Genomic DNA, 119618 nt, shown 5'->3' with positions numbered 1-119618 from the left:
CGCGTCCATGTGCAAACGCCATGCCATAGAATTGGCAAACGAAGCGCAAATTCGATCGTTAAATGTTCTGGAACTCGTACTTCCATCGTGACTTGTTTCAAATTTTTCTGGCAGACAATAATCGTCAAAAAATACTTTCTGCAATTTCCTGGGAATTGTCTCACGAAAAAATAGCGTCTCGTAATGATCACCGAGAGTAATCACTTACGATTAGTCCAACTTGTGTTTTACCGAAGCTACGAGTATCGTAAGTTACAGAGTAAACACGTCGACCAATGAATTTCAGCTTTGTGGCTCGGGGAATTAAGCTGCAACCTGTTTTAATCTGATATTTTAGGCGAAGAGAAGACAGCGATTTAAAAATGTTCGCCACAAAGGGAATTCATTTCCAACAGCTGTAACCTAACGAATACACGAGAAATTATAAAGAACTAATTCTTCTTAAATACGCACCAGATATTATAAAAAAATTCGAAAGATCGATCTTTTATGCGGTGAAAATTCTTCCGCTGGAAAAGTCAAGAAACACAGGCGTGCGTATGTAAGTACGGAAGAGGAAGATGGAGCAGTCTGTGTTCGTAGCAGCCACCTAAATAAAGAGAGCCACGCAATTTCCTGCGCGCTGTAACGTGAATATGATTGCTGCTCGCTTTATAAATGCATTTCAACTACGCTTCTTTGTCGAAGAATATAGCTTTGACGAAAAAGAAGCTTTTGTTGGCTAAAATACACGATGCTCGTAAAGACTCGCTTCTCTATGCGAATCCATTCACTTCCAACGATAAATTTCTCGCCTTAAAAAGATGGAGTAAAGATGATGAATAGCGAATGCGTAAAATTCTAAGAGCTTATAAAACTATATGATGGCGAACAGCGAAGTCGAAGATCGATAATACCAGCGTTAGATGAATCTAGATACGGAAGTTCAAACGCGATGACGCGTTCAATTTTCACGAGAATTTTAATGGAATTGCACGATAGCTTGCGAGAACAAAACAGGATTAAAACGACGAATATCATCCGGCAGCAGAGCGATCCGATTATTACAGTCGATTAGAATCTAAAGCCGCGTTAGGGCTGCTTACACGATTGATAGCATGATTAAATTTGTCGAAACTTGTGCGATATGCGATTATATTTACAACGTCCAAAGTGGAAACTATATAATTATTTATATAAAATTAACGTAGAATTTTGTTGAAAAGTTCGTCGTTAACGATATGACGAATTGGCGCAAATTTTTATATATAAAAATAGTAACCTGATTATCTGGTATTTTTAATGTTAAATAACAATGGGAAATTTGTATATGTAAAACATGCTTGACATTTGTGACAAGATTAAATCAAAAGCTCTTTAAGCAAAATTTGCATTCATAAGGACAGAGATTTTCGTGCGTAATAAATTCATTCCACGTCGATACCGTAATTAATTTGCTAGCTGACCACAGTCTTGTCAGCTTAGGCTCGCTTAATTGAGTTAGTCGTTCATGAATTTATGAGGAATAGTTGTGGATCGGATAGAATCATGCGGTATAATACATCTATACGTGTCTCAGTTTCCAACTATGTATAGTTCTATACTGTGCTGCGTTGATTAATCACGAAATAAATGAATTACATTTGCTGCGCTAATCAGATAAATAAAGCTACGTACGAGTCTATCTGACCTGGCTGACGAGTTAGGTTCCTATTCTACTGCATCAAACGTGTTTTCCTCGTTCGACCTGATATGCTTATATTCTACTTGCTGAAGTACATAGCGTTCAAGCAGTCTGACTAAGCATACCATGTTTCTCCTTATCATTAACATTTTAATTACGAATCACGGAGATAAAACGTTTTCGAGTTAAATATTTACTAACGTTGAATAAATATTTCTCTCGCTTAAATGTTTCATCTTATCACGTTAATTTTAACGATTTATCCATTAACATATTTGTATATACGTACATTACAAGTCGATAGCTGTAGCTATAAGCGAAAAGTATCCACATAATCTCATAACTCAAGCTAAAGTTAAAAATATGGTAGATTCTATGCTCTTACATGTATCTGTTATTTTTCAAAACTTCATTTCTCAACGAAACCCTAATGCTTCTATATTTTATCTGCTTCGTACTTCTTTACCAGATACCATATTTCTTCTCGATTATTCTACAAGCAAATGCTTTGTTCGTAGTTTCGAAAACATCTCCCGATATTTAGAACGAGCACATTTCCTTTAAAGCAATCAGTAATTAATTATCCCGTTTAATCGCCGATCACCGTGATTTGCGTGTACAACTATCTATTTGTCATAGAGGCAAGCATTCGTGACGAGGCGATCGTTGGACCACGCCGATTTTACGCGCCGCCGCCAAAGCAAATTCCCCGAATCCAATATTTCCATTCCGTTGCTCTGTACAATTCAGCAGAATAACGCGTGGATAATGAAGCCTATGTTTTATCGCTACGATAATCAATTTCGACATAGCGGACTCGCTTCTTTGATCATGCCGATCCAATCAAGCTACACGGTTTTCGATAGAAACAGAAACTCGTTCGTCTTCGAAGCAAAATTCCAGTTTCTTTTAAATTCCTTTCGCTTTAGCCGTTTGAGTTTTCCCATCGCTAGAAAGTATCTTAAGCTGGAAGAAAATATGAATTTTATCGTACAATTTTCTTTAGAACACTGAAAGTCTGCTTGTTTGTTGAAAGGAGGGCGAGCTAGAAATATACAAATTCGTAGAAGAACAAACTACGAATTAAAGAACGAAGAATTATGAAAACTGACAAAGAGAAAAGTAAAAAGAGAAACAATTGGTATACAAGCGAGTATGTACTCGCGTATATGTACTAACCGCGGAATTTTAGCTGGCGAACTCGACTAATCACAAATCAGCGTCGTCCTTACATTTTAAAATTTTAAACAGTCTCTCGGATAACTACCTGCGAACTTGGCTGTGGAATTCCCACGTTAGCCAGCCGTCAGGATCTTCTAGAATGTCGTGGGCTGTACCTACGGGGAAACTAATCCGACAAGCTTGAAATATCGTTGGTATATAGTACATAGCCGTGATGAAATTGCGGTCAGGTTCTGTGTAATTGAATCCATGTTTTGCTAAACTTTCCGAATACCTTCGCGTTTATTCCTTTATAATACGGTAATCTCGATAGATTGTTTCCAAACGAATCTAGAGAGCTCTTCGTAAATTTATTCAGCGATATCGATGATTACCTTTTAAAGGATATATGTGCCAGTATTTAAAAATGGCTGAAGAATGACAAAAATAGAGAATAAAAATTGTTCTTTTTCTATCATAGAACTTCCGTATTAAGTTAGCCAAAAATACGAGGCAAGAATTTTATAAAAAATGAAACAGTCTACAAGCGTCGAAATATTACGAATTATTCGATTCACGTGACTCTGTGTAGATTTGCGAATCGAGAAAGATTATGCGCGGAAATGGCGCAAACGTTAATCACGAAGTATCACAGGCAGATATCAAAGAATGATAATTGCTCGGCTCATAGTTGATGGTAACGAGCTTCCGCTCGAAAACCACGCGAGCACACCATTTCCAGGCACACCCCGATGTTTTCGAAAGAACGGAATCGTCGGTTAATTAACCTGTCACGATGCAAACCCGACGACGCTCTCGAGTGCGTTCGTTTCGCCGGGAATTATTATGGCCCGTGTCACAGTTGGAGTGAGAATCTTAAATCGAATCGTTTCCTTCGCCGAAATCGAAATCGCGATCATCTTGAAAATCGTTATCCACGAAATACGTCGTCAAAATTGGCGTCTCCAAACGCCCGATTAAATTAAATCCCGGACCATGGAAGAAGGCAAACTTCGTTATCGGAATGTTTTATTTACGTTACGGCGTCGTGACGTCGAAATGAAATTTAAACACATCCGGGGATCTCAATCGTCGAATATCTCGCTTGATTACCGTTTCAGGAAAGAAACTCAAAAAAAAAAAAAAGCGAGAATTTAACAAGTATCGTAGTTTAAATATTACGTTTGCCTATGGATGAAAAGTTTGATGTGAACTAGGAAGCAAAACGTAAGGAAATAATGTTAAAACAAACGGAACTCTGGAATATTTCACGATCGATTGGAGAGTGTTTGAAAACAAAATTGAAATTCGATGAAAAATTCCAATATTTAGTTTCAGCACGAAGCGTTCGGCGAAAATAAATACGAATAAAAAAAGGAAAGTGGAATGAAACAACATCGAACACATTTGTGAAACTGTTGTTTCACAGTAATTTTTTTAATTTGCACGTTAAAACACTAATGGAAAAATTAATCGGTCGTGCTAGCGGTAAAGAGATTTGGCTCGCAATAAACGTAGCTAATCGAGTTTCTAGTTTTCCGTACTCGAACTTGTCTATTTCGTTATAACGACGTAATTACAGTGACTCATACTTATATCGGATGCACTTATACCACGCAATTTTCATATTAGCCTACGCTTTACCGGCGTAATCCTATTATCGAACAACTACAACTCCCGTACTTGCTACTGTATGTTATTCCTACGCGCTCGTCCCTCGGAATATCGCATTACATCGCTGGAATCGACTAGGTCGCGAGCTTTGCGCTTCATACGTTGCGTAAATAACATTTCTATACAATGCGAAAAAGGAAGTAGTTTCGCTGTTACCGTTAAAAAGCATTAGAGGATATATTGGTTCCATTAAAGTAGAACGCGGTTTAGGACTTTTCAAGTGATGCATCAAACATCTCGTGGATCTGATTATGAATTTCATAGAAATAGATTGGTAATATTTTAAATCATAAAGATAATTGAAACGAAAATTGGAAAATAAGAACCTTATTTTATGTAAAGTGAACATCTCACACTACGCATAACCTTATTTCTATGTAAGATGTAAACGAAGTATATACACAATACAGAAAAAGTTTCAAAAATAATATAAAACAAATATATATATATATATATAGAGAGAGAGAGAGAGAGAGAAAGATAATTACCTTTTCCGTTTCATGGTAAACGAAAGAAAATTGTTCACTTGTCACGTCACAAATTACACACATTTGTAAGGAGACTTTTATTCAAACCAACATGGCGATCTTATGTTTTCGCGCGAGAAATTAAGAACAATTTGAATTCCTTTCTAGAAAGTCAATGATTGGTGGAAAAGTGTCCGCTGGCGCTACCGTACGGTAAAATATAGTACTATGTGCGCGAATTGTACGTGTTAGAATCTGCGATATTTTAATGTTAAATTTTGTCATTAAATAAAAAAAAAGTATTTTTCCTGCTTTTATGATGTTCGTTTACGCCAGAAAAATATACGGGGTAAGTTTTTCATATAAATTAACGCCTTAGCTTTAATTTTGTCATATTAATTTGTATTTGAAATACGCATTTCGAACAACTGCCTATTCTATCGTCTCCCATCAATTTGAAATAAAATAGAAATGATAGATGATGAATACATGATAAAGTAGTGTTTATACAATGGGCATTTACAGTTATTTAACGAACAAGATAGTGATATGTAACGATCGACCATTATTTGCTGAATTTTTGTCACTTTTTTGCTTTTATTGCCATGCGCGTTATATTCGTAATGGCTAACGGTTATATTGAACAAACTGTACAAAAGTTCAAATATTTTATTTACACAAAGACCTTTTTTCATTTCTTGTTCTATTTCATTTTTTTTTTTTATAAATTGATCGATATAAAAAGATATGAAAGCTTGAAACTAAGAACAATATTTTTTATATTTATCATGAAGTGTAAAAGAAAATACAGGAATTGTTTTTAAAAATACACTTTATGAATATTTACAAGTCCACATTTTTTCATTTTAAAATAGAAATGACAATTCATTATTTCATGATTTACCGAGTAATTTAACAATGGGAAGATTGAATTTCATATAAACAAATTGTATATTTTAATAATTCCGTTTGCGTAACATTTTATCAGTAATTAATTATAATTACACCTTGAACAATATTTTTTAAAAATAAAAACAAAAATAAGCAAGTTTTATTAAAACATGTTCTTTCATGATTTCAATTGAATAATTTCACAGTATACAACGTTAAAATTTTATAAAGCTTCGTATAATATAATTTGTTACGCAAACTTCATAAATAATGTACATATATGTATATTTTGAAGGGAAATAACTGCCATGTTGATTGAAATACAGAACGTTACACAATACCATCTTATTTACTAATTGTGGGTGGTATTAAACTGACGTTAAATCTACTGTATATATCTAATAAAATGTACAACCTATAGAAGGTAAATTTTAATAAAAACCATATATCTCAAGATTCGTACATACTAAGATTCGGATAAAATATCCTCCAAAGTTTTATCGTCATGGAGTGGTGAGTGTCCTAATGTAGGATCGCTCTCTAGAAATTCTCGAAGCTCCGATTCTAAATCTGGTACCGCAGAAGTCTCTGACGTACTCAATAAAGACGGAGGAGTCTGATTATGCGTCATACCGATCTGTATCTGAATAGGTGGTTGATTCGTATTCACGATATTAATTGATTGATTTTGTTGACTGGTTGGACTGAGTAAATTAGTATTCTGAATCGGTGACGGAGCCGATAACAGATTCGACGGGACTTGATTGTTACTAGTTTGCGATAAGAGATTGTTTTCCGCAACGATGGTTGGATTATGCGTGATCGGTTCTACTTCCATGGGTTCTGGTCCACCAAGAGGTGCTATGCCCATAGCTCTTCGCAAGCCGTCTACGGGAGCAATAGCTGAGGGAGGAAGTTTCTTAGCTATTTCCGTTAAATTGTCTGTAATTTTGTCGGCTATCATTACTTCCGCCTCCGATGCTTTAGTAACATTTGACAAATGAGCGGGCGGTGGAGCCGAGAGTCGTTCGTGTTGCACCTGCTTTAAACGACTTAACATCTGGGACGTATCGTCCAATCGATTCTGTAAAGTTGTACGCTCCTCGTTCAGTTTCAATTCCTCCTCTACAAAAAATAAAATAAAATTACAGATGTTATTACGAGTAAGTACCCATTTAGTCCTAAGTAAGTTATTATAGATACTCCAATTTTTTCTAAAGTATAATTACCCATATTCTCCAAAAAATTAACATCAATTCCTAATTCTGACAACGTCTTCAGTTGGTCGATATCAACTTTAACATTGTCTAAAGCTGGAATATTACGAATAACATCTTGCATAGGCTTCTCTAATAAATGCTTTATCTTTTCTTCTTCCTCTTTGAGTCTTCGCTTTTCCTCAAGGAACTTCTTAGTCTTTCTGTGATCTCCTCCTGTCAGGATATCCAACAGATCGTCGACCATAGTTAACGTATAATCACAGTCTTTAGCAAAGTCTAATATGGATTCTGCATATTGTACAGCAGTCTCATCGCCATATGTCTGATACACCAAGTCTGTTTCCTCCTTTGTCAGATTAGCGAACGTGGAATCGTAACTTGGAGCATAAGAACCAAAGGCACCGTAATATAAAGGTTTAACTGGTTTAGACATATTTCTCCTATCTTCTCGGAATCCTGCTAACGCTCCTGTACCATGATTCAATTTACCTATAAGCTGCACTAATGACACCGGTCTTTGATTAGTTCCTGGAATCACACCGTCTCCCGGCACTATGATCTGTAAACTAGTAGTTCCGTCTTTCTTTTGTCTAAGGAAACCCATCTTGGAATTCAACCTTTTCAACGTTAACTTGTCCGATGCTACTTTCGCGGCTCCTCGGGCTTGTTTTAAGATTTCATCCGGCGTCATATCATCCGGAATGGCTTCAAATTTACCTAAATTTGCTAATCTCATTTTCCTTTGGTTCTCTTTTCGAAGTTCTTCTGCCTCTTCGTTACGTTCCTCCTGTTCCCGTTCCCGTTCGATTTGCTCCTCTGTTACGGGAACGTCTGGATTATTAGGATCTTCTGTACCCAATTCAAACCCAAGCTCCTCTTTTGAGATATCCTGCATGTAAGTTAGTACAGGTCTTAATTGACGAAGTTTTTCAGGTGTAACCATTTTTAGGCCAACATGCAATAATTTCTTTGCTGCCTTGTAATAAATTGTATCTGGGTGGTTATAAGTAGTAGCATTATCACACATTAGTTTAAAATCATCTACGAATTCGTTTAAGTTTTGATAACTATTATCGTCTATTTTCTGCTTTATAGTACTGAAATCCATAGGATTAGTAATGATCTGAGAGTATCCCGGTGCAATACTATCTGTGACCGGCCAAGCAAAAAATTGCTGCGGGTCACGTTTCTCCATTGACCTAAGAAGATGTTCCAATAGTCGTTGAAGAGGTGTACGTTCAGCAATTTTCCTAAGTACACAAGTTCTAGGCTCACGATGTGGAGAAAGAGAGTTAATATGGGTAGTAACACCAACTCGGTGTTCCCCACTAGACGGTGGCCTTGGAGGTAACAATTGATGATTAGGAATCTTTTTAGGGATTTCTGCTAAACTTTCATCGGCATCTCCCACCGATTCTTGACTGGATTCCTCTCTTCTCCTCTTTTTATCTTTGTGGTGATGCTTGTGTCTTTTATCCTTCTTTTTCTTTTTCTTCTTGAGCTTTTTATGCCCTACGTATCTATCATATTCAGATTCTTGTGTTACAGAACAGTTGAGACCCAACTGTTGTTGGTAGACACCCAAATGTTGGGACAACATTGTTGTCTGGCTAGGGAATTCGTTCCCGTATTCAGGTGTCCCACTGCTACCTCCAACCTTCAAAATTAACTTCAAGGTACGGGGTTTATCCGTGCTTGTATACTGCCCTTCTGTTAAAAAAGAAATGGCAAATTATTTGCAAGAAATTAAGATTACTTGTATATATATATATATATATATATATATACTATATATATACTAAATATGTATGAAGACATCAAAGCATTAAGCTATACATAATAACTAGTGCATGCAACAAAGATGTCTTGCAGAAAATCAAACAGAAGTGCAGAATAACAGCGTAATAGTGTTGTAATGTAAAAATATGGTGCTAAATATTACATTAAATAATCTTGCAGGGTTATGAAAAAATAAGTATAATTTTGAATTAATAAAAATCTACAGGATATTAACAGAAAGGTAGAAGGAGATGTTGATAATAATGATAATAAAGATGATTTTATAACAGGACAGTGACCTTGTTTTCACATTCAACAAACTGGAAGCGAGATGGAAGTAGCTCGACTTAAATTAAATAAACCTTGATAGAGAAGTATGCAATAAAATAATTACTGTTGTATGAACCAACTGAATCTGCAGGAATAATCAAGGAAGGAACAACTTTTGAAATTGAAAATACCCCGTAACGAGGTAAAGCAAAAGCACATGGCCTTTCTGATGCCATAATACATAACAGCGAGGGATCTAAGTGATTGAAGTGCAACAGATATTCCATGTATCCTAGATGAATACCCACAAAATATTTATAGCAAAAATTGTAACAAATTTGTCTCATCACAGATCTTGTTGCACTTCAACTAATTTTAATAGACAAAAAAAGAACTAAAAGGGTTTGGGACATCTGAGTAATTTTGGAAGCACAGCTAGTTTCTGTCGTGCAACCAGTCCATGTCTGTTGTTACACGTCACTTACTTCCACGTCGCACCTGTTGCTGTGGAACCTTCGTTTATACTTTTGAATCCACCTTACTTCTACTCCAACCTCACTCTCAGTTTGTCCGTGGTGAAAACGTAGTCAACATTCCTGTGCATCATTAAACTATGAGTACAAAAAGGATTCCAATGAAAATGTTCAAGAATTTTAACCAATTAAGGTCCTCGTACTGTGTCAATCTCCATACCTTGAGCACATTTGTATTTATGGATGATCTTTTCATTTGAATCCTCAGGTAATCGACACAAATGTCAACACTATAGAATTACATTCAGTGAAATATTCCAATAATATAAAAATTGGCAAGTGATAGCAAATAGAGAAACATTAAAAATGAGAAAAAACGAAATATTTAAGAAATCAAAAATACTCATTGCTGCGATCTACAATGTGTCGAAAAAGAAAGCTTCAAAATACTGTATAAAACGAAAACACCTGATAACGTGGCAACAAACTGTCGACACGAGTATGATTCGATTAACAAATGTAAAAACAAATATTGCAGGAACGATAATCGGTGCGTTTTTGCAATTCGACGCGCGTTTCGTATTTTGCTAGGAACACAGTGTACGGCATTTTGTACTGTTCAAAACGCGGAACATAATAATGCGGCGACCTATGATGCCATTGATGATGTTAAGGAATAATTAAAAGTGATCAGAAACGATAAAACGATCGAGATACACCGGATTTAGTCCTGATCCTCACCTTCGTGCCTTTCGCGCTTGTGCTTTTTATGCTTCTTCGAGCCCATGGTTTGCACGTTGGCTCACAGCCTGATAGAATATTCTAACGATAAATAGTAAACACTACGTCGTAAAACAGTACGGAACGCGGTTTGTGAGAGTACCGCGCTCCGTTACATGCATAAGCAATACGGCGGCAGCCATTGAAGACGTCACAGAACTCCAAGCCCTGCCAAGCCGTTATGGTAGATGCATGTCTTTCGTTCCCCCGGTCCAACGTTTATTGGCCAGCTGCCCTGTCATGGCGACGCGTCGTTCGAAGAAGCGCGTATTACAAATGCGGTCGAATATAAATTTATCATTTTCCATTTATATTAAAACATCGAAAACTTGATTTTATGCTTTTCAAGATACTCTCTTTGTAACGCTCAGCAGGTATCAAATTTTTTTTCTATATCAACAAATTAATTACGAAAAATTTAAACAACGCCAGCGTACCTGAACATTTTGAAATATGTAGAGTAAAAAATTATAAATTATATTTATAGCTTTAGATTTGAACTAACATTAATTTACACTTAATTTCTAATTTTATTGTATTTAACTAAACTCTATCCTGTTTCGAAATACATAAATAAATATTAAAAAATTCCGCCATAATATTTTCGACTGCATTTAATTAAAAAGAAAAAGCACTCGATATCGAATCGATAAGAAGATGACTACTTCGTTAATTTTTTGCAACTGAGAAAGTAATGGAACCTAATGGAACAAGAAAAGCTCAATCGCTTTATAGTAAATCGAATTTCACAAGCAAACACGATGACATTCTCAATAATTACACTAACAAAATCAAAAATTCTATAGATAGAAAATTATTTCTCCCGGAACAGGATTCCATGATATCTGTAACTTCTACATACACAGACGATCCAGGGAAACATTGTGTATGGAGCTTTAAAGGCGAAAGGCGCTTCCTAACCTACAAAAGACGCTTGAAGTAGTAGCACTTACCGTACACCGAGGAACGAGACACTCGACCGTATTCACAGGCACGCTTTACCGTACAAGATTGCCCCACTAAATGAGCATACACTATGGCGAATTTTTATTGAAATATCCAGAAACTTACCGCGGCGTCGACGAACCCAGCCGCGATGCAATTAAAGGGGCAAACGATCAGCTGTTTCGGTAAAACGTCGAGCGGAACAGAGAGAGAAAGAGAAATGTGTTTTCTCGGTGGCACCGAAAAAAAAATTCACACACAACAGCACAGATGTGTCGTCTTCCCCTGCGATACACTGTATCTCGAACGTTAAGGAGCATCGACCAGCCAATTCCTGTTTGTGCCTCCCTTCGAATCTCTTGTATTCGTTCAGAATATACCGAACAGAAGCTCGCCGACCTTAAGTGAACAAGGATCGGAAAATTCCCAACGTTTCACTGACCTCTGATTCCTTTCAGCATCTTTATTTTACGTTTTATTGTCGCGAAACATGTACATTGTCCTTGATTTTAACATTTGTCGCTATTTGAGTTAAGGATGCAATAGACATTTGGACATTGCATTTAAACCGAGTAATCGATAAACTATCTGCGGCACTCGAATCTGCTGCGCTTTTGAAAATATGTCGCAAACGGAGCACTTATATATGTACACATATATATCTATATCTGTATGCAAGTATAGATTGTCGAGTCGCACAAAAGCAACGATAGTGACAATGGATTTGCATTATCAATGGAACGCGAAAATACGCGAAAGCCAGAGACTTCACGGATTTTAACTTAAGCCTTAGCTTCTGCATTAAAGTAGCGCACTTTACCGATCTCCATGCATTTGAAATGCTGATGCGATTTTTCTTGCGATTGAAATAGCTTACGGACGTATGATGCCGGATCCTAGGTTTGCTAATATCCAACTACTTGTCACGAGCTCCTTATATTCTGCAGCGTCGAATTTAAAGTCGTAAATCGTGACCTCTTTACAGAGGAAGATATTTGTGCGAAAAATAAAATACATCGTAACGTGCACATAGAAACACAATCCACCTTCAGTTACACTTTTATTTCTCTCTGTGTTAGTCCTTATAAAGAAGAGACGCTTCTTGAATATCAGTCGTTGGATAGTTTTTCTATTAATGCAAAATAGTTTTTACTTGCCGCTGATAGTAGAACAAATTTTCAAGACTCTCAATCACATGTTCGTGATATGCACAACCTTTGAAATCTACACGCCCTTCAACGTCATGTTGCTCTTTCAAGGGCCGTATATCACTAGCAACATTCACGGTATCATCTCGTTGAAATGCCGCTAAATTGAGATAACATTTCAATGGGTAATTAAATTGTACGATACAAAGAAAGACCAAATTACGTCCGATAAGAATTCAGCAATTTAGAATAAACAGCATGTTGTAATTTACGATGTTGAACGAAGCGATAAGTATACAAAACATAATGCGCGTGTTAGATAGATAGGTAGTAACTTCCACTTTCATAGTTTGGCTTTATTTTGCAAATTAAGATTGTCTGTCTGTGTATCGTTAACCCTTTGGGAAGGACTCGAGATGCAAAGCAGTACACGCAGTGGAATTTTCCCGAAGGAGAGGTTTCCGTTTCCTGCTGCCACCTAGAACAGGATACAGGCAACCGATGAAGTTGTGTGATTACTCACCGTATTGTGGCTGAAAATGTAGCAATTCGGTTACTGTTGTGTTATCACCGTAGCACAACAGCGTAACTCTGAAATACAGAATACTCATGCCTGCATACAATGTATAATGCATTCACGCGATCCATGGGAGCGTATATATGAATATATGTATGTACCTTTGAATAATCAGATATAAATTTTGCTCTTTGCAGAATTTACGCGTGACGATCATTTTTTCGATCATCGATCGATTCTGAGTATTAACACACTCGATAATCACTTCAATATCGGCCAGATAAAAATCCAATTGGTAATTACTCGTTTAAGCATTCCGAGGCGCACTTAAAGAGATTCCATGATAATCAATACTCACGCGCCAAAGTCCTTTTCGGTTTTTCTGCGGCGAAACCATGGCTGCATATCCATTTGAATTGTAAATACGTATGTGTATGCATAAAGGCCGGAAATGAAAGTGGCTCATTTTCGTTAGGGACATTGATCACGAGTATCGAAATTCGAGAAGTTCTCTTTGGGATCTTCTTTGTTAAAGCGCGAAACTGGCAAAGGAGGATGGTATATCGTGATGTAGTTACGGTCCTGGAAAAAGCCGGTGCGGATACACGCATACACGTGGCCACGCTCATGTATCGTCCGTGGCAATAACTCCACGATTTATCGTCGCGCACGCTTTGTCAAAAGTTTCGAGTATGTAGCAATTGGTAGGACAAACTGTATCGCAGTTGCAGCTGTATGTCGGAGATTAATAATTTCGTTCTGAATTGCTTATGATTAAATTAATTGAATTCCGGTAATTTGCTGGAGTGATATAATTCTGGAGAAGGAAGATTTTGGAGCATAGCCAAGAAACATACGATAACATTCGACTTTCCTCTACTTTTATCACGCTTAAACTATCTCAGAACGATCTTACGACTCTTTTTTATAATAACGAAGGTCGTATAACCTTATCGTTTATACTCTGCTTTTTATCTTATCCAAACGTGATCTTTCGAATCGCTCTTTAACAAATAGTACTAATTACCGCTCCACATATTGATTCGCAGTAGTCATATACTTTACTCCAAACTATAGTTTGGTCGGAAAGTTGTGTCTCAAAATTTGGATTATATATTTATAACTTTATTTATTAACACGACAACCTTCTCAGTATAAGAAACTAACATGTTAATATCTTTCAGGTTTTCAGTGTCCTGGCAACGTAACGCTCCTCCTACTATCGTTCGATGAAGGCCAATGGCGGACTAAAGAGGGTTGTTTCGCTATTGGTACGATCCTGGGGAAAGCCGGTTGCATGCACGCACACGTGGGTGCTCTGGTTGCGGCGCTCGACAGTCGGCAAAAGCGTTCTATCGAGGGGCCCCCTGGCGTATACGCGTGCACACACGCGTGAGTATCTTACACATATAAAACAGCCGATCAGACTGAAGTCACGAGTAGAGTCCTTGTGTCAGCGCAGCAGGCACAGACGGTATCCTAAACGGAGTGCGGTCGTTGCTCACGAAGAAGCGGAAGAAAGACAGAAATAAGGATACATATAGAGACGTGCCCTAACACGCGGGTCTGTGGAGAGTAGTATACCCCTCCGTTGGCGAGTTTACGGGCGACCAGACGCGGCGTTATCGCATACAACACGCGTTGCACGCTCGTCCGGGATTCAGCAGCGAGCGGCTCGACAAAACGTGCGAGACACGAGACGCGAGGCGCGGCTGTGGCGTGCACACATCCGTAGGTGTGATAAAGACATTCGATAGAGAACACACGAACGCACGCTCTCGTTTCTGTAATTTCTGTTTCTTTCCCACCTACGATCAGTTGTAGTTGCTACGTTCTCCCTCCCTTTCGTACTCGCTCTTTTATTGTCCCTCTTGCACGCTCTGTGTCTGGTCGTCTGTCTGTTTCTCGTGGTGTTGTCAGTGGCACACAGTCACAGCACGGCTACCAGAAGCCTGTAACACCGCACCGGCGAATGGAGAACGCGTTCACCAATCATCGTAAACGAAAGTGCGGGTGTTTCGTCGTTAACCAGCATCCCCGGCTAACTTATTGCGCGGTTCGCGTTAATCGAGAATAAACGGTGTGCGCATCGAGCAACCGGAGGTGAAGAGATCGTTTGGTGTTGTTTTGGTGGTGGTGTTCGTTGAGGATAACGAAGAATGGATCGTTTCCGAGTTACACCGGCCAATAATACGTCGCAATACGCGCCGCATCAACAACCATCGCTGGACTATGGTAAGTGCTTGTTTTTATTCAGTTTTTTGCTCCACACGTGTGATCAAAAGGTTAAACATACAAGTGAACGCGAGAGAGTTGCTTCGTTTACGATTACGCTCGGATATGCATGTCGCGTTACACGAGAGAAATTTTGCAAGCGATAATCCAGCTACCTGTTCAAAACATACACACACACGCACACGCATGCGCGCGCATACGTAATACCCCATAATTTACATATCCCGGAGCAATCGACTAAGGTTTCCCTGAGTAATTTTCACCAATCTCACACGATTGTGCTGAGTCGTTAACGTAACTATAAATTTGCGCAGAAGACCGAATATTTTCTACTTTAACGGTGTTAGAAATATATCCGTTGAAACGCTGAGCAGAGTTCCACTCTGCAAAGGTTTTCGCGTCAAGGTCGATCGATCTTCCCGGAGGCCCACCACCAGCAAGCATGCGATAAATTTCTGAAATGAAACGATTAATTAAGAAAATTAGTCCCTCCGTATTTTTCATCCAAATTTCCGTCAGACAATGTCGATACTGTTATTTGCGAATTTAACTCCTTCGCTATTGACTACATTTATTATCTATCGTTCGAGTCATCCCCAAGATCGAAAGACCGGTATCTTTCCACTTCTTTTCTTAGCAAGAACGACGATAGTTCCTATTCGATATAAATAATTCCTCTTACATTTGGATAATTATTCCTCGAAGATATTCAACTTGAAAGAATCGAACACTGGCTTCGAAACGAATATGGAAGACGCGCGGTACTTGGCGCCTACACATTATCATCTGTATTAATTTAGAAGATGGTTAAACAAGTTTAAAATGAACGACGGCTATCGATGCGACGGCTATAAGCGTAAGTTACGCGTCCACGCAACGCAACACCATGTCTGTTCGGAGAAACCAGTCCATTCCAACGTTGGATATCGTCGTGCTACGCATACCACGCTATCGTGACTCCACCAGGCGCCTGGATACACTGACGGCATCGCGTTACCGATTTCTAGACGTTTTCGCGCTGACTAAGCGACCTTCGCGGTTTCGTTTCGTTTGCCGATCGGTTGATCTACCTGCTGTTGACTTTTTCCGGCTTATTTTGCAAAATTACGGTTCGTCGCGTGTCCTTTAAACATCGATCGGTTAGCCGCTTAATAATTCTACGCGACCGTGTTTCGTAAGTCAGTGTTTCATTGGAGAACGATTAGTATTTCAACGAGAAGAGATCCTAACTCTGGACCTTGGCGTTTTACGTACACGCGTAGCTCGTCTATTTTCGTTCGGACGTTTTCCAAAGGCGTGGTCGTCTCCGAATAGTCAATATCCACGATCGCGGTGGTTTGCATAAGAAATTGGACGTTTGATGAAATCAGGAAATTATTACGTATCACGGAGCTAGAAGAGGGATGCTTCTTTGTGGCGTACCTATACCTAATTCGATGCAGCCGCACAATCGGTTCCCTAGGGATCTGATAATTCGTGGATAATTAACTACGTTTCCTTCGTTTATGTTTTCTTTGGTGGGTGAGACGATGGAAAAGTAAGAGACAACTGAGGGGAAGTAAGGTGCTGAACTGTAGAGCAACGACAGACGTATAGAGAAACGCTTATTCACGTTTTCGCCATTGTCGAGATATCCAGAATGGCAGCTCCAAAAATAAAATATCGATGTAACGCCGCAATTGTCAAGGTCGACCACCTTGGTCTTCTACCCAAACCACCGAGATCTGATTATCGAGTGTCAGTGTTTCTCAATAGCGTATTAGATCGGTGATAGAAAGAAGCCTCAACGAGGAGCGTTACATAAATGATCGCTTCGATTTCGAATCACCGGCGGAACTTAACCGCTCGTTTCGTGTCACCGCTGTCGCGAATTCGTCTCTTCAGACAAATTATCGTTGCGTAATTCTCGCGAACTGTACTTTGGTAACGAGAGGAGTTGTAGAGTTATTAATCCCGTTCCCTGCGACTCTGCCTCCTCGAGATAATTAAACGTATCTGCCGATAAGTAACGCTTACCAACTTTCCGACAAGTTTCGCGAACCTGCAATTATTACCAAATACAAGTCGACTCTGCGATCTCCAAATGCATCACCTACCAATTATTTCCGTCATTAAGTCGTCTTTATTGCCGCTTTCTCTCGCCTATCGCTTCCACTGTACTTTATTCTCCATGCTACCCCGGAACATTATCTTCATCTCTTTGATTATGAGACGACCATGAACGACACGCGAAAGGGTCTCTTTCTCTCTTTTAGTTACCATTGAACAGTAGTGGCTCGCATGAGAACCACTCGTAGTCTCTCTAGCTGTTCGATGGCTGAAGTTCGTCGACGAGAAACCCAACTGTTTAGGGCGGGGTAAAAGGGGCAGCTGCATCCCTGCTACAAAAGCCGAGGCAACGAGGGGTCGATAATCACGCAACCCCACTCTACACGTTGTATTTCGCTGCACGGTTGTCTGCGATTCATGCACGAACTGGACTTGTGCACCTACCTTCCGTCTCTCTCGATCTGCCCATCCCTCTTTCGCGTTCCCTCTTTTGCTTCATCCCTTTCGCTCTATCATGCGTTCCGTTTGTCTATGAACGACACGCGTTAGACGTTGAGGAAAACTACGTGGATATCTAACGTGTGACGAGCGCCGTGTAATGAACTTGTTCGCGCGTTATTGCTTGTTAAGACTTAATCGTAAACCGTGGTGAACATGGTAGTCCTTCGTCTTGTTCGCGGATATAGCGACTTTAATTAGCCAGAAAAATAACATCGTGCCTAATTATATAAATGAAACACGCGTATTATCTTGGTAGAGCGAGTTGTTTCGAAGAGAAAGAAAGTTTGAATCGTGGAATATCGACGAGTAAAGTGTCAGAGTACGTGTTGCCGTTGGATTGCACTCCGAGGTCACGTGTCCCGTGAACGTACACGTGATGGGCAACATCATATTTTCTCTGTTCGTAGATTTAGCAGATAAATCTGTGGATGTTGACGCCCATCCCTGTTAGAAACATGTATCTTTCTCGGAAGCAAGTTGCTCCATTACGGCAGAATAGTCAATATATCAAATTTTTCGATCACATCTACAATTTCGAAATGGATTTGTTACGAAATAGAGTAGAAGTTCTAGTTTGCTATCTTCGAGACTTCGAGTTGAACGAACTCGAATCGAATCGAGCGAAATGCATGTAAGATAGGAGAAATACGATTCAGATTATACCAGAACATTTATCACGCGAACGTTTCTCCGGATTCGTTCTCCTCGTAGCTACGTCGAGGGGTAAGTAGAAGCAGTTTCGCGCAATATATCGTGTCTTTTGTCGAGGTGTCATGCGAGAGACGTGGCGCCCTCAAACAACAGAAAGTAGAACGTGTGGCTTTAGGCATGGTAGAAACCCTTTCTTAGCTGTATTCAAGATACCTGGCGTGGAGAACAATGTCGTTCGAATCCCCTTTCACAAACGATTCTCTTTTACAAGATTCCTACCGTTGGAAGAGGGATGGCTTTAGTTGTTTAACTTAACTAAACCAAAACTTTTATCATATTCACTATAACGATCGATTAAACGATTTTACTCTGTCGAAGGATTATTTTGTCGCAAATACAGAGTTTCTAATTTATCAAATAATTAAACAGGCTTCCCAGAAGTAATTTAACTTTAATAGTACACGTGGAGGCATTAATTTGAAAATCAGCAAACACCATATTGTCAAAATTGATTCAACCGTCAAAATCCATAAATCCATCTATCTCTTTAGTGGGACAGACGCTCAAACATGCTTGTGTGTACTTGCCGCTGTGTCCTCAGAGCGGCTTTTGAGCAGCCTGTTTCACAATAATTAATTAGTTCGACCTTTACTCGTCAGCCAGTGCTGTTAGATTGGAACGCAACACGGTCTGTTCACGACTATCCTCTAATCCCCGGAATTTGTTGTTTAATCCAACGTGTCCGCGGTGAATTTTCCATCTTCGCTGACGATTTTCATTGTAACCTTCCATATTCCTCTGTTACGTGCCAACTGACTTTGACACGCTATTTTGGGATTTTGGGCGTTCTACGTTTTACACGCAGAGTAAATTGCTTAATGTTCGAGACGAGTCACGAGACTTTATCACTGTCACTTAAAGCAGAAATCTACGTTCCAAAGTGTAGGGAAACAGAGGTATCTTGCACGCAAAGAATAAAAAATAAAACGATGGATTACAATGACCGATATTCCTCGTTCGTGTCATCAGATTCCGTGGGTCGCGACGAGACACCTTTCTTAAGGAATCGTCAGGTGTCGTAGAACAAACAAAGCTCTCGTTTATTCCACCGACGTAGAATTTCAATGACTGTTTGACGAATGGTTTCTCGAGGTGTTTTACAACTTTTTTAAAGTATAGAGCAGACAGTGCCTCGGGGCGCTGGTCTCGTACGCGATTAACAGCGTACGGCTCGGAAGGAAAGAAAGAGGAGGCGGCGGCGAAAGAAGAAGAGCGAGAAGGAGGAGGTGAACTAACAAGAAAGCTCTCCGCTATGTCCGTATAAATGAGGCACGTTTTAACAGATTTTTCGCTTTCAGATCGTAGATGGCATTGTGTATCCAGCGGTATCTCGCGCGTGTGTTCACGCCCGAATGTATTATGCATACACGTCTTTCCAGCGACGTATGACGCGGCGCCGCGTCGTATTACGGAGACGTAGTTCAGACGTTTTGCCAGCCATGGCAGCGTGCCAGACCTCACAGCCCTACAGTCTCCATTCCACTGTCTATGTGTTTATCAACAGAGAATTATGCTAACGTCGAGCGTCGACTATGCGAACCCATGGTCCCGCCTTTTGCCGACGCGTCGCGTTTCGAACGTTTCCAGCGTATCCGTGGAAAGATTATTTTCAGATGCCGAGTTCTTTTCAATCGAGCTCCTTCCCTCCGTTCAGTTCCTCGTTTCTTTGTAGCGCAGACTACTTGCAGAACGTGCAACGCGATTGTGAGCTTGCAAATTTTTCAGAGGATTTTGTTGCGCGTAGAGAATGTTGTTTTAATTTATCGCTAAACTTTTTCTCAGGGGTTAACGAGTGGAATTTTTAACGTAGTCGCGTTTGTTAGTAGAAGTGGTTTGAAAAATAAGACAAGACAATCGAGAACTATGCTTGGGCTGTATAACTTCCTTTCTCAAGTATTTAAATGAATATAAGAGCTCGAAATATGATGTATGTGAGCGTATACAACAGAGTTACTCGAGTTACTTTTTTGCCTATAACTTTACAATGTTGCGAACAAAACTCCTTCCACTCGATACCTCCGAAAGAAAGAAAGAGAGTTATTTTTCAAAGTTGCCAGTACGGAGTGACTTGTTCTTCGATAAATCTTCATTCGCGGAGGGAATTCGTGGGAGCTCTCGCGAGGCATTGAAATCTCGAAGGAAACCGTTTTGTAAAGCGTAACAGCGCTCGTGGGTCGCGCCACTTTCCTTACAAATACGATATATCCGGTGTTCGTTTATTTAGTCGTGCGCTGGATTATTTCGGGAAACTACGATGTTGCGAGGTTGGCGAGCATTCTACTTGGCGTGTTCTGTTCCAGCATTCTCTTTGTCCCTTGCGTGACTCCAAGTTCCTCGAAAACTCATCACCAATGAATTTTCAAAAGCGCAGCTCTTCGCGCTCCACCATCGTAAACGTAAGCGCTTTTGTTCAGAACGCGCTGGATCTGGGTCGTTTGTCTCTTTCGACGAGATCGTCGCGAGAAATTTCACGGAATTTTGTCTTCTTGTCGATGGAAATATTCGAATGACAGATAACGTCAACCTTCGGTTATTTAAAGAAACACACAACTGTACATCGCGACGCTATTCCAAGTTCCGTTTTAAAAGGCTTCCGAAATTCTGATGTTCAAAGAATTTTCTGTACGTCTAGATAGAACGATTTGAGTTTCAATTTTCATTCGACGAATTTTTGTCAACTATTTTTTAGTTTTTTCGGATGCTGAAAAGCTCATCCTCGATTTCGAGTCGAACATGCTTATCGATCACAGGGTAAATCAGCAATCTTGAGAATCTGCGAGTGCGGCGCACTTGACATAAATCTCTTTCCTTTCCTCTATCTTTCTTCTCATCTCTTATTTCTCTTTCACTCATTGTCACCCTCTATAGCTTTCTCTCATTCCTCGTATGTCCGTTCCTTTCGTCCATGCGCTCTATTTTTACCCAACTTTTATTTTCTCATATTTGCATACTTCATAATCATTGTTCGATGCGCAATACAGCGCACAATAGACGAAATTATATAACAGAAAAATTGTGAGAACTCTTAGCTTCGAGTTCTATTCTAAGCTTGGAGACCCGATCTCTCTCGTACGATCGTTATTGGTATTACTTCGAACACTTTTCTATAAATTTTGTTATTCGATTGCACAAAATATTGTCTTTTATATAATCTAATAAAAATAATATTCCCGAGACATCGTCATAAATTTTCCAAGTATAAGAACGATTTACTCCTGAAAACGATAGATCGCTCTATAAAACGATCACGTTCTCGTAAATTTGCCAACAGCTGCCGGTTATGCTTTCTCCGCTTGCTCGTGTATCGGTATCTTTGCGTGGATATATTTTTAAGTTTATCCTGGACGTGATAGACGCGGCTGGAACGGAACAAAAGCAGCCGCTGCCACGACAGTTGGCGTAATTCAGATATTAATACACGACCGTCTGCCTGGACACAGGCTGGGCTGTTTCTCCTCGAGAATTTGTGACGTATCCCCGGGAATAAATGTCAATTGACACGCCGAGCTCTCGGTGGAACGATCTTTCCCACAGCTATCTGCTTCGTGCAACGTCCAACCGCTCTTACGTCGTCGCTCGCTCCAAAGATTCATGAATGAAACAGCCTCTCGGTTCGCTTCGAATTTACAAACGAAATTGCCTGGAATCGTTTAATTTAATGTAGCTAATTTGCGTCAATAATGACACCGAGTGGATCATTGTTGTTTCTGACTCTTAACTGAGTAGGAATTATTTATCGCGATTGAAATTGACGTGGAAATAAATAAAGGAATAGCTAATTATAATTAGAAGTTACCAAATTCGGTTTACATGGATATGATGATCGAGCAAATATAAATTAATGTGTTAAGTACTTAGTTGCGACGACACAGTGGCAGTAGCTAACGAAATAGCACGGTAAACTTTTACGATATATTTTATTATAAATAAAATTAAGTTTCCCTCTGTAAATGTTTTCTTCGAATTTAATTTCAAGTTTGATAATTTACGAAAATATTATCGAATTCTCGTCACGGAATTTTCGCGATGAAATATCCCACGTTACAGACGTAACACAGTTGCAACGAAGATAAAACGACGCACAACTGTGCACACAATCATTTGTACGGTGTTGCATTCATACTTGAGATATTTTCAAAGACCTGCAGGTCGAAGAGGATCGCAAACTTTAGACACGCGGTGTCCATTGATCCCTGACTTTTCAATTAATCGTTCTGCTCTTAACCACCCACGCAATCGCGGAAGGCGGCACGCTTTGATGCCACATTTCCAACATCGATTTATTTCCAACGGGCAAACGAACATAAGAAACGCGAATGGTCTTCGTGGAAAATGTGCATATTTGCAACACACGTCTTTGCGTTTCCAATCTGTTTAACATTGCTAGCCATGTTCAACCGTGCGTTAAACAGCCGTGTGAAGATAATCTGCATGGATTATTTAGTCGGATTGGATTTTCAGAGCTTCATAAATTCGTTGCTCTTGCTTTGAAATATTGTCTCGAAGTTCATTAATTTCTACCTTGATGATTTCTGTTCATTAGTGGCATTTTAATAAAATAAATACGACAAGTGAAAAAGGAGACACTTCCGATTCAACGTTATACGATCGTCGTCTCAAACATAAATAAAAAATTAATTAGAAATTAATCAAATCGCAGCGAACGTTTAACCAATCACCGTCTCAAAGAAATCAGAAGATCCAAAAAATTTATTAAGATGGCAGTTAAGTTACTCTTGTTAAGCGAAAACTACGTTTATGAGACATTTATCTTCGTCGTGCTGTTCCACAATCGTCACAATGACAAGCATGGTTTCCGCGAAGGTTGCCCCCGACTGGATCACGAACATCGACGTTTGATGAAGATTTAAGCGTTCAGGGTTTATTATTTAGCGAGAAAATTTCTCGGGCTTGCGTAAGACAATTGGAACAGGACGATACGCGGTCGAGACGTGGATAGGCACGCGCATAAGCAACACCCAAGCGCTAACAATTATTTTATTATTGGCCCAATTACGCCGTTATTGTTTTCACACACACGCGGCGTATCACTTAAAGCGGTTTGCAGCGGCTTCTGCAATCATCCGGGTGATTCAACCGGCTGGATTTTTGCGTTTCTTCGTCCGGTCGCCCATTGTCGCGTGCAACGCGTTTGTTACATGTGTCGTCGCGAGAAAAAATTTCCACTGACGATTCGTTGTCGTACTCTTTTGAAGGATAGAGGGAGCCGTTTCGAAACATTTGTTTACTCCGTTTGAGAAATTTCGGAGAGAGAGCCATTTTATTCATTCTTCGTGTTTTCCTATCGGAGTTTTCATCTCCTCAAAGTCTTAAACCAAACTCGATCGATAAGAAGTTTCGGATAAATTGGCTCCTTCGTTTCGTTTCCTGAACTGTTTAGGAGATAACGAGAAACGTGGATCGTTTAACTTCGAAAGTAGCCGAGAATTCGACAAAGCAAATTTCCTCGCGGTAAAACGGATCCTTGGAAATTGAGTTACGTTTAAAGCTTTTTATCCTCGTGTTTGAAGCTTTCCCTATAATCCGTCGCTTTATCGAGATATTCTGGCATTATACGTAAAGCAAACTTGAAAATTCTGATGGTGGTAGCAGTAAGTTCCGTGTGCCTACGATATTGCTTTCGTGTCCAAAAGCAATTTCGACTTTAGCCCCGGGAGGGTTCCCGGTTCCTTTTCCGGTGCACCAGACGAGAAACAGGACGCCAACGGTTGTCTCTCATTTTCCTGAGTAATATTATGCGCGAAAATATGCTTCCCATCTCGCGACGTCTTGACCGTATCCAAGATGGACGGCATACTGCATAGAGATATATCTTTTTAATAAAAATTCAATTTACACGCAGCGACGAAGAGACAGGTACAAAATCAAAGTATCGATATCGACGATTAAATGAGTTTGATTAAACGAGCGAGGAAGAAGCTACACGGGCCTCATCTTCGTAAGTGCACGTCAAGATTCGAGGGAAGAAAAAAGAAAACGTTGGCGACCCATTTTCTCTGTTTTAAATATCTGCTGGAGTTTGCCGGAAAACGTGCACACGTTTACGCCGCGGTTTCAATATTCATCAAAATCCGTGCAAGTTTCGTACGCTTTGCCGATGTTACACATTCCCTTGTACATCCCTTGATTCGCTTCCCCTTTATCCTCCGGCGAGATCTTGTCTCCCCCGTGACACCTGAATCTCAGAGAACCGAGACACAATTCGATTACCGGCTTTCAGCAGCGTGTGTCGCGTCGTGTCGCCCTGATTCCGAAAGTTACGAACCTATTTTTCGCGATACAGGGGAACAGCAGCTTCTGACACGAGCGCAGATACCAATGACGAGAAATTTCTAGTCGCGTTTCTTTGTACGATGTCGTGCACAAGGAGGATGCGATATGACGTATCGTATCTGATATCGCTGTGAGAAATTCTTTCAAAGAGAATGGATGAAAATGTCTTTTTGCATTAGGACTTGAACTTCTTTTCTAAGGTTTACCTTCTATTTGAATGCAGCACCGTTATTTCTTACTTGATCCGAGGATGAGTAAAAGTAGGTTAATTCTAGTCTACGTCCACCGAAAATTGAAACCGAATCACCAAAATGTCGTTGCTCGCTTCACCAAATCCTCCGGGATTTCTGACCCCTAAGAATTCAATCCAAACTTCCCCTAGCGTACGACGTCCCATTAACAAATTGCTATAATACGATAAGCCAGTGTAATACGTTGCTACATCGTGTAGCATTTTAACGTGCACCAATAATAATCGACCAGGAGAGGACAGTACAAAATGGGAAAAGTTGTAGGTTCCAAAGATCGAGATAACGCACGCGGGTGCAGTGTCACGTTCAGTGTCACTTTATCTTGCCGAGGAGGAAACGATGTCTGGGCTGATCTCCGTGGGCACCGAGTTCCGATGTCACGTTCCGGGGCTCGCTATCGCGAGCTGCTGATGAGCGTCAACACCGATCAGCAAACGAGCCTGTAATTTCGAGAATCAACGGGTGTCGCGTCGAATGTCGTTCGTCTTTCTATTTTCTATCGTATCGCCTGCTCGTGTTATATCTTATCGAAACTATCGTCGTGATTGCACTCGCAAACATCGAAATAGGTGTCCATCCTTGGTCCATTTGTTCGCTGGCTTCTTCTTCTTTTTCTATTATAGTTCGTGTCTGCGTATATGACACACCTTGTAATCTTCGAGATCGAGTGTGACTTCTTGATGATCAAATGTAGGATACGTGACACTTCGTTTTCCTCTTTTCTTCCTTTACTTCCGCGACACGCTACGCTCCAGCAATATATCTTTTGACTCGCTACGTCTCGTTTCAAAATTTCTTTATATCGTTGGATTGCCTGTCACGTGTCACAGGTTTTCATGATTCGCAGAAGTGTTTTTAAATTGATTCGAGTCCCCCACAGCTGGGGCATTAATGTTATTGCTTTTATCCGCTAATATCGCGGAAAGCTTTCGTTCGAGACAATGTCCTCGCTCGATACCCCCGCTAAACTAATATTTTTCTCGCATCTGATTTTCTTATGGAAAACCATGTGGAGGAAGTTACGTTTTTAATTAAAAAATTAGCCAGCGAATAAATGGACGAAACATTAGTACGATGATTTAAATCAAAGGACACATATCGAAATATACAAAACGTTTTAAAAGTAAATCTTCCAGATCGGAAGTTTCTTGACCGTACGATATTTCATAGAACACCAGTTGTGCCGTCTGTTTGGGTAGCGGTATCAAAAAATTGATAACGACGAGCTTTCATCTTACGTCAAGAATTATTCAGTCGCCTGTACGCGCCGTGTAAATCTTCTTGACACCATCTTCACCATCTCCGATGCACGCGCCAAACGCCAACGCCACCAATTTCTCGTTTGACTTTAATACGAACGGAAAGTATTCCGTGAGCTACCTCGGATGAAATTCGCCGTGCTGCAAAATATTTTCGACCGTCTTGTTTTTCAGTGTGCTTGAAATTCCAAGAGTTTCGTACATGTGAGTATAATTGGGAAAATATAATCTCTCGCGTGGAAATTTTGTTAGGCCAACTTTCAACCTGAGGATGGAAAAAGATCGATTTAACGTTGCGTGAGTGAAACGAAGAACTACGTAGTGGATTAAACGTTCATAGAAACATTTTGAGTAATAAATACTGAAATGTAAGGAACGTGTGTCCTTCTGTTACGCTTCTAATACGCGTTTATATTTGTCGAGCAAAGAAGAAGAAACTCGGAGGATTCTGGATGGTTTCAAGCGTATCAGAAGGAATCTGTACGCGTAACGAGGCGAAAATCATGTGAAAATCTTTGGTTGGTACGTGCCGGTTTAAAGGCTATCAGAGCTACGAGTGTCTGCACACGTTACGCGTTGCATAATATATTTTCAGGAGGGTCGTTTAAGATGGGTCGGGGGTGTACACGTCTCCGTTCTCCCTTCTGCACCCGCTCTGCCTCTCTGCCGGCAGGGTTTCATCGACCAATCGGTGTTGGGGTGGAGCTTAAACCGCACCACGGCGTCAGCAGCTCTTCTCTTTCGCGAAGGCCTTCCTCTGTTTCACCTACATTTACGCCTCTTGTGTCTCTACCCCTTTTACCTGATCTATATACGGTTCAGAGGCTTTCCCAAGGCCCCTCGTCGATGCCAGTGCCGCTGCCGATCAAAATCAGCGATACGTGACTTCGATCGTCGACACCTTTTGGCTAATTTTTATTTTCTTTCTTTCCCCCCTCGTCATTACGTACGGTCCACTTCTCACTACGTGTGTCTATACTCGAATAATTAAATTGACGTTGAACTGACGCAAGGTGAATTTTGATTTCAGATCCGCCACTGAATGGAGCCCAATTGGAGCATCAACATCTCGTCCCTAGGTCTGCCAGCGAATGTAAGTCGATTAAAACTCCTTGTTGTTGGTTGCTTAATTGATAAACTAACATTTATTTCGTAAAAGATAGAGATTACCTCGAGTCTCGGAATCACAGTACGAACCAAAACGATAGATATCTGGTAAAATTTTCCAAATAGGATTAACGTTCGTATTTACTTTGTTCGGAAAATCGTAAAAAGAAGAAACAAACGTTCATTCCGATTGCTGTAAAAGGTACTGTCTGCGTGTTCATTCGTCCCTTATTCGTTTCAAACTTATCTCAGCCTCTTCTTCTCACCCTGGAACTCGTATCTTTCCGCACAAAGGGGAAACTAGGTAGACGTATATACGTAGTCAACATCTGATCTATACCCCGCTGGAGGATTTCCACGTGACTTTTCCATTCTACGGCGGCTGGATAGGCTCCGTGGAAGAGGCTTCGCCAACTTTCTCGTTTTCTCTCTTTTCTTTCGCGCCTCATTGTCGGGAAGAGTTAAAAAGAAACTCCTCCGGCTGCATGAAGAGCAACGAGAGGCCGATCGATGAGAGAACAGAGGGATTCGTTATCATGCTATCCACCCTTCATGGTCGTAGCCTCCGAGGGGCCATCTTTCCTCGACTTATCCATTTATTCGATCTTCTGTGTGTGACGTCTAGGTCAACAATGATTTCTAGCGATTGCACTTTCATGCACCTTGGTCGTCTATCGAACGTCGATATCGAAAAATATCTTTCGCGATATTTCTGTGCTGCTGGAATTATTATTATCTTAACGAAGCCTTGCCCTACCTTGGACATCAAGACGATGCACTAGCTCGACAACGTATTTGTAAAAACAGAGAAATTAGCATTTATCTTCGAGCACGTATTTTTCAACACGTATCTCTCTAATAAATATAGGAGAGCCGCTACATTTTATCAACTCTCATTGATATTATAATTATCTCGTAAAAGGTCGCTTTCCACTGTTCTAAGCGCGTTGCTGACAAGCTGCCCCGTCAGCTACCTCCAGCGTCACACGCAGTCCCAGCGTATCAAATTTAAACGGGATCCTTTCTCGAACATTCTTTTTCCGAAACATTTTTCTCCGCATTCGACAGGCGACAGAAAAGAAAGAAAAAGATTACCGAACCAGGGATACAACGTTTCGCGTATTGTAGCTGTTATTTACAGTGACACTTTTTCATGGCTGTAACAAAAGAAGGCAGTGGAACGGGGTTAAGAACGAAAAGGAACCGCGCGGGTTCGGGTTACAGGAACCGCTTCTGACCCGAATCGCCGATTGTTGCTCGGTCGCGAGCGATAAATTCGTGAGTTATATGGGGCACCGGCCGAGTTCACCAGGAGGTGTTTGTAGGAGTGCGAGCACCGGCTACAGGGAATGTCTCCTCGACCCAATTCCCAGCGGTCGCAGATTATACGCACCCAATGCGGCGTTTCGTATCCGCCACCCGTGTACCGTGTCCAGTGCCTAAATCGCGAGCTTTCGATTCCCTCGCTTACCCCTCAATGACCAACTGCTACTCATCACGAAAATCCTCCCTTTGACACGCTCTTTGACGAAGTTCTTTCGACCACGCTGGTTAGGCCAAGTTACAAAGCGATCAGCCTGGATTTGGAACGCGTTTGCCAAGTTTTCTGGGGGAACTCGAGCGCAATGAACACAGGCAGTTTTAATTCATCAGATGTTTATATGTCAACGATTACGAGGATTAAAAAGACTGATTTTTGTTTCATACTCAGCTTAGCAATATGGTTTGTTGTTAAGGTCAAAGCTAAAATTTACTTCGACGGAAATGTCTGGAGATTTTTAATGTTGGAGGAAAAGTTAAACGTTAGGGTAGCAATATAATTTGGCTACCTATGGAGAAATAAAAATAAAATAGGAGAAAATATGTGGAAAGGTATAATATAAAAGATATGGAAATATAAATACACGCAGAGTATGCAACTTTAAGGACGATTAGCGTCGTCGATTAAACTTTTCACTTTCTCTCCGATTGTTGCACCGTCAATTGATCGATCGAGTATTTTTACCTGGCTCTCCTCGAAGCCATGAATTTTGTTTTCCTGAAAGTTTCGCCGGAGAGTTTCGAGCTTGCAACTCGTTGCAGCTAAAGTACACCATAAATATCCATTGCCGGGGCAACTTTGATAATCCTGCTAACAAAGTTGCCAGCAATTAATCCTCAAATATCTGTCCAGTCACTTGCATCGTGTTCATCTCGAATCAATCTGCATTAAATATAACGGAGACCAGAGGCAAAGATATTTCTCTCTAATTTGTCATTTGAGCGAAGTTTGTCTAACAAATACGTTCGGTGAACAATCTATCCTACCCACGTATCGTCCAATTACGTTGTATCGTGTCGCGAGTAATGAATTTGCGGGCTCGATATCGATGCTTTTGTTCATCGCGTCGGATACCTTCGGTTTTCCTTGTTTGTTTCAAAGCCGCGCCGCTCAACGCGTAATTTATATAATTACGAGAATACTAATTCCCCCTATTACCGGTGGTAACGCCATTAAAATAGAAAGCAGGATGAATTATCGATTACCTAGGCAGCGGGGGTACGTCTAGATTAGTTCTCGGATAACAGTGAAAACGTGGCCGCGATAACGTCACCGTACCGTGTACACAGATTCGATAATTCGCTGTAAATTATTTGTTCGTTAATTTCCTTTTCTAGATTATCTAATAATTAGGGTAGTTCTCTTTGTCAAATGTCGTCGATTAATGTTCACCGTGGCAGAAGAAGCGAGGCGAAGAGAGAAAATAGAAAGGAACAAGTTCTATTCTGGCATCGTGTTTCTCGTGGTTTAATTACTCGTTAATTGGATAAACGTGGCAGCTAGAGAAACACCTTAATCCCATGATATTTCATAATCGCGTGAAACAACCGTTTACTCCTCGTGGAACGTGCGAAATAGGTAGAACAGGGGAAAGAGACGCTTTTGTACGTTGAACGTTTAAGCGAGTCATTCTCGAAATTTTTAGCAGGAAACGGGCATTACGTTGAAGCTTCCGGACTGCTTTTGATCCGAGCTTTAAAAGCCATTTCAGATAAGTGGCGAGATAGCTCTCGATCCGCCATAACTTTCAATTTTTTTAACTTAAAACACCTTCGTTTTCATACTCGCAGGGTAACTGGTACCTAATTTCGTCTGTAAGATACAACGCGTTCTCTATCGAAGACTAATTAACGATTTCACATGTGATTAGTGTCAGACCTTTTGGCGACGCTGTATTCACCGTATTTCTATCGCTCTTATTAGCAGAATCAGTCACTCGCAATAAATAATCACGTCAAACTCTCGTCGTACAACGTACAAGAAAAACAATTTTCTTTTATTTGGAAGAATTTTACAATCAATTCTCATTGAGAATTATAAGTAAATTATTCTGGCGTGGTACTATAACTTGAATAATAAGTGCTTACTGTATGTTTGATTCTAGTTGAATCTACTGTTTAAATCTAGAAGGGTAGAAGGAAAATGGTAGTGAATATGTATCCTCTTCGAATCTTAGCAGAATCACTGCGACGTGTAATTTTCCATTTCTTCAGCCGCGTTCTACGTATTCATCACTGGTTATAAAGCTGCAATAATTTATATACGACGCCGGCTAACTCATAGAATTTTAATAATGCCGCGTTCATAAATCGGGCCGAAGGACGCCGATAAATATAGCAACGCGTTAAAAAATTGACGTCTATCGTTCGATCGGGTCGAGAGAATAATTAATCGATGTTCCGGTATCAGAGCTGGTGAGACACGGACCAAGACGCGAATCGCGCGACGTTGGTAGTCCCAATTGCCGGTTCGAATGTGCTGTTCGAAATTTGATTAGGTTAATTGAATAACGGGCTTATTTCGGTGGCCGAGCGACCAGTTGGACGAAGCCATCGTTTCGCTTCAGAATTAAACAGCCGGGACACGAATCTACGGCCCAGCGTACGCGATATAAACGACTTAGTTGAACGAGGAATGCGGAATGCATCGGTGCTATCCTATTGATTACTTTGGTTTCACTCGTCGCCGAGAACGCCTGTCGATTCAACCGAACCGGACGCTCTTGGAATCTCAATGATTTTTCATTCGACTTTCTGCTGGAATTCTCCAACAATGTCTCGAAAACAGTGAGATATATTTATCGTTTTAATAACATTCAAATACAATAATCGGATAAGATTCTGACAAAGTGTTTATACAAGAGTGAAATACATCTGCCTTCTCGATAACGTTTATAGAAAAGGAAATCTGATAATGAGATAAAATGCCTGTAAATAGAACGCCTCCGAAACAGTGAAATATTCATATTTCCGATAACGTTGATAGTAAGATCTCGAGAATAAGACTGACGATTGGACAAGATTCTGAATAATGGATAAAATGTCAACGACGAATAATAAAGAGGCGGTCTTAAATAGCAAGGTAGCGAAAAAACAGCCTGCAACGTACATCTTTATGTCGTTAAGAAGAAATGCGTTTTATGGCGTATAAAAAGGAATCGCGCAGACAGGGGTTTATCGACTGGGATTTGCCAGTTAATCTTCACTTTGGCATTTTTACGGTTCTATGATTTGATAGCTTTATGACAGGCGATTTTTACGGGACGATGATTCGCCGGTCCAAGGTTCCCGTGGTTCGATAACTGTGTGATCGGGAAGTTGCTAAAGGCCAGTGGTCTTGTTTGATTCGCTGTTATTTCGATAAACTAATATTTCCACGCGCTGCCATAATTCAATTGTTGTCGAACTCCGTTGCCCCGCTTAACCGTGGCGTAATTAGATTCCACCTGGCCTCACTCCCCTCTTATTTATACGGATAGTTTCGGAGAACGATAGTTTCCAAGTGCTTGATCTCGTTCGCGTTCTCGGCTTCCGCTACGGTAAATTAACGAACGTACAGATATAATCACGTGAGATTTCGATTGGTGATTAGATTTCCGTATGTGATTCGCGATCCAATGTCGCGAACGATCGGTAGATCAAACGATATCGGGTCGGGCTATTATCGATTCGTGGCAAGTCCCAAGGCCACTTTCCACAATCGTTTAGCATTACGCGGTCATGTGGGCGCATGGCCTCTGCTCCAAGCGTCTAATCGCCTACTTAGATACGAGGTGTACGTCTCGTGTTTACGGATACTCGTTTATGCCAATAATAATAACAATAATCGTGCAAGAAGTATTTTACATACGACGACGTGGATAAGATCGAATGACTGTAATTAAGTAACTTTGCAGCAGAGAACTTGCTTTTTTTTTTAAGCAGGAAATTTTATCTTTTCTGCTATTCTTTCTTTATCTATCGAATCCTCTCCATCTTTTGTAACGTGCACTGCGTTTAATAATTCGGTGTCACGTAATTTCTCCTTGCGTCTCTATCGTCGTGTTATATTCATGGAAACGAAACAATCAGAAAAATACGTGGTTAAATAAATGATAGAAGTCGATGTTTCGATCTTTCATCGATGCATAAGCTGAAAGGCGAAATACGCTATGTTCTGTTCAGAGAGAACTCGGGTCGTATCAAAGTAGAGTAAACAAGAATCTTACGCGCTTCGGGAGTTGCCTGAAAATCATGAAAGTCTTCTTACACTCTTATTGCCAGCGTTCCCTGATAATACGCCGGAACAGAATCTCCTCTTTGTACTTACACACAACGTGCTCGATTCGAGGACATTTAATATGTTCCTATCTCGAGTAACAGGCGAATATTTCATCTATCCATTATTTCGCTGAAAACTGGAAGAGAAGAAGGAAACAGAAGGGCAAAGGAGGAAAATACGAGTAGGTTCTAGCGTGGTTGATATGGCAGCATTTATCTTCCGTATTTAGGAATTTCGATCGATTCTCATTTATGAAAAAGGAGCTCTCGATCCGGATGAAATTCCATCGACGATATCGATTTTATTTTCCTCCAATTTTTATATCCTAATAAACTTCGCGATCCTCAATTTTCCTCTGTTTTTCTTTACTTTTGTTGTCGCATTTTTATTCCGTTTCCGAATACGTAATAAGCATAAAAATATTGAATGTTCACTGGTAAGAAAGAGTCGTATGCCGAAGTTGAGAAAATCGTCGATTAACGCTCAGAGAAATTCCTTGAAAAGGTAATTCGCTTCGTCGTTGAAACTAATTTTAGTAACCTGACGATAAATTCCCACTCGAGGTGTCGTTTATCTTTTGAAACTGCATTTTTTCTTCCGTGAAATTGGGAAAGTTCCCCTTGTGTCTAATTCTTGAATAATACCCGGCGAATTTAGCTTCTTTGTAATATGCGCGTGTCTTACATTTTGTATCTTACGCTTTGTTCGTCTTTCTTCTTTACCGCTTCTTCGCTCTGAAGGAAGAATTTTAAGAGTCAACGGGATGAAACATTCATTAGGAAATATCTAGAGAAGTAAAATGTTGCATGTTCTCGACGGTGTTCGAAGTAAAATACGTGCGTAAAATATTTAACGAGGTATAAACATTTACGTGCGTACAACGACGCCTATAAAACTATACTTAAAGCAAAAATCGTAATGGAAAATTCCATTACCAGGCAGAATTTATCGAATGAGAATTTTTTTAATATAAAAACAGACTTTGAGAGTTTCCTAGTCCCAGAAATAGCAATCTATAAAATATCCGCGCCTTAATAAAATATATATATATATCCTTCCTGAATTATTAATTTTTCTCCGTTGTATCCGAGTTTCGATATTTAGTCGCACCGTCTCTTCGTGATAGATCAATTTTTCGATCTAATTTTGGAAATTTCGAAATTTCCCTAGTCGGTTCCACTACACAATTTCCACGATAATCGACGCGCATTGTGTTATCGAATTTTCATCAAGAAACCACCGCGAAGGCCGACGAGATTAAAGTCGTTACTAGTCCGTTAATAGAGACATGGCAGGTTCATCTGGTCGAGATCTTCGCACGAAGACGTGCGGCCTTGAACCAAGCTTTTCTACCTTCACCCTCAATGTGCCGACCCTGATAACCTTATTTATAAACTCGGGCCACTATCTCGTTGCCTACAGGCTTTAGTCTTCAATTTCATCCTTCTGCGAAACTAGAAGGTCAATTCGACACCAATCTCGAAGATTCTACAACCTTTATTTTCTCACTCTTTCAAAGAAACTTCGTTATTTCGCGATTCACGATAACACAATCGACAATATCTCAATCGTTCGAACGAAATTCAAAATGGAAATTCACCCTTTCAACGTGCATTTCCGGACACACTCGCAGGAAACGTCGCAAGAGAGAAAGAGGAATTTTCTTAAGAAGCAAATGGCAAAAGATCACGCTTGGAATCTTCTTGAACAATTGCGCGCAAGTTTCGTAACAATTTTCTACGTATTCGAGGTACGTCGCGTCGTCCAGCATTCCGCTAATTGCGCTTCTCCGTCCATCGAGCGTGCGATTTAGCGTCTTCTGAAAAGAACGGACTTTAGCCGTAAATCTTCGTCGTGGTAACACGTAATGAAGCTTGCCGCTGCTGTATCCCCGATTTTCTGTTCCCGATTTCGGCCAGCATTGGTTTTCCGAATCGCGTAGAAAATTCGCTGGATTGAGAGCGGAATTCGTCCGATCGTTTCGTTACTGGAAATCGGAAGAGTTTCAACCTCCAAAATAACGATGGCGAAGTTCATTGGCTGCGACCTTATTCCAGCCATATTCTCCTGAACGCAGACCTCGATCGTTAACTGGGGCATGGCACGCAATTTCTATCCTAGACCTTCGTGTCCGACGTTTTCCTATCGAGCGATCTTTCGCCGCGATAATTGCCTGTATAACCGGTGATCTTGAGACGATATTATATGTTCGTCGCTAATACGACGAAAGCCAAAACATCACGCTTCCTGCAGAACAGTTTCCGCCGGAATCGCTTTGTGTTTTCTGTTACGATCCGTTACGCTTCTCTGTCTCGTTACGATCGCAGGTGTACAGTATCGATCCAGTCGAGGGTTGTATCGTAGCCCAGTGCCGAGGTCGAGTATATCGTAGGCGAGCGTGAATTTTTCCCTGATTGCTTCGACTTTTGCGGCAAACGTCGATTTCCATACGGACTCCGGTATTTACAAGCTTTGTTTCGTATTATCTGCCACAGTGAATCGGTTTGCGCGTCTGAAATATCGATTCCAGCGCACTCTGCACGAAATATACGAGACACATCTTTATACCACGTAACGCTGCGTGCCACAATTTCGATAGTACAATATCGTGCCGTGTTTGCCACGTACATCTCGCGTTATCTGTGAATGTTACATTCACGCATATGCTGTGTTTCCAAGGTGTTCAATTTTTTCCGAAACTATTGTTCTTTCCGAATCGATCGAAGTAAATTTCCACCCCGTTTCAAGACACGAGTATCATCGACCCTTGATCGAATTTACAACTACACGGCATACAGTTCGATCAATTAAAGGCAGGTCTGTAAACAGATTAAGGAGGAGAAGGTATCGTATTCGCGACAGGTCGAGGGTGTGGCAGAACCACCCTGACCGACAACGTCTTGACGTGACGTCGCGCTGAGGCCCTGAACTGAATCGAGGTTCATTGTCTGTGACCTTACCTCGCCTGCTGTGCAGCCTTATTCATAAATGCAGGGTTCTCGATTGTTAACTGGCGCCAGGCATGCGATCTATCGCTCGTGCACCCTTCTCACCCTTCGAACTGTCGACAGGGGCTGCACGGATACGACAACAGTTACACAAGTGCTCGATAGTGTAGAGCGGAGCTGCTTGTGTTTCTTGGAGAAACTGCCGACCCGACCTTCCTACCATGCAGTCTCTCGATCAATCGAATCGACCGATTCTTGGAATATTTCGCGGGATTTCGAGATGCATAGCTTGGAAGATTTGTGGTTTCGTTTTCGGCGCAATGTGAGTGGGAAAAAATTGGCCAATTTCGAAATCTTTTCAAATGAAACGTAAAATTCGTCCTTGCGTATTATCAGTTCTCTATGTATTGTTAGGAATTTATTTTTTATCATCCGAAAACAACGAGCCAAGTATTATCTTTGATCGTGATAGTACAGAAAATATTTTAAGCGCAATTTGTATACGTTGCAAAGTAGAGAATATCTTCGTCCCAACTTTATTGCGATATCTTAACGCGTATCTTAATTGAGTTTAAGATCAGTTCGAAAATGTATACGCGTGAATAGAATAAGAGAAAGAGATTAAAGCGAAAAGAAAATTTATTCGTCAGACGCTATCGTCGAATCTCGTCGTTGTTATCTATAAACCTGTGATTAGAGGATTTTAATTCGATGTTCGACGTCACGGAACGACTTTAGTCGCGCGGGTTCGAGTCGTAAAAATGACTCCCGCGGCACCACGAGTAAACTGTAACGGAGCTGGTAACACGGAGGGAGCGTAATTGTCCTAATTAAATTCACGACACCGGCGCTTTCGCAGAGAAGTTTTAATGAAACGTTAACGGAACTGTACGGCCCCGAGGAAACGGTGAAACCAGCCGTCATCCACGTTTCCATCGTTCTATCGCGTCCACGATACCTTTTTCCAATTTCATCCAATCTCTTTTCTGTAATTTACCGCTGTAGATTACCGTAGATTACTCGAAACAGATAAGATATCGTCGTGTCACGATTCAAACGATATGCAAATCGTTACGAATATTAGTATCGATTTGTAAATCGTAAATAGCGTTAACGGAAGACGCGAAGGATCATCCGAAGGAAATGCCAAAAGGTTTCTTCTGTACTAACATAACAAACAGAGGCTGAGGGCTGACTAATGAAAAATCGGTTGGTTTTTTCTTTTTTTTTTTTATTATTATTTAATTTGTACTTTACAATTTGTACAGCTGGACATTTGGTAAATTTTTCTAACTTAATTGCTAAATAACACGTGGATGGCTACCCCCAGCGGGATACCATCTTCGAGTTTGAGTATTTTATTTCTTTAGTGAGGTCAGTGGGGTGTTTTCTTTTTAGTCTTCTTCCTATGGAATGTGTTGCCGTTCTTTCCCTGTATTTTTCTGCGTACCTGCCGACTTCTTCTTTGACCGTTGGTATCTTTAAACCTTTGCAGGTTGGTTGATTACCCACACTTTTGAAATCAAACAGAAACGGACCATCCTTCTGGTCCTTTTGGTTCGCAAACATTCAAAATGTCCAGTTCTCCCGTGATGAATTTTATAAGCAGAAAAGTCTAATCTTTAAGATACTTTGTATTTATTTATTTTAAGAAACAGCAGTCAACGTCTCTAGATTAAAATTCCCAGATTAGTCTCTTCTTATTTCTTAGCCGACTTACCTTACGATCTAAAATACCAATCCCTACATTTTATACGACCTAAAGTCTCGCAGTTTCACGAATGATCTTTTACACAAGTCACCTTGTGTATTGCACGTTTCGAACGGGGAAATGTTGGCTGCAGCAGCTGGAGAACGCTGTCACAGTCGATCCAGGGGACAAAAAGGTGTCGAGCGTGCTTTCATTAGAAGGAGCAGCGGTCGTAAATTTAATTGGACCGAATTTAGTTCTTTAATTCTTAGCGGCGCGTGCGGCGAAAAGGCGAGCCCCCATTGTGTCGCGGGCTCCTCTCCGTAAACCTTAATAACGAGAATAATAGACCCACCTAACACACCTGGTGCTCGCGAAAAAACGGTCTTCCAATTTCGTTGCCAGTCATCTTTATACGAAGCTACAATAATACGCAAGATATTCTGTTCCAGTGGATCTCACTTCAAGCGACACTCCGCATCTTTTCTAATGTTTAGTTTTCTTAGTCCTCGAAGCCATTGAGTGTTGTTTAGCATTAAACCAATTTGAAGGCCTCTCAGCCCCATAGCCTTTTCTAGGAACATGCCTTGCACAAATAATGCAGCCAGGTACAGAGAGGCCAGTTTTCATAATTGTATAAATACCCATAGCCAGCGTACGGATCTGCACTTATTTTTATATTTATTGATTTATTACTTTCTTACAGAAGGAATTCCATGTTATGTAGAGTACATTTTTGGTACTATTAATTCATCTGGGACCATGATTCCTAAACGAGGCTTGACACATTTATAAAATTGTAAAAACAGTCATTTTGAATGGTGTGGAATTTTTAATGTTAGCATCTAGCGATCTAGCGATCGATCCGGAATTTTCCTGATAACTGATATCGTCATATCGAATGATTTGCAGTAAAAATTGTAAAAACGTGTGGAAGGCTGTACAAAACGAGGAACTGGTTAATTGGGGCTCGATAAACACATTGCAGGACCCTTTTACACTTTGACAAATACCATCCAGTTTGACTGGTATTGGTAGAAGTAGTCTTGTATGCATACAAATGTATACATACAAAACAAAATAAAATTCATTATATTATTCTTTTGGTTATCGTTGCGAAAGTCATTACGTCATTGTAAAACCAGCCAATTTGACTGGTGTGGTAATTCTAGTGTCAAATTTATTTAAATATATTTCTGTTATACGTTCTTCCACGCATTTCCTCTCTCTCTCTCTCTCTCTATTATGAGATAAAACCTTAACATATTCCATATACAACATTGTCATATTTTTGGAGTAACAGCTATTCATTTATCTTAGTGTTAAGATCCGTGTTACCACCTACGCGAGAAGGAGACATCTCCAAGTGTCAATTACTTGGGACGAGGTCTAAAGTTGCTGATGGTTTTGATCTACGATTAACGGTACCTGGGATGGTCGACTCGTCTTAGAATTACCATGTTCTTTGGGGTTTCCCACGACTACCTCGCTTCGATCGTTGAGTGGTTAGCATAAACTTAGTTGCCATTATACAGGCTTGTACGTGATTTAACGTGTCTCGTTGCCTTTTAGCTCTATTGAATCTTCTTGCTATTACACCTTACTATAGCATTTTGCTATTGCATCGATCATTCTATCGAGAACGCGTTACTTCGCAGCAACGGAGATTAACCGACGAGGCAAGATCGTTTGTCATCTTTAATGCTCGTCTTCCGTGGTTACCGTGGATGTAGCATTGCAGGAGATAAATCTTGCTGCTTGCCATTTTTCATTATTCTCGGACTCGGGCAGGAAATTTGGTAAAAAACAGTTGCTTGTTATTCATCTAACGGTAATTCAGAATTTCGAGAAGACTTGGTATCGTTTTGCCTGCTCTCAAGAAGTAATTTCCAAGCATGATCCTAATATTTCATTATCAAAGATACAAGCTGTCAAAACCGATGTTTCGCGCGGATAATTTATCATTCTTGTTTAGAGTTGCTCGTCTCGAACACCTACGCTGGTCTCGTTGAATACGAAGCTGACAGCGATTCGAGTAAACGAAACTTGAACGTCATCTTACAAACTTTTTTGCTACCTTATATTTCACAATATTTCACGAATATCGAGATTAAAGTGAAAACCGGAGCAGCTCGGAGTAGCTTGGAGTAGCTCGGAGTAGCTCGAGTATGACAACATTCTTCTGTCCACTGATCCTTCCGTAAAGAGGATTTCTTCGTGATAATGGCTTATCAAACTTGTCTGTCGTAGTTTTTGCGCCAACTCGTGGAAACTTTTTGCGTCACGTTAGGGTAGACTTTAGAAGTCGCTCGAGATAGAAATTGTCGGTGGCTACACGTTCCCGGAGATATTACAATTTTATTCATTCGCGAGATTCGAGTGCTTTACACGTAAGAAACTATGGAAAGTCGGCGATCGCGCGAAGCGTCTGCTATGTTTATGTAACATTTGTTAACGTTTTCTAAGGTTCAGTCGAATTACTTTCCAAGGACAGCGAATTTGTCCGACAGTGATGTTCGACAAATATGTAGAGGTTTATGTGTAGAGGATGGTTGGTCGGTGAGGTTTAATGGACGAGATTGCTCGTTGTTGAAACCGTCGAATATATTTAAAATGATAAATTAGTATACAGATAATGTACGCAAAGACGCTCGTACTAACCGATTCGCTAAGACAGTGTATAAGTCGTAAAATAGATCGCTAATGACTCGTTAATTAGATCGCTGATAATTCGTTGATAACTGGTTAACAACTGATCGACAACTGACTGTAACTCATTTCCTTGCGATCGCGTCCGATTATTTATACTGGTCGGGGAGAGTCGGAAAATTCAAATTCGCCATTGTGCGACGGTTGCACGTAGCGGCAACACTGTTTTGCTCGGAGTTTATTTATTCTCACATTACGTGTATCCTAACGATCTTGATTCTCCGAGGCAAAACAACAACATGCTTTGAATTATCCTCTAACTCATGTGCCGCTACAAATATTTCAACGCAAACATTGGTCATAATCTGCATTGGAATAGTTGGTCGAACGATTGGCGAAATTCTCGATACACAGGGAACAATCGGAGGAAATACAAGACAGACTGGACTTGAAATCGGAAGATAAGGTAAACGAGAAGCTTTTGAGAATAAAAGGGCGAAATGGAGCATATAGTGGTCTGGTTTCGAGGCTGTATTTCAGAATTGGAGTCCGTAAGAGGATTCTACGATAAAGGGATTCGCCGTCTGGCCGCGGAGAAATAAAAATAAATAGTTTCGTTTAACGACGAGTCGATCGGCTTTCGACCGTCTGCTCTCGCCTTTTCTCTAGCTTGTCTCGCTTTTTGTCCGGATATCGAAACGCTCGTAACAATAAAAGAGAGAAAAGGGGTAAACCAGCCGTTTGTCGTTGCAACGTCGTTGAATTATCGCCGATGATAAATCGCGGGTATATTTTTCAAACTCGTTACAGTTGAATGTTAAATTTCCACGAGTGGTCGAGGTATTGTGCGTGGTTAAGTTAAAAGCATAAAATTCGCCATGTAATCCGTTCGACCTGATCGATCATCTGGAGTTCGCGTTGAAACCAGTGCCACCCTATCTGTTCTCGATTACACGATCGACCCTCGTTGAGCCTTCGTTGTACCGCGATGTCGATTCCAAACATCGTGAACTGCCTGTGGCGCCTAATACGTAACAAACTGAACCGTATAGCTATAGAAGGAAAGAAAAATGGTTATTCGTTGAGAAAATCATTGGAGCTTGCAGGACTAACTTGTAGAAAGATCGTTGGAACCAAACCTAGATATTTATTCGATCAGATAATACGTAGTTACTTCTCGTAACCGAGACACAGCCACTCATTCTGCGAACTTTACCGCTATATAAACTTTCTGCTTCGTGTTAAACGACGTCAAGGAGTTAATCGAAAATACATCTTAGACTCTGAAATTTTCAACGACCTATACTAACCTATATTCCGCTAAGTTCTCCAACTTTTCTTGTCCAAGCTTTGCTAGCACGACTCTCTCGTACCATTCGTTCTCTCCAATGAGCGGCTATCTACACATAAAGAGGATCATAAAAAAGGACCGTACGCTTATCCTTATTATCGTAGCCGATCCAAGAACTCTTTAGTACTACCTGTTAAACTCTAAACGAGTTTAACCAATCTCCGATCCAGTCTTGCCGCGAGATCCAACGAAACCGATTTATCGAACGCGAGCCTACGATAAACGTCGCTTTAAGTCTAAAACAGAGGATTTCATTACAAACGCGTGCGATTCGCTTCATCCATTGGACTCGGACAGAAGCACGTGTCGCGAACGAAAACAGGTCCTAAAGACATCCTTCGTTGCGATCAACCATCAAAGCCATACACGTTGTTCGATCGTTCAATTACGAGCAGAAAAATCATAGCGTCGTCCGGTTGCCCGCCACGTATACGATCGAGCTGAATTTTGTTTGTCGAGAGAACTGCTATGCCATTACGACGTATTTCCAATGACTACTGCACACCGATCGCATCGAATCACGAATTTTCTCCGAACAAACAACATTCTTCGTCTCGTTTCTTTGCCTCGACTTCCGCGGTCAGCATCTTCCCTTTCGAACGGAGATCTTCTTTTTCAGAAAAATTGATTTCTCAGGAAAATAGCTGTGGAAGATCGAGAAGCTACCGACTCTGCGATTCGTTCACTTAAGGGATGCAAATATCAGAACTTGTTGAAAGTTTTGGCTGGAAATTTGAAGATCCAGCAATGGATGCGTCGAGGGATGGGAATGTTATAAACGAGAACGAGAAATGAAACGAGTTTCTACGTAAGTTTTCCGTTTAAACTACATATAAATCGTGAAATCGAATTTAAATCGAAAGCCTCCTTGTCCTCCGCGTGGTTTGCAGTACCAATGATCGATTCTTCGTCGATCTATTCTTTATTCGCGGTAATTCGTCGATGAAAGTGACCAATTAGACTTTACCGATTCCGACTCGAAGGTATCGTCTTTTTTTCCCATTTACGTTAATTACTCAGTCGAGGCTTGATCCGATATCGCTCGACCCGATATTACGATCGCCTCGTGCCAAGGCAATAAATCGCGGCCGCGTTTCGGCCCGCGTTTATCGAAGGGAACAGGGAATTTGACTTTTTTTTAGCTCAAAATGCATGAGATTTTCCCCTATTGGCCATGTTCCATTCACGTTGGACGTTTCGAGGATTAGATTCTCGAAGGGGAGAAAAATCCGCATCGTTTAATCGCACGAAGCAAACGTTGGAAAAATGAAAGCGAGGTGTCAGCGAGTTGAAAATCAAAATAGTGAAAATCAAATTATTTTGAGAACTTGGATTTCATCTCTTGAACGTATCGTTCCTTTAATCTCGCAACCAATAAAGTTGAATTACAACGCCGAAGAATACAACGAATCGTTTTAAATAGCAAACACAGAGTACATTTTCATGAAAAATAACGGCAGTTCTTTGCACTTCTCGTTGGATTTTTCATTTTAAAATCCCATAGAGACCCAATGATCGTTCTCGGCCTAACTCGCGGTGGCTATCCTGCGAGAAGCTTGGTACCATTTGTGTCTCTAGAAACAAACTAGAGACAAAATTCGTACATTGCTAAAGCACAAAGAGCGTACAAAGAGCGAGGTACACTGGAAATCACGCGGACTAGCAAGGGCGTGGGTAATGTGTTTACTATTCGAAGTAGTCGTTGTATCCTCTGAGTATAGCGGGGACATTCGCGTTGTTCGAACGTTGCGGATGCTTGAAATCGTGCATGAGCCTCTATCGTTTGTTCGAAACGCTCCAACTAGTCGCGAAATGTTTGTACACGTGAAACTCGACGGTTCTTCGAACGAGCAGTTTTCTGATTTAGCGGATATTTCGTTACAGCGACGATGGTAAACGTTTCTTTCATGCGTTTCACGTTCTCGATCGAAGTGGTCATTTTTTAACTCGATTCGACAACGCGAGTCGAATGAGATTCTGTCAACGATCGTTTGCTATTTTGCGTCACGGTCGTGTACAACGAATGATACGCGAAATGCTTAATACCAACGCATCTGCTCGTGCTGGAAATACCAAACGACTGTAACAAAGACCGGTGATTTAGAAAACACCTTGAACGATATTCCAAAATCCATATTTCAGCCGTTTATCGTCGTTTACCTTCGTCGAGGCCAATTTTCCCGAATCGATATTAACAAGCGTCTAAAACGAACGATTCGCGTCCGTAGGGCGCATCTTCGGTCGGACGCGTACCCATGAATCACGAAAGCGGAGAATCAGTGAGCGGAATCCGGTGAAACTTTAATCGTTTCGCAACCGCCCTATGACGGGTCTCTCATCAAACTTTCATCGACGTTCATCCCTATCAGGCCGCGCAGTTGCCATTTAAATAAAAAGTAGGACGTAACTATAGTCGTGGATAGACCGCACGTTCTCGGAATTATTGATAGAAATCGTACTCTTCGCTCTCGACCAATTAGAACGATTGGAAATTTCGAAAGTGCGGCGTCGAAACATATCGACGTCGTCCCGAAGAGAAAGACGCGCACGACGAGAAGAAAAGTCACGCGATATCCGGCTTACGTACAGGTACCACCAAACGAAAATTGGTGGAAATTTTATTAGCAACGAAGAGTGGAAACGGACGAAACGTAACAAACTCGTTTGACAAAGAACGCGAAAGGAAGACATAGCCGCGAAAAGAAAATCTGCTGGAAATAGGCGGTACGTAAAGGAAGCTATCTAAAGTAAAACATCGAAGACACGTAGAAAACAGACTCGAACCGAGACGACGTAGAAGTAATAAGCACACCGGTGGCAGCAACGATAAGCAGCATGAAGCTAGTTCGCCGTGACAAAATGAGAAACTACAGCGTGGTTGGTGAAGAGGCAGAAGCATAGAAAGGTAACGAAGCCCGTGGTGGTGGAGAAAATCGTAGAAGAAAAGCGGCGCGTTGGAAGGAAAGCGGCGCCGCGCCGGTGTAAACTCTCGACGGGAGTATAAACCGGGAGCGCGCGAAGCTCGGACGAAGATAGCCAAACGTTCGTTTAACGGGGTCGATAGAGACGGTGGAAACCAGTTCGAATGTCGAAGGAAGGAAGGGTAGAGACCGCGAAACCCGAAGAGAGACGGAGCGAATGGCGCACGGTAAAGCCATAGGGAGGGAACGAGAAAGAAAAGGATAGAGGGAGAGAGGGAGTTCCTAACGTGGCGTTAGCGAGTGAAGCAGTGGGGTGGCCAGAGTGGGTGACGGGTTAGGTCGGGTGGGTGGCAGAGGTAGCTACCCAGTGGGTAGTAGTAGGTGCGCACCCTACGCGGATACCAGGTGAGTGGGGCAGAGAGAGCAACCAACCCCCGGGACAAAACGCGAAAAACCACTTGTGCGTCTCCATCCTGACGATCGGTGGCGTCCTACGATATCGCTCCACTCCTCCCGTCTATCTATCGTCCTTCGGTCATTTGGTTGCTCGCGGTTCGGTCAGTCGATTGGAAGTTGTCGTTTCGACGTCCACCACTGTCACTCGAGTCTAGCGTTCAGAGGCGATCCTTCGCCCGCGTCCAGTTGGAATTCGATCGCGAACCGCGGTAGTGCGACTAACTCGAGGGTTTGGTTCGTCCGCACGAGCAGTATCCGTCCTCTGGATTCGGATCGAGCAGTGGGAAGATCGGCGAACGAAATCGTGGAACTCGATTCACGGCGTCTCGAAGGGAGAAACTGTCGATATACGGGAGAGAGGAGACCCAGGCAGCGTGCGATGCGAGGAGCAGCCTTCATCGATCCAGCTTGAACCGGGGGTGAGCTGACACTGGCCGGGATCCTGAACCGCCGATCCAGCCACGTGATCCATCGGGGATCGAGAGCAGCAACCTCGTGTGCGCGTTCGATCTTTCGAATCTCCTTTCTTTCTACTCGTTTTCTGCCAGTTGGCTTGAGAGAGGCGGGCAGTGGTGTTGCGCGTCAAGGGAAAGCTGGCTTCTTCGGGATGATCTCAGGTGATTCTTTTTCTCTCCTCGTTTCTTTCCGAGGAAACATCTCTCGTCGTCTTTTTTATGGCAAGTTGGAGATGTTATACGTTACGGATCGATGAGTTCGAGGAGCGTTGAAGACGAGACCCGATGAAAATTTCACGAGCTTCCTCGTTCAGGATTTACTTCATCTTTTCCACGTGCATATAAATACGTGTCGGGTGGAAGAAATACGGAGATATAATCTTGCTCGGAACGTTAGATCCCTTTCCTTCGATCGATCGATGATTTATCTTTTTCCTATAACGCACGCCCGTTTGTTAGTTCGCTTCTACCTGCTCGCGCTTCTCACAATTTCCAACCGAATTTTACGTCAGTGCGATCTAATCCGAGCGACGTGTAATTGGTTAGGAAGATGCGACGCGATTACTTGTTGCTCGATACAGCGCCCTTTGTTCCCTTGCAATATTCTAAAAACATTTTGCTCGTTTGAAGTTCGTTCGCTGGGTTAATTGCTCCACTTTGTTCGCGGTTCTCGTTAATAAAACAGACACGAATACAATGCACGAGATCGTCGCGAACAACGCATATCGTTGTCGTTAAAATTAATCGAATCTGGCTTTTCCAGGCCGAATAGGCGCAGGCACGATTCCAGATAGTCCGACCGATATTTTCATCGAATTATGTTCAACAAGTGTTCGTTAAATTTCTCTATTATTATATTAGAACGTGCTTTCTCTTTTATAATAACAAATAAATTATCATGCGTTGGTTATAATTTGTATGAAAAGAAAAATACCGAGTTCCTGTCTTCTCTGGTAGATTTAGTCCATTGACGGAAACGGCGAGCAGCACGCGACAGGCTGTCTACGTTGTTTGGAAAAGTATCTACGCTCGATATAGGTATTGTATGTGTAAAGCCTCACAGGCGAAATATCGTTCTGGCCGATAAAATCGCGTAACGTGTATGAAATTGATACTGCAGATGGTTGCAGCAGAAACAATATCGCTCCGTTCGTTTATATCGTTAAAAGTTATTGTATCATAGTTCTAAGTTCCTTAAGCTCTTCTTCGATATGACGTAGATCGTAGATAGTTTTTTTACCAACTTTTCTTCCTCGATAGCTTGTAATATCTCTCGAGGCCCGATTGGAGGGCGAAATTGGGACGATACACAGAATGAAATTTATTCGAGCTCGACCAGTGAGAAAGGAAGGGCAATTCAGCGAGTTCGTTCGTTTCGGAGCAAATAGATTACCGTACAGAAGTTGCACGTTATAAACGCTGGCCGTGGTGCATGCACATCCAGGTTTTACATGTCCATACAATATGACACAAACAGGGTGGGATCAACGTAACGCGTGATCGATCAGTGACGCGTTGATGAAATAGCCAGCTAAAGTTGACCCTTTCCGCCGTATCGTATCAATGTCACCCGTTCTACAGATTGATTTTTCCGCCAAAATATTATCGAATAATTTCAATAATATTTGTCACTTTCCACGTAACGGCGAACATAAAAATATTTGAATTTTTGTTGCGAATTTTATTCTTCCTCCGTACGTTGTATTCGATGCGTTGTAATTTTATTTTCCGCCCTACTTTTCTGCTTTGCTACAACTATATCCACAGGGACCAAAATTATATCGCGTAATCGATCACACCCGGGTGTCATCGAATCAACCGAATGACACAGTTTCCTTGTACCTCGTAACGGGGATTAATTTTTCATCGGAAACACGTGTTCCGTGTATCATCCCATTTTCATTATTAATTCTCCGCTTGTACCGATCCTAACTCAAACTCGGTTCCGTTTATCTAAAAAAATTCCCGGATTCGTTGAAATAAAATCAAACGAATCGGTCGAACTTCCGAAAGTCTGTTTCAATCCCGTCCATGTGAACTGGATGTCCGTTTACCCTACGTGGAAAGTTTTCATCGAAACCTGGTGCGTATAAATTAAAAGTTGGTCGAAACGATGGTAATACGAGAATGGAAAATATCCGTGATACCGGAAGCGATCAGTTGACCCGATTGACCCGGTTGCTTCGTTATACCGTGGCCACTGTTCAATTTTTCCTCAAAGTCGGTCTAAATGAAGATCGATGAGCGTCCCCAAGCGTTCTCGAAAACGGCCGGAAATCCATTCAACTTGCTTGGGAACGCCCCTTCCGTGTCTCACCCTTGGAACAGGTCGATCGAACAATTCCCAGGGAATATAAAAGCAGAAGTTTTCATTGTTTGAATCCCTGCTCCTCTATGCTACCCTCTGTTCGATCGTTTCGCTGGACTTCTTTCACCAACACGATTATCAACGATCGACGATTAGAAGAAAGAATCGTAGTTGATGTGTGCCTCGCTGAGTCGTGTTGATCGCGTTGCATTCCTGCGTGCGTCGGAAAGATTCGTACGAGGATCTTCCGCCTCTGCGAAATCCATGAGGTTTTTGTTGTAGTCGTTGTTGCGGCACTGTATCCCGAAGAAGCAAAGCTCGATCGAACGACCATCGTGAAACACACGACCAACAAAGTTTTTCTTTGCATTTACGCTTCGTGCCCTCGATTTTATCCGAAGAAAGTTTCGAACAGAATACATAGAACCGCGTAGGAAACACACGATGGGCCAGCGAAACTTTTTCAGATAATACCGCCGAGCCCCCACCAACGATCGCGTGATCAGTCAACAAAGAAAAGCCATTGATCTCTACGGACAAAGTGACAAACAGGTAATTTATCTAATCATGTATCGAGCCTGTTATCGTCGCCATGACCAAACAATTTCGTAATTAATTCTCGGTTCGACGTTTGTATCAGTCGATCGTGGAGAAGCCATCGTGAAAGAAGGAGCGGAGAGGATCGGCGAGTTGTCGCGTGGACACGGTGTTACAGCATCGAGCGCGAGAATAGCAACTGTCGTGACGATAAATCGGCACAAGTGCGGGGTTGGATGTTATCGAGGTTGGTGTCGCGCGGGTGAAAAGCGAGGAACCGGTGAACGGAAGAGGACTCGATAAGCGAATCGGAGTAGGGGACTATGAGCAACTCCGGAGCTATTCCTCTGATCTTGGTGAAGAAGGAGCAGCTCGTCGAAGGCAAGTACCGCGTTTAGTCTTTTTCTCATTGTCGCGGGCTCGATTGTGCGATCGGGGCTACGGACCGACGTCCCATTGTTCCCTGGCGGATGTTCCGCTCTTCCAACAGAGGAAATGATATTAGGCCGATCGTTATCGACCGATCGATCGGCCTAGATCCGCGTCGCCGAAGTTTCTGCGACTTTGCGCCTGTCTTTTGTTACGATCTTTCGTTTCATTTTTGGTTCGGGTGTATAATAAAAAAAAATACCACCGAGAAATTTAGATGTTTTATTTCGATGGATTTTTCTTGGATTATGAAATTGTTGGAATTTTTAATTTTAAGATCGTTCCGAGTACTCTTGCTCTTTTTCGATAGTTAGGATGACCGTGCGAACGCAGGCGGTATGGTTATTTTAACCGATAACAGAAACGATACACGAATTTTAGAAGTTCTCTCTCCGCATGGCTGCCAATTCGTGACGTTTATTTCGCGAAAGTTCGCGTTTGCTCGGAATATCGTGGTTTTCTATCTAAAGCGTTGCTTTGAAAACGAGAAGTTGCAACGTGTAGCTGGCATGAGAATCAGCGTTTTCCGCGGAATTTTCTGTCGTGAGCGCGTCGACGCGAGCCACTCGTGCCAACGCGGCGCCAAAAAACTCTCGCCTATTCACGAGTAACGAGGAAAATCATACTGCTCCATTTTTATATCCAAAGTCTCGTCCATTCTACATTTTCCTACCGCCTTTTCAAAATTCCTCTTCGTTTTCGATCAAACATTTGTAGCTCAGACTATTTGTGTCTCACGCTATCGGCGTGTACGAACAGGCACTGTTTCTTCGTTTTTAACTTACAATCGCGACGTGAATTTTATATTTCGTCTACCCCGATCGAAAGAAATTTTCAGTCTGACCACGGTTTTCTTATTCTACGTAATAATTCTAGGTCTGATAATTAATCGCTTATTCCACTAACACGCGCAACATCTCTCGCCGATACGTTCCACGGCGAAGTTAACGTCGTTCTGTTACTCGTAAATTTCCACCGTGAAAGCAGCTCCTTTACGATTTCTCGCGTTGGACGTTTCTCGGGCAAAGCTGCCAGTTCGCCTGTATGAAAACGCTACAAGCCAACCGACCAATCCTCTACCGATAAGCTTAACGGATTGGCTTTCGACGATTTATCCTCTGTTACGGTTGTGTGGGTATTTTCGTATAAAAATTCGTATACAGTGAAATTGCTTGAAACACCCCTTAGCTCCGTCGAATAGAAACGTTTACGAATCTATTTTCTCCTTTTGTTTCTGTCAACTTGCACACTCGAGCGTTCGCGTTCGTCATCGGATAAAAACAGCGTAAATTTAACGAGGATTTCCACTGGGCGCTAATGAAATTCGGGATTATCCTCTTCTCGATAATCTCGCGCATTGTTTCTGCCATTGTACGGCTAGGAACAATAGCGAGCTGCTTTTACAGAAATCCTCCTTGGATTACTTGCGCCCAACGTGTCCATGGTAATAACGGTAGCTCGTGAAACTCGTCTTGAAGCGAAAACGCGTCGCGTTTTCCTAGAAACTTCCAACAGAGAGAGAATAGACGTGGTAAAACGATGTTTGTGCCTGGACCAGTGACAGAAAGTCGGTGTAAGAAGAGTTGACACGAGATAATCGATACGCCAAATCGTCGTATGTCCTGACGTTCGATTCACGGATTCCAAGTTTGCCCAGGATTTAGACTACGCGATTTAAAATTACACGGTCCGTGGAAAACTTGGGAAAATGATAAAGCTCGCGAATGTTTAAGCAGTTTGGTAAATATGGTAGGTTCTGGCTAGTTAACGAGGTTTCTTCCTGACATTTATGACTGTTGGAGTTCTCGGAAATGGTAGCTTAAAGTTTGAGGAAGTGGGTTATATCTTTTCTGAAAGATATGCTTCTATCTGGTATGCTATCGGTTTTAAGAAATAAAAGTAGCAACGACGACTCTTTTAAGTTTTAGGACTTTCACCCACAGATTCCAATATCCGAACATCGAGAAGAAGGAAAACTAGATGGAAAGAAATGAAATATTTGAAATTACACGTCACTAGAAAGCAATCGAGATTAAACGTATTGTATGTGAAGCGCTCGAATTTCGTTTTCCTTTAAACGATAGCGTTTCGTTCGAAGCGGTTTCTCGAGTGTCCTGGTGATTTACACGCCAACTGATATCTAGAGAGCGTAGAAAACGGCGTATTTTAAACCATCTAGTAGAAGAGAGATACGTTTTCCCGGCCGTAAGTAACCCGAGCTAAGTTAAATCGGTCGATCGTTAATCTTTAAAGCTTCGCCAACCACATTAATGACCGATAGACGAACACCTTTTACGAGCTATAGCGAACTTTCATTCGAAGGACGAATCGATGAGATACGGAACTTGGCGGAAGTAATGGAGTGATCGTGCTGCTTTTCGTCACGACGGAGGAAATGGCCAGGAAAATTTGAATTACGCGCCCATGAGCTCTTGCAAAATCGCCATTCTTCGGTAGGGTGTTCGAGGCAAGGACAATAGCAGATAAAAGTAGAAACAGGAAACTAAAGTTATCTAGGAAGTAACGTGAAAATAAAAAAGGAAACTTGAGAGAAGAAAATAGAGAAGATCCTTCTAAATTACTGCTGGTGTACATGAACTAGCAGTAAAGTCGATAGCTTATTTGCTACAGTGTTAATTCCTTTATCGTAGTCCTTCCATCGACACGAACTTCTTATTAATTCCCCTCTTCTCTCGAGGAAATTATCCTCATTAAAAATTTCATTTCACGTTCGACCGCGCAACTGTCTCTTAAATCTGAAACTTCCTTAACGTCGACGCTCTCCGATCCCATTTCCCTGTCTCGAAATATTCCAATATTGGAACATCTTCGTCAAACAGCCGATAGTCGAAGAGCGAATTGCTCGCCAAAACACCACTTTATTTCACCGTTTCAGTTTAAACGATGATCAGGGACAAAGACATCGTGATTTCTTTGAGCCGCGGATGTCGAGGGTGGCATTAATGCTTAAACGAGCCGCGATTGTCGTCGGATTTCGTTTCGACGATGCTTGGTGCCACGTGTTGCGCGTTTCTCGAACGAAACCGGTCGTACCTTATTGGTAATCCCGAATCTCCTCATTCCCCGATGTCGTATGCGCCGCTGTTCCGTGTTGTTCGACTTCTCGTTTCGAATGCACGCCGGAACAATAGATGTTACAGTTGCGGGACAGTTAATCTCTGACACTCGCCGCGTAACGTGCCGCAGCTGGCAATACACCCGTCAGTTCCTGATTTCCCGCACAACGATTTCCTTCTATTCCTGTCTCGATTCCACCTTCCATTCGTTCCCTTTACTTTTACTTCGAAAGTTTTTGGTACAATAGAGAATATGTTAAAATCAAGGACAATGAGAGTATACAGGTTTTGAAGATAATTCTAATACAATAAAAGTATTCTGTCTGTGAAAGCAAAAATACGAAATATATATCACTCGATGGCGAAAATATTCGAGTCTGGCACTCCACAGTCTTCGGTCCTCGATTCGTTTGCGCCCTCCTTTGGCCCAATGACTATGCAGTAGATCGAGTGGAGATTCGCGAGATGTAAACATCGAATTCCACGCTGGAACGTTAAACCTCTGTAAAGACAGAGACCGTGAAGATTGACGCTGCAGGATTTCTGGTCACTCGACTCTTAATTCGACTCGTTTAAACGGCAAAATGTAGGAATGTCCTGCAAACGACCGACGAGGGAACAGCGAGATACGTAATACGACACAAGGGAGCTACGATCCGTTGTCCCTCTTTCGTTCCGTGTTTCTCATATTTTCAACCCCTGCCTGTATCCCTGCGGACAATTTTTCTGTTATGTTCGTAACCCACTTTTTCCGCAACCGGAACAAAGCCACGCGTAAAGTGACGTCGATGGTGTATGCCAAGGGAAGCTTTTAATATCAAACGCAAGCTCCGACTTTGTAGCTTGTTGTGTCGAATACTTCGGCTGGTACTATTCTTAAATATTATTAAATTGTTTAGAAGATTTAAAAATTGAAACACTCTGATCCGATATTAAATTCGACGTTTGCTCTACGCTGTATCTATAAAAATATATTATCGATACAGTTAGCGATACAGCCTTATTTTTTCCAGTATGTAAAATTGATTTTAATAGCTTAAATGTACGAATAGAATATCATTCGCGAACAAATAAAAATACGTAAGCTCTTGCTCGCGCGGATATTCGTCATTTCGCTGTTTTGCACCCCCGTGACTGGTCTGTAGCTTACGACAACCTAGTTTTTAGACTGAGCCAACGAGGCACGTTGGTGAAGTGACGTTTGTGAAACCGCGATATAATGAGGCCGAGATTTCAAGTGTCACCGGCAGCCTTTTCGAAGCGGTTCGCTGAAATATACCCGATTCTGAGTGGGTCGTTCGTTAACGACTGAAACTTTCCTCTTTCCCCGCCTTCATTTCTCCCTTCATTCTGTTTGCCTTTTCTTCCTATCTCTCTCTCTCCCTCTCTTCCTCTTATTCTCATTTTTCCTTATTTCACTCGCAAGAATCTCAAGATTCTGTTAAGGAAGTGCTTTCAAATTTGAATTCATTGGTCGTCGATATTCCATTTTAAACAAAGCAGTACGATAATATATTTTAATTGCCTAATTATGAAAACGAAGGATAATATCATCTACTAAAATCAATTTACATGGAATATGATATCGAGCATGCATGAACAATCGGGAATAATTTGGTAGAATCGATTCATCGCGACGATTCAATTCGAAACTCGATTTACCTAATCGCCTTTGCTGGACGTAAATTCCCGCGCAGGTATTTGCCTTTGAATTTTCAGTCCTCTATTAGCCTAACAAGTCCACGAGACGTTGCGCATTCCGCTGCGTCGTCGATGCAGCTTCACGACGTGCAAACACGAATCTACATCCCGTTGGATCGTTGGTTGCATTTCGCCAAACGTAAACGTCGACGACTGGCAATTGCATGGAAAGTTGTTTACACGGGGATTCGCGAATGGGAATGATTAAAATAGGAAGATGTAAATTTTCTTCGTTTCTTCGTAATGTGATTCTTTATTAATTAATTAATTCGTTGTTTTATATTATATTAGACTTTATTTGTGTTGAAGTAATTACTTCAAGAAAAACTCTACATCTTTATTTATGTCATCCGTGACCTGAAGACTGCTATTACGCAGAAAATAGAATTTAGTGAAAGAAAAATATTCTAAATAAGGAGAGGTCCATATTATTGTGCCCTAGAATATAAATTATATTTTGGGTTACAAGGTCTAGGAACAAAGGAACTAATAAATAGATTTCTATTTATGTTCCTTGTAGCTTTAGCTACAGCTATAAGGTTAACTTTTTTGGTAATGTCCTTTTGCTATAAATATATGAACGTGCTCCCTATCGATTCTATTGTATTGTAACATTAAGAGAGTAAGGATCTGGATCAGCATAAACTTATACTTTATACCTTTATTTATTTAAATATATTTTTCTATTACAAATTTATCCACTCGTTCTTTCATCGGTCAACCTCAACAATATGAAAAATTCTGATAAAAAGGTTGAAAAGGGTGAAAGGTTGGAAAGTAATTCGTCAGATTTAGATTTTAAGGAGCACAGGAATCGCTTACGATCGCGATTACGATTTGAGGTAATAACGGAGGCAAAATTTTGAAATTTAAATCTCAATATGGACGTCGTTTTTAAAAAGTTTTTAGGGATAAAACGTGTTCCACGGCGATCAACGTGGCGAGCTAGATTAATGAACAGTCATAAACGATCGACATCGCGCGTGTATTTCGCCGATGTCGCGATAAGTGGCTGGCAAATTAATTAAATTCGACTGCAATCGATAGTTGCAGCTGACGTAGCGAGCGAATGATTCCTGTGTCGCGATTATATCGGCTCTCGAAACAGCTTGAAACGCATCGATATTCGATTCGGCCCGTCAGAATATTTACGTTCTGCACGTTTGTCAAATTCTATTACAATATATAACGCGATTTATATAGCTCGTAGTTTATTAATAGCTTAATTGCAATCGAAGGAAGCATTATACAACGCCACTAACGGACGTTACAAACACTTTCTATTGAAATTGTCTCCGTTTCAGTTGGTAACATTTTTCCAAAGAAATTTCCGTAATATCCTAATTCGATTTTCACTGTAACGCGAGCGAGTAAACCAATCGGCCTTTTAAATCAATTAGTCCATTTTCAACGTTCTGGCGTTCCATTCGCTAAAACCACAGAACGTCACGCGGGTTAAATCGCTATGAAAACGCTGGAAACATTAATAATCTCAACAAAGAGTCAATTTTAATTGAATTTCTCATTCCGAGCAATTATTACAAGCCATACAACTCGTCGCTTGTATTTTCCATATTTAATCGGGCAAAGATCCTTTGTCGTGCGCGTTAATGTCCCCTTGAAACCCCGTGTGCCATTTTAAATAACAACCTGAACAGTTGGCAAATTTGATTAGATTCAGCTTGTGACCTGTAATTACCTGCGAGACGCGTTCACGGAAACGTGGCACAGGTAGCCCAGAAAGATCAAACAGAGAATTCAATTTGATCGGCGGTCGCTTTGATACCGGTCTCGTAGAAATCCAGCACGAGAGAGTATGGCAGGAAACGAGGTAATAAACATTGACGAGCGAGGCTCGAATTAATTAATCACAGTTACGGTGGCCAGCTGCGATCGACGGTGAACCGCGAATGCGATCCTACCAATTATATAACGTGGAGCAGTCGAAACCTAACGCCGTGCGCGTGGACATTTGCGATCCAATAAACGGCCACTATGATGTATTAGACTATTACGAGGCAATGAAAACGAATCGAGTTTCGTTGGATGATGAACGAAACTAGAGATTTCTTGGAGATTCGTTCGAGCTAGAATGCGAAGGAATAGTTATTGACACTGAAATGGCGATCTGACTGAAGAAATTCTTCTTTTCCAATAATTCCTTGGGACGTCGCGCCAAAGGAGGACGATGGTACTAAATTGTTCCGCAAAGACTCTCTCCGTGAGAAGGGAAAAGGAAGAATTACCTAGCAGCTTTGAAAGTTTCAAAGGAACTAGCGATTTCTATGGCGATCCGTCTTTAAACGAACTCCTTGACATCCGTTGGCAGCAGTCTGTCGAGGAGATCAGGAATGCTGCAAGTATTTGGCAAATGGTCGGAATTTCACGGCAGAGTCGTCGCGATTCCACCGAGCGAGAACACTTTCGCAGCCGTTTTACGCTGTCATCGAAACGGTCTGTTGTCATCGGGATAAAACGACGAAATTAAATTTCGTGAAAGTGAGCGGGGACGATCTCGTCCCGAGGAAGCGGTTCGTCGACGAAACTTTCTATCGTCGCATATAACGAGATGACCGTGACCGTTCGTGGACAATTGGTTGGGAGACATTTGCAAATGGAATTGGATTATCTTCGAGCGACTGAAATATTCAACTTTTCAAACAAGTACTGGGAAAGTTGAGCTTAAGATATAGAGGTATATTAATCATAAGAGACAGTTTCTCGTACTGTTTGTTTCACGAGCTAATCGTCGCGTGACCGATCTATTACTTCTCTCGCATTAACCTTTAAACAGCCAACGATAAGAAACGTCATCGATCAAGTTGCGCTGTCATTGCTCTAACAGACTCGTCTGTCGGTCTTTAGCTGATCTAAAATTTATTAAACTGTCTCGAGGAATTATTCATTCGCTCGTTCGTGGAATCGTCTCGTTGCATTTTTCGCTCGTTTACAAGTTCGTGGTTATCGCGTTTCTGCATTAAGTAAATATACAAAGGCAGAGAGAAGCTAATTAATCTCCGACAGTCGCACGAAGAACTTCATACAGTGACTTGTAAGTAAACTAAGAAGATCTAGAGGTTTTAGTGATCTTTCAAATCGAAGCAGTTTCTCAAGTAACAATTAACGTTCGCTTTGTATTACTCGCTTGATACTTCATCGAGGTGTTCGACGCATCGACGAATATTTCCGGAGAAATTAGTTAACGAAATAAGATAGAGACTCGCAGAATACCACGGTTATCTCGCTATTAATTTGCCACTCGTCCCACGGAAACAAATTTCTACGTAGTCTGTCGAAATTGCTACGTTATCACTTCCACCCTTTCGCATCTATGAACGTAATATTAGGTTGGCAACTAAGTGATTGCGGATTTTGTCAATACCACCTAATGACAAAATCCGCAATCACTTAGTTGCCAATCCAATATATCGCGACCCGAATTTATTTATTCGACGCCTTGGCTCCCACTGTATTTGACTCTGATACGCTTACTCTCTATCCGATAATACCTATGCACTGAAATTGGCCACATTACGGGACGATACACGCAGAGGTTTAATACTGTTCAGATTATGACAGATACGTGGATGACGTAGGTTGTATCGATCAAATTTTACTCGAATATCAGTGTGTACGTGGTTCATACGTGAAACGGTATGAAACGATGTAAAGAATATCTCGTACGATTCATCGACATTAAAGTATCTATTTCTTTTACGAATCGTCGCATCGAGATTGCTTTCACGAAGAGAAAAATATTGTTCGGATCGAGAGAAGAACGAGTCTCGTAAAACAGGCTCTATCGCGCCGCTCTTCCTTCCGCGATGAAATAAATGAGACAGAACAACGACTATTTACCGTAGAGAAAACAAAGAACACGAAGAAAGAAGAAATAACAAATAGTCACGAAATATCTTACGTGTAACGCGAAGCGATGCAACGAAAGGATGCGCAAATTAATTGGGTCCATGAAAATCGGTTCGCGTGACATCTCGTCTTCTACTTGTACGAGAAGCTTTCGTTCCCCTTGACATCCTGGTATTCTCTACTTGATATTCGTTTTCTTGCAACGACGTGTTATTATTCCAAAGTATGTCTCGTAAAGGTGGACGACTGACGGGATGGGAGTGGACGATTTATGCGGATCTCAAGGAAAAAGCTTTGCATCGTGGTAACAGGTACGCGGCTCGTTTTGTCACTGACCTTACGGAACGCACGCGATAAGCCGCAAAATGGAATGTCGTGCCGCCATGCCACGGCCGCTATCAGACCGCGGCATCGTTACACCGTTGTTTGTGTTCTATTGATTTTCCTGACCTTGTGCCAGCACGAGGCCACGAATTAGCTCGATATACCCTTTAAAACGGCCTCTTCGATCTCTCGATCTGTCCGGAAACGGTTGCGAACGAACATCCTTGCAGGATATCGACGATTCGTAAATAGACTGTACGATTTTATCATCTCGTACTTTGTGTTTCCTTCTTTGCAATCTATCGATTTATCTGGCCCTTCTATGGCAATGTAATCATTCCTTTTCGATAGTTGTACCGTTTTTTACTTTTACCCTGAGACCCGTGGAAATTGGTCGTGGAAGTATGGAAACTATCGCGATAGCGTTGTTCATTTATCATTTAGTTTCAAGAACTATACGCAATAAACCGTGTACCATTCGTACGAATTTATGAATCGACTCTCCGAACATGAAAAACAATTTTTCCCTGCCGTAAATGGTATTCCCACGTCGCGTTCTTCCCTTGGGAAACTTTCTCGATAAATCATTCGTATTCGATGAAAAAGTATAAACGGTAAACGCTTCGTCACCTTAGTAATATCGCTTCAGTGATTAATAGCGTCACAATGAAACGTTATCGTAATAATTATATTAACGAATAGTTGACTAGAAATCGATTCAGGGCCGTACGATTGGAGAACAGTTCGCAGACGTTTCACCGCGTGTAAGTTGCTTCGAGGTAAAAGTAGTTCAAGGTTCTAAGTTTTCCACGAGAATTCGGCGAAGATCTGTTCCATTATCACGGCAATATCCGGGACAGCATTCACCAGGTTGCAAGGGATTGGTTATTTCGGTCTCGTCGGGCCAACAAATTGACAAATTGAACCAATCAGGTTCCAATATACGGCAATCGTGAAATATTCCAGTATTTTTCGCTCGTCGGATATTTTCCAGATACCTCGATTCTCCTTGTATTCTGCAGGTATATTCCAACGATAGCGTAATGTCTCTGTAGAATGGCGACGTTACGCGAGATAACGTGGTTCATTGAATTGTATAGTTAATTGTAGAGCATAGATTCGTGTTGGAATTTTAGCAAATCTTGTTTACACGCGTTTGATGACGTTGCATAGTTTATAGGAGCCGAAGTTGCTTCTCTTTAGCACGTGCTCGAGTAATTTATGGCGGCCTCGTTGCGCTTGGCTCATTGTATCCAATGGCTCTAGAACTAATTCTCGGGCTAATTAATTTCCCCCGAACGCAAGTTGTCCGCCACTGGTTTGCTCGATCTCGTGGTTCCAAGTAACGACGAATTATTTCCACTTGAAACCCGATGTCACGCCATTACAACGCTTCTTTCTAAAAGCCAGTGTCCAATACGAAACTATAGAAGATATAACCGAATCTCTGCAACTTGGTAGAATCTGTAATAACCTACGTGTAATGGTACTCGGAAAATATCTGCCGCTAAGCGAAATTTCAGGTGATCTCGTAGAATGTACGCTTGTTCGTCAAAAATTCGGTCTCGAGATCAGAGTAATTTCGGTGAAGGATGGCGCGTACGAGGAAAATGCTTGCGAATCAAGCGGAAATTTCGATCAACCGCGAGGCGAATAAGGGAAAATACGAGAAGAGGGTGAGAAGAGGAGTAAAAAAAGAGAGCAGGCAAAGAAATCTAGAAGGCAATCTCCACCATCTCCTTTCGAATCCAATTTCTTCCTCGTTTTGCTACGTTATAGTCGCGAGTCTTGGCTGGAGTGCACTTTAGCGACGTTTTCTACCCCTTGTCTCTCCAGCTTTCCGCCAAACAGATTCATGGGCAGAATTTCCCGGGGTCAGCCGGATTTTTTTGTCAATAATAACCGATTAACGGGGATCGTCGAACCGGAAGTTCGTTCAACGCTTCGGAATATTTTCTCTCGATCGACGACACTGGCAGAACCTTCTCTCGATCGAGAGCGAATTTTCAAGAGTGTCGTAAAAAGCCTTCGATCGAAGGGCATATCGTGCGAAGTGGCTATCGAAGATGCTAACGGTGACAAGAATTTCTAACGAGGAGAAACGCTGGTTATGAAGATAAATTGGAGGATTTTTATTTATTCCACCTATAGATCTGTCACGTTTATATAAATACGCAAAATGAGGTTAAACAGATTAAGATAAAAGTTAAAGGAAAGAGGTTAATAAAAAGATGATAAAGTAAGGAGCACGAAAATAGCAAACAACAGAATACTTAGAAAGAAGTTTATTAAAAAGAACGATAAAAGATTCACGTGGGATTTCGCTTTCGTCGAAGCTAGATACGGTCCTTTCCATCGAAATACATTTTCCGATAATTGTTGCTTCAATTTCTCCTCGCGTATCCGATTTATCCGGTCGATCTCGGGAAAAGAACGCGGTGAATTTTTTAAATTGCTCTCTAAAAATTTCCATTGTTGCTCTTCTCCATTGTACTCTTCCGGTGAATCATCTATCCTTCAAAGCACGACGAACCGTTTTTACAACGGCGTGTGCGTAATCGTGATACCGGCTCGGTGCGGTAATAGCTCGCTTTTCTGTTAATGAGCTATTTATAAGCGTGCAGCTTTTCTTCACGCGGACGAGCTCTTCGAGCGTCGACTTTCTCTTTGTTCACCTCCTTTTTCCTCCATCTTTCTCCGCGCATTTGCTTTCCCGTTTCCACATTTCCCGCGTCCTCGCGCTATTCTCCTCCATTGTCGGGCTATTCTTAACCAATTTTCCGTTGCGCGTCTAATTGACGACCGTCGATCGATAGAGCTACGTACAGATCTTTGTCGGTCGCATCTGCTCTTTTTTTTTTATTTCCATTCTTCTTTCTCCTCGAGTTCGCTTTGTGCGCGTAATTTTGTCTGTGGTAAACCGTGGTTCGTCTTAGAAAAATTTGGAAAATACTTTGCTCGTTACCTCTAAATCTCTACTCTTAAACTGTGTTTTCGCGATTGGTGCGCGTTTAGTAATTTATACCTTGATCTATTGGATCCTCAGATATTATAAGCGTCGCTATAATTTCATTTTCACGTATCGCGTGATACTATTGGGCTGGCAACTAAGTGATTGCGGATCTTGTCATTACGTGGTATTGACAAAATCCGTAGTCACTTAGTTGCCAACCCAATAGATATTTCAGTGATCTTCGATCAGCCGGAGCTTCATAAGTGAGGTGGTGTTAGATATAAGTGCCCAAGAAATACTCTTGATGTTCAACAAAAAGGTTTATTTAACAATTAACAATCAACAATCAACGATTAACGATTAAGAATTAACAATCACGCTTCTCCAATATGTTTGCTTCGCTGTTACGCTAGAGCCTTCGCACTTCGTTGTTCGAAACGGAATAAATCTTTTCTTTTTGTCTCCCCTCAATATCCTCACTATCCACGCGTTTGTTAGGCGTCCGCGACCGTTGCCTCACACCTTTTTCTCGAACATTCATTTAAATTTAAATGATAAAGAACCGTTGGGATATTGATAGCTCATTAGGCACTTCGCTTCGGCGATATACATCGTTGCCGAGTGCAGCCACATAAGTATAATTTTCAAGCTGAAATTTGAATTCGAAGCATGCTTGTAAATGGAAAAAAATACCGAAGTTCCCGAGGCTTGATCGTTTTGTTGGAAAAATTTGCAAAATTTTCCTTTCCTCGATCCTCGATAATCGTAAATTAAAAGTCGGTCTGAAAGAAAACGCAACGTTCTCGTTTCACGCCTCGTTGCTCAAAAAGAATCCTCTTCGCCGAGATCTTTTTATTCTCATTCATATCGTGTCGCGTCTGTCACCGAAAGTTGTCACGTTGAAGGGATAACGAGTTAGCTCGGCCTCAAGAGCGCTACTCGTTAGCCTTACTGTTCTCGCAGGAATCAAAAGGGTGCGGAGAACAAGGGTGGTGCACGACGCGCTCTTAAAGACGCCGCGTTTCGCGATTGTCTCTGTACTCTACGCTCTCGTGCCTCGGAAGAATGCTCTGATTAGCTGAACGAAACGACCTTGGGGAATACTTTAACCGCGGTTGGAACATAGGTGGAAAATGAGCGAATACTCGGCGGGAAAATGAGATGGAAAGTCGATGAAATGGAATTGGCAGAATATAGGAAACGAAGAGTACAGAGAAAGTTACATTCTTCTAATCTTCGTTCGTTCAAATCTGATGGCAATTTGAAATATAAATTTAAATGATAATATCGCTTCTTGTAACTCGTAGAAGAATTTTTCCATTTCATTTCAATACCAATTTTCATCTGCATTGTTTGGCTCACAAAGCGGACCATGCTGTGATCAAGCGACAGTGTGTAACAGGTATTTCAGACCAGCAGACCCTATCTAATAACTTCAGACATTAATATGTTCCTGAATGAACGCAGGTTTACCGATCTCCACGGGCATCTAACAACGAACCCTGCGATTCGACGAGTTACGATTTAAATCCGTTCGCTCGCGATAATTCCATGTGCAAACGAGTAGCCACAGCTGAACTTGTGGATTCTTTCTAAATTTTTTGATCACCTTTGCAGGTAGCATCCTAATCCTCTGCCATCTTAATCTACTCGAACGATGTGAGATAATCTATCGTACGACAGATTATACGAAATCTCCTTCGACAGTAAATCTCTTTTTTTCTGCGATTCGCGTCGATTCTGACGACGTTCGAGCTCTGTGAAAGCTCGGCTAGAAACGGCACTTTTCGTTAGAATTCTAATCGACTCGGTTGTCTTCGATTGCAACAAGTATCGAGGTGTCCAAACCTATTCTATACGCTTCTAGCTATTATTTAGTTAAGTACCTGCCATGTATGGGTCCATTTTGTGGTCAACCAGCGGTCGCTACTAATGGTCACTTCCTCGAAAATCATTTCTGTCGACTGACTGATTGCCGAGGACGTGTGTGGCGTGCTCCTGATAGTTCTAGCTACTTTCGTGTCCACCGTGGATCCCAGTGCTGCGAAGTAATTTATCACTCGACACACGATACTTCCCTTCGAAGATACTTTTCCGTGGTACACTGTAATCGACGAAGCTGGGTGTTCCGCAATTTGGAGAAGCGGTCATAGCCAGATACTTTGTAGTAACGAGGGACGCCAATCCTCCAAGAAAATAGAGGAATTCCGGCGATAAAAAGCAAAGCAGGGCAAGAGCATTAGAAATGAAATTCCAGTAATAAGGAAAGAAAGAAAGAGATGCAAGGGCGTGGAAAAATTCCAACGGCAAAAGAGAAAATGGCACTAGAACGACAGAAAGAAATTTCAGCGATGAAAGCACACAACTTTGGGACATTCACAAGGGATTTCAATTGTGAAAATAACAACGCAAGGACCTTGGGAAATATTCCACCAATAAAACGAACGACAAATGACGTTATAGCAAAGCAAGAAAAGTGTTGCAAGCGTAGAAAGAAAATCACGACCGAGGATACAACGAAATATAATATGTATTTTGTAGATGTTGTGGAACGAAAGCGATCTTCAAATATCTGGAATATCGAACGATTTCAAAGGGCGTATGCCAGATACGCAAGCTTTAGGTGAGATGGAGCGGAAGTACAAAGTCTCCGATGTAAAAATGTGACGCGGGATACGCGAACCGTGTCATCGCAGAATATGCCGTAAACGTAAATTCTCGATACAAAAGAAATTCCGTTGAAAGGTTCGACCGAGAACTTTAGCTTCGAAAGTTTCGCTGCGGCACTGGAAGAATAAAGGGGAACATCGGTGGAGCAAGTTAATAGACAGACGTAATGCAGGGGCTTAAGCTGTCCCGAGCGTTCCTCGTTTACGTTTCCCAGCCAGAGAAGATTAAATTCGTAGCGAAGGCAGATGTTTCGCGACTGCCACTTCTCAGAGTGCCACGATATATCGCGGTCGGTCGTTTTTGTTTCCGGGGAGGCGGGTACAGGAGAATCATCGCCGCGGTTGCTCTCGGCGATTCTGCGACTTTGCAACCCAGTTTCATTCGGTCGCGACCCTGCCACCTCGGCAAATCAATGGAAGTTGAAGCAGCAGCCAATGAATTATGCATTAAGTACACAGCCTGCCGAGTTTCCCTTTTCATGGATCTCCGATTCGTTTTCTATCATCACCAAACGCGCACTTTCCACAACGAAAAGAAGCGCTCTTTCCGTTCCAAGAAGGAACATGACATTTCGATATTCCAACACTTTCGATAGCTACGATTCGGTAACACTCACTATCATCTATGCAAACAATTCTAGAAACAAACAGTCGTAAATCCTCTGGGAAGAGTTCCTGTCGATTCGACGATCATCGCCAAGCTTCCAAGTCGAAGCAGAGCTAGCGTGAATTGCGGCAATAATGAAATCATCGGTGGATTTATTCCGATCGACGTGGCACAGATAGGGTGGAAATTTCTCGAAGGGCGAGGAGCGTCGATGTCGCGAGTTAGGACGTTTTCGCGGGGAATTGAGGGCCATTGGCGACCCCTTTCCAGCGTCGACCGAGTTTCAACGCCATCAGGAACGAGGAAGGTTAAGAAAAGCAATGTAGGATTTACTGCCAAAGTCGAAACGAGCATTGTCTGTCGCAGGGGGCCCTTGATGAGGATTCGCGCTTCTTCAAACCACCGATCGACGTGCTTGGGACACGTATTTTCTTCCAAGTTTCCAACTATTGTTTTTAGTCGATTGGAAAAGTTTGAGTCGCATCATGGATTCGGAGGTTTTTAAAGTGCTTATAGTACTTTCGTAATCGACGATGGTATATTTGCTTTTACTATTTTATCGATAACCTTAAGTGAAATTTCAATTATACCGAAATTTCAGGATTGGATATTTGTTTCCGCGTTTAAAACGGTTAAAATTGTCCCAGTGATAAACGCTCCTGCAATCTTCGTTCGCGATCGTAATTTCTCAACGCGACGTTCAATTCGAAGATCGAAGGGTAAATCAAGCGCCGGTTCATTGTCTCCGATTCAATAGAAATCGGCGTCCTCGTTGGAATGTGTCGAGTATTTGCGAACATCCCACGGTGCGAGTGAGCTTCGTCGAATCAAACGTAGCTAGCAATCGGGCCCACGTGACGCGCGTTTCGACCGGAAGTCCGTTGACGGAAGACGAATGAAGATTCGCGCATGACCAGGCTCGATAAACGAAAATCGATAATCAATTCGCCTTCCTACGAGACAACTTTAACGAAAAGTAAGCTCGCCGCGCGTCGTTCTCTCGATACACGTGGCTACTGGACGATTAAAAAAACTAGGTCAAACGTTTCTAAGAAATCAACGTTCAACGATATTTCTTCTGACTTTAATGACATTTTACTTTCGTAACCGTTGTTTGTTTTAGACAGACCATTCGGATATTTGTAGAAAATATTTTGTTAGGATCGTCAAAAATTTTGACCGACCTTCGAATTTTTATCACGCGTGAAACTCGCTGCCACGATAATATAAATTGTACTTTAACGTGGCAAGAATTTGATGGTTCGCCTGGAGTCGAGTTTGCCTTACTTGTGAATGACCCTGTATATAGATATGCATATCCGAATCGTGAGAAAGCTGTACGTCTGGCCAGGTGAACTATCCGCTCTATATTCGTTTTCGTCCTGCATAGATACGTTTCGTATTAAAAATAGATCCGTATCCATCAAATGTTGACACACGATAAATACGTGATACCGCGTGTCAATCTAATCAAGAATTATAAAAATTGGTCGAACGTTCCGGTGGTTCTCAAACGAATGTCACCGTGCGTAATACGAACGTGTATCAACCACTGAACAATCTCCTTATCTGTCCAGCTTATGATATAGGTATCACTTTTTTTCTTTTATAAATTACTTTTTAGAAAGGAAAGAGAAAGAGGAAGAACATTTTTCTCTGAAAATTTCTGACAAGTTTCCGTGCAACTGTTGGAACAGCTGCGACGTCGACGAACTACGAGGCCCTCGACCTTTCCAGCGATCCTCCCCGGTCTTAACGTCAACGGGAGGACAATGGAAGCGCGCCTTGAGTTCGATTCTCGTTAATAGGCCGGCAGGCGAAGCCGTTCGAGCGTTTAACTCGAATAGAAACGCGGTCGCGGAAGAAATAAAAAAGTTAATCGTCGGTAGACGAGCGGTGTCGATCGAGCGGCAACCAATTATCGATGATCGATTGGTCGTGCAAAATCGAGGAGACGCCATTATTAAGGTGCAAGCCCGATATAAATTACTATGCCCCCTTGCCCCTACCCACAGTCCTCTATCGATTAATCCTTCTAATACTATCGACTTTGTCTCGCTCGATCGTTCGAACCTTAATTCCTTCTCTGTCAACTTCTTCCTCTCTATCCGTCGTTTTCCCTCTTTAACGAACCGCTTTCTCGTTCGATCGTTTTGACAATATCGACGATGAGTGCAACTGCGAAGACGTTTCGCAGTTGTGACGAGCCATGTATGGAAAAAGCAGTAGAAGAATAACGACGAGCGAGAAGCGTTGCTGAGGAGAAATACGAATCACGAGGAAATTTGGCGACGATTAGTAAGAGTCGATACTACGTTTATCGACCCGATCGAGACCTTTTTGTGGAACGAAGAAAGTCTTCGAGATCAAAGCGAAATTCCGATACAAAAACAGTGCTCTCTACATACGATTGTACAAATCTAATCGCTATACTCTCGATACAGAGTGACGCGTAGCTAGAACTACTTCGATAACTTTACAAGTAATAACTTTGGAGAGAATTGGCGCGTTACATGGCCCTTTTCGGATCACATGGCATTCATCCGAACCAATTTCTCGACACAGTTATTGCCCGTGATGCTACAGAAGTGGTTCTAGTTACGTACCTGTATTTCATTGCAATTAAGGAATATATAACATTTATTTCATCGGTCGATTTTATTTCATCGGTTAGAACGCTTGAAACAAGATATTTTCTAAAGTATCGGACGCTTTAGCAGAGTCCTTTGACTACATACAATGCTGATCGAATGGATCACTCGATTGCCGTGTCGAGTCGCCATTCGAGGATATTTAATAGCATGTTTGACGCAAACAGCACGGCCAATCTCTAATTCGAATAATTGTGTCCCTGAATCACAAGCAGCATTGATCTCACAGCGTGTCGCTGGTGAAGCGAATATTCGACTGCAGCCCGCGATCTATACACAGGATCGATCGTCGTTAAAACGTGTTGGGTCAGCGTGCACGATGGCCTGTGTGCGCATATTGTGCCTCACTAGGAATCTATTCGCGCACGAATGCCCATACAGTTTCTCTGATTGCTCCTAGTATCCGTTGATTGATCGGACGAGATCTTGAGGAAATCAAGGAAGCTACGGAATGTAGGACGAATGTTATAGTTTGGTCAACATAATATAGAGCGTGACGTAATTGAAAATACGAAAGCTAGGGAGATAGTTGTACACGTATGAGATAGCAGTAGAGGAATATTGGATAACATCTTTCTGTCCAACTTTTTATTTTAACACTGGAACTAGCGATAGTTAACACGAAGCTATTTTTATCAAAATCAGTCTTTAAAAAATACGTAATAATAGAATATTTTTATATTTATCGATTTATTACTTTCTTACAGAAGGAATAATACATTTCTGGTATTATTAATCCATCTGGGACCATCATCCCTAAACGAGGGTTGACACGTTTATAAAATTGTAAAACCAGTCATTTTGAGTGGTGTGGATTTTTTAGTGTTAACATCTAGCGATCTAGCGATCGATCCGGAATTTTCCTGAATGATACGCAGTAAAAATTTAAAAAACGCGTGGGAAATTGCACAAAACGACGAAACTGGTTAATTGGGATTCGATAAATAGATTGCAAGACCTTTTTACATTTTGACTGGTATTGGTATAAGTAGCCTTGATACAAAGTTATTTTGAGCTTTAATACATAAAAAACAAAATAAAATTCATTATATTATTCTTTCAGTTACCGTTGCGAAAGTCATTACATCATTGCGGAAAAAAATATAACGTGAAGTAGGAACTTTAAAATAAAATTGTAAAACCCAGTCAATTTGAGTGGTATGGTAGTTCCAGTGTTAAAGGAAACGGAGATTACAATCCACGAGATGTTGTGATTAGATCGGGAATTTTTACGAAACACTGCGTTTGATCGCGGACATCAAAAATAAAAAAATAAACACCAACGAGAAGGAAAGTTCAGAAGTCGAGAAACTTTGAATTCAAAAGATTCGCAACTTCGGTCCTCGTCCGATCGTAGTTGCCGAGCCGATCCATCAAATTGGATACGAGAAAATTATGTAGGTGAACCGAGGGAAACTTTCTTACACGGAATCACGCGTTCGCTATGCCCCCGTGGGACGAGGTTATTACTTCCGTGCGAGAGAATCGAAAATGGAGGCGGAATTACATCTGCAGAGCCTGTGGCCCCTATCAGACGATTTCACGCAGCTCTTTGGCCCTGTTTCAGTGGTACGCGATCGCAATTAAGTTTTCGTCAGCCGACAAGTCCGAGTCCGTGTAATTGGAATGTTGAATTGCCTCGATCCCCTCCACGCAAAATCGATTTCTCAGTCTCGCGTGAAATTCTTCAAGTATCGGAAGAATTTCAAGGGCTTTTCTATAAAAAGTTACATAGTAGCGTAACGTTGCTAGGAAAAAGACGGAATGGCAAATGGAGATGTTGATAGCACATTTGTTAATTAGAGGTACAATCGCACTGGTAATTAAAGTAGAACAAACTCAGGCCACTTTGGCCGGAATTAGCAAAGGAAATACCTGTATTTATCTAGTGTTTTGTACACTTAATACCGGTATTCACTGTGCTATTTAACTGTTGTTGCATCTTCTAGCGGAGATTGTCCCCTTCCTCGATTTTCGTTGCAGGCAAATAACCTAGTTGAACCGAGCATGGTAATACAATAGCAATAACGGAACGTTGAAACCGTCGACAATTACAATACAATTTTACAATCAATAGCAATAAAATTTTTAGTACCTTCTGTCGATCCGTATAAAAAGAATTTTCCAAAAATAATTCTAAACATTCCAGGATACAAAACGAACGTTAATGATCAGAATTTCCTCAATTATCAAAATATCAAGATCGCTAAAGCACGAGTGGAAAATTCATAATCAATCTCCCTTGGCCCAATTATCAACGAATGGAACATAATTAATTATAATCCAACGAGTGGAATGGCGAGACAGGCAGGTTACCCCAGTGCGCGGTGGTATCCTTCCGGTGACGCGGTGGTTTCCGGCAGGTTGGCCGACATGTTCTGTCAGAGGGGTTGTCGTTCCCGGCTGAAAAACGGGCGCGGTTCGCATCGGGGTACCGTGTATCCGGGGAATATACCGGGTGCACCGCATGATAATAAAGTACACGGGTATATACGCGCGGATTGGAGACGCAGACTCCGCTCTATCGATCCGGCCTGGAACGAGACGAGAACGCCGGACGAAATCGCGATGAATCGACAGAGACGAGAAACAGGGACAGAGAAGGGAAGCAGAGAAAGGGAGGCTCTGACTGATAGGGACGAGAAAGGGACAGCCTGTGGACGAGGATAAAAGGATCGCGTCGGCCGTACGTTGGCCGAAGATAAGGGAAAGGTTGGAGGAAGATGGAGAAAGAGGCGATAGAGTGAAAAATTGGAGGTCGGATCGAGGGTAGAAACGTCCCGAGCTGGACCACGATCAGGAGGATGACAAATTTGCGAAAGAAGCTCGGTGGAACGGGTAGAATTAGAGAAGAAAGAAACGGAAGAAGGGGGAAGATGAATGGGATGAAATATGAAAGTAGAAAGGAAACGGAAGAAAAACAGCTAGTTGAAGTAGTAGTTTTAAAGCGAAGGCGGACGTTAGAGAAAAATAATGGAAAGACAAGGGGTTGAAACACGCGAAATACGAAAGACAGAGAGAAAAAGGGGAGGGGGAGAATGTGTGTCTATCGAATAATCTTCCGGGGAAGTTTCTCATAACCGCACCCGCGACCGCGCCAACGCGGTTCTGATGCATCAAATAGGATCATCTCTAATTGAGAGCGTTTTATTACACTCTAATCTCGTTAAGTATCTCCCATTCGATGGCGCCGCGGCGACGCATGCTGCGACAAGGAAGAGGACGAATCTACAAGATATTTTCTTTCATCGTACCCCTTAATCCTGTTAATCCTGTTGAAAAGATGTTAATAGAGAAGAGAAAAGACTCTCAGTATCTGTAAGTTAAGCCACGACGATAAACGTGGCTACCACTAAATTCGAGAGAGTCGTCTTTAAGAAAAAAATACGACAATATTAACGCAACGATAAAACAATTAGAAGAATTCTTAAAAAAGATCTTCCAAAGGAAAAGACGTCGGTCGTTCTTTCTTAGCACGTCAAGGATTAGACTCCGCATAGACCACCGTCTGATCCACGAATGCTTGTTCTATCTCGCAGCACACTCTCCTTTCCAAGCTGGAAAATTAACCTTGAGACTTCGATTTCCTCGTTCGTCACACCCCCTAACCGGACATGCATCTTTCATCGTTCAATATGTTACGATACACAACTGTGTCGCTAAATTCCACGCTAAACCACGAAAGTGGGTTGGCAAACAAAAGCGCGCACGCTTCTGAAAGAATTGGATTAAACGCGGGTTTATTCATCGAGAGGCGGCCCGCTAATGGAAGGTGGACGGAAACGACTATCTGCCCCCGTATCTCGTTACGCTGGATCATTCGTATTTCATTGTCGTGACCCGTGAAACTCTACCTTTATGCCGGCCTACTCGAACAACGCGTACGTGAATTGGAAGGTAATGTTATTTCGAGGAAAAAGATATTTCTCCTCCGATGCAACGGCGAATTGTCGAAAAAATTCGTCAGCCCAATGGATCGTTCTTGCTCGCGATCTTTACGTCTCTCTCGAACGATCGTGTTAATGTCTCTCTTTGAGATCTCACCGTGAGTTGTGAAATTTTTTACGGTTGCTTTTATGCTAGTGGCTACTTTATTTACGGACGCCTTGGAGGAGCGATAGAAGCGTAATAATAGAGTAGAACATAGGGACGAGGGTTTCAAGATCGGAGCCTTAAGCTCGCGTGTAAAAGATGGTGATCCTAGGATAGCGTTTTATCTCTGTGTTTATTGAATCTCGGAAGGATAAAATCGAGAGTCTAATTTAACAAATAATATATTTTATTCACGGACTTAACATATTCTTATCCATCGAGCTCTAAAAGACTCGCTAAATCATCGAAACTAAGTCTCCGCAAATCACGTCATATTCCATGGTTTTTATTTTCATTCGTTCGATCCCTATTTCTTCTCCTAGTCCGCGATCCTCGTTCTTCGTTGCATTTTCCAGCTAAGCCCTCCTAAGCCCAATATCCTTCGTCATCAAACTCCGAATGATCCAAATCCTACGATGCTCCGTCGTAAGAACACGCAGTAAACCTGAAAATCCACGGTCGACGTTAAAACCGGAAACGTTGGGTAGGGGAAGCCTGGGAATCGAACGCAGTAAGACCGGCAGCGGGAAACCAGAAGCGGATACGCGGCTAACGAGACAACAGGCGTCGAAACCGAGCCGCGATCGCGTCGACGAACTCTCGATCGACGTATCTCGCTGCGAAATCCTGACCTACTCTTGCGTCGAGTGGCGTTTATTGGCATTGTCGTCGCGTAAAGCGCGATGATAGATAGAAGCCACGGCTTTTGGCAGACTCACAGACATCCGAGACTCGGCTGCGCGCTATATCAAAGCGACGTGACGGTTCGGCGACATTTCACGCGCGCGATGAAGTGGATAGGGTTAAGGTCACGGATCGACGGTTATTTCAGGAAGAGAACTGCCGGGACGTGGATTTCCGGCGCGCACGTATACCGCCAGATGATCATCGATTAACTTTGAACACCTTCGAATCGACGCGATTTCCTTTTCGCTAATTTGTTCAACATTTTCCACGTTGAGACGAAATTAGACGGAAATGACCGGAATTGTGAGAAGGTTTCGTCGTTCTATGTAAAGATTTGTTTTAATTCTGTAAACCTTGGTCCGTTTGTGTATGTACGATCTTAAGTGTCGCAATTAGTTACGCAAAGCTTCCTGTAAAACTTTGTCGCTTTACGTAAACTCTTAATTCCTTCGTTGCATAAAGATCGAAGTCTTGCAAAGCTTAGAGTAAATTGGTGCGTTTTAATAGAAATGTGTATATCCAGTTAACTCCATTTCCTCGTTAGTAATGATCACAGATGTCACAGCGCTAAATCTAGTCGACGTTCTGATGGATTTATTCGTTCAAATTTGTTCTTCTACCCGAGTTGTTCGAAATACACTTGCAGTTCCTGTCAGACACGCTTCGAAAGTACAGCATCTTCCAAGACGAGAATATGACTTTTCTATAGAAGTAAACCGAATTTTCAGAACATAAACATCAAGATTATTCGAACTGTTGGTAACTCGAAGACTCGCGATTTCAATCCGAAGCGATTTAAGTTGCCTCCATCCTCTTTGTATTTGCAACGCAAGCCGCAACTCGAACGACGTTTAACTTGGAAGAATCGCTATGTCGGATCTATTCTTGAAGCATCTGCCGCGTTGAATTAATTCCTCGTCCACCGAACCGAGGAATACGAATTGCATTTCAGCTAGCGTAGCTTTGAAAACTTTATGCAAATTCGATTCGACGGTTGAACGTTGCATCACAATGGACTCACATTTTCCGAAAGCACGATTATAACTGGCTTTCAACCGACGAAATTCCCTTCGATCGTCGTGTAATCGCATTCTAAAGACCGAACCAACGTTATAATTACGTCGTGGCGAAAGGTCAGTTTGAAACTCTCGCGAGTCCGGCGACTGCTTTAAGGGACGATCTCTGGAAGAAACTTTGTTGGAAGACAGGCCAGCTCGCGACAACTCGGTCGATTAAATTAGCTCCGTAAGGATAAATTCTTATTCTAATTTCGAAGCTACCTTCGGCTGTTGGAAATTGCAGAAGAATATCGCAAACTCGATTCCATAGCTTTTCAATTTGCTCCAGTTTCGTCTTGCTATTGGTCTACGGTCCCTGTAGAATTAAAATCGAATTAGAATTACCAAAGTTCTGCATTGTTTCAATAAAATTACAGGACGAGAACGAATTCTAACAGCAAAGGTTATTAATTCAATTATATAATTAAATTATATCAAGATAGTATACACATCCGTCCTAACAGCCTGCAGTCTATTTTCTCGTCTTTGCATCGTGGCGCGCGATCGAAAAATACAGATCGATTAACGATATCTTGGAGTAACGTGCAAATAACAGAAATGCCAGAGACAAACAGAGTGGAAAGAGGAAAACGATGTCCGCCCCGTCGGTGACTGCGGCCAAGCAACAACTATCGAACCTGGTTCTCGTGAAATTATTTACCGGTTTCAGCTGCTATTAAATATTTACCATACATTAGCACGCTTCGGGTTAATGGATCGCGAGACGAAACTGTTTACGGAATTAAACTTTGCGCTTGAAATTGTGGGTGTAGCGGCGTCGGCGAACGAGAGGAAACGCGAAAATCGGCCGAGTTTATTTGCTCGAGCGGAAAACATCGATGAGCGAGTGCACCACACTGAATTTCCGTACTGACAGACCGGAAATTTCCCAGAAGCAGGTTGGACTCATCGAGTCGCGACTATTTATTCGAGAACCGTTCCTTCTTTCGTACTTAATATCCTGAAAAAGAATTTGGATAGGCGAGCTAGGAGCTTGTTTCACGTCGTAGCGAAAAGGAATCTGAAACTCGAGCCAAGAAATTTCTGGACTTTGCAGGCAAAATAAACGGCAAATTTCGAGAGGTCTGTAAGATGATAAGATGGCGCAAGCTGGGATACTAGAGATGTTAGGATCTGAATGTGCAAATAATCAGAGGGAAATTAAACAATCCGTGAGCTGTAGGCAGAAAGTGGTCGAAATAAAATAAACGTAAACGTTGCAAGTTCAGATTTTAAAGGACTCAACTGTACGAGCGTTACGATCAAACGAAACGAAAATTCGAAACGCTCGGATCAGAGACTACGTGAGGATAAAACGAGACTACGTCGGGATAAAAAGAAATTGGAAACCTGCGAGGTGAGACCGACGAGTCACTGAAACTCGAGAATCCAGGTTCTATCCTACGCGCAATTCAACTAGAAAATCCATTGAACTAGAAACAATTGAGAATCCGCAAGCTTACATCAAGAAATCATCGTACCTCGCAAGTTTACCTTCAACGAACTTAAAGTACGATGGTAAATGACTAAAATGCAGCAAAGCGACAAGTGAAAAAAGCAAACGGTTAATCGTTGACGTATATCGTCTCTCGCGAATCGGTTGACGCTTGTGCAAGTGGCTCGGTCAGCGCATTATCGGAAACGAATGGACCGGCATGAAAAGTCTGCACGGATGATCCGTGTCAACGATGTTTATCGTGCAGGATGCACACCGTACGTGTATATAGATATACATATATACAGGCGATAGAGCACATATCTTTGACCCAGATAAGAGGAATTCGAGGGGGTTCTTATCCCGGGTCCATAGCCCGGGGCAACGGAGCTTCTGGTGTCAGGCTTAATGGAGCTTGAATACGCGAAGATGAGGGTTGCTTGCTAACCGCCACCTTCGGGCGTTGCTCCTGAGTTTTAGAGAATTTTTCAAATGCCTACGGACTTACATCTTCCCCTTCGCGTATCTTGAAATCTCGAGAAATCTCGGAACCCCTAGGATTGGATTTATCGCGTCACACATATTCCCTAAAACCATAACGTTCCGTACTTTAAATGTCTTGCTCGCACGAAGGATGATTACGATGACTAAGCTACACGTAGAACGTCATTTCGAGTGCAAGGTCGCGTTCTGAATGGCAAATTATAGGCTGGAAATTGTACGACAGATTATATCGTTCAGCCAGATTTTTAATGAAACGCCAGTTGTAGTAATTTGCGCCGTAGTATTAATACGCCGTAGGGACTATATATATATATATAGCAGGTGTATCGCGTCTAGGAATTGTGTGATAGTTATCGTCGTTAATCTTGCTATCCTGGTTTTCAAATTTTTACGTCTTCGCGATTTTGGTCTGGTTTCATCGAACAGAAAGACCGTTTCACCGTCTTGGGAAAAAGTTTAGCGTAAAATCGAAGGGACGATGAATTACCCGCGTTTAATAGGCTAAATTACGTTTAGAGATGGGAGATCTTTCAACTACATTGAAGATTTTGTAATAATAATACGTAAGAGCAAAGTGAATAGCAGTGAAAAACGAAGATCTCTGCAGAAGTAAAATAAACTTTCCGACCTCGATGAACAGGCGCGCGGAAGCACCGAACAAAGGGACGCTGTACGAGCTGCGTCCACGTTATTTGCAAGCGGACATCGAACGTATACGTATCGCTGTATTTTCTCTCCGTAATACCACGTCCACGATTCCATGTTCCGGCTAATGGCTCTCGCGAATTCCTTTCGCACGGCGGACCCTCGCGTTTTAACACCAACCTCTCCTCTTTTCACTCTTTGCATAAGTACTAAGAAAAATCCGAACAAAATGCGAGAATTTTAAAGAGGAAGATTCTTAAAGATCGTGTCAACCTTCTGCTTGTAATTACGTACGTACCTAGGTATTTTACATTACGAATTTTAACCAAACATAACCGGAAGCCCGGAAAACATCGACGAGCTTCCCCAAGTATCAAAATATTTTGTAGAAATTTTGTACGAACGACGGAAGGATCTATTCGCGAATTAAAACCACGACCTGTCCCAATCAAAAACTATCGATCGAAGAATCCAGGATGTAAAGTGCACCCGAAGAACCGTAAGAGCGAACGACGATTCATTTTCGTCATCCTGTTGTCGTGTCGGCGTTCCTCGTGCGAAAAAACCTGCCACTCCCGTCGCGCTCATTTTTCAATTTCTCGCATAAGAATTCTGTGGGGAACCGTTGGACGGTAGGTTGGCTCCTCCGGGAGCAAAAGCAGGCATCGCTCGACTCGTGGCGCCATGCTCCAACCCCGTGTTTCCGGCGGACCAGGGTTGGTGAGGTGGTGCGTGGTGGTCGGCAGTGACGTCATTGGACTGTACGATGACGTAAAAGCCGGGAAACGTTACGTTACGCAAGCGTGGAGAGACTCAGGGTGGACCGATCACCCACTGGCCTACTTTCAGCCCTCTCCTACCTCGCGGCACACCCTCGCCGCGCCGGGTATTTTTTTCCTGCCTCTCCCGAGGAGTAAGTTGCGTCAATCCGTAGGCTCGGCCGAGTCAAAGCTTGTTGGCTTGTTTTCTAATCGAATTTAAAAGCGTCCAGCTTCTGCATTCTGTCACATCGACTTTCCGTCAACGAAGGAACGAAGTTTCCTCAGGGAGGAAGGTGCGACCGAACGCAGAATCGAGGGATGTCGTTGCCAGGTTTCGCGTTTCCAGAGGGATCGATGTCTTTTTCGGAACGTAGTTGAAGGGCTGATTAATTACGAAGCAGGGCATTAATTACGAAGCAGATTTTTCAGGGCATTTGGAAGAATCTTGACGATGCGGAAAGTCGAAAATTATTTCTTCTCGCGCCAACGGAGTGACGAGAGGTTCGTATTCTGTCGCGATGATTTTCAATTACCACGAAGACGTACGTGACATAAAAATATTCGACGCAAACAAGTAACCGATTGTTGGAAGTGGTTAATGGTAGTACGTTAAGAATTGACGATGAACAGACGCGCTTAAACGTGTTTCCAGATGGACAGACGTTTGAGTAGACCATCTACGCTGCATACGCAACGAAAGGAGGTTGATTATAATTATCGAAGCTGTAAAGAGGTACTTAGTCTAGCGAAATTACTTCAAGATATTTAAAACCCTGTTGGCGGGTATACCCCGGAGCGAATTCAACACGGAGCATAAAGGGGACAAGGCTAAGCTTCGTCAAAGGCGATCGCGCAACGAAAAAGCCAGCGTGACGAGTGTCCGTGCAATTAGAATTAAAATGATTCGCCGAGAAAGCGAGCGAAGGTTCAGCGATACACCGATTTATTGCTATCCGACACTGTTGCACGTTTGACCTTTTCGAATTCGTTTTCTCTTCTGTTCCAACGCCTACGTTTGTATTTTGTTAGAAAAGGAGGGCGGACGTTAAAAAGAAAGGAAGGAAGAGGGAAGAAAAAACGAAGAAAATTGAAAAAGCAAGTTTGCACGACAGGGTTCGTCGAAGCTCCCATCGCAATTTGTTTGGCGAGGCGCCGAGCGTCCCGACGCGGCGTCGATTCGCGGAACTTGCGGAGATAAACGCAACGGCGGCGAGCAGAAAAGCACGGGGTCGTTCTAATTATGGTCGAGCGATCCTGTAATTGAATCTAATTGCTCCACGAAAGAGGCGAGCGCAACTGGCTACCTGATCGTGCCGTTCCTTTGTACGTTCGCCGTTTTGCTATTAACCTCCGACGAAACAGCCTGAACGCAATTAACCGAATCGCGAACCGGTTACTCCGCCATTCTCTGTTGTTTCCTAGCTTTTGGAAAAAATTGTACGGCTCGGGGATGAGAAGGAAATTTATGTAATTTCCTAGGACGATTTTGTCGTTGGCTACGCTTTTAAGTCGAAACGCTGGACTCCTTAAACAGGATATTTTGCATAAGTTCTCATCAACGGAGAATTAGCTTTTAATATCTTACGCTTGGAGAATTATTTTACTGTTTGTGGAAACAATTATTTCGTTACTTACATTCTTGGTAGAAAAAAAGTTCGCGCGTGATTTCAAAAGAAACAGAATCTTTCATTCTTAATAAAATATTCTCGATTGGAAACGCTGGACTCCTTAAGCAGGATATTTTGCATAGGTTCGTTTGACTCATCGACGGAGAATTGGTTTTTAATATCTTACGCTTGGAGAATTATTTTACTGTTTGTGGAAACAATTATTTCGTTACTTACGTTCTTGGTAGAAAAAAGTTCGCGCGTGATTTCAAAAGAAACATGATCTTTCATTCTTAATAAAATATTCTCGATTGGAAACGCTGGACTCCTTAAACAGGATATTTTGCATAGGTTCGTTTTACTCATCAACGGAGAATTAGTTGTTAATATCTTACGCTTGGAGAATTATTTTACTGTTTGTGGAAACAATTATTTCGTTACTTACATTGTTGGTAGAAAAAGAAGTTCGCGCGTGATTTCAAAAGAAACAGGATCTTTCATTCTTAATAAAATATTTTCGATTGGAGACAATGTATCCCTTTCTTGAATGTTTTCTGTATAAATTTATCCAATTACGCTCGTAGTATCGTTTAAAGATTAGCAAGTGTATTAGTAGCGGAGCTAAACCGCTGTTGCAAGTTGAAGACCCTCCGGGAGAACAACTTGACGAAGTTAATCAGTGCAAACTACTAGTATAGAAGGCTAGCATCGTGTTCGACGTTTACATTGGCGAAGCTGTACAATTTCACGCGGATCCATGCTTCACAATGATCTCGGTTCTCCATTTATTATCAATTTTCCGAGGGATTTGGCTGCGCCATTTGATTGCACTACCCATGCAGCCCGGTGATACGCCTTAATTACCGTCGTTTCTCCCTTCCAGTCGGATTAACGTCGCTGCCATTGTACGTACCGCTGCTTTCCATAATATATGGATTATAGTATAGTCAGCTGACGAATTCTCGTTTATTCTCTGCCTTTTATACTTCGAATATCTCTTTATGATTTATACGCAACGAAGAAGAATATTTTTCAAAGTTTGTCGAACACGTACGTTCGATTTGTTACGAAGGAGAAATAAAAATAAAATATAAAACGAACGAAATGAATCGAGGATAGAGAATGATTTCGATCCACTTACAGGCCTTTGTTTGAACGGAGAGATTGCTTTGGAAAATTGGCGAGACGACACGACGCGAGATTGCGTTACAGATTAAACGATCGTTGCACGAGCCTGAATTAATTATTGGCCCAGGGCCATTCCATTTGATTCGCGACGCATTGTACTTACGCGAGTTTATCCGAATAAACCATCGAACGAGAGAACGTTGCTCGCGATACTTTTGACTTTCTGCCAAACGCGAAACTTCTTGCGCACGCAAACCGCGTAAATTTTTGCTTCACCGCACCAAGCAAGCGTTTCTCTCGCGACAGTTTTAATTTTCGTCACAGTTTCTCGATCGAGAAGATAGGTGCGATAACTTGGAGACGAAGCGAGCTAAGTTCGATGATTTTTCAACGAATCCAGTTGCGCTAAAGCAAAGTTCACCGACTGTAAACCGTGCTGTTGACCGAGCTTTGCCGAAAGTTTCTATCGTGAAACGACTGGCAAGCGGGGTGCGAGGTGAGTTATCAAGTGGAACGAACGAACCACGATCGAGGGTTTATTATCCTCTGCTTTTTGCATCGTTTACGATCATCGCTCGCCCGTCGTTATTGCCTGTTAGCCCGATACGATCGCGTTGGCAGCATTTCAAAATGGCCAGAGTATCGAGGAAACCCTATTTTTCACGATCCAATTTCAGAAACACAATGAAAGAGACGATTCGTCTCGCTGTGTGCGTTCGTTGAATCGAGAAATAATTCCTTCGGCCGCGGAAAAGGATTTAGCTATTCGAATTTCGGTAACGTGGATCGAAAACGTGGGACAGAGGATCGTGGAAACTTGGCTGTGGTCGTGCCACGAACGATCTTCGAGAAAGATTCGAGTTTTCAGCAACCCCTAGAAACCAGTTCGATCTTTCCAATATCTAAATCTCAGGGCGGGACCAAAATTCCTCCTTTGACAATTCCATAACTTTACAAAATTTCCGATATATCTTTTCCTAGCGTTACTAGCTCGAAGAAGAAAGAGAGTATTTCACGCTGAATGAAGGTATTTCCCATTCCCACCTTTAATTGCAATCGGGTTAACGCTAATCTTACCAGACCCGGTCAAATGACAAGTTTCAAAATTTAATTTAAAATTGTACGTTCGTTGTCATTTCTTCTATTCGTCTAACTTTATTCTTTAAATTCTTAAACTTTAAATTCTTAAATTAACAGAAATTGAGAAACTGATTAATCAGATAATATATGAATTTTAAAGTTGCATGAATAGAGATAAATAACAATGAACGTACAATTTTATATTAAATATTGAAACCGGTCGTTCGACCAGGCCTGGTAAGGCTAGTGTCAAGGAAGTCTCATTTCATACAGGTCGTTACGATTTCGGAACCGTAAAAAATGTCACGACTGAGCGTCGAGGAAGCGTCGTTGAGGGGAAAAATTTGCGAGACTATCTCGGAGATAGTTCAGCAGGCCAAGGGGGAAGAACTTTTATGCGGAAACGAGTTGCAGTGCGGGCTGAATAAATCTGTCCGGTGTCGTTAGCGCGTGAAAAAACGGCCGGAATTTGTCGAATTTCCGGTGAATTGAAACGCCAATCCTTTTTGCTGGCGGAGAGCGGTGGGTTGAAGAAAAAGGAAAACGATCGGTGTCGTGATTTCGCTGGAAATTGTAGTTTGAGATACGAAAGATGAATCTTCAGCCTTGTAATATAAATCATCGTTTTTAAGAGTAACAATTAAATTAATGGCGGACATCGTCTCACGACAACTTTAATGGTCACAACTACCAATATTTAATTTCTATTTAAATATACAGTTAATTTAAATAATTAAATAAATTAAATATACAGACTATTCGACTGTCACTGTCTTTGTTTCGAGGTTTTAAAATTGAAAGCAAAATATAAATTCGCGAGTATGGATAAAAAGAGAGAAAGGGGAGAAATAAATATGGAAGCAGTTAAAAGGGAAAAACCAATCGAAATACTAAATTTCTAGCATATTTTCGACGAGAGTTAAACGAGAACGAACGTTCGATCGAACGTCGTTTCATACGGAGCTTAAGCTGTCGGCTTTGGTTCGCGCATACACGCTTCGTGATATAAATATCGCGCTTTATGTAGGAAATAACGCGTAGTTTTTTCCCCCTGGAGCCGCATTAAGCCGCGTCGCTCAAATGGTGTTGTAACAGGAGAAATCGCGCGGAATTTTGCGCGCTGCTCGCTCGCGTTCGATTCCCTTCGCGCGTTCCACAACGATCCTCGTTTACCTAGAAAATCTCGAACACGAGACGCGATAACGCCGACCATTTCGTCGTGCTGGAAGAACGATAAGACGAGAAACCAGTGTGACGTGCTTATTTTAACGAGACAACTTTGGATTTCTTTTCTTGGAACTTGAGGTGAAAAACGTTCGAAATATTTAAAATAGAACATCGGTAATAACGAAGATAATTTTAGAAACGAACAGATTTCTTTCTAAACTCGTCGTATTACATTCTCAAAGTCACAAATTTACCTTCCTTGTTACACGAAAATTGAATTGCTGACTATTTTGGCCCGTTTTCTGGCTCTACTCACGACCGTAGGCATTTGATCTGAAAGTAACTAACATTCGACGTAATTCTCTATATTGTAATACTGGAACGAGGACCGTTAGTATTAAATAAATCAAGCAGCATTAAATAATCGAAGAAAGGAACGAAGCTAAAAGAACAAAGGCAATTCGTACGAAGAACGATATTAATAAAGTAAAAGAAGAGCAACCGTGGCAATTTTCCGTTCTGAACGAGAATTCCGCTTAAAGAGAAATTCTCGCTGCTTTCGAGCTGGCATCCAGCGATTCCGATTGTTTCGCCGAAATTACGAGAGACAAGTCGCGTTGGCCGATTTCGTGTCAACCGACAAAACGGTCTGGCGTTTGACGAATGAACAAGAAGAGGAGCCAAAGTGCGACAAAAAAGGATAAACGGAAGACAAACGGTTGTAGAGGAAGTGGAAGCTCGAAAACTAGCAGTGACAAGAACTATATCCAACCTTTCGCGCGTCATTTTCTCTGCAACAGCTTCCGTATATCCTCTACGATCGTTCATTCGTCAAAAAACCTGTAACTTTGCACACTCGTAAAGAAAAAAAGAAAAGAAAATAAAAACTGAACCGAAAAAGCAACGATCGCAGGACGAATAACGGTTTGTAGAAATTTCAGCAAGAGTTCGCTGTGGCGTAGGTGGTTTCTTTTTTGCGGAACAGTCGAAATTGATCAACGGTTAAAATATTCAACGACGTCGGTGAATCGAACCGGAATATTCCTGCAGGCTGGCGCAAGACGATTCGCACGAGCTTCGAAGGTATATGTACATAGCGAAACGAAAAGATGGAAAACTTTTTAGCAGGGACCGGGCAAACTGAAGATATGGAATAAATGGAAAAAAGAAGTCGATCGAAGTGAAGAGGGATTAGACAGGGAGAAGGAAAGTTAAGAAGCGCTCGTAAGAAAGCAGAGAAGAACTTACGCGTATATAGAAAAGAAAGAAGAGAAAAACGGTGATGGAAAGGGTAACGAGATATTCGATAGTAAAATTAGGAAGATTCGACGCATAATGGGAAGAGGAAACGGGAATGACAAAATGCGTAAAAGAAATACAGAGAGGAGGAGAGAGAGGTACGGTGGATGGGAGGAACGCGATGCCGGGAGAGAAAATAAGGTAAAACCAGCAGGTGAGTTCCGCGACCGGAAAATCAAGTCCCACGCAACTACGTACGCGGTAAGTAAAATAAAAGTCAAAGGGTCACGTCGGGTCTATGGCTGGGACAAACGACGCACGTGTGAAAGTTGAAACATCGAGACGCCAATCGGCAACACCGGCAGAATAACAGTGAAATATGCAGTCGCGGACTGGAAAAAGTAGGAGAATTGAAAATACGAAGAAGTTTTTTAAAGATAAAATAAAGAAAGAAGCAACACGAAAGAAACGCTGTAGGAACAAGAAGAAGGAGGAAAGGGAAGAAACAATCAACACGCAACAAAGATGTTGCACTCGCATCTGGACATGGAGTTTCGAAAAAAGAAACAATAAACTGATTGAAAGGCGAAAAGGTCCAAATAGCGAGGAGAAAAAACAGGATCAACGGAAAGAGGAAGGAGGCGGAAGGAAAAAGGGGATGCAACCACCCTCTTACCTCGCCTCTTTGTCCAACGTTCGTTCGATCTCGTTCTATCTTTCGAAGCTGCAGGAGCGAAAAAGACAGAAAGAAAGTCCCGCAGCGAGAGAAAGGAGGACATCCCCGGGGTTGCAGCCGCGCGTGCGCGCTTCGAGGGTGGAAAAGCTGAGAACGCCCGGGACGCGTCGCGTCGCGGCTGGCTCGCGCGAGTGCGAGCGAACTAACAAACGCTGGGAGAAGCGTAGACGCTACGCAGGGTGAGAGAAGATGCCAACGCGAGGGAGGGCAAGGGATTGAATATACATAGAGGGAAAGAAGAAACGGAGGGGTAGCGGAGGGTGGCGAACCAAGAGGGAAGAGAGTCACGAGATAAAAGGAGAAGATCGAAAGGGTGGACGAGAGAGGTAGGAGAAGCGGAGGTAGGAAGAGCGAGGAAGAGGATAGGAGAGGGCGAGAGGGATGAGCGAAACAGAGGAGGGTAAAGGGTAGGGAAACGAGAGGGGAAGCAGGAACAGGGAGTCGGATGGAGCGTGCGCAGCGAGGAGGTGAGGAGAGGAGGAGGCCTGGAAAAGCCGGGAGTGTTCGTTGGAGTAAACCCTCTCGGGCCACGTCCTCTCTTCAACCGCGTCTCAGTCGACGTTTTCCCGTTTTCCGCGAGGGAAACCTACCCTCGTTGTCGTCGTAGTCTTGTCGATGGTGTGGTCCGTGGGTCGCGTAATGGTCGTGTAGTGGGTCGTGTGGTCGTGCGCGTCTATCGGCGGAAACGAGAGTTCGGTCGCGTTCCACGCCCGAGACGAATCCAGCCGCGGTAGCTGACAGCGGAACCAGACACAACGACGGATCGACAGATCGACCGACCGACCGACCGACCGACCGACTGACGACGACCGGAGCGCCGTCAGTGGGTGGAAAGGAAAAGGAGAGATAGAGGGAGCGGTGGAGCGCGAGTGAGTCGCGGAGAGACACGGAGAGAGGGGGAACAGGGTAGAGGGTGGCGAAGGTGCTCCAGCACTCCGCAGCATCTAAGCCACGGGGAAGACGAGCGTCCAGGGGTGGTGACCTACAGTTAGCTGCTCGTCCATTCCCTCTTCGTCTTCGTTGCGTCGTAATTCTCTCCCGTTAGCCACCGCGAGAGCATCCCTCGAGCTGTTACTCGCTGGATATTTTTGAAGACCGACGGAGAAGGAGAAGGAAAGAAAGAGAGAAAGAGGAAGAAAGAGAGAAATCTACCCGGTTCCGTGGTGTACCTGTCGATGCGCTTCCGTGGCAATCGGAACGATCGATCCTCCCGAACACAGACGCGCACTTCCGGGGATCGTCGTTCCGGCGTGGTTTAATTAGAGGAGCGTGCGCGACCGAGCGACCAGCCGGCACTGGCTGCGTGCGTGCGGCTCCTCTCTTTCGATCTAGACCAGCCGATCCCGTCGCTGATCCCGTGACCTTGTGACACCGCGACACGACAAGCGTAACCCAAGCCCGTGTGCTACGGAAGGAGGGATGCGGAAAATGAGGCTGAAGCGTTGAGACAACACACCCTCCGCGAGACTCGTCCGGGCCCGGCGTGCTTGTACCCGTCACTCCTCCCGGCCTCGTCGTCCCCGGCTTGTGCATTCCGCCGTTTTCCTCCGAATAAAATTACTCTTTCGAGAAGAAGTCCAATATTTCGAAAGTGGTCCGACCCGTTCTCCAGAGGGTTCGCAAGAATTCGTCGACTAAAGTGACTAGTGGAGAGTTCCAGGAGAAACGATTCAAAGTGCCAAATATCTGGTTACCTCTACCTAAAAAGCCCGAACAAGGGAGAAGAGGACAGTCGCGCGAAAGGAGACGGAGTGCCGTTGAACAAAGTACGATCGAAGGATTCCAAGAGAAGGCGGGTTCTAGGTCGTAAACAAGGAGACGAGAAGACGTCTAGGTGGCGATTGCAAGAGGCGGTTTACGTCAACTCAGCTTCGAAGGATCAAAGACGCGGCAAAAGCATGAGCGAGGGTACGCCGAAGTCCCAGGGCAAAACTGTGCCCGATGGCTCGCCAGCTCGTATGGAAGCCGGTATGCTTGTATCCACTTTCGCTAAACTATTTCCAGTAAACCTTAAAATCACCTAGTTTCCTGGTAGTACGATGTAAGTCTGGATTTGTAATTGACAAGGGACACAGATCATTTATACCTTGCTTGGCACGACTCGTATGGTAGATAGTTTCCCCCTGTGACTCGCTCTGGGATTCATCCTTCAACTACGTTAGCATTAATGTCACGTGTACTAAATACCATCGAAGTATTCAAATATGCTTCGAATACTTGAAGAATATTACTTTTATCGATATTATTTATCTATTTAATGATATATCGATGACTGTAATAAATACTCGTTTCAAATGTTTCACGTTTCAAAGCTGAACTGTCTCTTTAAAAGAACGATTTCCGCGAACCGATGAAAAATTCTCGCTCGTTCTTCTTCAATTTCTAGTCTCTCGTGACTCGTAAAAGCTATATGACAGCGAAATATTCGCGAACCGTCCGCGTTCTTTGACCAGTAAAACGTAAAACGTGAAACGTAGCCGAAGAACGACAATCAAAGGGTAAAGGTCCGCCGAGTGGACGTTTCAATTTCTATTCGAGGTTCCACTAAAATTCCTGAATTCAGATCTTTCTTTCCTTCTCTGTGGGACACGTTCAAACTTTTCGGTTCGATCCTCTGGGCAATCTTCTGTCCAGAGACCGGAAAAAACCAAAGAAAAGGGTGGCTTTGAGGCTGACGACAACGTTAGGTTGGAACTCGTTGACCGATATCGCGATTTACGATTCTGTCAGCTTCTTGAGCCCTTTTGAAAATTTATGATCGCTTATTTCAGCAATATTCGATTTGTTCGATGTATGATTTTAAATTTTGGAAAAGGACTTGACAGATCTTCTCTTAAAGTTGTTTCAAATGTGTGGAAGTATCTTTTAAATAATATTGGACGTAGTGAAATAAGAAACACCGAAAGTTTCGTAATAATATAAGCAAAATGTCTTTTGGAAGTTGAAACACTAAAGTAGTACAAGAAGCGTATTCGTAAAATTGGAAATAGCAGACTGCGAGAAGTAAATTTGCTTGTGAAGGGAAGATGACGTTATTGCGCTACGAAAAAGATATTTTATATGCAAAATTAGAAGAGAACGAGTATGGGGCAAATTAAAAAGAAAATAGTTTCTTTCTACGTTATAGGAACTATTTCCTTGTTAATTTTAAATTATTAAAAATATCAAACCTGCGATGCAAAAGAGGCTATCACTCGAACAACTAAAATATCTTTCTGCTGTATCAATACCAAGGGTCTAGGCCTGAAAAGAAAACGTACCTACGATGATAAAAGTAGCACTATACTAGAACCAAGAGTGTTCCATTTACCGCATCAAATATTTATCGCCATTCCTAAGTATACCATTCTTCGAAAGCGTCGAAGTGTGTGTGCATCCCTCCGCTTCATCCCGAAAGTCCATTCATAAATACCAAAAGCATCACTGCAATATGAAAGAACATATTCCACCATGACACGGAATACCGTAGTACTTGCCATAAGTTTTTTACTCGCGACGAACATGAATCTTGAAAGCCGATCACGAGGTAAAAATTCCACGATCCGTATAATTGGAAAACATTTGAAACGTTCTTCGTCGTTGTGCAAAGTTCAAAAGTTCCTTCCGTAAATAATTTAATAAAACTTCATGCTAGGGATGTCGTGTGGCTTGGTGAAAACGGACGAAACTGCGTGTCTAGAGAGAATTTTCGGGATTACAGCGAATCTGGGACAAGAATTTCATTTTCAAGAACGTTCCCGTATCTTTAGTTCTCGTATATGCGCGACAAGCAAGTTTCTCCGAAGACACGAACTCGACAATATGGAAGCGACGTTATAAAGAAAATTTCAGTTTTCCATTGCGATCGTGTACAGCTAGTGTAACGCGTCGAGTTTGAAGTACACAAAGAAATTTGGCGAGGAAAGTTTGAAAGTGGTAAGAAATTGGCTTTTGTACGCTAGTGACTGTTCCACGGAACTGGGACAACGATTTCGGTTGAAGGAGCTGTGACCGGCTCTTTTCCCTTAATATCGCAAAAGTCTTCCAAGACCCGCAGGATCTCTCTGCTCGTTCCAACGAATTCCAACATTGAAACTCTTCGAGATGCGATGGCACTCTGGGTACAATTTCAGCCTTCACTTGTTATCTGAAAACTCGTCTCCCCGGATCGTAGCAGGGCGTTCTCTAGATTACACTGAAAATTGGATGATATTCTTCTTCTTCTTCTTCGAAAAAGTTCCATTTTACTGTATCTTCGCGCAAAATAAGTCGTTTCGGACGTGAGAGACAGGCGCGCTAGCTGTTTGTCATATAAAAATGTGGCACGAAGGTAAAGAGAGACATTTTTCAGTTAAGTAGTGAGAAATGGCATTGTAATGGAAATGCTAAATTTAACGTGGTACCCGATCAGACTCAAAAGAAATGTTCCTCTTGGTGGAAAGGATATACCTCTGATGGCGCGGAGGGTGGAAAGTATTATTCTGGAGTGTAAAAGGTCCTTTTCCTTTCAAATATATGGAAAATTTTACATCAGCGTATAAATATAAAATATGACGATAGGAGTACCTTTTTTTACAAAATTGATTCAGTAGCAGCACCTTTACCGAAAAGCACGATATTTCTTAATTTGATTTTCTTCCAAGAACATTTCGACACTCGGGAAAATTCTCCTTTCGCACGGAATAAAGTTTCATCTTAACGCTGAGAGTAACGTAACAGCCGCAAAAGTTTCGCATCGCGGTTCAGGTAGTGGAAGTTCGAGAGCAACCCAGAAAATGAACTTGCGAACCGAACTCGATGATGCTAAATGACCTCTTCCTTCTATCTCGAACCGCTGTCCTAATTCTACCAGTCCCAAGATTCTTGAAAATTGGCCAACCTCGTTGCTTCTTTCTCTCTGTTCACCTTCTATTCACTTAACACTTTGGATCGGAATTAGCGCCACTTCTGATCCACGCTAGTCTTACACATGGCATCGCTTCCTCTTCGACGAACATTTTAGACAACTTCCGATATAAAGCCGTATTTTTAATGTCCCAAGATTTAACATTGCTCTCGTAACAAGTCTTAAAGCACGAAGCTTTGAACTCTTGAGTCTTATTAAATTTTAATGTTTAACTTAGACTCGACGTTATTCTAAAAGATATCAGAAAATCAGATAGATCTTAAAAAATAGAATATTCAAGGAATATTCTAAAAATGCAGGAAACGCCTTTGGTATTCTCGCGATCGCGTCCTGAAATTTCGGGTCAGTTGTTCCGCTAGCCCGCTGCGTCGCCTAAACTCGCATTAACATATTACGTGTGCGGAAACCAGGATGCGGCCATGCAGTATAAATACGCGCAAGAAAGTATCCGGTTGTTTGCGCTAATGCAGTCGCATATAGCCCAGCGTCTACGTGAATGGCAACGCAATGATCACGTTTAAGATGCCAGTGAGATCCTCGAGTTATGTTACCGGCATGAATTACACCTACAATTTGTGTCGGTTTCTTGACGAACGAATTGCATTGTGCTTAACGTTTCATTGCAGCTTGCATAAGAACGCAATTATTCCTTGAAAACCTGCAATGAAAAGAACTTTCGAAAATGTTCAACGATTTCTCTATTCTTCTCAAACTTTAACAGAGAGAGAGAGAGAGAGAGAGAGAGAGAACAAGTGAGAATAACATGAAGTTAGCAAATATTTCTTTTTATATTTTTTTCTGGTAGTACTTCGTAATTTCCAAAATTGGTTCACGCTCGAAAATATTCTGATATTTCAAACGTAGAAGGCGTGATCGACTGAGTTTCGAAAATTCCAATCGGTACGAAAGGTAACGACGTGCTGCGCCGGAAACCGATCGAGCGATCCGATGACGCGAGCGAAATCGTATCGCGGCGACAACCTCAAATGGCCGCAGGTATTTGCGGCTTCCGTTTTGCACGAGCGTCCATTAATTTAACGAGGTTGCGTCCCGGGCGAATTTCTTGCTCGCTCGATCAATTGTGTATTTCAAGCGAAAAAATTATAGCGCGATGCGTGCGTGATGTCTCTTTCGAATTAGGAGAAATGAAATTAGCTAACGAATAGACTCGATCGACGTTACAATCGCTGTTTGAGTCCGAGACCTGAGTTGGACAATTTTTTCGAATAAATTAATTAGAAATAATAGCCACGTAATTTCCTGCAATTAATGCCGCCACGTAGATACACAGAAAAGGAACAAGTATTATTACGGCTAAAGAATTACTATACTAAAGAGAAGATAAAGGAGCTTGAAAGAAAACGAGAAAAGAAGGTTTAAGTGAAAGCGGCTCGTATGTGGTCAGACATTCTACTTCCCTATGATTAGACAGTAGATTTCTATTTATAGGAACCAGTATATTATTTAAACGCTGATATCTTTTAACAACGTTTCATTGGTAACAAAATTCACGCTTGCAAGTGTCTATTCACATCTTTAAATAATCAAAAAAGAATATAATTAATAAAGAAAAACGTAACTAATGTTTTATTCAAGCGTTACTACTGTCGACTGTATAAAAAATTTGCGAGAACCGTGCATCGTATTCGACACGTTTCTCGCGTACAATCTTTTATTCGAAAAATTGTTAAAAGTAGAAAAAGGTTCACCTATTTTCGCAACACGCTGTGCTTCTCTTTCAAAAATCGTACCATATCCTCGAACAAACAAAACGTTAAAAAGCTGTATTCTCGGGGGCGAATAGAAATCGTTTAACAATACCCGTGACGAAGCTGGACGTTCAATGAAATATTCGTCCTTGCTCAGGGAAAACCGATGCGAATTGAATGCCACGAAACGGAATAACACGAGAAAGACATACATATATATATCGCAAGGTAATTCGTTCGGGAGTAGAGCAAACGAAAGCTAACCGGAAATGTGTTGGTGTTTCGCGATATAAGAAGGAGGAACATTATCGGATGCTGCGACAGAGACAGAAAGAGAGAGCAAAGAGCAGAGAGCTGTCTGGAAACTGGATAAAATTTAAATAATCGACAATTAGGAACGAACAGAGCGTGAATTTCCTCGGCGATACGGTCTGTCGCGCTGACGTGTAAAAATACGACGTCTGAAATCGAAATTGTCAGAGGTTGTTCTTTCGGCGGTCGTCGACGCGCGAATAATCACACGACAACTTGATTTCACCAAGCTGATTATGGTCGATATTTGGACGATGAATTACGGATTCGATGAATTTTAGAATTTCTTAAATGACATTTCCTATCGACAATTTAATTTGGAAGACGATCTTTTCTACCTATCTATCGATAGTTCGATGAAATAAAAAAGCTTGTGACAAAGGTAAAATGGTCAGAACTATTGCTTTTCATCAACTAGGTCATGGTTCGAGTCCCACAAAATCCAATCTTTCGCAATATTTTCCAACGCATTTTTCGGGTCCATCGATTTATGGACTTTCCACGCAACTAAAAATATCAAATAAAAAATGTAAAAAGGTTCTGTCACGGAAAAAGTATATCGCGTACAAAATTAGAATTACTCTCCATTCTGAAATAAGAGAAAGTCTCGACTGTTACTCCCTGAACGAAGAAGACAAGAAGAAGAAAGGAGAAAGGGGGATGATGGCTGGCTACCAGCTCGGCTATACACATGGGAATGCTACATAATTCAGGACAAAATACAATTTACCAGAAAGGATTGCGGTATGTCTTTAACAAGAAGAGAAAAATTCATGAAAGTCAAGAAGAAAGAAGGAGAAACGTCGTGAAAAATCTGTGTATCGCAAATGGACTGGAAACTGTGCCAGAAAATGAAACAATAGAAGGGAATTCCAAGTCTACAGGAAATATAACATAGAAATGGCAGGGAAAATGCGTTGAAAATAATATGAAAAAAATGTAACGCGGAAAATAATTGAATCTTCCAAATATCTTCCATCGCGTATCTTCAAAGAAAAGGCGCTATAAAAAAGCGCGATATAGCAAGCGCAATGAAAAAAAGAATCGGCTACTTTCGGAAGAAACATCGTGTCCGCTGGCGCGGAAACACGTCGAGAAAGGGTGTCGAATATTCATAGTGGGATATGCAAATTTCGGGGACGCTCGAATGTTCCACGCTGTTGAAGATCTACCACTTGGTTGGCCTACAATTCGAAAGTGGAGCATCGTCGGTGTTGGACCCCCCGAAGGGCTGTGCTCTCCGCGCGAATATCGCGACGTCCATGGCGAAATTTACGAGCAGAGTCGTCGGGAACCGAGCAGATTCGCGAGACGTCCACCGCTCGTGAAATTTACGCGCGCGATCCTATGGACCTCGGTAAATCGTCGAAATTGCGGATGGAAAAACATCCCAGCCGGAAGAGTTTATTTCACGGTGAATTTATGCGACGCGAATATGGAACGCGCGCTCTCTCGCGTCGCCCAATTCATTTATGTGCTACACATTGATCTTCTTCGTTGCTTTTAACGATCTAAAACTATTCCACGCTACATAACACGAGATATGAATTCGTTAGAGGATAACCAACGATATTCGCTGAAAGAAGGAAGCGAGATTTCGTGACGTTACGTTTAAAGTATAAGCATCGAAATTCAAATTCAACTTGGAAACAAATTTTCAGCGGATAAATATTTAGCAGGTACAGAGGCGAGCTAAAAGGAGAGATGATTAAAACGCGGACACAACTGGAAGCAAAGCAATCCGCAGATGTTGTTTGAAAGAGTGGATTAAATAAGTGGTCTGTAGAGGGAAAAATGCAGGCTGCTTCTTCCTCGTGAATTCGTATCTGTTATTTTGTATGATTTATAGCCTGGCCGAGATGGCAGGCAAGATGAACAGTATTAGCGGTTTGTTGCGGCCAGAAGGAAACCCGAACGAGTTAAGGGAAGATAAAAAGACGAATGACAAAGTTTCAAGAACAAAGAACGTTTAAACGCGCCGTAGTTGTGTATCGAGTAGCTTGCAAGGAAGCTTTCTTGGATCTGAAAATCTCTATTTCCCGAGAGTTCGGCAAGAAGATAAGGAAAAATAATCCTCTTTCTCTTTCCTCCAACAAAATTCCCTTTAACAAGGTGAAGCTATTCCTCGAAGATTTTAGTTTCCTGGTTCTTCTCGAATTTATCATTTCTCTCGAAACCAATATATATATAGAAATATATTTTTGACTTTTCATTCGAGCGAAATCGTATCGAATCGAGAAGCTCCACAATGCAAACAACGATAATATTAATCGTTCGAGCGAGTAGGCAAAGTCACCTGGAGTCTCCCGGAACGATGAACTAGCAATCGTAGTTGGTTTATCCGAGCTTTCCTTCCAGCGAAACAATTCGTCGTAACAACATCTCGCAAGCTTCGTGTGAACTCACCGTAAGAACAAACAAAAGGTATAGGCAAGCAAATCGACTTTTTCCATCCGATTCTCTGCTGTTGCCAACAAACGGTACGCGACATTTCCATCTCGTGCGTAAAACATGTCCAACTTGGCCATAAACAACGAGTCAAGTTCGTAACATGCATCGAACAGTTTTCAAAACTTTACCAATTGTATTTCCTTCGAGAAACGTGTGAAATCTAAGGAAATCTTGAAATTTGTTAACTGATTCCGAATCTCGACACAAACGAGGTTCGCGAACAAGTCACACTGCCAGTTCACGCGTAATGAAATTTTCTCCATTGAACAGGTTCTCGGGGAAGTTCGCCAGAGAGATCAGAAATTAATTTGATCAGTGGCAGAAGCAACGGTTGGCCATTTGTCGTCGTTTCATCGAAGCTAACGAAATTAGAAGCGACGCGAGACAAGCGTGCTTTTACTCGAGCTGTTCGTCCGCGCCCTGGTGAATTCGCGTTGACAAATTAATTCGTTTACCCGTCAGGCAAACGTGCTCAGTCTATTCGGGCCGGGGGCCACGCTGCTTCAGTTGCCTTTTAACGTTTAAATCGCGAATTTCTGCCTCGATTAATCGCAACGAAGCAGGTTCACTTTGGCAGTTTGTTTTTATGAAACATTTATTAACCAAGCCTCGAAGCTGCGATGAAACGAGCTCGTTTGGGGGTTGTGGCCAACCAGCACTTTGTTGATCCAATCGAATTTGCCTAGCGCACGAGTGGCTGATCGATCCCAGTTAAAAGGATATCGCGGACTTTGCAGAATTCTTGGACAAGGACGAGTACAGTTTCGGTAGACTGGAAGATCTTTCACTCTATCGAATATTCGCATCTTTTTTCTCGTTTCCAGCGGTTAGTCGGCGGATTCGATTTTTTCAAAACGCCAATACGATAATATAACAATTACTATACGTAAATAAGAAAGTAAATTTACATCGAAGGTACTTGGAAATTCTACTCCAATGGTAATTGTTATTATTTATTGCAATATAATACAAAACGAACTGTAGTATGATATAGCTGCGTTCTCATTTGCCACGAAACCGTGCAAAACGGAAGAAGACAGATTGGCATAGCTTAGCCGTTGCGACGAGTAGTCGATGTAAGCCAACGCTTTGTTGATTCAACTGAATCTCCTCTCGGTCGAGTAGCCGGTCGATCCACGACGAAAACGTGTGCTGGGCCTCGTGCGCGTTTAAACGAGATTAGGACAAGGGCAAGCGGAGGGTTAAGTAGTTTCCATTGTAAGGATGCTCACGACGTGACGACGTTTCTTGCTATCTCGAGCTTACCACACTTGTGCACACATCCAGACAGCTCACGGCCACGCTTTACGTTTAACTCAACGGGATCCCCACGCGGTAAACGTTATTTCCTCGAAAAATATGGTAACGTTACTTTAAAGCATAGAATCTGAAACAACTAGAACAGATAAAATTTGCAATATCTTTTTGATACGTATGATTCGACGTATTTACCAAGTGGAAATTTCTAGGTCGCTGTTGCTTCCTCCTAAACGAATTAGGGACAGTCGTCGGAATCATATTTCTCACCTTTGATTTAAGATTTTTAACGCTCCTGTTGCTGCGACGTTCCATATTTTCGACAATCCATACGAAGCAACTTCGCATTTCTTCGTCCATGTGTAACTGTTTAACAAAATACTAAGTTGCGAACAATTTTTAAATTATTTTTGATTACCTCTAGATAAAAAAATTCTTCGTCCAATTAGTAGTCACTTTTTCCTAAACAAAAAAGAAAGAATCACACAATGACACAAAGTTTGCAGAAAAGTTAGAAATTCCAAACATTGGACGAGCTTTGCCGAAACACGAACGCCAAAGTTTTCACGAGATCGAACCACCATTCTGCCCACCATTGCGCTCAGCAACACCGTCCATCATGATCACGTAGGATCGCATAAATCAGCCCAGTGCCAATAACCGGCACCTGACTGCCGTTGTAATAAAATCGAATGCCGAATACTATCGTCGCGACGCCGTGCCGCCTCGGTCCCATGCCGCCGCGCCGCCGCGCGATTTATCGTGATTCAGCGAGCAGAGAAATTGGGACACCGACCAACCGGGACACGCCCGACATTGTTACCATTTGCTTTTATGCTCGTACGCACACAGCTTGCTTATCAAGCCGGCGATCATCAACCATTCTCCACTATTGCCTGCTGATTTTTCCTACATTTCTCTCTTCGACTAGCTTCCATAGCGTTTGAAAACGTTGCAAAGCGTTTTCCAGCTTTGTAGAATATCCGAGCTCGAATTGTCACAAGAAATTAGCATAGATATAGAAAGAATAATTAGCACGAATATAGAGAATTTGAAGAAGAAGATGCTGAGATCTGTTTGACAGATTTATGGATGCTGTATTTTTTATTCTATCTTGTCACGAGTGAATCAAAGTCGCGTAAAAATTCGTCGAATCGTACATCACTGTGCCAATTAAGAAGATCACATAAGAATGCACGGGGAAGAGAGGCGGAACGATCGTTCGTTAGTCCCAGCTTTCAGACCTCATTCGGGTCACGGAGTATCCGGTTCGAGCCGATTCGATTTAACCGGGCATACGTAAGTAAGTAATTACGCGGCCGAGCGCGCGGATTCCACGCGCGTTCGTAGAACCACAGGATACCAATTAAATGACGCGGCTCGGATAAATCCGACCAATTGCCTGCCATCGAATATTCAAAGTTTATTCTCAAAAATGTCACACCGCGAAAAGTTAGGTCTTTCATCATCGCCGAGTCTAAGCCAAAATATTCGGCGAATGAATGTAAAATGTGAGTTTAATCGCTCGCAATTCAGCCAATAATTCTCCAAGTTGGCCGAAAAGGACGCGGTGCTTAATTCTCGTGGCGAATTCGCTACGAGAATCGCGAGCGAGCGATCTGGCTGACAAACGTTGGCAAACGTTCTCGCCAGCTGAAATTCTCGAATTCCAACCCTTGCTGCACTTTTCCTCCTTATCGTTCGCGTTCCAATTGCGCGATCTCGTATCTGGCTCGAATCTTTCGAAGAATCGTTTCCGTACCCTGACCCCATGTTCCGGTTTAGTTGAATCTTCGCCATTTTTCCTCAGCTACAACGCTTTTGTCTTACGACGAATATTCTACCGCGATTACCGAATGAAATTCGAATCTTCCGTAACTTTACGATTATTGGACAAGCGTAATCTTGAACGTAGAATAGATGGTAGTTGTTCCAGAACTGGAAATTGATGATCACGTGGAAATTTAGCCGCGCGAGTTGCCAGTGTCCAGATCGAGGAAGTTCGAAACTATTTCAGCCGAAAATCCGCGTTTGAATAGTCAAATACTTTGTTCTCGCTGCTCGTAGTACACGCGTGAAGTTCTACGTGCTTATGGTCGTTCGTGGAACAGGTCGTAAATGTAGCTGGCAATATCCACGGCAGAGAACGTTACTGCATACTTTTGAGACTTTGTAACTGCCTGTCCCAAAGTAGCTACGCGCAGATATTTATCTCAAACACGATCAAATATAAAAATATACCATTACCACAAACGTATAGTATATGATTACATGTACTTGGTAATTTTGTTTATTAAATCCCTGTATTATAAGAAGAATCATCTTTGTCTTTTCAAACTTTCTTCCTTAATTTCAACGATATAAGAAACACGTTTGAACAGGTGTAGATATCGAGAAATCTTCGTCGTCTCGAGCAAAATCGATTAAGAGTTCGGGAGGTAAGACGTGTCGGTGAATTAATCGCGTTTGAAAGCCGCCTGCACGAGTTCAGCCACTTAGGGTAACTCATCCGCACTATCCGAGCGTTTACGTGTACACCAACGTTGTTCTCTGTTACGCGGTTACGTAAGCCGCTACGAGAAACGTCAGTCAATGAATCTTCGAAGAAACGATCTCGACGTCTCAATTTATGCGGCAGGAATTTCTTAAATTTAGAATCTACCGATAAATCAGATTCGAAGCCGTAAATTTCATCGGATATTCCGATGGAAGAAACGTTAACACCGATCATCGGATAATTTCACGTGTTCTTGTCCAATTCGAAATTAAATACCCAATCCAAATAGCCCGATAATAAAATCCAACAGCTACGATATATATCAGCGCATATTTATCGCGTGAATGTAATTAGCGTTTACGATGATTGAAGCGACGGAATTTCCAGTGAAACGGCGCCGAACCAACGAGAACTTGTATATTTTACTGACGTGTTAAATAATCGGCCGGCCGTTCGACGTAAATTGACCAGGATTGATATTAAACATAGACCGCAACAATTGCGCAACCGATACCCTATTCCCATCGAATCTACGTTCTAATTAATTCACTCTGTCCCTTGGTTTCGTTAGGGTATTCTCGTATTTACCTGTTCTCGCTGTCGATATTGCCATGCATCGCAATTACCCTGGCCTCCCACGCTTTGCGAAACTGCTATCGGCCGCGCGCGTTGCTTTTAACGGTGTTTCCAGTCACCACCACCACCACCAAGGAACGCATAATGGAAGAAGCAAACACGATTAAAATAATTAGGGATGCATGGAACTCGATGTAGTTTGGCCGGAAACCCGACTAAACGCGAGCCCCGATTAAACGGCTGCCGCGATTCCTCCTCGACGAGAATCGAAAGTGTCTTTGCACGTTATTACGATACGATGTTAATTTGCTTACATCGTTTCCTCCGTTACTCAAAGGGAAAATTTTCCCTTTTAGTTGTTCGTGTCTGTTGCGAATTCTCGACTAAAGAGCAACCGGTCAGGTCAAACCGATCTCGCGTACCTCGAATGACTTAAGGCTCAAGGTGGAGGAGGTTAGAGTAATCCAGCACTGTATTTGCGCTTGTATAAACGTAAAGTGTGATGTTACAAAACGGCGGTGGTAGGATCTTGTTGGAAGTGAAGCATTTCACCCGCGCGGTACTATGTCTGATGATGAACTGTCCTCCTACGTTACTGATTCTCCCTATCAGCCGTTGAGTTTCGTCTGTCCATCGTGTCCTTTCAGTTGGTCCTTTTCTGGGGTTTTTTACCTAATCTCGGAGTCATTGGGTTTACAGCTCGGGGAGGACATGTAATTCGGAATTTCCTGAAGAAGGGAATGGGCCTGTTCGTGCCATAAACGAACGGCCACTCAAAATTCCGAACAGTGTCTTCTGTATTCTCGCAATTGATACAATTGCTCTCTTGGATGCTTCGTTATCTTTTAGCGAAACAGTTTTACTTTTATTAAGAACGAAGAAAATTTTTGCGAACAATACGAGCTGTGCTCGATTTCAAGTGGTTTGCAAGTTAGGGTTGCAGTGTTCCGTGCCAAGTTAAGGTGCGCCGAACGAGGAGTGACTGAATCAGAGTAACCGCAAGACGCTATAGCCAGCATCCGCGAGATTGTTCCTCCAGTGTGCAGCTGAATCAACCAATGCTTCCATGTTGACCACCAACTCGATTAATTTCGAATCAAACTTTATATTTATATATATATCTGTCGTATCGATCAATCGGAAAACTAAAGGACGAAAAGCAAGAAAAGAAATGAACGGCGATTCTTAGAAAAGAGATCGGAGAATTCGAAAACACGAGTTACAAAATTGAAACGTCGAGAAGAGACGTTGGAGATGTTGAAAAGAATCAGGGAACGGAATCTAAGGGAGGAAGAACATTCACGAGAGATTGACCAACGAAAGCCAAACGATAAAGCGAAGAATTGGAAAAGCAAATCGACTTGTGTTCGAAGCGACGTACGAGGAGCTTTTGTAGAAAGTCGACCGTAACTACATTCTTCGATGTACTTTGTCACGTGTCCCTGTGTCCTGTTTTGGCCGGCGAAGCTGCTCTTCCCACACAAAGAAGCGCGCGGATTAAAGTAGCCGAATCAGCATTGGCCTTTCCCACCGACGTTCCCTTCCGATCTGCCGCCAATTCCTTCGATTTCTTTTATTCCCTTGTTATTCGGCCAAAAATATCTCTGCGGAGAATCGTCGTATTTTCGTATAAAATAATAAAGCAACAGAGCAACCATCGCTTCGATATGGAAGAAGCTACTGAATCAATGAAATATCGATGATCTATTGGCAGGATCGACTAATTCTTCGCTTGACAATTCATTTAAACTTTCAATTAAACGAATTTCATCGACGATCTGAATGCAATTACCGATTTCTAGATATAGACGGAGGCAGAACGCGGTTTCACAAAGGAACAGAGAGACAAATCAGCAAGTTAATATCGACTGGCCTAGTTTTTAGATTGTTCGGACGCAACCTGTCTGTTACTTCGGGAAGCTTGTTTCGAATATCGAGCCTTCCCTAATTGCTCTATGCTCGTCGACCTCGAGATTTCCTCGCCAATCCCATTATCATATCGATCGAAGGGTCCTCGTTGAAATTTTTCTCTCTCCACGACTTACGTTTTGTCGAAAAGTACCACGAGTATCCAACGACGATCGTCTCTTCGAAAAACAGAGGAGCGATTCTTTTTTGTAGCTTTGTTTGGATGCTCGACGATTCGATGGCCGTTCGCGAGCGCAACTTATCCTGTTTTCTCATAACATTTCCCCCAGGCAACGAGAAGCAGGAGAAAATACGCGGCGGAAATAGGGATGTACGGTCTGTTTCCCTTGGGTAGTTTCTGTTAGCGCAAAGGAAGTTTCGAGTTCACTTTGCGTCGTAAATCGATATCGTTCCGGTCGATCACACGTCACCGAATAAAAATTCTTTAAGAGAGAGAATCCTAGTTCGGCGACTTCTTTTCCAAGCGACACAGTTTCGATAGAATAGTCGCCGTTGTTTTCCGTTCCGGTTTCGAAGTAACGATCAAAGAAATTCTGCAGTTCTGTAAGAGAAATATAATTGGGAACAAGTAAATTACCTAGATTTGCCGAGACAACTAACAATTTCCACGTACCTAGTCCTCTGTCCGAGATTTCTCTTGATGAACTCAACTCTATGGTTCTACGTAAAACCGTAGAAAATTCTCTAAATCTTAGATATGCAACCTCCTAGGTAAAAGTTTTATCTTAGGAATACAATTTCCCAGAAGCATAAAACTTGTCCGCTATATACCATTTCTATCTTAAAACTATCGCCAGCCAACGCAAATATTTTACGTAAGACTACGGTCTATGGAGACGGAGAGATCGCGCGAGAAGATCGAAATCAGTGCACGATAGGTTTTTCACGGTTTCCCATGTTTTAGTTCTTCGTGAAACGATACAGCCAAGGCTAAGGTAAATAAATCGAGAGCAAGGCGTTCGTTGAAACGTTGGATGAACGAAACGAACGTTCGCGGAATTCACGACCAGAGGCCAGATTGAAACGTGAGAGTAATTCGTTATTGCGGGTAGAAATACGTTACCGCGGAAGTGGAGGACGTCGATTCGACGTGGAAGCACGTCGCGACGTCTCCGCAGACTCTGCTTGCCTCCTTTGCCGCATCCGATCGATCGACGTATCAATCCGTACACGATGAGACAATTTTTCCATACAAATTTATAAATATATACGTACGTGTCTCTTGGAATAAGACAAACTTCTTTCGTTCTCTTCTTTCTTTCATTCTTAGGCGGAGACTAATTTATGAAACACACATAGATGGTTTGCAGTGAGGAAACAAATTCTAAATTGAAAGTTTACGAGATAGCGATCGATAGGTTGACTCGTACCACTAGCACGTACCACTGGCAGACTTATATTCTGCACGTACGTTTCAACCATAACGTGGATCCACGACGACTGAACGATATTTCCCGGGTATCTTACGCGTTCGTGTATTCGTTTTCCGTTATCGTACGATTTTCTGTCCGCGACACGATAACACGAGAAACGTTTTACAGTTTCGTGTAAAGATAAAGCGACTCTCTGTTACTTGGGATTTTCTGGAAATGGCTGTTACGCCGCAGATACGAATGTTTAATGCAGCTTATAATGGTGCAGCTTTAGAAAACTTGTATTTCTTCTCCGTTTATGTTTCTTGTTTTTATATGATAATACAAGTATAATTGACTTACTTATTTATTCCAGGAAACGATAAAGAGGCAAACTCGACGATAATGCAACGTGGCATCGAGTATCGCTTAAATAATTTTAGTGATTTTTATAGTTTTACTTTGTTCGGTGTGAAAAGCTAAAATTGCATCCAAGCTTCGGATTTTCCGGTTTACACGGCAAGCCAGAAACAAATGGAAGTTTGTCTTCTATTCGTTTGCTATTAATCGTTGCGCGGTAGAAAGGAAAAGCTCGGATTTCGATTGAAATTCAATTTGTGATTGCGGTGGCGCGTTCGAGAGGAACAAACAGAAAAAATAACTGGGAAAAAAAACATATAGCAGTGAAAAAGTCAATCTCCAGATACAGACTAACTGGGAATCTGTCAGTTTGCTTCCCTCTCGACGCCTATTAAAACTTTTTAACTGAAGCGTTCTCGCTTTCACCCTCCTATTTCTATTAAAACTTTCTCCACTTTCTATTGCGCAGATATTCAGATCAACGGGCAAACAAGCTTCGAAACGATTTAACTACTAACTTTACTCTATCGCTATTGTTTCCCCCATAACGCGTTTGTTGCAGTACGAGAGATCGTTCGCGCGAACTGTCACTCCACTAACACGAACTGTATACGGACGAGTTTAATACAGTTGAGCGTTTCTGAAATATAAAAACGGTTCGGAGAAAGTGAGAATAGGCGCACAGACGACTCGGAGAAGAAATACGTGTTTATTTGGCAAAATTCCATTACAGACTGACCGATAGAAAAATGGCTCGAGTTAGGTATGTTGTTGGTGTGGGTAAACGTTCGAATTTCCTGACTTGGTATTTTCTCGAAATAAAGAGGGTGGAGAGAATAAGTAATCGATGAAGCAGAAAGTCTAAGCCCTGAAGCGACCGTGCGCGTGTCCGACTAACAGCCCGCAGACAATAAATTAATAAAGCGCGGTGAGTTCGAGGAAAGGTAGAAAAGGCACGCTAATTCCAAAAAATCCGCTTTGTTAGATTTTCCTCGGTTATACACGGTCGTCGATCACTTAAGCTATTTCTAAAGACACGGTAGGTTTATCATCTTATCGTTACGCCGCAACGTCGTTTATATTCCAGTCTTCATTCTTCCGGGGAAATCCTCTTTAAATCCTCTGCCCTTTCTTCATCCATACAAATCGTCAAATAAACTAGGTGGAAATCTATTACTATACTTTTAATATTTAAATGTGTCTTATATTCTGATATCAAGCAACGTTGATCGACGTTTCTTTCAGACTTCGCCGTGATAAACCACGAGAGAATTACAGAATGTTTTTCTGTTTTCAGGTGATGGCGGCGGTACCGGCGGAGATGGCGACTCTATGGTGGGCGGCGGTAATTCCGAGAAGAAGACGGAATACGAGACGAATCTCTTCCTATATAGCGTAAGCAAATACATTCTACTTCGATCCAGTAGCATTTCTATCATCGACGACGTTGAGCTTCTACATTAAAATCGCGACCATATAAACCGATGCTTGAAATTCAATTGAAATTGCTTTACAAGGCACGATCTAAGAAATGCTTGTATAGTTTTAAGTCCGAAGTGATAGCGGAAATGGCAAAACGCGCAGTATCGAGAGTTGAATTTGTAATTGAAATTGGTTACGCGAACAATAGCGATGGTAGTTGAACAGATAAGAAAACTGGGACGACGAAGGTTCCGACTATCTTCTCTCGAAAGAAGGGTCCTTCGTTAAAACGCAAAGGAAGGAGGGAGAGAGAGAGAGAGAGAGAGAGAGCGGGAGGGTTGGATTCACTGAAGTGTGCAATTCGCTTAATTGTCGTTCAACGACCAAGCAACCCACGAATGGATTCCTCCGCGGTGGCGCATCTTGTTTTATTCTTCGAAACATTGTCCTTCGTCGGCGGTTTTTCTTTTTCTTTTGTTCGTTCCCCCTCTGACGAGCCCCTTTCCCTCCTGAGTGTCTCGAGCTTCTTTTTCTTACCGTAATCTCTATTCCCGCGAGCGGTGTCACGCTCACTTTGGTTTCCTTGCTAAATTCTCGCGTCTGTCGAATTATTTTCTTGCCTTTTACCAGGCAAAAGAATGATGCCGAATTTTCCCATAAGAAAACGGAAGAGATCGTTGATTTTCAGCATCGATATATCGATTCGACTGTAACACGCTGAAGTTCTCGATACTTCGTACTTCAAGCAGACTATTCGTCGCTGTTTCGTTTCGCTTCTTCGATAAAGCAGAGGTAGAGGAAGGGGCCAGCGACGAGAAGCAGCAACGAGAGAGAGAGAGATACAGAGGAAATCAGCAACGATAAGGCTGGTCTGGTCGCAGATAATTTCGACCGACAGAGAGAGAGAGAGAGAGAGAGAACTATTGCAGCAAGAAGAGAAACGGATAATTGGATATTCAGGAATCGAGGTCGAAGCCAAACCGCGCGCGCGTTTCAGTCTATGAGAAGACTACGATACGGCCAAAGGGAACACGTTAATTAACCGACTATAGACGATGAGTGCCACGCGTTTCCATCCTCCGCTGCGTCATTCCGGATCTACCTTTTCTCCCTTCCGTTTTCTTGCTGCATCTCCGCCTGTCAGAATGCGCTCGTTACGTAACACTGCACCTGGATTCTTGGTCGGTTCATGGATTGCGCTTGAAAGCGATCCAACCGCGTTGCCGTTTAAACGAAAGGCTCGTCGAGCGCATTCTTTTGGCCTTTCGAACGCTTCAGCGATTGCGACTGATGTTATTGGGATTTAATGGTTTTCTTCGACCCTTTTGAGTTTATAAAAAAATGATAATAAAACGCTTTGAGAGGGTGAATCTTTGATTATTTATAATTGGAAACGATAAAATCTCTCGTTAATTCTGTTGACTTGGAATTTTATATCGTTCGACATTGTGCCACAAAAGATCTCATCCATAAATTCAAAAGGTCGTTAATTCGGAGAGAGATCCTCCGTTTTGCTTCCTACAAATGTGTGCTATTAATCTTCCATCCATCGATCTATTTAGATTTGTCTCCCATCTTATCGATTATCGATTCCTCGCGGGCTAACAATTAATTAATGGTATCGCTTAGATAGGATGCTAATTGGATTAGAAACAGGTGAGAAACTTGGTCGAAACTCGCTAGACTTTGACGCAAACATAAATCGAATCCTACAGCGTCTTATCGCGTTCCCGCTCGATGAGCTTCTCTGGTTAGACTGGTAACATCGTGTCTATGCCGAAAGCGAATTTTCGTCGTAAAGCAGCTCGTTGAAATTCGTCAAACGGATCAGGAGAACCGCGTGGAAATTAGAAGCAACATTTTGCAAAACTTTCCCGAGAGAAACAATTTTCGTCCGAGAAGTTTCTTCCGAGCGAATGTTTACTTTGAAGTTGTTCGTTGAAGAAACACGTCAATTTTTCATTGTTTATACTCGCTTTAGCAAGAGCTTTTTGTTCCTCGAGAACTAATTATTCTTTGCTGAAAATTCAGGAGAATTCCCGAGGAATTTCAATGAAAGTTCCTCTGTGATTACAAAGCGTTTAACGACAACATTCCTACGAAATAAAAATTCGTGTAGTACTGCGTGAATTGCATTTTATAGGAAATATTTTCCGACGGTCGACCTAGCGGATTTTTCCTTTTGCCAATGAATTCAGTCTCGTTGATCAATTAATTAAACACGCTGAGTGATTAATCCACAAACAGTATCATCGCCTATCCAATTAAAACGACCGTTCGGTATATTTATCGATATTTTTCCGTCTGGACGGGATGAAATTTCTTCCCAGTATCGTCTTTCCTCTGTCGCACTGAATATTTATAATCCGGCATCTTCTTTTAACCGCTCCTCGACCTGTTTTCCTGCTAACGAAGACAAACCAGACGACGTGATAACGAATGTTGGAGACTTTCACTCTTTCTAAACTTTAATAACTTCGAAAATTTTAAAACTGTACGACTTCATAAAGTTAAAAGCCTTCTTTTCTAGTTACGAACACCTTTAGAAACGTAAAGGCCAATGTATTACAATTTATCAATTTATAGAATTATACAACGCTTATAATGAAACTTAACGTCATAAGTAGAATAAATAGTACGCGCTCAGCCAATTGCCTGAAAGCAAACTGTTCGATTCTTCCAATTACCATTGTAAAGTATGAACCTTTATGGAACAAAGTAGTAGAAAAGTACGCGCCTGATCAGACCGATTCAAATATATCAGTCAGCTTTCTTCTCGTTTCTTAATATCGTTTTAACTCCAAACTGGAATCATATATCTAAGCTGAATCGTTATTTATTTTTGTAACAGAAGCTTCGCTTTAATCGCCGCTTTATATTTTATATGACAGGGATCGTAAATGAATTTATCACGTAAGATATTATAGAGTATAAATTAAAATGGGCTCACCTTAGTGTTGGAAATATTAGAGATAATGTTCTGTCTGAATCTCATAGCCTGTTACGGCCAGCTTACGTTTCCAAGAAATTGGGCTGCCTGTGTATCAGGTGGAAACAGTTTCAAAGCGATCCAATTAACCAGATGTTTCACGCTAGCCTGACCATCATCGGGGCTTTTAATATGCTTGAACTTAAGCTGTTCAAATTGTGCATTCTCCCCTAGATATTATAGCGTACTTTCTGAAAATCTGACCGTTTTTATATCATTTTCCTAAATTTGACCAATTTTCGATAAGGACCAAGATGTTATAAACCAATTTTCTTCCTTTTAGGAAGAGATGGAAGTCCGCCCTCGAATCTCTACGCTGCTCACCCGCCTGTCGGATTACAGCAACACGATTCCAGCTGCAACCGATCCGGACGCCAAACCTTCGCCTGTTCAAAGTGGAGCACGAATGGGTACCTTGATCGGTGTCTTCCTGCCCTGCATCCAAAATATCTTCGGTGTTATTCTCTTTATTCGTTTGACTTGGGTCGTTGGTACGGCTGGCGCCATTCAAGGTTTTTTCATCGTGCTGTGTTGTTGCTGCGTGGTGGGTATCGATAGAACGGCGACGTTTAATTATATATATTTAATTAATCGACGTTTATATCTCTCTGTCCACGTAGACAATGCTGACGGCCATCAGTATGAGTGCGATCGCGACCAATGGCGTGGTACCAGCTGGAGGCTCCTACTTCATGATATCCAGAAGTTTAGGACCAGAATTTGGTGGTGCTGTGGGAATGCTCTTCTACACGGGTACCACCTTAGCTGCTGCCATGTACATTATCGGTGCTGTTGAAATTGTCTTGGTAAATTTATAATCCTTACCTTTGGGATTCAGAAACTCTCACCAAGAAAGAGTGCTAATCGATCGTGTTAGGAACTTATCGAACTGCAAAGGATTAAAACTTCCCTCTAGCAACCACAAAATAGGATTCCGTTTCATCTTATCGCTTTCCCATACACGTTAACCAAAAATCTGTCCACCAACTGAAAGTAAACGCTTCGTCTGTCGTAGACTTACATGGCGCCGTCGCTCAGTATATTCGGTGATTTCACCAAAGACCCAAGCATCATGTATAACAACTTCCGAGTATACGGGACGTGTCTGCTTATGGTAATGGGCACCATCGTGTTCATCGGCGTCAAATTCGTCAACAAGTTCGCCACGGTAGCCCTAGCCTGCGTTATCCTCTCCATCGTGGCCGTCTATGTCGGCTTATTTTACAACATCTACGGCAACGAGTCCCTCAAGTACATAGACATACAATTAATTCTCGTTGCACCAAATTCCCTTTCAAACTACTTCACCAACGTTCTTGTCTGCCTTCCAGAATGTGTATTCTTGGAAAAAGGTTGTTAAAGGATATCAATGTACTGACCGACTGCAATAAAAACGTCAGCGGAATTCTTCATCAAATTTACTGTGGGAACAGCACTACCAAGTGTGATCCTTACTATATGGAAAATAATGTGACTATCGTAAATGGGATTCGCGGACTGGCCAGTGGTGTATTCTTAGGTAGGCACCCTCGAACATGATCTTCCAGTGACTTGGAAATAGTGGATTATATCAAGCATGTTGGTTTTATGGCGTTTAGAGAACATATGGGACAGTTTCCAAGACGAAGGCCAACTGATTGCTTATGGGAGAGATCCGAAGGACATGGACCAAATGTCTACGTCTTCGTACAATCAGATCCAGGTCGATCTCACCACTACCTTCACCATTCTCATCGGTATCTTCTTCCCTTCGGTCACAGGCAAGTTGTAACGAAGTTTCCTATCGTTTCTAGGAATCTTGCAACGTCGAAGATTGAAAACCAATGTGACTAAAGCGTTCAGTCACTGTTATATGTTGTTCACAGGAATCATGGCTGGCTCTAATAGATCGGGTGACCTCGCAGACGCTCAGAAATCTATTCCCATCGGCACTATTTGCGCCATTTTAACAACCTCGATAGTGTACCTGTCCAGTGTCTTGCTCTTCGCCGGCACAGTGGATAATCTTCTACTTCGAGACAAGTTTGGTCAAAGTATCGGTGGCAAACTGGTGGTAGCGAACATAGCCTGGCCCAATCAGTGGGTCATCTTGATCGGCTCCTTCTTATCCACCCTCGGTGCTGGTCTCCAATCTTTAACAGGCGCTCCGCGATTACTTCAAGCCATCGCCAAGGACAGTATCATTCCTTTCTTGACTCCCTTCGCCACCAGCTCGAGTCGCGGAGAACCTACGAGAGCTCTGCTATTGACGGTCATCATCTGTCAATGTGGCATTCTCCTTGGCAACGTCGACTACTTGGCTCCCTTGCTATCTATGTTCTTCCTGATGTGTTACGGCTTCGTGAACCTGGCCTGCGCCCTACAGACTCTTCTCAGAACACCGAACTGGAGACCAAGATTTAAATACTACCACTGGAGTCTTTCATTCCTCGGTCTGTCCCTCTGTATCGCCATCATGTTCATGACCAGCTGGTACTATGCTCTATTGGCTATGGGAATGGCTGGGTGCATTTACAAATATATCGAATACTGTGGCGCTGAAAAGGAATGGGGTGACGGGATCCGTGGTCTGGCTCTATCCGCCGCTCGTTATTCTCTTTTAAGATTAGAAGAAGGACCGCCTCATACGAAGAACTGGCGGCCACAGATTCTCATCTTGGCCAAACTGACGGACGATCTGGTGCCCAAGTATCGCAAGTTATTCGCGTTTGCCAGTCAGCTGAAGGCTGGTAAAGGTCTCACGATCTGCGTCAGCTGCATTGGCGGAGATTACATTCAAAACACTGGCAGGATTCTGGCGGCAAAGGTGAATCTGCGCAAAACAATGGGAGAGGAGAAGGTGAAAGGATTCGTAGACGTATTAGTTGTCAGGGACGTTGTCGATGGACTTAGTTCTTTGATCCAAACGACTGGATTGGGTGGATTGAAGCCTAATACCGTAATTCTTGGCTGGCCCTATCGCTGGAAGCAGTCGCAGGAGGAAAGGAACTGGAGGGGATTCTTGCAGACCGTCAGGGCAGTCGCGGCAGCCAGGATGGCTCTTTTGGTGCCTAAAGGAATTAACTTCTTCCCTGACTCGACGGAGAAAGTGGTGGGAAATATCGATGTCTGGTGGATCGTTCACGATGGTGGTCTTCTGATGTTGTTACCGTTCCTGCTGAAGCAACATCGCACATGGAAGAATTGCAAAATGAGGATTTTCACCGTAGCGCAGATGGAGGATAATTCTATCCAGATGAAGAAAGACTTGAAGAAGTTCCTATACGACTTGAGGATCGAAGCTGAGGTGGAGATCGTTGAGATGGTGAGTCGTGTATCTTACCTGTTCTTAATACTCTTTTGATTAATCGTCGATAGAAAGTTCGATGGAACAAGTTGTCCAAGTCCATCGTTCGAAAGAACCAAATGCGGAAACGAATATAGCGATTCCAATTCATTATGCGCGACTGATTGTTTTTATTATTCATTTAATGATAATATTCATAGATGGATTCCGACATATCCGCGTACACGTATGAGCGAACCTTGATGATGGAGCAGAGGAACCAGATGCTGCGGGAGTTGCGGCTGAACAAGAAGGAGTCCCTAGGAGTGGTAAGTGACGAGATCGCGAAACCGATGAACAACCATAGGCAAAAAAAAAGCAATGTGTATATGTAGTATAAGATCTGCCTATATGTGTATATATATATTACGATTACTGATCGGTATGTGTCTGTTTGTTGCGTGCTCGTCACGGATAAGGTGCAGACATTGGTGGACTTCAACGAGGTACCCGCTGAAGAAAATTTACCTCTGGTTTGTCAGAAAATTCCCGGAGTTCCTTCGTCTGTTTATCCCCTTTATATTTGTGTCTACTATGACCGAGACACACACGAGTGTCATCCACGAATCCTCGTTCTTTCCAACTCTCGTAACAAAAAAGAAAATCACATTTCACTTTTGATCGATTTCATTCGCATTGACCAACTTACACATGTACATACGCCATACATACAAAAGCGATAATATAACGTTCGACTCGAATTAACTCACTTCCATATCGAGAAAATGAACTCTTGGAGGTGACGTAGGAATCGATGCTCAGGAATATACACGATTCCTCGCCGGTTAATCGATCGAATTATAATATTATATCTGCCTGTCTATCTCTTTTTCTCTGACTCGCAACGTTTTGATTTGGAATACTGCTGCAATGGATCCCTCCACCAGTTTGCTTTCTTGCTTCTCATGACTACGTTTTACAACCGTCTCCGGGCCTCCTGAGAACCTCCAAATGTTTCAGCTTTTGATTGGCACGTTCATAGTCCAGAATGCTTCCATTTAGCGATCGTTCATTTAGTCAGATCATTATAGAGTGCTTTGATGCTAGAGTTAGTCGTCTTTTCCGACACACTTTGACTGTCTCCTGCTACTCGGGACATGGTAGTTGGTCGCAGATTCGTTGATACCTGACTAACGTGATACAGGTACAGGCGATCGTGGACCATCACCACAATGTTGACGTGAAGATTGCCACCAAGGTGAGATTCCAGGAGCCTGGAAGCCAAAATCTGAACGCGGTGGACGAGGCGCAGGAGAAACTCGTGCAAGAGACGGAGGCGAGTAAAGAGGGAGAGCCAGGAGAAGTTAACGAAACCGGAGAGGAAGCCAAGGAGGTCAACGAGGAGGAAGCGAAATTAATTGGTGGATCGCCGAAACAGGAGAACAAGGATAACACGGAAAATACGGAGAAAGAAGCGAAAGAAAACGAGGAGAAGAAATCTGATAGCCCGGAGTCTAAGAAACCTGCGATTACACCGTGAGTAATCACGATATAACGACTTGTTAGATCTGATTGATAGAGATTCTCTGTTAAACAACCGATTGATGATGACTTCAGGGACGAGGGCAACGTAAGACGTATGCACACTTCCATCAAACTGAACGAGGTGATCGTAAAGAAGAGCAAAAACGCTCAGTTAGTCATCCTGAATCTTCCTGGACCACCAAGGGACACCTCGGTGGAACGTGAATCAAACTGTATCCTTTCTATATTTGACACTGGAATAACAACAGATGCTTTTTGCCTCTGTTCCTGCTCTTCCTTCTTTTCTTTTAATTTCCTTAATGAACGTACCATAGACATGGAATTCCTAGAGGTTCTTACCGAAGGTCTGGAGAGGGTGCTGATGGTGCGTGGTGGCGGACGAGAGGTGATCACCATCTACTCGTGAACTAGACCGGCTGCAATCGAAGTAATCGCCTCGCGACAGCGGAAATCTAGTTTACTTCTGAAAGACCTAAACGACTTCACCCTACGGAACACGTTGCTCTTGTGCCATTGTCTGAGCAGTCACTTGCGTTGCGCGTTGTGAACACACATTCATATACACCACACACACTCACTCACACACACACACACAGAGTAATAACCTGACTAATCGAATGAAAAGTACTGGATACAGATCAACGACGTTGTTTCCGCGGATACCGAACCGGGCACCAACGTACCCGCTTCGAGAACGTTAGTTGTTATACGGTAAAGAAAAGAAAAGAAACTGACCCTCGACGAGAAGGCCAAAAGTGACATGCCAAAGGATAAGATAATTTCCTTCGAATGAATTTCACGCGTAAACTAGGAAACGTAGGATCTATCTTATTTTACACTCGTCCCTTTTCTCGATGAGGCTAGAGACTTTAAAATACAAAAAGTGGTTTTTATCCGTGTCACACGTGTTACACGTGCGACCACACAACAGACAGTTAGCACAGAGGGCTGCACACAGAGCATACTTCGACCTTGTCATTATACAATCGGATTCTCAAAACAGTGTTTCAGAGAGGAAAGATAGAAAAAGAAAGCGGAGCGTATTTTTACGTCGCTAAGACAAAGTTTCGATCTTCGATCGACGGAAACCAAGGAAATCGAAAGGGAAATACGGAAGGTCGAATCAAAGAAGAGACCGATACGTCTCGAGAATAAAGAAACAAAAGTATAATTCACTACGATACGACTCCGGCGATTATATTCCCATTTGAAACTGAAATCAAAATTTTTGGTCCGAGGCTAAGATCGAAGCATCTACGAAAACCACTGCCAGAATACTTTCTAAATGCTTCGCGTTTAACCAAAGACGCGAGAGGCTCATTTTTCTACACGCATTGTCGTTATAGAGAGTATAATAGGTATGTATAATTCTACTGCTTATAGATGAACTTAGGGTAGCCTAGGATAGCGCGGTGAAGTACGCCGACGAGCAGTGGCGCCTGCGTTTGCGCGAATATCCGCGCGCGTTTTGCGCCTACGTGGCGAAAGTTAGGACGAACGTTGCCAGCGTTGAACGATTTTATGCGGACGCAGAACTGAAAATGTATCTGTGACACAGAGAATGGAGGCAAGTCCATATCTTAATTTGTGAAATAAATATTATTGAAATTAACCACACTATTGCCAAAGAAGTAGTAGACAATTTTTGACGTATAAAGAAAAGTACGTCACTGCCAGAAAAAAACAAATATTCTCCAAACTGTTATTTAAGATTGTGTACAAGGATCAATGGTAACGAGATCGATGCAGAAAAAGAAGTTCAGACTTTCGGTGTGTTAGAAACAAAACATAGCGCTAAGGTATTCTTGAAATTACTAATTTATATTACTTAACATCGATACGACGTCAGGATTCTAATAGCAATACGAGTTCACAGTTTACTTAAAATTACGAATCCGTATGACTACATCGCTATGAAACATAGATCTACTTACGAGTAAAAAATTCTAACGCTAAATGTCCTAAGGAAAGTATATATATACATATATATACATTATATATATCTATATATAATATATATATCGCGAAATCTTTTTCGAGTTATTACTTCGCATTCTTCGTATCGATATTAACACGAGGAATTAGCAATAGTAGAACTATCCATAGAGTTGAAGTTTCTTAATGTACTACAAAAAAAAAAAAAAAAAAATACCGCGAAAGTCTTAAGACATACTAATCTATCATAGATGATCGATGTAACATCAGTGATTGATCGATAGCACTAGAATGATAAAAATGATACAAACTTTAAATGATAAAACGGATCTATTAAATGCATCGGTAAACCTAAAACGTTAGCAATAAATTGCTAGCACAAGTACGCACAGAGTTCATCGTTTTATATATAATACATATATATACATATATATGTATGTATATATATGTATATATATGTATATATTTCACTATACTAAATCTAAAAACTATTCGGCACCTCGACGTTGCGTCCCCATAAAAGTTCAAACCGTAGCGTTTACTTCCAACTAGCGCCGCGAACGACAAACGGAAGAAACACGGCGAGTATTCACGCATCTCCTACCTACAGGACTGAAATTCGTTCTTTCCATTGTACTTCTCGACCTCTTGCGCGTTGAAATCTTCGTCTAGGTTCGCGTTTACACTGTCCAAGGCCTACCGGTTCGATTCACGGCTCTAGTACGTCTATGTAAGTAAGTAAAGGGAATGCATTCGTGCGTGCGCGTCTTACGCGTGTAACCATCACGGTGATAACCTTAAAAAGAAGAACGCGTTCACGGTATCGCCTGCATAGAGTCACAGAATGAACGAACGGTGAATGCCAAAAATAAATGAGTCACATTCTTCGCGAGGATCTTTAATCGACTTTCATCAAAGGATAGCGTGTAGCGTTGTAATCTGTCGCATTTAAGTGTCGTGTGCATGTCACATTTCATACGCGGCGCGAAATTCTGTCGTATCTCATTTTTAGATAGGCACTATCTATGTATATGTATATATACATATATACATATATATATATACACATGAATATAAATATACTTATATGTACATGACGTATAGTTTATCTACGAAATAAAAGAAAAAGTTAACGAACAAAAATCTTTTAAAAAAAGGAGTGAAGTAATCACGTTAGAGCGTGCAACTTTTACTATGCTCGTCAATACACACTGTGTCTACTTAATTGACAGCCGCAAACGAATCGCGGTTCCGGATGATGTTTATCGAAACAAGAGAGTCGAGCACTCGACGAACCTTCATAATCACTTACAGTCGGCTAGGACACAATGCATGGAAGTTATACGGTTCTTTTCTTCGTTCGTTACGTTTGACGCTGTACAAATATTTTAAAGAATGAATTGAGAATTTTCGTATTCACTTAATCGGATAATGAAGAATATGATAGCGTCCTACGAGTTTTTATTTCATTAATATGAACGACATACGTGATCTCACTGGTTGACTGTTGCAGCCTACTGCACCGATCTGATAATCCATAAAATCGTATTCACCAGCGAATGAATTTATTGTTAGAATGGGACCGAAATGACCGAGATTTTTTTATTGTCCATTCTTAAACCTGAACTAGTTTTTGAAACATTTTGTATACAGACTCAACTATAAAGTCGTGAAAAGAAACATAAAGATTTAAGAAAAAAATGGAACAAGCGAAATTACCAGGCCTATATCTAATGCGTAAAAAATTTAGAGAACCAAATTAGATACGTTAATTGTACGAGAGCGTCACGTATAAAAATGAAATACGTTTCTTTATCTACCTCATCGTCAACATGCGTTGAATCAAGCGAGAAAGAAAAGAAGAAGCAGTTCCAAGAACCAATAGGACTGTTTCCAATTGCGATGAAGAAAAGAAAGAAAAAGTGGATAGTCCATAGCCGATGGACGAGAAAAGACGGCGAAGGTTCGTGAGACGCTCCCTCTGTCTCTATGTATCGTCCACGATGTTGCGACATGTACTTTCTAATTTTAATACGTTACTCACTTGTCGATTACCATATATTTTATGTGTACTTGCCTATCTGATAGGCATCGGCACTGCATAGTTTATACGAGACGTGTTGACTATGAGAAAAGTTTATCGCGAGAGTAGAGAATGGAAGTCAAAGAAGAATAATAAAAGTTGAAAGAGAAGGAGAATTATAAGAGAGAAAAAGGGAGATAAACGGTAAACGTGTTGTACATAAATAGGGGTAGACTTAAGGAGAAAGAGAAAGGGAAAAATGAAAAAGTGATTGGGATGGATCTAAGAGACACGGTTCAAATAGAAATAGAAAGAAAACAAAAGAGAAAAGAAACATCTTTTTCATAGATCAAACAGTATTGCAGTGTATTCTGCTGTCGCTTTAATATTTTACTATGTTGTATTTACTGGAAAATGCACAATTGACCATATGGACACGGACATACATATGTACACGTTACGTAAGCATAAGAAGAGAAAGAAAATATTAAGGAAGGAAGAATATATATATATTATATATATGGAAAAGAAGTATATGGATATATATATAAACCTGCGAGCTTGGCATTTGTCGGAGATTTATCGTGTGTCGTTGTAGCGATGCGGTTCGTTGTGAACGGGCCCCGCGTCTGGTTTAAATCACCTCTAGGCTGTGAGATGCGAGCTAAGCAGCAGAGAAACTTGCTCGAGACCTCAATCATATGTGTCAAATCAAGCGTCAGATACTATATACATACGTATATACTTTTAAATCTTAATATCTCGTTTAAAAAAAAAGGGGAAAAATGAAAAAAAATACACCGAATCTAGCCCACTTAAAAAAAAAAAAAAAAAAGAAACCAAAATCTACTCTTGCTCGTGGCGACACCACTTAGTTTTTTCTCCTCACGTACACAACATACACACACATGCGTATACACATACATAAACAAATTTAGAGTTCGAGTTACAAGAAACGAAAAAAACAAACATTAAGAAAAAGAGGAAAGAAGAAAAAAATGTATAAAAGCGTAAGAAAGGAACTGCGTGCTTCCGGTACACGAAGCGGAAGTTACACGTTAGCCGTTGAAGAGCAAATGACAAAGGAAAGAGAGAATATGGAAGAGGGAAAGAGAGTGCGAGATGGTGCATTATAAAATGAATATATGTATATATAGATATGCACATATACAGATTCTATACATATGTGTATATATGTATATATGTATATAGGAAAGAAATATAAGATATATTTGTAGATACAAACACTTTAGCCATCTGATTAGCATATGTAATAGAGTCAATACTGTGAAAAAAATTACCTATAACTTTACCCCCTATACCCTTTTAGATTATAGACGACTGTGAGTACTTGTAATTAACTTATGGAAGATAAAATATAATGAATGAAGAAACTATGCTGCGGTCAGATCGATTCAATAAATAAACGACATACACCTATTCAGTGTTTACTATCTTTTTTGCATAAATCATTTTCCGAATCATTCCTTTCTTTCTTTTTGAAAACTTAAATTCTCTATGAGATAAAACATGTCTATTATTATCTGTTCTTGGTTTCTGAAAGATGTAAATCTCTTAATGTTTAAATAACAACTACAAACTAAAGCTTTCGATACAATAAAATATGGTGCAACGTGTTTCTTGTTTTAAATCCTCGAAATATTCTTAAACGGAGAAATTTTTTACGTATAATTGAGTAAAGTGTTTTTCGATATATTTATTTTTCTTTTCTTATATCTCTTAACTAGTAACTTTGTACGCTTTTGTCACTATATCGCATTTAGTGATTTTCCAAGTTTTTTACCTATCTAGTGACATTTCATGTTGTAGCGATCATTGCCCTAGTGACATTGAATTTACGCATTGGAGATTGTGCTTTAGCAAAGGTATATGAACGATCGATATGCCTATCTATCTTTGAACTATGTAGTCGTACAGGCCATACGTGTTTATAGATGTTTCAATGGTTGACAGCTGTCAATTGCACATAGGTTGGTAGTGAGTCACGACATTGGCAGTGGAACTAGGTGAAGACTACTCACCTCGACAGGTGACTAATACCTTAAGAATTGCTCTGTGTTTCCTATTGAAGTTGTGTTATCATCTTATTGCGCACGCACTTGCTCGTAGTTAATAGCGGTTCATGCCTTGTGACTTTCCCTTAGACAAACTTAATCAAGCACTCGCTTTTTGGCCTCCAAATATCGTGCTGGTCCAACATAGGTATCGCACATCATCACCTACTCTTTTGTTCAAATGTCCAGGTATTTTTTGTAAGAGCCCTTTTTTTAATTCTTTTTGCGCAGTTTTTTTATAATCGCTTATCATCATCAAGTCAAGTCCAATTCTGCTACTTTATTTTCCAGCGATATAACCGGCATGGCGTCCAGCTCCGTCAGCCAGGAGGATTTTGACAATGACTTCGAGTTAACATCCAGGAGGTCTAGGATCAGAACCGCAAGGGCACGTGTCGTTCCACCCAGGGCAGGAGACTCATCTTCCATAAACTTTCAAAGTAACGATATATGTTCGTTGTTTTGTTACTTTGTGCTCTATGATGCTTTATATTCAATCGCCTTTGTTCGTAGAGGGTGCACAGAACGTAGAAGAATCTCAAGGTGTGTGCGACACGAGTTCCAACAGCGTGCTTCCACCTGAACATGAGAATCAACAGAATAAACCAATAATGAGGAAACAGGACAAACGAGTGACTGGCCGGTAAGTAAATAAGAGCGTCGTCGTTTAAATAAGGTAATCGTGGGGAGAAGTTTTTGCTAAGCACAAGTGTCTTCTAAATACGACTAAGTAGATGCAGCATAGAGTTTGCGCGGTTTGTTAACAAATTCTGGATCTGGTTCTAGTGTCTTTAGTGTCGTATCCTGTTTGCACAGGCCAACGCACATAAACAAGGGAAAGCAGCAACGCGATCGACGGAAGCTTCGAGAGAAGAGACGAAGTACCGGAGTAGTACATTTGCCATCAACGGAGGTTTGTCACTGTTTCCAGTCACGTTAAGGACCCAAAATCTTAATGACTTCTCGCGGCAATATCCCGGATTTTAAAATAAGGATTTCTCTTGCACCTATACTCATTTGATAAAAATCTTTTAGTCATTTCTGTATCTTGCATGACAAATTTAGAGCTGTTTTACTTATATTCGTTACAAAGGATCCTTTGATCAATTATTTTGAATCGATACCTGAGATGAATATTTTAGTTCGTCTGCAAAAGAATTTGTTTTCCAAACGTATATTTGGTGTTCTCGATTTCTGTGGGAAATGTCTTGCGCGAATGTATCTTTCTAGAAGATCATATTAGACACACACGGAATGTATGACAAAGTAGCATTGCACTTAGAAACTGCTTATCGCGTTCTTCTAGCGTTAATCGCGTTTGGCCGCGAGCGTTAACGGATATTGGTAAAAGTTTTGTGTGCAAACCCGTTCTTACTCCGCAATGTAATTTCGTTAGCCACTTAATTCTACAGAGTACAGGAGGTAGTACAGGAGAAGATGAAGAAGATCTTAGTGGCACTTGTCTTGAAACTAAACACAACACACACCACAATGAGTTCCTAGATCATGAACTCATAGAAGTAAGTGCGTGTGATTTTCACTTCTTAAAAAAGATATTTCGTTACTTATTTCGAACACGGTCAAAAGTCGATCGTATATAATCGAGACTACGTATGTATGTCAAACTACGCATGTTTCAGGAACGGACAGCAAAAATGTTTACTCAAAGGCGAAACAAAAGGTATAAAACACTGAGATATCTTATTACGGTAGTAAACTATATATAGTGCTTTAGTGAAATTTAGTAGTCATTTGTAATAAACTGCTACTGCTTTTTAGGCATTACCGTACTTCCTACAGGTCATGTATAAATAGGCACAGTTGGTAAGTGCTACTGTACGTGACTATGTACAATTAGGCACGACCTGTACGAAGTACGGTAGAGCTAGTAGATTCTTTTAAAAACGAGCCTGCGTATTGTAACGAGTACCGTAAGTCCTTTGTACACCTTTTTTACAACGATCTAGAAATAATAATAAGAATCGCGTAATGTCTCATTGATCTCATACTAATCGTATTTCATGTTACACTAAAGCGTCAACTAATTAACTCGAAAACAGTACGAATATAGGGTAAACGAGATATATAATTGTCATCAAACATTACGATATTAAGGGTCGTGCCTAATATAATATCATAGACAGTCCGATACCGTGTATAACCACGTACGTCCACTAATATATCAAAATTACCCATTTAATTTTAGCCACTCCGATTTGGAAGCAGATGACGAGGAATTCGATTCCTTGAATCAGTCTGACAGTGTCAATCAATCAGATCATGGAAATCACGAGCCACAAGCTTCCGTAAACACCGTCAATCAACCAAGACTGTCTACGCCAACAGGAGATAATCCACACGAAGTATTTTTTTTCTTTTTTATTCGAATATTTCATCTAACAAATAAAACGAAACAACTCACAAACTCGTACAATATTCTGTTTAAAACTTTCAGCTGATAGAACGAGCGCAAGAAGAAAATAGAAGGTTGTTGTCCCTCCTGGAGGATCGGGATCACAAGATAATGGCCCTTGAAGCTCGGCTGCTTCAACAGCAGCACGAAATGACCATAGAAAGGGAACGGCTTCGTGAGGAGAATGCCGCGTTAATTCGTGCTATGGCAGCCCTGGCGAGTAATTAACTCTCCTATTCGCGAAACAGTCCGATCTATCAATTCTATAGCTGATTCCCAAGAACTTGCGGATCACCAATTAAGAAAAGCTATATATATATATGTATATATGTATATATATATACATATACATATACATATATGCCGATAGCTTGTAAGTAATTGTGAATTTACTTGTTAATAATAGCTGAGAAGATTAAGAAGCGATTTTAAAAAGAGAAACGATTATCTGTTACTGATTTACGCTGTTAAAGAATCAGGGCAAGTTACGCAGTATAAACATAAAATCGCAGTATAAGCTATAATCATTCTTGCAACAAGCAATAGATCGTCGAGTACGAACAAGTAATTACATTTATCCGCTTCACTGGTAGTGCTTCGTTTACGGGAATTTTTCTTTCGTAGCGGAAACAGACAAGCCATTATTTTGCGCGTTCGCATAGAATCGATATCTAATCTTGAACGATAAGTTCGAGCAAATATGTTTTTTCACGATGTAACAACCCAACGGAATAAAAGGTGCTCCGATCTGTTATGTCATTGATTTTAAAGCAGAGAATGTGCAAAGTAAATATTGGAAAGTTTATGTCTAAAAATACCTAAGATTCTTAGAGTATCGTTTCTGCGTAGTATTTATTGTAACTTGAATTATACGTTGCCTGTTTTATACTCGAATGGATCTATTGGTAACGTAGTTAACTCCACGTAAGACTTTTTACCTATGAAAAATGTTTGCTTCGTCGCGCAATTATATTGGCGTAACGGTAGTACAAGGGCGTAATACAAACCTCTATAAAATTAGGCGCGATCTGTGCAGAACGTGTAAATAAAACAGCACAAAGCTGGCAATTCCTTATCGATTACCTATGCATTTAATTCGAAGAAACGATAGGTTTTTCGCATTTCCAGCCACCGATAGAACAAAACAGGACGAAACATAACGCGAACAGGGGTATGAGAAAACGAAGAAGCAGCAAACAATTTCAGCATGACCCCTAAAATTGCTATTGCTATTGCTATTATTACTAGCTATACCGTTACAACCTAATATTTACATACCTACAGCGAAACGTAACTATATAATAATATTTAGAAAGCAGGAGACTGAGAATGCGAGTACATTGTGCATGTGTGCGAACAGAATCGAGAGAAAGTAATAAGATCGAATTTGTATTTACGCACTTCATCGTGTGCACAATCATATTTTTCTCTGTCAAGACGCCGTACCGAATAACAAGGAAAAAAAAACAACACGAAGAGAACGTGTTTGCTTATTAAGTTTATCGTGCACATTTTTCAATTTGTTTCGGTAGTCGATTGGAATATTATTTCGATTCCTTCTTGAAAATGCATGTAGAGAAGAATACTCGGTCTAAGAAGATTAACCGATTCCATCGCGAGAATTTGGAAACTTTATTATATTCGAAATTCGATATTTTCTGTCTAAATAAACATTTTCTTAATAACCGTATCTTTTATATCACATCTGTCCGTTATAGATAGAATCCTGCTGCTCTTCCATTCATTTGTTATTCCATCGTTAATGCGCTAAAAGAATGTTTAGATAAATCGTGCGGTTTATACTTTTATTCATAAAATAACTAAATTTTGATATGATACAATAGTTGTCCTCGCGTATCCACAATTACTTTACGCTATATTTATATAACTGTACATTGAAAAACAAAAAAGGTAT

General features: G+C 41.7%; 3 protein-coding genes and 2 long non-coding RNA genes across 16 annotated transcripts; 2 read left to right on the top strand and 3 right to left on the bottom strand.

Annotated features, from left to right (window-relative positions):
• Positions 1-5779: 5779 nt before the first annotated feature.
• LOC132913024 (bromodomain-containing protein 7) lies at positions 5780-11868 on the bottom strand. 6 transcript variants are annotated; one of them, XM_060970920.1, is made up of 4 exons: positions 11332-11868; positions 9611-9721; positions 7086-8786; positions 5780-6981 (listed from the first exon to the last, which is right to left on the bottom strand). In XM_060970920.1, exons 3-4 carry the CDS (start codon positions 8674-8676, stop codon positions 6323-6325), a joined length of 2250 nt encoding a protein of 749 aa, XP_060826903.1. In that variant the 5' UTR covers positions 8677-8786; positions 9611-9721; positions 11332-11868; the 3' UTR covers positions 5780-6322. The 6 variants fall into 6 exon arrangements, with proteins under 6 accessions (XP_060826903.1, XP_060826902.1, XP_060826900.1 ...); XM_060970919.1 differs by having other exon boundaries at positions 11450-11868; XM_060970917.1 differs by lacking the exon at positions 9611-9721 and adding an exon at positions 10340-10768 and having other exon boundaries at positions 11332-11435.
• Positions 11869-14407: 2539 nt separating this feature from the next.
• Positions 14408-114655, top strand: LOC132913073 (solute carrier family 12 member 4). Its single transcript, XM_060971035.1, has 14 exons — positions 14408-15223; positions 27319-27381; positions 101334-101431; positions 104731-104991; positions 105068-105253; positions 105463-105698; positions 105779-105966; positions 106046-106207; positions 106313-107751; positions 107934-108041; positions 108192-108245; positions 108917-109248; positions 109330-109469; positions 109572-114655. The coding sequence occupies exons 1-14, from the start codon at positions 15148-15150 to the stop codon at positions 109661-109663; spliced, it is 3435 nt and encodes a 1144-aa protein (XP_060827018.1). The 5' UTR covers positions 14408-15147; the 3' UTR covers positions 109664-114655.
• Positions 39165-42158, bottom strand: LOC132913078 (uncharacterized). Its single transcript, XR_009659324.1, has 3 exons — positions 41745-42158; positions 41574-41663; positions 39165-41315 (listed from the first exon to the last, which is right to left on the bottom strand). It is a non-coding gene; the product is annotated as an uncharacterized LOC132913078 (long non-coding RNA).
• On the bottom strand, positions 68416-69584 carry LOC132912397 (uncharacterized). The gene is made up of 2 exons (XR_009659203.1): positions 68886-69584; positions 68416-68561 (listed from the first exon to the last, which is right to left on the bottom strand). It is a non-coding gene; the product is annotated as an uncharacterized LOC132912397 (long non-coding RNA).
• A 420-nt stretch (positions 114656-115075) lies between the features above and the next one.
• LOC132913055 (PRKC apoptosis WT1 regulator protein-like) lies at positions 115076-119388 on the top strand. Of its 7 annotated transcripts, XM_060970999.1 has the most exons (11): positions 115079-115101; positions 115171-115265; positions 115381-115488; positions 115582-115730; positions 115804-115933; positions 116107-116203; positions 116703-116810; positions 116931-116971; positions 117070-117114; positions 117497-117653; positions 117746-119388. In XM_060970999.1, the coding sequence occupies exons 3-11, from the start codon at positions 115472-115474 to the stop codon at positions 117929-117931; spliced, it is 930 nt and encodes a 309-aa protein (XP_060826982.1). In that variant the 5' UTR covers positions 115079-115101; positions 115171-115265; positions 115381-115471; the 3' UTR covers positions 117932-119388. The 7 variants fall into 7 exon arrangements, with proteins under 7 accessions (XP_060826986.1, XP_060826982.1, XP_060826987.1 ...); XM_060971003.1 differs by lacking the exon at positions 115381-115488 and having other exon boundaries at positions 115076-115101; XM_060971004.1 differs by lacking the exon at positions 115079-115101 and having other exon boundaries at positions 115108-115265; positions 115381-115438.
• Positions 119389-119618: the final 230 nt, after the last annotated feature.

The sequence above is a fragment of the Bombus pascuorum genome, chromosome 12 (assembly GCF_905332965.1).
Source record: "Bombus pascuorum chromosome 12, iyBomPasc1.1, whole genome shotgun sequence".
Taxonomy (NCBI): domain Eukaryota; kingdom Metazoa; phylum Arthropoda; class Insecta; order Hymenoptera; family Apidae; genus Bombus; species Bombus pascuorum.
This window is presented reverse-complemented; position numbering and strand designations above follow the sequence as displayed.

What these genes read in the sequence shown, in the direction of transcription:
- LOC132913055 (XM_060970999.1), top strand. An exon ending in ACTCAAAGGCGAAACAAAAG is followed by an intron (nt 116,972 to 117,069) that starts GTATAAAACACT and finishes ACTGCTTTTTAG; the next exon opens with GCATTACCGTACTTCCTACA. An exon ending in TGTATAAATAGGCACAGTTG is followed by an intron (nt 117,115 to 117,496) that starts GTAAGTGCTACT and finishes ATTTAATTTTAG; the next exon opens with CCACTCCGATTTGGAAGCAG.
- LOC132913073 (XM_060971035.1), top strand. Translation starts at nt 15,148, where the DNA reads ATGGATCGTTTCCGAGTTACACCGGCCAATAATACGTCGCAATACGCG. An exon ending in CCCTAGGTCTGCCAGCGAAT is followed by an intron (nt 27,382 to 101,333) that starts GTAAGTCGATTA and finishes TTCTGTTTTCAG; the next exon opens with GTGATGGCGGCGGTACCGGC. An exon ending in AGGTGGAGATCGTTGAGATG is followed by an intron (nt 107,752 to 107,933) that starts GTGAGTCGTGTA and finishes TAATATTCATAG; the next exon opens with ATGGATTCCGACATATCCGC.
- LOC132913024 (XM_060970917.1), bottom strand. Translation starts at nt 10,385, where the DNA reads ATGGGCTCGAAGAAGCATAAAAAGCACAAGCGCGAAAGGCACGAAG. An exon ending in CAAGCGCGAAAGGCACGAAG is followed by an intron (nt 8,787 to 10,339) that starts GTGAGGATCAGG and finishes CTTTTTTAACAG; the next exon opens with AAGGGCAGTATACAAGCACG. An exon ending in TAATTTTTTGGAGAATATGG is followed by an intron (nt 6,982 to 7,085) that starts GTAATTATACTT and finishes TATTTTTTGTAG; the next exon opens with AGGAGGAATTGAAACTGAAC.